The 122,427-nt window shown below is 53.5% G+C and overlaps 1 protein-coding gene across 2 annotated transcripts; it reads right to left on the minus strand.

The window, feature by feature from the left end:
• Positions 1 to 4,686: 4,686 nt before the first annotated feature.
• On the minus strand, positions 4,687 to 86,385 carry FBLN1 (fibulin 1). 2 transcript variants are annotated; one of them, XM_025881864.2, is made up of 17 exons: positions 86,224 to 86,385; positions 69,217 to 69,322; positions 64,372 to 64,507; positions 62,178 to 62,349; positions 58,054 to 58,113; positions 56,563 to 56,664; positions 55,815 to 55,952; positions 54,551 to 54,688; positions 50,239 to 50,382; positions 49,300 to 49,428; positions 48,446 to 48,571; positions 45,505 to 45,624; positions 44,581 to 44,712; positions 42,736 to 42,859; positions 27,721 to 27,863; positions 25,635 to 25,766; positions 4,687 to 5,486 (listed from the first exon to the last, which is right to left on the minus strand). In XM_025881864.2, the coding sequence occupies exons 1-17, from the start codon at positions 86,297 to 86,299 to the stop codon at positions 5,347 to 5,349; spliced, it is 2,118 nt and encodes a 705-aa protein (XP_025737649.1). In that variant the 5' UTR covers positions 86,300 to 86,385; the 3' UTR covers positions 4,687 to 5,346. The 2 variants fall into 2 exon arrangements, with proteins under 2 accessions (XP_025737649.1, XP_073738725.1); XM_073882624.1 differs by lacking the exons at positions 4,687 to 5,486; positions 25,635 to 25,766; positions 27,721 to 27,863 and adding an exon at positions 35,222 to 35,668.
• Between the last annotated feature and the right edge of the window lie 36,042 nt (positions 86,386 to 122,427).

The following is a 122,427-nucleotide window of genomic DNA, read 5'->3' on the forward strand; positions in this document are numbered from 1 at the left end:
CCGGTGGTCACCCCAAACCCATGACCCAGTCTAACCATGAGAACACCATCAGACAAATCCCAGTTGAGTGGCATCCTACAAATATCCGCCCAGTACTCCTCAAAACTGCCAAGGTCATCAAAAACAGGGAAAGTCTGAGAAACTGTCCCAGCCCAGAGGAGCTAAGGAGACACGACAACTGAACGTAACATGGGATCCTGGATGGGGTCCTGGGACAACAAGAGGATATTTGGTACAAACCCATGGAGCCCTAATAAAGTGCATGTTTTAGTTAACACTGACATATCGTGGCGCCTGGGTGGCTCAGTCGTTAAGCATCTGCCTTCGGCTCAGGTCATGATCCCAGGGTCCTGGGATCGAGTCCCGCATCGGGCTCCCTGCTCCTTGGGAACCTGCTTCTCCCTCTGCTTCTCTCTCTCTCCCTCTGTCTGTCATGAATAAATAAATAAAATCTTTAAAAAAATAAAAAACAAAACAAAACAATGACGTATCGATATGGGTTCATTAATTACAAGTGTGCCAGACTAATGCAAAATCTTAGCAATGGGGAAACTGGGGGCCAGGTGTATGTGAACTCTCTCCTATCTTGACAACTCTTCTGTGAATCTAAAACAGTTCTAAAAAATAAAGTTTATTGAAAAAAATATTCCTGTAACATAAAAGGAGCTGGGGGGTGGAAGGGAGAGATGAAAGAGGACCGGCAAAAAATTGGTAATTATTGAAGCCGGGTGATGGGTACGAGAGGTTTCATAGACTCTTTGATGTACTTGAATGCATTTTTTGAAAGTTCTACAGTAGCAAGTTTCGAGAAAGTAAAGTCACAGATCTAGTACACTGGGGACAGCAGCATTGTGGATCCGTGCTAGTATATCAAGAGCACAGGACAGGCGGTGACACTGTGAATCGACACCGTGAATTCCGTAGCGATGGGAGTGGAGGATCGTCCCAGGGATGCGACAGGTGTCTTCTTGGGAGAAGACAGCCCTGAGCCGGCCTGGCAGAGGGGCTGAGGATGAAGTGTGTGCGCACGCGTGCGTGTGTTTGGGGGGACAGTTGCAGAGGTGTTCCTGACACATAACAGGCGTTGTACAAAATGTGATGTGAGATTATTCGGGGTCACGGTGGCTGTCCCCACACTCCCTAAGGGTCATATTATACAAGTTCTGCTGCGCTCTACTTCTCCCTTGAGACTTCGCAAGTCACTCAAGAGTCACGTTCCGTCTCATTCCACTTCCAGGAGGACGGTGAGCAGCCCCTAGGAGCCCATCTCTTTGGCATGAATGATGCTGGGAAGTGTGACAGGAGATGAGGACTTGTTGCCAACACCCAAACCCAGACGTCATCTGGGCGAGCAGAGTGCAGCCAGGGACGGGGGCACCATATGCGAACTGGCCCAGGGGGACGGTCCAGCTGTGGTCCAGGAAGTGACCCGAGGACAAGTGGACATGACCTCTAGCTGCTGGTGTCCCCAACAGAAGGAGCGAGGAGTCTGCAGTGGCAGCCAGCTCACACGAAGCCACTTTAGGTGACTCTCTCATAAACCCCTCTGGAGTCTTGCTGTGTCCGCGGCTTGTCCACACAAGACTAACTGAATAAAGAATGCCTTCTTCAACTCTATTTGTAATGATAGCGCTATTTCCTGGGGACCTAATGTGTGGTGGTCCTTGTGCTGTTTATGTAATCAGATCATTTTGTCCTTACCGCCGCCCCCATGAAGTACAGGGAATTATTTTCATTCTGTAGCAGAGAGAACCAAGGATCTGAGACACGAAGCAATGTGCCCAAGGCCACACAGTTCGTGAGTGGCTGGATCTGACCTTGAGCCTGCAAAACCCACAGAGCTTTTTTTTTTTTTTTTAAAAAGGATTTTATTTATTTATTTGAGAGAGAGAGAATGAGAGAGAGAGAGCACGAGAGGGAAGAGGGTCAGAGGGAGAAGCAGACTCCCGGCTGAGCAGGGAGACCGATGCGGGACTCGATCCCGGGACTCCAGGATCATGACCTGAGCTGAAGGCAGTCGCTTAACCAACCGAGCCACCCAGGCGCCCAGAGCTTTTTTTTTTTTTAATGTGAAATTTAATATCATCAAATCATCATTTCTTCGAAACACAAACTGATCTTGTAAAATGTTACCGGTAGGATCTAGGTGGTGGGTACCCTGGTGGGTCCAAACATACACCTCTGCCGTATGTTTGGAAATTTTCATGATAAAATATTGGGAACGAAAAAATGTAGCATGATTTCCAGGTGTTCTTTTTCACCTGAACAAACTTGAGGACCTTGATGGGACTTAGGAAAGCTAACCTCCTTGGACTCTTGGTGACCGGGTGGTCACCACCTTAACACTGGTCCCTCCAGGACGCCAGGTGACCCAGGCTGCAGTGCTCCTCTGAATATTAGTGTAGGTTCCCTTCATTCAAAACAGACACAGCTTTCCGGCAGAACATGACAGCAAAGACCTTCTGGAACCTTCCCTCCAACTTTCTTCTGCTACCAAATCGGCAAAGACAGTTCGGTCTAAGGTCTGTGTGCCTTTGCCTTCTCATCCTGCTTATAAACTTGCTTTCCCTTTAGTGACTCCCCTCAATTATTTTGTCCTAAGGCTGCAATTAAAAAGGGATCACTGTGGTCTGGGGCCCAGAGGCCCTGCTGGTTCCCATTAGCTGGGCCCCTAATGTAGCCGAAGCTGGGCCCTGGTAGTAATTACTTGGCAAGAATAATGGGACACTTATTGGTCCGTCCGGCGCCCAACCCAGAGCATGATATCCAATATGCAAAGTTGGGCTCTTGTGTAATCTACACAACTGCCTCCGCAATCTCTCACGGGTGGCTAAGCAAAGGAAATGCAGAGCGCACTGGTGTGGCCTGACCGACAGAGGCCATCGCTATCACCGTCTTCCTCCTCCTCCTCCTCCTCCTCCTCCTCCTCACTTTGAACGATGCATTGAGGTCGGGCACAGGTACGCAGCACTTGACAGGTGCAGAGCCCTTCTGTGCTCCTCGTCTCCGGCGCTGCGGGCTGCCATCGAGGGCGGGGCGGCCGGGCAGGGATCACTGCCTCCACTTTGCAGGTGCAGAAACCGAGGCTGGGCGGATGGCGGTGGTTCGCGCTGCTGGCCCGGTCTGACTCGGCCTCTCTGGCTCTCTGAGTCACGCGGGGCAAGGGCCCGGCTCACTCTCTTCCCCTCTGCTTTTCCTCCTGGCAGCTCCTTGCCCTCGGCGCTTTCCCTCTGCCCGCTCCCACACACCCCCCCCCGCCCACCCTCAGGAAGGTTGATTGGCCAACGTGGGTCACATGCTCTCCCGAGAGCCAATCAAAGACAGGAGGCGTGGCTCTGTCCGCCAATGCCAGCTCCCACCCTCACCCCTATAAAGAGAGTGGGAAGGCCTTTTCCAGGGGTCCTTGCTTCTATCCTCCCACTCTGCCCCACCCAGGAATCCCCGAGCAGGAGAAACCTCCCTCCCTGAGGGCGTGGGCCCCAACTGTCTGGCTCTTGCAGACTTGTCCCCCAAATTGCAGGCAGGAAACCAGAACCCCAAGTGGTCTTCTCACTTCCTGCCCATCAGCCTGAGGCTTCCATTCCTGTGATCGAACCCCAGGTCCCCCCTTCCCTGCCAAGACCCCAATTCACTGGCATTCAGAGCTTCTCGGATGGCTCCTTGGATTGTTCCCGTTCTCCCCCTTCCCACCACTTCAAGATGCCCAGGCCCCGCAGGTCTTGTGCCTGGCTGGCCCTGGCCTGGCTTTGACAGACCAATGCCCAGAATGAGTGACCTCAGAAACACAGGGAGTTCCCAAAGGTGGCTAGAGACTACATTCTGCAGTTGGAGTAGTGCTCATTTCAAAGACCAGAACACCAGCCACTTTGAAATCCCAACAAGGGTGACATTCCATGTGGGGCTGAGATCTTGGCCAGCGCCAGGGTCCAGGCTACTGAGATGAGCTGGAACATGGGAGGAGAGAGGCTCTGAGCCACAAGTGGGGTCCCTGCCTAAGAAGATGGGATAAACCCCAGGGAGGATCTGGAGGAGAGGCATGTGTGGAAGCGAGGGGCCCTGGTGCTGAATCCCCGTGGGTCCCAGTGTGCTGCAGAGCTTAGGCTGAGGCTGTTGGGACACCCTATAAACCCAGTCTGTCCACCTCTCTTCTGACCCAGGGCTTCACAGAGGGATGGAGTTTGGCGCCTGATAAACTGAATTTGAATCCCGTGTCCCTAAAAAGCTGTGTGACTTGGGCAGTGGAGTTCCTCTCTCTGAGTCTGGTTTGCTCATCTCGAAATTATGTCTGATCATGCCCACCTCGCTGGGCTCTGGGAGCAATGAATGAAGCACCACAGGCCAAGTGCATGGGGACTCACTGCGCCCCGGTGGTCTCTCCTTCCTGCTGAAGGGAATGGTTATTTCTCCCCTGTGATTTCTAGAAGGGACCAGGATCCCATACGGAATACTATCTTGCCTAGCGGGGCTGGACATGGGGCATGGAGTGGGCTTGAACCACACTTGTCAGAGGGCATCGTGGTATCAGAAATGACATGGGTGGGAAGCTATTCCTATACATGGGCTGGGCCCCACCCCAGAGCCTCCCAGGGGGCAGGAGGGTCTCTAAGAAGGCGTGAAGGGGCATTCCCAGGTGCTTTGCTAGAGGAGACCCCCCTTCTTGAAAGACTCATGCACAGGCCATCAGGAGGATCACAAAACTGTTTATTTTCCCACCTCTGATAAGAAAAGACGGATGCAGGGTGCAGAGAAAACCCAGCCACTCCCTTGCTGACCACACAGGGCCCACACACAAACCTAACAGGTTCTGTCTTTCTTTCCCGAAGAATTTCTTCTGCTTTAACAGAACCGTAACGCACCTTCTAAGTGCTCCCCGAGGCATCGTGTCGTGCTGCTTCTGGGCAGAACTGGTCATACCTGCTACTCGACGGCAACCGTGTCATTGGACATACAGCATCCGATTGGCAAAAAAGGTACCAAATGTCAAATTTCATATGATCAGTGCAAGAACTGGTTTTCTCCTGGCATCTAGACTGGCTGCCCCCTGAAAAATGTCTTTCTTTCCTTGGTCCTTAGCAATGCTCAGCCCCCAGGCAGAGAAAGGGAGCAAATTTTAACCTTTGCGTTAAAAAATAAGCAAGGTTTTCAACAAACAGTTGAGTAATTGGACTCGTTATTTAAATACCAAAATACATCAGATGAACTTATTCATCTGGCCCAGCTTAATACATGTTGGCCTAACACTAAAACAAATACATCAGTTTAAGAAATGTCACCAGGGATAGGCATGGTTGGTATGGCAATGACTTGGCCTGGAGGCACAGGCATGGCTGCACCGTGGACAGGCCCTCAGAACCAGTACTCAGAGACAAAGATGTGCACATTGACCACGTTTCGGTGGGACACCACACCCCCGACCACGTAGTTCATCTCCAGCTTCAGGACGGCATGGAATGGGCCCACAATGGGCCGCACCTGGCGCACGACACCTGGGGAGAAACAGAAGGCATCTTAGACCCCCTCAAGGCCCATGCTGAGCCAGATGTTTTAGTCCCCTGCCTAGCATTCACCTCCCAGTGGTCACCCCTGGGCTCTGCTTCCACCTCCAGGGGACAAATGACAGTGAGCTCACTCTGGCCATCTACCGGACAGAGGATTTGGAAGAGCCTAGAAGCAGGCCTGGTGTGGAGTGGATGCCCAGTAGACGCTTGTCCCCCTCCTTCCTACCCACCGTGCCCAGTTCTGACCCTGGGGAAGAAGCAAAGCAGATGTGATCCTGTCTCCTGTGCTACTGAAGATCACAGCGGGGTCCTGGAAACCCTTTATCCAAGCAGAGCTGTCTCCATGGGACATGCCCCTGGACCCCTCGCTGTCCATGCCTCTGTGGAGGGTGATACCTGAGCTCACCAGTGTTGCTGGTAACCGATGAGCAAGAGGCCGCTCTGCCAACAGAGCCCCAGAGCAGGTCCAGTTTGAGCAGCGGAGCTTGGCCAGGGCCATCAGCAGGAGGACAGGTGGTGGAGGCACCACACAAAGGCCATGACTGGCGGCCTCTTCCGCTGAGGCTCAGAATACAGGGCACAGACAAAGCTCAGCTTGGAAGAGGGAACAACTCGAGGCAGATTTGCAGGGGAGCAGGACTGGGGGGGAAGAGTGGATTCCGTAACTCTCTCCAAACCCGTGCCTGGCCATCTCCCTGTCTCCAGGCCAGGCTTTGCTAGCACAACCTTGCCTCCGCGGGACACCCAGAGGCTCAGAGCGAACTTTCCTGCCCTCTGGGATGAGATGGATGGGGCTAGGGTGGGCATTACCCTGGCCGGACTGTGGAGAAGCTGCTGCCCTTTCTGGGCCTTGGCTTTTTCAGTGAGCAAATGATACCGTGTGACCCCGTGTTTCTGCAACGCACAATCCAGATGACCCAGCGCGGCAACTGCCCAAAGGATGAGCTGCAGGTGTGCAGGGCCGCCTCCCCGCCAGACTGAGGGCTCAACCTTCACCTCCACCTGCATCCATACATTCCTCCATAGGCACCAGGAGCCGTTCTCAGTGATACAGAGAAAATAATAGAATCCTGGTTTCAAAGCCCGTGAAGGATCAAAGTTAAGTGCCATGTTCTCTAATAGAAGTCCAGCAGAGGAGAATGGAGGAGACGGAGTCTGAGAGAGTCAGGGAAGGCTTCTTGGAGGAGGGCCCCCCCCCCCCCCCCCCCCCGAGGATGCAACGCAAGCAAAGTCTGCTTGCCTTGATGGATTCCCGGGGCTTGCGGCCGACCAGGTGCCACCAACAGCTGTTGACATTTAGGAATGAATGACGTCCAAAGTCCTTTCTCCGTCCCGCCTGCTCTGATATTAGGACCTGCCCCAAGTCGCGTGCTGTAGAGGGGTGGCTCTCCCGCTGGACTGTACAATCTCCGTGGCTGATTTTAAGCCGCGGAGGCGAGGCCACTGAGGGCGGGGGTGTCGTGGTTTTTACTACAGCAGCGTGCGGGCAGGGAGCAAGCTCGGGCCCGGCAGCTCCACAACACGTGCTAAGAAATCGCCACTGGATTGTTTGCTGCTTCAGACTGAGGACTCCCTGCCACAGACCTAGGACCCAAGCACGGGGCCGCGCCGTCAGGCCCCGGGGCCGCCCCTGCCCGCGTCAAAGCCAATGGGGGCACTGCATGCTGGCAAAGGCCTTCTGCAGTGGCGCCAAGTTCATGCTCAGAAGGGGAATTTCGGTGTGCCATCCCCCCTTTCAGTCTCTGGGCTTATGTCTCAAAAGTGAAATGCCCAGCAGCTGGGGTGGAATTCCAGGCTATTCTAAGTAAACAAGGGCTTTCGCTCGGATGGAGAGAGATTCTGCAGGCTGTCAGCACCCTTTCTCTGGCCCTGCCCGGCGGTGACATTGTAGCTTTGTCCCGGGTGAATGCCCGTGAACATCTTCAGCTCGCTGCTAAAGACGCGGGCTTGTCAGCAGCCCTCCGCTTGCCAGTGGCCCCTGACGACCCGGCCACTCCCGCTCACGCCCCCCCCCCCTACAGAATCTGGGCTGGGTCGGTGGGGGCTCCTCAGTGGGCCCCCCTCCATGTCAGCTTCTCCTCTCCCCAGGCCTGAGGCCCACAGTGCCGCCCACCAGACTCAGTGGTCCGGGTTACCTCCGGACTTCACCCACCCTCGGGGCAGAAGTTACTACTCTGCTTCCAGTGCTCAGAGACGTTTCCGGGTCTTCAAGGAAGAGGTGAGAGGCTGGGGGAGCCTGAGAACTATTTTGGGACAGAAGAGCAGTGGAGTAGAGAGTACATTTCTGCATGCTACGATTGGATACGTATTTATTTCTATTTATCATTATTATCTTTATATAGCACATAATTAATGTGATATAGATTATAAATAATATAAATTATATTATTATAATGCCAATATATAACTAGATACTATGAAATATGTAAATATCCTTACTTAAATATATATTTAAAATCTTATATATAAATATTAATATAAAAATGTATAATTATATATTTTAAATGTATGTAAAATTTATATATATTTTAATTTTATATAAATGTGTTTATATAAATTTATGAATATTGTATAAAAATATAAAATGTACTTATACATTTATATGTAAAATATAAATATTATAAAATTATTACACACACACATTTGAATGGCATGAACGGTTCAGAGCCACAGAAGTTTCTGGGCATTGTCTATGTGTGCCAAGCACTGTGCTAAGTAAGTACGTAAAGGCAATGTTGGGCTGTCCTCGTGGCTCAGCATGGGGACAGGGAAGAGCAGTATGACCCCAGAAGAGTTTCTTAACCTTCCTGCATCTTAATTTGCTCTTCTACGAAATGGGGATTAAAAATAGCAACCTTCAAAATCAGAAACAAAACAAGCACGAGAGCATCCTCCTCTCTCGCCCTCAGAAAGGACTACTGGACAGCAAAGAAGCATTTCACAATTCCAAATTAAATGTGATCTGATTTTTCAAAGTATGGCTGAATTCTGGCATGATGGAAAAACAGAGCAAGTGTTGAGTATTTTTACGGGATTGATTTTAAAATTGTACTAAAAGGAAAGCCCCGAATGTGTAGAAAGCGTTTGCATCTAAATCCATCACGTTGGGCACTTTTCAAGGTTTGGTCTCTGCCCTGCGATGGCTCATTGTTCAGCTGCAGCTGAGTGCTGAGACAAAAGAGGCGTGGAAGGAAGCCAGGGGCTGCATTAGTGAAAGGGGCACTGGGAAGGGCCGGGGGGAGGTGGGCCTGACTTCTGATGCAGGTCACACTCAGAGCGGAGATTTCTGCAGGGTATTTGCATTTAACAAGAAAAATGACTAAGGCGGGACAAATATGCGTGCTGCAAGTATGAAACAAGAAATCGTGAGTGCACAGAGCAGAGTTCAGAAGTGTGTTCCCTGCCTGCCCCCTGCTCCCCCCGCAACCTCACCAGAAGGAGCTTCTCTACCCCTTCCCTCTGACCTGAAGTCAGCACTGAATCCCCACCTCTATCCATAATCCCAGCTAACCCAGGGCTCCCTTTCCAGGCCACACCCATTCTGTGGACCTGACCACTACTTCTTCTGCTCAGTCACACTTCCCCTGGAGCTCTGGTTTGGGTGAACATGTTTCCTCCTCTCCCAGGATAGTCTGAGCTTGAGTTCCACCTCCTAGTCCTCCCTTTGACCAAGCCCAGGCTTTCTCCTGATATCACTTCATTCTTTACAGCTTTCCTACCCATCCATCCACCAACCCATCCATCCACCCGGTCATCTATCCACTCATCAATCCATCTACCCATCCATCCATCTATTTATCCATCCACCCACCCACCTATCCATCCATCCATCCATCCATCCATCCATCCATCCATCCATCCATCTACTGAGTTATCCATCCATCCATCCACCTACCTGTCTATACATCCACTACGTACCTATCCATCCATCCATCCAACCACCCACCATTCATCCATCCAACCACCCATCCATTCACTAATCCATCCATCCATCCATCCATCCATCGATCCATCCATCCACTCATCCATCCATTAGAGGACATTCTACACAGGGCAGGTTTAATGAAGATTCTACAGACATTTAAATTGGATTTCGAAGAATAATTATGAACCTAGGAAGCAGGAAGGACTTGGGCAAATCCCAAAAGTATGATGGTTCAGGCCAGTTCTCAGAACGGTGTCAATCCTGGGAAGAGAAAGGCAGAGGAGGCTGAGGAGCTGCTCACAGCCTGCTCCCAGGACCTCACACCTCGTCAGTCTCACAGAACCAGGAGTCTAGGTTTGCAGTCTCCTGGCTTCCTCCCCACCATGGATTCTAGACCAGTGTTCATTCAGAACCACTGCCAACCTTCCTACAGCAGGGAAACAGGGGAGGGAGGAAGAGAGAGACACGTGCTGCCCATCTGTGGCACCACAGAGATTGAAAATTCTCCCCCGGCGGCCCAACTCTCCCCTCAACTTGATTCTGCAGATATGATACTGGCATCTGTTGTGTGCCAGGCATTGGGGACCAGCTGGACCGCTTAGGTCCTCTTTCATGAAGCCTCCCCAGCCCGGGGGTACTTGACACCTCATCCCCCTCAGCTCTAATGCTGCATCTGCCCATGGCTGGGAAGCGACAGTCAGCTCCCCCTTCAAGGGGCAACATCTGCAACTCATGCATCCCACTGTCCCCAGCACAGGGCGCCATCATGATGACTGAGTGGGATACAGGCGGCGCAAGAAAGAAGGGACAGGAGTCCTTGAGGCCCCCCACAATCTAGGAAGGAAGACAAAACTCTGTCCTGTAGGAAAGAGGAGCCACGGAAGACTCTGAAGGACACTAGTCAATGACCAGTCTCGCAGCAAAATGCAGGCCCAAGGGAGAGGGGCATTTCCATCAGGCCTGGCGTGTCCGTCTGACCTGCTGGGGTGTTTACCTCCTCAGCTTTCCAGAGCCCCAGAAATAAAAACAAACAAACAAACAAACAACAACAACAAAAAAACCACCGTGGTGCCGAGTTCAATTGTGTTAATCTTCCAAATCCTCGTCTTTGGCATTTCTGCTTCGGGTCCCAGACGCTGCTAGTATGCCTTGGCGTGTGGACGTGTCTGCGCCTCTTCAAGATATAATTAAGCCTTTTTTTTGCCTTTGAAAAATGTAGGCCCCTCGGGCACTTCACCTTCACGGCTCGTCTCTGCTTTGTAAATTGCCGCTGATGTGCTGGGATCCAGGAGCCCGACATGGAGCACACAGGTCCAACGGGGCATCTTGGTCATCCCGTGGGGTCTGTGGTCGGCCCTCCGGGCCCTTGAAGCCACCCCCCCCCCCCAGTGTCTGCTGCTTGGCGTGGCACCCATGTGTCCGTCTGTCGTTTGGAAGGATGGAAAGCAGCCGTGGAGCTCTCTGCACGGGTCTTGTCTCTGACACGGGACGCTGATCTATAAAGAGACCCGTGATCACAGCCTTGGGTTCCGGCGCTGGCTCCACACGGACCAGAGGTGTGACCTTGTGCAAGTCACCGTGCAGCCTTCAACCCAGAAGTCCTGTGATTCTAAATGACAAAGTATAACGGCGTGAACGGGGGTGTCAGAGAGGATTTTAACAAGCCGGGTAATGCATCAAAAGACTCCGTGGTGATCTCATGTCAGTGGAAATTAACCGTGCTTTTAAGAGAGATCCGGCTTAGGAAAGAGAGAGGTCGGAAAGTCACGAGCCGGCATAATACAAAGAGGGAGAAGCTATCACTCCGTGAAGCCCGGTTATAGAACCATCTGCTGTCTTGGGAGTCATCAGGCTCCCCAGGGCTGTGTAATTCCGGAGGCCGACAGGACTACCTTTCCGGCCACTCTTGTGTCTCTGGCATGTGCCACAGAGCAGGTTCTTCACCCTACTTTGCACTTGACACACAGGAGGTCCTCAGCCCACATTTGCTGAATGAACGAGTGAACGAACTGAACATCAAAGCATTAAGCACAGTTTATAAAGGGGAAAATTATCGCCCGGAGAGGAGAGCATGGGAAGAGGGAGAATGCACAGTAGTCGAAGGTCATTGAGTTTCCCGGCTTGGGTGGAAAGGGGAGGAGGCAGAGCAAGGCCTCACTGTCTGGCCTCGGTGGCCACCACGCAGAGCCACAGGCAAGGAGGAAGGCGGAGTGCCGGCCGAGGTGCTGGGACCCAGGTGCTCTGCCGAGAACCGGGAGGTCAGAGGAGACCCACGTGGTCACGACAAACACAGACATGACTGGCAATCGGGAAGGGGCACATCATCACCCACATCTCAGTGAAGTCTCCTTGGTACAAATAATGAACCCTGCAGACGAGGATTAAGAGCACAAATCAACGGCAAAGAGCAGAACCCAAGAACATGAAGATACACTGTGGGTACATACAAAGCACAGCACTAGGTGGGGCGCCCGGCTCAGTCAGGAGCGTGCGACTCTTGACCTCGGGGTCGTGAGTTTGAGCCCCACGTCGGGCCTAGAGATTACTTAAAACAAAACAAAACAGAACTAGAGCATGGATGGGCTCGGGGAGGGACACACAGCAGGCGAAGGGGAAGGGAAACGGGTGGACCTCGCGGGCCCATGGCTTCTTCGGTCCTCACCACAGTGTTGTCGGGAACAGACCGTCCCCTCCCTTCCCTGGGGGAGTAGAGTGGGCTTGGAGGGCCGGATGCCCCGGGTCCCACAGCGCACAGCTCCGGATGCCATCCAGCTGGGACTGACCCCAAAGCCCAGCTCTTCCCAGCCCCCTGCGTCTCCTCCCTCTTCACAGTGCCACGCGACATGGAAGAAACTTCCAGAACGTGCTGCCCTTGGCTGGGTCACACATATAGGGCAAGCATGGCAGAAAGGAACCAGGAAGCAGTCACATCGGTAATCGGCAGTGGAGGAACTGAGCTCCCGAAACCCCCTCTACTCTTCTCCCCCTGAGAAACACCCAGGCAGGAACTTGGAAGGAAGGGGGACAGGAGTCTGGGCTGCATATTTAAAATACCAAATGGCACTCAACATGTCTCCGCAGAACTCGCCATCCGCACTTCTCGATTGTTCTAAGTGTGCTCCCCCCGCCGGCCTCCTGGGAGCTAAAGCAGCCTGGACGGGACAGCTGCAGGCACGAGAGGCAGCCCCCGGAGGCCACCCTTCCCCTCCAGGAGAAATGTGCAAAGCTAGGCCTTTCAGCCTTCCTCCCTGATGTGGAAGCTGAGTTTCTACCGCGCTTTGTCCTTGGGAAGCCCGCTCGCGTCTACCGTCTGGTCCTCCTCCTGTCAGCCGCATTGTCTGTGCTCCTGGAGGAGGAAACGGGCTCAGTGTGGGCAAGTGAGCATCAGGGAGCCCGCCCCGGGGCCACCGCCCCTTCCGCCGAGCAGTGTGGCTCGCCAGAGGAAGAGGAGGCCGGGCACTTTTCTGGAAGGGATTCGCCATCTAACGCACCGACTTTAACGGAGTTGGCCAAAAGTGTGCCCATGAGGGGTGGGATGAGAAATCATTTGCTGCCCCCACCCGTGCCTGCTGGGGTCCTTCCGCCCCAGACCCAAGCTCACCGGCCGCTCGGATCTCCCCAGATGCTCCCTTCCCCCCAACCCGCTGCTCTTCTCCAGTCTCCAGAGAACTCGGGCCCATCCTCAACAGGCCGCCTGGCTTCCATCCCTCCCGCTCAGTCACCACGGACGCAGACGAATCCCATGGGCAAGAGTGTCCACGCCCTCCTGCCTGCTCTGGCCCCAACCCCGCCTCAGGTCAGGCCTGACCTTACAACAATTTCCTCCTCACCCCCAACGCACTGCCCCCACTGCGGCCACAGCCAGCCTTCTAGAACACAGGTCGGATCCTGGGGTTGAGGTGTGGCTCTGCCAAAAGTCGCATCTTCCCCCCCCCCCCCCCCCCCCCCGCTCACAGCAGGTGGAGCTCACCTTGCTCAGGTCCCCCTGCATTCTCAGCACTCTGCCCCCGCTGCACTGAACCCCTCGCAGTCCCCCCAGGATGTGCAAAGGTCACGGAAAGGCAGGTGTGCACAGTCTTGCCAACTGGACTTAGAATTAGAGACCTGGGAGTACCAGAGTGAGCCAAGTCCTGCCCTCCGCTACATTACCTCCTTCTTCAGAGGCAACCAAGGCCCCGAGGAATTAAGACGTCGGCCCGGTGTGCAGCTGCCGAGTGCAGAGTAGGGACCCCGAGCCCCCACTTCTGGTTGCAACATGGCGCCCTCTCTTCTCTTTCCTTTGGCAGGCACGGAGCCCATGCTCTGGGCATGCCCCGTGCTGGGTGCCACGGGTATAAACACTGCCCGGTGCTGGTGAGGGTCCTCATGGAGCTCTCGGCCCTCTGGGGGAGTCAGACGTAGATGGTGGGGCCGCAGAGGCCGGGAAAGTGAGGAAAGAGGCTTCGGGGGAGCTCGGGAGAAGTGCTCACCCCAGACCGGGCCCTGGCAGCCCGTGGAAGCTTCGCCAAGGAGTTAGTCTCGGCGGAACTTTGAAGGACAAGTCGGCCTGGCAAGAACAGTCTGGGGGGGTATGCTTGGAAATGCAGGTGCAGAGGAATTTCAGGACTGGGCTGGACCCCGAAGCGTAGGACTTCACCCTGCCCAAGGTCGCCCAGGAAGGTCACGGCCCAGGAACGCCACATGGAGTCCCGACACCCCGCGTGCACTCCTGACTGACGCTCCCTGAGCCTGAACCTGCTGCGTGCCTCAGTTTCTTCCTCTGCGGGTGGGGAAAATCACCTACAGAGTTGCTGTAAGTAGCATCTCCACCATGCCGGAAGAGTGGCTGGCACACGGCAAGGTCCCCAGGGGGTCAGCTATTGGTCTGATGACAGTGATAACCAGGATGCTACTTGGGGTCCCCTGTCTCGGCCACGGAGCGGATGTTCCTCGCAGAGTCCGTGCAGAAATACCCAACATCGAGGCTGCAGGGAACACTCCTCCTGATAATGGGTGACGGTGGGCATCTGGGTCCTTTGCACACTTATGGTTGTGAGGTGAGGCGGCTGGAAGATTCGGATCATCATCCAACTTTTCTTTCCTAAGTTTGCACAACATGCCTCCACTGCTGTTTGGCTAAAACCCTTTAGTTTATTATTATTTTTTTTTTAAATAAAGAATGATTTATGAGTGTGCCCGGTGATATCAAAGGCTTTTCCAAAGGTGCATGATGGCAGCAGTAGGATGCTCACAAATCATTCTGGCTGGACACAGACGGTCCCCGGGAGAACCCTGGGGGACGCTGAGAGTCTGCTCTGGGCTCGCTTTAACCCCGCGGTGACTCTGGAAGTCAGCAGGCGTGCGTGGTCTCACAGCCTGCCGGGCGCCGGGCCTGGGTGACTTCCTAGTGCGTGTGGTGGGTGTGTGCACACACGTGTGTGCGAGAAAGACAAACGAACAGGGTGAGGAAGGGGGGGGTGTTGCACGGATGAGGCCCTCGTAGGTCCTTGCCTCCAGGAATTCATAACTGTTGGAAGAGCAAGATCAGCAAGAGCTCATGAGGCCGTGAGCACCGCGCCCCTGCCGCAGGCACAGGCATTTCTCTGCTCCCGTTCCAGAAGGATTCTCCAGTGAGCCTGCTCTGAGCGTCTCCTCTCCACCCTGTCCACCGGGAGGGCCTTGCCAAGGTCACCAGTGGCCTGGGCGTCACCTAATCCAATGGGTGTGCCCTCCTCCGGGAAATGCCTTCCCCTCTTCCAGGACATCGCGGCTCCAGGCTCGCGGGCTCACCCCGACCTTGAGCATGAGGGCTGCAGCGCCCTATCTTGGCCTCTTCTCTGTGTCTACACTCGCTCCCTCGGGGAGCTCATGGGGTCACGGGCTCTGACCACCATCCCCACGCTAGCATCTCCCGGGCTCATCCGTTTCAGTGCTCACCACCATGGGGCCACGGCGTCTTGATCCTAATGTCCAAACTGAACTTCCGGCCTCCCCAAAGCTGCAGTGTCTCGGCCGTCTCGTCTCAGCAGACGGCAATGCCAGTCTTCCCGTTTTCGGGCCAGAATCTGTGGGGTTATCCAGCCTACATCCAACTCATAGCAAAACGTGGCACTCCCTTCCAATGACACCCCGAATCTGTCTCCCTCTCATGCCTTCTGCTGGACCCGCATGGGGGTCTCACCATTGCCTCAGCCCAGCCGGCTGTGGGAGCCTCGGCCCCGCACCCAGAGTCAGCCTTTAAAGCCTTAGGTCATCTCACTCCCCACCTCAGGACCCTCACGTGGCTCCTCCCTCACTCAGCAGAAAAGCCAGAGGCCTCACAACGGCCTCAAGACCCCCGCCTCACCAGCCACCAGCTCATGCCTCTGCTCCAGCCACGTTGGCCTCCTCGCCGCGGTTCAAAGACACCAGGCTTGCCTCTGCCTGCCTCAGGGACTTTGCACGCGCCATTCCCTCTGCCTCAGGGACTTTGCAAGTGCTCTCTTCCTCACATCTCCGTGTGGCTCATTGCCTCAGCTCCTCGGGTTAGACAACTGTCTCCGACTACCAGATTTAAAGTTGTTCCTCTGCCCCACACCCCGGCTTCCCCCTCCTCCTCTCCAGCCCTCTGCATCGCACTCACCACCCCCTGACCGTGAACATATTCTACTCGTTTCTTGTCTGCTCCCACCCCCTGGAATAAAATGAATATGTGTCAGGGATGCATGTCTGTCTGTCTTGGTTGCTGCTGTGTCCCCTGGACCAGGACCTGCCTCTGCAGGGCATAGACATCGTTTGCTGGAAGAAGGGATATGAGAAGAGTCCCAAGAGAGGCCCATCCAGGCTGCTGTGGAACACAGGGGAGCGGCGGCACGCTCAGCCTGTGGGGGTGCGGATGGTGGGCAAGAGGAGAATTTGACACTGACCTGGGCTTTGAGGGATGGAGAGGAGTTTACCCAGAGAGGAAGAGGGGAATGTCCCAGCTAATGCCCAGAAGAGGGGAGAGGCCACGGATGTCTGGGGTCTGAGGCACGGGCTGGGGGGCTGGAGCACCCCAGTGGACACAGAGAAGGGACAAGAGTGCTGTCCCAAGGGGGACAGAGACGGGCCTGGGGGGGGACGCCTCTCTGGCCGGGCAGCAGGGGCTTAAAAGCCGGCAGTGCCGGCAGCAGCCGGGTGTGGGGGTGTAGGGGGAGCCACTGAGGGGGCACAGGGGGTCCCTGGCTCCAGCAGGGTTCCCTGCGTGCCTCGCTCGGGTGGGCTGCGAAGCCCTGAACCCCACCGAGCCCTCGGAGGCTCCAGCACAAGCCTGGGGGGCTGCCTGGAGGCATCGTCAGCTGTGTGAGGGGTGACCTCCGAGAGTCTGTGTCGGCGAAACTGGCGGTGGAGAGCCCTCCTTAGAGGGTCTCGGGGGCATAATGCTGACATTTGAGCACGGTCACGAGGTCAGGCGCAGCCCTGGGCCCCACGCCCTCCACCCCATCTCTGCTCCACGGGATCCCAGCCCAGGGGGCACGGGAAGTGTTTGTCCCTCTCATCTCCATCCCGCCGCCTTCAAGAGACCCCCCCACGTACTCTCCACCTCCCACCGCCCTCGGTGACGCTGCCAGCCTCAGGGTGAAGATGGGCCACAGCCCATCCTGGGCTCCGAGGCTGCTGGGCCGTCACCCCGGGAAACACGCTGGCTGCTGGCCAGGGTGTGGCCCGGGGTGACGGGCAGGCTGCGTCTCCGGGAGCAGAGAGAGCGCCTAATCCCTGGGATTTGCCGTGAAAGCCGGGACAGGGCCAATCACTCGTCACCCGGCAGGGACAGCCGCACTGTTGTTTTTAGGTGGAATTTCTGAATGTCATCTGTAATGTGTACTGATCCCGGGCCAAGCTTTCTGAGTCAGGCTGCAGGACAGGGTCAGCAGCACATGTTTAACCCCTTGGGGTAATGATTTTAAAGAGGTGATCTGCGCCCTGCTGGCTGGGACAGCCGAAGGTGACCTGAAGCCAGATGGTTGGGCAAGCAAGCGCTTTGCTCTGAAAGAGGCCTCCCTCGGCGGGGGGCAGAGGTGCTGTGAGCTTGGGATCTTCTTCACTCACGAGCTCTTGTACCGGGGCTGCTGCGTACTAGTCCGTATGTTGTGCACTGCACATGGAAGAGGCTGAAAACCCTGGGGCTTTTGCAGTACACAACATACTCAGCTGGACAGAGCCGCCCGGCCACACCCCACTTCTCTCTCCCTCTGAGACATTAACAGGTACGGGGCCTACAGGCGCGCAGATGGCAGGATACTAGGGAAGCTAGGAGGCGGCTTCATGAGAGAAAGCTCTGTGGCTTGGGTGTAAGTGTGCTGCCCAGCACCCAGCCCGGGGCTTGGCCTAGAGTAGGAACCCGGGATGTCCTTGTTGAGTGAGCAAGATAATTCACGGGTGGCAGAACTTGGACGGCGCGGCCTCCACCATCCTGCTTCCGGCTCGGCCTGCCTCGCCCACCCAGGCCACAAGGACGGCTCCCAGGCAGCTGGGGCTGCTTTGGGGTGAACACTCTCCGCCCTGTCGTCCCCTCAAGGGGCGCCGAGCTCTCACCCACTCCAGCTCCAAACGGCTCCTCACCTCAGCTCATTTATCCCCTAACAGCCCACCCAGCTGTGTTCGAATACGCTCATCCAGTCCCCCTAGCAGGCGGTTATCAACCCAGCAAGGCAAGTACTATGGCAATTTTGCTGAGATGAAAACCGAGACTCAGAGAGAGGTTATGCAAACTGCCTGAGGTCACACGCCTGGAAACAGGGAAGCAAGAATCAAGCCCAGAACGTCTTACCCCGAGTCCAGTGCTTAGACTGTGGCCACAGAGACTCAATCACGTTTTGCCCCAGAAGGGCCACCCCAACTACTGATCATTTTCAAACAGTGAACTGCAATAGAGTAATAGTCCTTATACTCACAGATGAAATTCGGAATGCTATTTCAAAGTGAAAATGTTTTTAGTTTGCTTTAAGAGGAATACTGTACGAGGGGGCCTGCGCCCTGGCTGGCACACATCATGCTTTGGCACAGGCAGCGGGGCAAGTGGGGGCTGTCAACGCCTTTCCACGGAGAAGGCTCAGGTCCCACTAGGACTGACTTTCTGCACACTCATTGCATGCCAGGCACTGCTAGGGGCTTTCACATAATCATTTCGTCTAATTGCATTAATGGGCGTCCATAATTAGGGCATATCCCTTCTACACCTAACATCGGGAACCATCTCTAAGGTGAGTGGGACAATCACATGACCCTCCATTCATTCCGACTTTACCGAGGACAGGACTAGCTGCCACGGGGCCAGGGGCAAGAACAGGAGCCCATGAGTTTCTCGGGGGGACCCAGGGGCCCTCAGAGCCGCCCATGAGGCTAGGGAGCTCGGGGCAGACAGAGCACAGAGTGGGCACACGGCAGACAAGCTTTCCAGCTGCAGCTCTGACTCGCTGGCTGCGGGACCCAGGGCCGGCCCTTCAGTCTTTTCTTATAGAAACAGCGACGCCAGCCCACAAGGCAGCACGAGGAGTGTTTTGCTCACAAGTGCTGAGCGTGTAAAGGGTTCTGCGCACGGGAATAAGTGAACGCACACGGGGGCACCAGGTGACCTCTCCACTCCCAGGCAAAACCATGAGCGAAACCTCCAGATCCTGGCCCTGGGCCCAGGGTGGCTTTGCACTGAGGACATGAGGCTGAGCCTTGATATTATAGGGTCATCCTTCTCCAAGCCAGCAAGTATCACACATCTCAGAAATCAAAGCCTGTGTGTGTACACACGCTCATCTGCATCCTCCTATAGACCTAGACACTTAGCCACACCCATGCCTACACACACCCGCATACACTCACCCATAAACTCACACCCACACACACACACACACACACACTGTCAGACCAGAGCGCTTTTCCAGAAACAAAGGCACAAATAGAGCGGGATCTGAATTTCTCTCCAGATTTGTAGGTTATAATTAAAGCATGTTTCCAGCCAGAGTCCTGCCCAGCCTAGAAACAATCCGCCTAAGTTGCAAGTGCCCATAGCAGGTGTGGCTTGGCCCAGGCTGAGCAGCTCCGCACTGCAGCCCTGGACCCCCCTCCCAGCCCCCTGCGGGCAGATGGGGAAAAGGCAGGCCCGAGGGTCCCCAGCAGCAGCGCCCCCCCCCCCCCCCCACCACCACGGCTGGCCACCTGTGGGAACAAGAATGAGTTCGCCCTATTCAGGTGAAGAGTCAGAGAAGGCTCTTCCAGGACCCTGCCCCCTCCCCAGCGTGGTGGTGTTGAAACCTCATCTCTTGACCATGTGGGCTTGGAGGAGCTCTTTACTCACAAAGGGGTAGCCTGAGACCCAAGACCTCATGGCTGGGAGCACTGTGGCTACTCGAAAGGAGATGCTTCACTACCGATCCCCTCTGACTGCTGCTGACAGATGCTGGTGGTATAGATGTGTCAGCTGGTGCAGACCAGAGGAAAACAGGGCTGCACCATGAGGGCCATGGGGGTGGGAGGCTCTGGAGACAGGTGGCCCAGGTCCAGCTTCCGTCCTCAAATGCTCCCCAGCTGAGAGGCCCCGGCAAGCAGCTTAGTTCCCCTGGCCTCAGTCTTCTCATCTTCAAAGTGGGGATAACCACCACCTCAGGCTGCAGGAGGCTGCAGAAGGATCTAGAAGCACCTTGGGCAGTGCAGGCCTCCCAAGGAGCGTCACGGACCTCCAGTGGTTCCCTGTGGGCCACAGACGTCTACAGAGGCCCGGCCCTGTGACCCCTCCCAGCCTCCCTTCTCGCCCTTGCTCTGGTAGCGCCAAACTGTGTGGGGTGCCTTCCCACCCACTGCCTCTCGTCACACCACCCCTGGGCCTTCAAATTGATATGGTCAAGATGTTCAAAACACCACCACGCTGAGGGCGGGGGGAACAAGGTCCGGGAACAGCCTTGTCTGATTCTTCACCTGGCCAGGCCGGAGCCATCCAGGCATCACCTCCTCCCTGCAGCTCGCGACAGTTTGCCCAGGCAGGGGCGACCCGGACTCTGCACCCACAGCACCTCGGTGCTCTCCTGTTCCGCTCCGGGGACCGTCAGCCTCCCTAGGGGCAGAGACTGCATGCTCCTCACCCAGCACACAGTAGGTGCGCAGGAAGCACACAGTGGCGTGCGCAAGCTGGTTAACGGATCAGTCCTGGTGGCCCCGACGCCCACTGCCAACTGCCCATGGGGGACCAGGGAGCCGCGTTAGGGCGGCCAACATTGGATCCTTGCAGACCGCCACGATTTAATCAGAACGGGAAGGGGGGAGCGGCTGCTCCGAGGGACACGGGGGCAGCTCAGGGGAGCAGCCTGTCCCGGAAGCTACGATTCATACCCACATGAAACCTACACGCAATAGTTTATTTCCAGGATCTCTGCAGCCGGAACGCAGGGACCGTCACGTCCCAGTTCAAGTGGAAAGACTAGTGCAGATCTCACGAGGCCCAAGGCTAACAGCGGGGTGACACTGACACTGATCTGTTCTTTTGTGTTCCTGCTCGTTTTTAGTAAAATTAGGGCCTTCCCAGTAATTATGCAAAACTAAAAAAACAAAACTCCCCACTCCACCGGGCAAGAACAATTAGCAAGTCCATCTCTTTTATTTCAGCCCATTTTGGGGCTGGGAGAGCTCACTAACTAGTAGTTTTAGGGCTGTTCTTACCTTAATTATTGTCATTATTTATAAGGGACGTCCGCAAATACAGTCAAATTTTATGAACCTCACCTCACACACACCAGGGGCCAGGCGTGAAGGATTCCACTAAAAACAGGAAACATGAGCTGTAGCCACGGCTCCACCCCAGTCCGGTGGCCCTTTCTTGCCAGGGCGAGGGAGTGCCTCGGGAGGCTGTGACCCTTGGAGGCTGTGTGAGCTGGGGTGCTCCTGTCCCTCCAGCGTGGCCTTGGGTAAATATTCGCTCGCCCACTCTATGTCCATGCCTGATGGGGAACCAGGGTCCCGGCCTGCATAGAGCTCACGCCCCGCGTGGCTGACGTGCTGTCCAGAGGCTCCCCAAGCACCCTCCAGCTCACGAAACGGGTGTGTGGCAGGAGGGGCCGACTGGCACAAAGCCGCTCAATCTCCCGTCAGCGTGCCCACTGGCCAAGGATCAGGCGGGCCTACACAAAATCGAAAGGTGGGTCTAAAAAGCCACTCAAGCTCCGCACTGCCTAGCTCCTCTTGGCTTTGGGGAGGTGCTCACAGAAATGTTGGCAAAGCTGACCCTCAGGATAGACGGATTTTATTTTCCTGTCCTTGGAAAAAGAGCTGAAAAGCAGCAGGGAGGAGGGAGGGTGGCGGAGAGGGCTGAGGCTAGCCGGGGCCCAGCGGCCCCGGGGAGGGGACGGCCCCCAGCGGCAGGGAGGCTGACAGGACCCAGCCCGCGCCGGCTCCGGCCAGGGCACCCCCGCAAGTCCCCCCATCCCGAGCTAGTACCAGAAGGACCCCCTTCTTGGCACAGCCCCTGACCACAGCCAGTAGCCCGCAGAGCGAAGCCTGAATCCGGGGCTGGGCGAGGAAGGCTTTGTCGTGGCCCGAGAATACCTCAGGCATTAAGAGGGCATTTTTGCACAGGCTAAAAATGCTTTCTTCATTTTTCACTGACAGCTGGTTAAGGAGGAATGCAGCAGGATGTCTGCTCGGGCTTTGGGCCGACAGCAGGCTCAGCCCCGCTGCAGAGCCGCCTTTATCCCCTCTAAGAACGGGCTTTTAAAGGATACATTAGGGGAAGGCCTGGCCCTTTCAGGTTCTGAGCGGACTTGGGGCACTTTCTTCTTCTGTTATTTGGGGGAAGCAGGAGCTCCGTGGCCTCAGGGTCCTGGCAGCTTGTACACGCGTATTTCTCCGGGACCCAAACCCTCAGTCACTTTGCCCCAGTTGGCCCCAGCCGTCAGTGGGCTCCGGCCCCGGGCGTTTGGGGAGCACCAGGCTCTTCCTCTCTCTGGTCCTTGCTGCCTCACCCGGGAATAGCGATAGTCCCACCATGTCACAGGGGTGTGGCGAGGAGGAAACGCCTGCTCCTGGTACTCACACTAGGTGTCAGTCACTCCTTCACATGTGTCGAGACTCAGCTCAGACCTCACCTCCTCCAGGAAGCCTTCCAGACCCCGGTGTCCAGTGTCCGAACAGGGCATGGCCATGTTCAGCCGACACCTGTGGGCGGGTCAGTGTCCCTTCCAGGTGCTACAGGCAGCGTGGAGCTGCACAGTGGTTCTCACTGGGCCCAGCTGGGAGCCCCCCCCCATCCTGCTGGATGCTGCAGACAGGCGGCGTGAGTGGCCCCAGAAAACAATTTCTTCCTTTCCACTGACATACAGGGTTTCTAAGACATTGCTTGAAAGGAGAACTGCGCCCCTAAAAACAAGTGTGCAAACACCCAGGCCCCAAAGGGTTTCAGATGCCCGGTCCCAGGTGGTTATTTAATTCTGTTCCCTCCTTTGCCCAAGGGAGACGATCACACCTGTCCCTGAAGGTGTTTGTGAGAACCGAGCTGGGTGCGGGGTAGACAACTTGGCTGCGACTGGCGGGCTGCTCACGCTTGGGCTCGGGTCCAGCAGCAAACCATCCACCGCCGGTGGACAGGCCTGGAGCTGCAGCGTTGTGCCTGCGTCCAGGGCCGGCGCGCACCAGCACGGCCACCCTGGGGGCCCAGAGCTCCCGGGGTGCACAGGAGTTATTTGGGACAGAGGCGGGGAGGGGAAGAGGTGGGGTTAAGGAAGTCCAGGGAAGAGACCCAAGCAGAGAAATAAGGCAGGGACGGGTGGGCATGGAGACGAGGGCCCAACCCGAAATAAAGTCCGGGTCCCACCCCAGCGGGACCTTGCCATCTGGACTCCCCTGGCCTCAGAGTCCTCTACCCAGGAGATGACACCGGCACGAGGACCCTGGGGCCCCGTGCCAAACTCCGGGCCCCCGGCCAGACGGATGCCCTGCAATCCGAGCGAGCAGCGCAGGAGGCCGAGCCCACCGGAAGCGGGACGAATTTTCCGGAGTCGGCCTGGGCCCTCCTCCACGAAGCCCCAGCCCGGATTCCAAAGACCAGGGCACGCGTGACCGAGCGCAGTGAGGGACAGCCGCTCTGTCTTTGTGACCTGATCCACATTCCATTCCCAGGGGCTCCGTTCTGTTCCCCACTCTGCCCCGAGGCACCATGAGCAGCCTGGCACACCCTCACGCCTCTCTGGGCCTCGGTTTCCCCCTCTACAAACGAGTTGGAAAGAGATGGTCTCCAGGAGCCTCCAGGCTTCGACACGCCAAGATTTTCTGCCCCAGTGGATGGGAAGCCGAGAAACAGAGGCTCCCAGGTCGATTTTGTCTGGAGTACAGATGCGGCTAGAAAAATGCGCTGGTGGGCACTGGATCTGGGCCCAGCCGCTGCCCAACCCCCGGGCTCAGGTCACCCAGGAGGGATTTAGCTGGGAACTGCAAGGCGCAAACTCAGCAAGAGCCACCCCCAAGAGGTTTCTCTGGGGGCCACAGAGGCTTGTCAGTCTCTTCAGAGTCAGATTTTGATGATTTGTTTGTGGGGCCATCTCTCTCCCCCACTGGAAGGCAAAGCCCCTGAGGGCAGGGTCTGCATGGTGGTCCTTCACCTGTGTCCCCGCAGTGTCCAGCCCAGGGCCCGGTACAGACGAGGGCTCGGGAAAGGAGCAGAAGGGCAAGAACACGCGAGTGGAGCAGCAGGCTCTGAGTCCAGTTCTTACGGTTCCGAAGCTGTGAACTCTCCCGCGAGGCCATGATTTACCCCCGCGAGGCCGTGTTGCAGCCACGCCCGCCGGCCTAGCATCAGGCACAGGGCCGGTAGGAGGTGGGCTTCTGGGCACCAGTGTCTCAAGTAGCTCACCACCACCCCACCCAAGCGGGACAAAGCCTGACCCTCCCTCCTCCCGTCTGCCCTCACCCCTGGGGCCCTGAAGGTCTTCTTCAGCTAACATGGGGGAAACTGAGGCCCAGGGTGGGCAGTGACCCAAGGGCAAGCAGCAAGTTTTATGACTGCTGACAGCCAAACTGCACGCCCTCCCCTTGGGATCCCAGCGAGGACTAATGTACCATTAATTGTAATTAACTAATTATTCCTGCTGCCAACTAGCGGAGGAGGCGGCTGGGGGTGGGGAGCCCCTAAATGACTCAGTCATGTTTACAACATGCAAACCCATTTAAGAGCTTGTAAAGTCGCTATAAATGGCTCTTTGGCAACAGGGGAATAACGATCCCCTGTCTCCAGCTGCCAGTTTAACAACGGTTGGGGTTGGCGGCGGGTGTCCCGGCGCAGGGACCAGGGTTCTGAGAGCCAACAGCGCCACCTAGAGACCTTATTCCAAAACTCTGCTGAAGGGCCACACGCTCGGACGCTCCTTCTGGTCAACACCTCACAGAATCCATGGCCCAGGACACCACAAAGCCCATGCCCACCCACCCCCATTCGCAGTAGAGAAACTGAGGCCCAAGCGAGGACAGGGCCTGGTCTTCAGCTGCTCATCTGCTTTGAACATACTCAGAGTCTAAATCTAAGTCGAAAATGGTAGCTGGGATGGTTTCCATTCCCCACGAACTTGAGGTCTCTAAAACTCGACAGTTCAGGAGAGGTTTACAAGCCGGTTCCCCAGACTCACCTGCTTCCCACCTCCACTGGCGTCCCCCCCCGCTCCCTCTCCACCCCAGCCCTCCTCCGTGCTCCCGCGGCGCTGCCTCTCGGCGGAAGCCGCCGGCAGGCTCCCCGCTCAAGGGCTGTGCGCGTGACGTGCCGGGCGGGACATCGACTGGACACGTGGCAAGGCAAACGGTCTGGGGCCGAGGCCCAGAGCACGGGCTCAGACCCTCCGTTTGCTATTCCTTCTGTCGTGCCACAAGAATAAAACTCACATCAGGTCCCACTGACCTGGGGACGGTCCGAGCCCCGAGACAGGCACGTCACCTGTGTGATATCGTCAGTTCATGGTTGTGAGACAGAGATCTAGTTAATCCACCCATTCACAGGCAGGAGACAGAGGCCCACAGGGGTCGCCCCTGGAGACCTGGTGCACAGCCAGGAGCAGATCCCACTCCTGGCCTGTGATTGCCTTGGGAGGGGGCAGGAGGGGGTTCCAGCTGGCCCTGAAGAATAGGGGGGATTTAGGAGGGGGATTCAGACGGGACCTCGGCTGGTCCAGAGGGGTTTTCCCAGCGGCCTGGCACAACGGGCCTCCACGAGGCCATTGGCTGGGAGGACCCGAACGTCTCCGGCCACTCACCCACAGTCATGCCATCCATGTAGCGCTTGATGATATCAAAGGAGTCCCGCAGGTTCCCTTCGGTGATGTCGAAGATGATGTCAGCGTGGTTGGCAGGATACACGGGCATGATGGCCCGGAGAAAGATGATCTCTGCGGGAGGGAAGCACATCATGGGGCCCCCAGAGACGCCCCCTCGGGTCCCAAGAACCCAGGGCTGGCGAGCCCTGCACCGAGAAGGCGGAGGAGGGGTCCTGAGGGCTCACAGGTCATCGCCTACCCCCCTTGTGATCAGCAGGGAAACTGAGGCCTGGAGAAGCTTTGGATCTTCCCCGAGGTCCTGCGGCTAATGGGCAGCGGTGGTAGAGCTGAGGGGCACTTGGTAATTAGTCGTAAATCTTCATGAAGCTGGGAAGAAGGGGAAGGGCGGTGGTTGTGGGGGTAAATGAGAGAGGTCAGCAAGGGCAAGAGAGCAGGCCGGTCTCCTGCCCCGTGGTGACGTGGGCCAGAAAAGCCGCTTCTCGGGTGACGTGGGCTGGGCATTTTGGTGGTGGTGTCCCTCTCCTCGGCCACCCCGTGTAAAGTGGGGCCAACCGCCCTGGGTTGGGGGCACAAGGCCCCGAGTCTACCCTGGCTCTGGGTGATCCGGAGGGGTCTTTCCTCTGGGACTCCATTTCCTCATCTGTAGAGTGAAGGAGGCAGACCGCCAGGGCCCACTGAGGGTCCTTTTAGCGCTAAAGGTCGAGGTCAGGATTTCCTGGGCCCCAGATGCTAATAGGCACCTCCAGCCACGCTCAACTCCCTATAGAATCAACTTCCAGACCAGCACTGCTCAAGAGGCCACAAAACCGGCCGTTAGGGGTTTGGGAAGGATTTGTATGTGGTTTGGTGGAACCGGTCATTTGGCATAAGGCAAACACGAGCCAGTGGATTTTCCCCAATCCAAGTCCGTGCTCTCTTGCAGAGATTCTGCGCCTCTCCTTTTCTAGAAGAACGAGTCAGTGGGGAGGGGAGCAGGGGGTCACCCGTTCTTTCAGGTGACCATGTCCTTGGGGAGCATCTCCTGCCCTCGTCACCCCCAGGCCCCCCACAACCGGGTGCTATGTTCTGGCATGTGCCCCTGCGTCACCCCGTGGGATGCTATCACAGTGTGTAAACTGTCCCGCTGGCTCAACTGCACATCTCCCCTCGGAGGGTCAGGGAGCTCTTCCTTATCGTTGGGCCCCAGAGCCTGGCCCTGAGCCTGACACCTAGGAGGCTCCATCAGTGTTTGCTGCGTGAATCAATCACGCAGCAAGGCCAGGGATAAAGACCCCACAGAGGAAGGGGTGGCCTCGGCATGGGGGCTGCACACCCAGAAGCAAGATGTACGGGTGCCAGGACGGCGGGGTGCCCCGGGTCCCACCCCAGTGGAAAGGGTGCTATGATGGCAGGTCTGTACAGCAGGCCAGGAGCCGCCTGGGCTCCTGCTTCACTCCTGGGCTCCCTGGATCCAGTCTAGCCCCTCGGTCTCCAGGGTGACATTTCCCGTACACAAATAGTATCAGGCACAGCCCTGTGATGGCTCCCAAAAGCCTTGCAGTGGAAGCCCCAACCCCAAGTTGAGGCTTATCTTCCCAGCCTGTCTCTTGCCAAGCCTCTCCCACTCCAGCCAGACAAACTTGGCTTCGTTCCTCAAATACCCACCGCCCCCTAAACTTACCTCCAGACCTTCCAGATGAGTTCTGCTCCACTTGGCCCCCTCCTCTCTCCCTGCTCCCCACTTTTACTACTTACCTCCTGCTGACAATTTGGGCCCCAGCTTGGAAGTCACTTCCTCCCAGAAGCCCTCCCTGACGCCCCAGCGCTTGGCACAGAGCCAACGCTCAACACCCAGAAGCAGCAGCCTCCTGAGCTGAGAGCCAGGAACGGGCCGGCACGGTGCTGTGCGCTCTGGGGACACTGGGAGTTTTGCAGAGGCAAATCCATGTCTTTCCCAGGGAGTAGCTCCTTGGGGCCAAGCTCTCGGCTCAAGCACTGGGAAGCCCCAGAGGAGGCTGCCTCGCAGGGGCGTTTCTCTAGCCTTGGGGCCCCCGCGCCAATTCTAGCCGTGGGAGTCACCACTCACCTTCAGGGCGGGTGAACTCTCGGAAGGTGGGCAGTGACACAACGGTGTGGGAGATGGTGTGCACTGGGTCCAACATGCAGGTGACGTCGTTGGGGCGGCAGGACTTGATGCAGCGGACAGTGTCTGTCTTCTCTTGGCGGAGCCTGAGGGGAACCACAACACAAGGGGCGGATGGGAAAGTCAGAAGTGCCACGCCCACGGAGACCCAGATTCCAGGAGGAGCTGCAGGTGGCCCGGCAGGGGGGCGCCTGTCCCAGAGACGGCCCCACCAGAGAAGCGCAGTGGCCTCCACAGCCAAGCTGCTCGGCGGGGAAGCCGCGTAGCCCTTCCTGCCCCCTGGACCAGGACCCACACTCCGGTCCCCATCTGCCCTGGCTGCGGATAAGCGAAGCTTTGCTATTTGCCAAACTGTATGGACTGAGCTTCAGCTTCCACAACTGCAGGCGGATTCACCCGCTTGACAAGTGTGTTTTGAAGGCCTGCTGGGTGCGAGGCACCAGGGACGCCGAAGCAAACATGGGAGACGTGGTCCCGCCTCCCCGGAGCACCCCCCCGCCAAGTCAGGTGGGTCGCAGGGGTAGTAAGTGACAGACCGGATAGGTAGTGCCCAGCTCGGTGCCCCAGCACAAAGAAGTCAAACCCACAATGTCGTGCGACTGACCGGGAGCGGAGAGAAGAGGGGGGAGCTCGTTTGCTAGACATATTTTAAATCCTCTTTATTGTAAAATAAAAGCGCAGATGCAAAACCTACCCGGAACACAGATGTAGTTTAATGAGCAGTGTAATCACCACTCGGGTCAGGAAAGAGATCCTCCATGTGCCATCTGAGGCCCCTTCGTGCGCCCACACCAATCTCAGTGCCGGCCTGCCCGCCCCAGCCCTCCCAGGACCCCTGTCCTGATGGTGCCAGCGTCGCCTACCTGGGTTTCTTTATGGTTCCTATCACATGGGTGCGTGCCTCAAGACAGTCATGAGAAAAACATGCTGTGTCTCAAGTCCTTTTTAATCTACAGGTTTCCTCTCTATCCCTTCATTTCCCAGGCACTTGACCTGTTAAGGAACTGGAAGCCTCTGAACCATAGAGCTTCCTACACGTGGGCTCGCCGACTGCATCCTCGTGGTGCGAAGCAGGCTGTCGATCTGTCCTCTGCATTTCCGGCACACTGGCTGCTGGATCCAGACCTGATCAGAGGCAGGCCCGGTGCCTTTGGCAAGATGACAGTTGGTGGCGTCTCTTCCACTGGGGCGCACTTGGTGTCTGGCTGTCTCTCTCTCTGTGATGTCAGCAGCTGTTGATGCTCAGGGCCTAGATCCACCGATCCATCGGGGATTGCAAAATGCTGGTAGTCCAATTCTATCATTTCTTTAGTGTGTTAGTTGGAATACATCCGTAAAGAGCGCTGCCCCTCATATGCTATCTGGTTACCAGGAGGTATCATTCACAGAAGCAAAGCAAGATCAATGCCTGATTCTTGCCTTATTTTTACAGGTTTTCAGGATCATGAACTTGCTCTCTCTCCGTCATCATCCAGAGGTTACCAGTTGGTTTTTTTAAAATATTAGTATGAACTCATGGATTTAAACTATTTGATGGATTTCAATCCATTGCAATTATTATCCTTTGTTGGAACTCAAGCTTGCCCATCTTTGGTCAGAGGGAAGATCAGAGTGGCTCCAGAAGTCTTCAGTAGGTCTCTTACTCTGTGGTCCAACAGGGTGGTCCAGCCTCATCTTGTACTTTTCCTGCCCCAGCTATTTCTCCAAGAAGTCTTGGTTTTGTGTGTTTGTTTGTTTTGGTTTGTAGTGGAAAATGGTATTTCAAGACCACACCCTAGATACCAGGTATGGTGGGTGCTTCTAGGTTGGCCATTGCTTCCAGGCCTCTTCAGTGGATTTTTAAAGGGAAAATATATCATGAGTTCCCACTGATATTTCTGATTCAAAGCAAGAACCACACAGACTTTTGATCTCTTCTATATTACAAAGGAATCTCTTTTCTTCCATAACAGAATCCTGGTTCTTAGGAACACAGGAGATGTTAGACTATCCCATAATTATTGACGTAGTTATTCCATATTCTGACACAGTAGTCTCAGAAGAGCAATACTAAAATTACCACCACTGACACAAGTACTTAAAATAATGTTTGCTTGGATTATGTCCTCCCTATTCTACCTATTTTAATGGATGTGCTGTATCTACATTGTTTGGACATATAGCAATTCATAGTATACCATTTCCTTATAACACTCACTTAGTTGTAGCTGGAAGAGTAACTATGCCTAATGCCAGCACGCTGATCCTTTTCCTGTTGGTAATACTTTGTGTCCTTTGTCCACACGAGTCTGTTTTGTTGGGTATATAATCCTTGGCCTACGTTTTCTTGAGGATCCTAAGTATTCGCCTTCTCCTAGCATAAGTGTTGCTGTGAACAAGTCTGATGACAACATATTTTTTCCCCTTAAAAGTCATTGCTGGTTTTGCCTAGATGCCCTCTAGATGTTTGTCTTCTCTTTTCTTCAAAGTCTGATAATTTTACGAGGCCATGTCTTCATATTTGCTGCTCTGAATAGGTATGTTCAGGCATGCTGTGTGTTCTCTCAATGTGGATTTTCAAATCCTTTTTTTTTTTAATTTCTGGAAACTTCTTTGAGTTACCATTTTTAATACTTATTTTTTCCTTTGTTGTGGGTTCGTTCCTCAGAGATTTCTATTATCTGTACGTTGCGACTTCTTTGCGTGTCTTCAATGTCCATCACTTTCTCCTCAAGTTTTTTCATCCCTTCTATTTCTTTTTTGATTTATAAAATTTGTCTTCTTCTCGGTCCCTCCTTCTCTCTGCAGTTGCTTTTTGCTTTAATTTTCAATTATTTCCTGGGTTCTGTCACTTTATTTCTCAATTTTTCCTAATTCTGACTTACAGTTTTCATCCATTTTTTTTTTTATCATTTTCTTAATGCTTTTACTTTGTTTTGATACAGGCTACATTTCTGATCTGGATTCTGAGCATATCTTTCTGGTGTGTTTTCATTATGCAGAGGGATGTCATTCTGTTCCTTATTATCCTTTCTCTTACATAATTTTGTATGAGATTCAACATTGATTCTTTTTGGTTGGTCATTTTCAAGTGTATTAACTTTCCTGAAATTTTAGAAAAGGGCATATTCACAGCAGTTTTCCTGACTTCACAGAGCTCCCTTACCTGTCATTTGGGGCAGTGTGCTTTCTGAGATTCCTCTACATTTACCTGGACTTTCTTTATCCGGAGTCTATTGTCTCTTTCCTACTTAAACTCTGCATTTCACTTCCAGCAGCTTCTCCATAGTGCGAGACCCTGATCTTAAGGCAAGCCCTGCTGGCTCAGTTCCAAGAGTTCCTAGGGGCTAGATGGTTCCATTCCCTCAATGCTTCCATGAGCTCCTTGCACACACTGGAATGGAATGAGTAAAATGTCTCCCGGTCTCAGCTGCTGCCCGCAAATTTTTCTACTGTATTTTCCAGGGAATACCTGTTGACCATTCTGGAGTCTCCCACTGCTTTCTTCTGCACAGGTGCCAAGACCATGCAGGTGGACATAAACTGTTATCTTGGGGCTTGTAGGGATATCATGTCACCTTGTTTAGTTGGGCATGTTTTCTGTGGATTTTAAATTTTTTTGCCTAGCCATCTTGGGTTGGGTTAGGATCTTTGGGTTGGGATCTTTAGTTTGGGATCCAGAGAGCTTCAAACACTATGCTGCTGCATCTTCCCAGATTCTCTGTGCTTAGAGAGTTTGCACAAATTATCTCATTTAATCTCCACAGCTCTTCCCTCTATACCACACTGCCTCCCTCTTTAGCTAATAAAACGTCCAGTTCTATACCTGGGAATTATAGAAGAGGGCTCATATCCATGATTTTGGAAATGAGGCCAGAATAACAATCCGACCAGCACTGACTAATCCCAGCAATCCTGCCCTCTTCACAACATTCAAGGCAGCAGGGGGCAGGGTTTCAGAGAAGACTCCAGAGCCAGGCTGCCTGGGTTTGAATCCCAGCCCCACCCGATACCAGCTGTGAGACTTTGGGCAGGTTACTTATCTGCTCTATGTCTCCAAGGCTTCCATGTGAAATGGGGATCATAACAGTATTTTCCTCACAAGGCTGTTGGGAGGGTTAATTGAGTTAAATGCTTGGAGCAGTGCCCGGGCCTCAGTAAACAGTACACGTGTTAGCTATCATAGCTATGATTATTATCATAATAATGACAATCATGATTATTATCACTTGCCCTTGGGAGCTAAGGTTAGTACAGTGATCGAGTCAGAAGAGCAAAGGCCTAGGAGTTAGTCAGAAGTGATGGCAGTGACCTTGAACACATCCAAACCCTCTGAACCTTCATTCCCCATTTAACTCAAGATCCAAATGAACACTCATGTTCCTTCCAATGAATGAAGAAACCAACACTTATTGGCTGCCTACTATATATACCAGATAATGCCTCATCTGCAATTGCATGTAATCTTCAAAATAATCCATGAGGGGGCCATGAAAGCTCTGAAAGGCAAATGACTTATCTATGACTTTGGATAAGTCATAAAACTAGTAAATGTCAAGGAGGACCTTCAAACTCTTGTTTATTTTGTTATGTTTCTGCCCTGCATGATCTCTGCAGCACGATGTAGGACGATCACTATGTAGTTCCCAAGGAACTGTCGGGCAGAGATGAGCCTTCAAGTAATGCAGATATAGCCGCGCATGTGCACTCAGGCACACAGACAGAGACAGCAGAGATATCCTGAAATGGAATGAGCCACCTTATGAGTTAAGGAGTTCCACAAACAAAGGAGAGTACAAGCAAAGCTGGAAGGTCAGTTGGTGGGAATGTTGTACCGGGGACTCTGGCAAACCCTGTAAGGTCACTGCATGGCCTCTAAAGCCCCTGAGAGTTCTCCCCCACTTGATACTCCTATGGACATGAAGGAAAAGTGCCTCTTCCAATCTGAATGATCTGGAGCATGATGAAAGGATAATTGAATACGATAACTAGATCCCTGCTATAACTTGCTGACTTCACACAAGAGATATCTGAACTAGCCTCGAAAATACCATCCATCCATCCATCATCCATCCATCTATCTATCCATCTGTCCGTCTATCCATCCATCCATCATCCACCCACCATCCATCCATCCATCCATCCATCCATCATGCATCTATCATCCAGCCATCTATCCATCCATCCATCCATCCATCCATCCATCCATCCATCGATCCATATATTTATTCAGATGTTTACTGAACTCCTTCTACAGGCCAAACACTCTGAAATGATAGAGAATACAGACATAATCCCTGTCCTTAAAAAGGCCCCGGTGCAATAGGGATAATAAAAAGTCACATCCACAAGATAACAGGAAAAACGTTCGGATGGAGTGTGTCCAGGGCTATGCGAGCTCAGAATAAGGAAAGGCTTCACAGAGGAGGTGACCTTTGAGCTCACGCTTCAAGGAGAATAGCAGTTTGCAGAAGGATGGCATGGCACATGCTAAAGCCAAGGGCAGGCACATTCAGGGAAAGGCAAACTCCGCGTGGCTAGAACAAAGAGGATGAGCTAGGATGGAGCTGGAAAGGTGGGCAGAGCCTTGAATACCATTCAAGAGAGTTGGACTTTCATCTGCTCATAAAAGAGAACCACAGAAGGTCCTAAAGAGTGAGGCACATAACCAGACCGGCCCTTCAGAGGGGTCCTCTCGCTGCAGCTTGGAGAATGCATTAGAAGATAGGAGACTGGGTGCTGGTCCAGACCAGACATGATCAGAGAGAGGTATGGGAGACAGATTGGAGGCTTGAGGTGACTGGCTAGAAGTGTGCGTGGTTCCATGGCAACTTAACTGCTGCTTCTGTCAAAAGTACAAAGCGCAGAGTTTACTGTATGTCTGTCTTCGCCACCAGACAGCAAGGCCAGGACACCCTCCCCACCAACTTACATGTCACTGTAGAAAGGAGCTTAGGATCCTGCAATATCCTTTACTTGATTCCTCTGTGGTATTCTGCCTTCCCCTCTTGTTTCTGCTTGGAAACAGCATCGGCAGTCACAGAAAATGCTACAGACATAAGCCAATGTTGACAGAAAGTCATCCACTCCCTCAACAGACATGGACAGAGCACCTAGTGTGTATGTCACGCACCTCACCAGGAGCTAGGGACACGTCACTGAATGACACAGAGCTGGTCTCTGCCATCACAGGGGCTTCTGGGTGGTGGAGAAGACAGATGCGAAACACAGACAAAAGGGAAACGCAAACTGTGATAAGCATAACGTTGAAGTGTTATGAGAAAGACTGACAGAGGAGACAACGCAATGGTGTTGAGGAAGGCCTCACTGAGAAAGGAACACTTAAGCTGAGCTTTAACCAACTTTCAAGCCGAGGGTGCAAAGCATGTGCAAAGGGCCGGAGGCAGCAAGAAACTCAGCAGTGTGGCTCCAGGGAAGTGATCAAGGGGAGAATAATTCGAAGTCAGGCTGGAGATGCATGCAAGGACTAAATTATACAGGGCCTGAAAGGCACCCTAGGGATTTGTGACAATGGTTTGGCTGGAATCGTGGTGGGGAAGATGAAGGGAGGCGGGTGAGTCAAGGCCCATGTTGAAGGTATTGTGATAGAAAGGAATAGTCAGAGTCGTGGAGGCAGCAAGCCAGGGTTCAAATGCCAGCTGTGTGATCTCGGGCAAATCACTCACCCTCTCTGAGTCTCTATGGGGATGAGACACCGGCCTTGCACCCCCCGGAGGTAAGGCGCACCAAGGACCTGAAGCACACTCAGTGGTTCCCGTGAGCGGCACATTTATTGTGTCGTCCTTCACCGCCTCCCGGCACAGGGGCAAAAGCCCCAGTAGAGGCAACCACCCTCATTTAGGCAAGAGCTGCATCCAAGATTCGGCAAGTGTGTTCGGGGTTTTTCCACCACAAGTTCAGGCCTCTCATCAAGACAAACAGAACGAGAGGCTCGAATCTCAGGATAGAGTTTTTCTGACTCCATTAAATGCTCAGCTCCATACGATAGAGCAAGGAAACCAAGCAGAGCCAGAAGACCTGGTCCCCATGGCCCGGCTCTGCCACACACGGGCCACAAAACTTTGGCCGAGCCCCTTCCCTTCTCCGGGCCTCAGGTTCCACGTTTGTAAAATGAGAGAGGAAGGAGCTCAATAATCTTTCAACGATCGCCTCATCCTTTGGGCTCAACACAAAACGAAGAGATCCTTCATCTGAAATGATACATGCGAGCCTCCTTCTCCCCGCCCCTGGGCTCCCTGGTGGGGCGTATGGTGACCTCCATCAACAGGGACCCCCAGATGCACGCTACTGTATGAAAAACACTTCGTCACCGCACGGGGGCGCCAGGCAGTGGCAGGTTCCTGCCCTCCCCCCCCCCCCCCCCCCCCCCCCCCCCGCCCGGGGTGAGAAACAGCACAGAATCCCCACCATGCGAAATAAAACCAAGGCACGCGAGGCATGCTGTGTAGGGATCGCCTGCTAAAACTTTATTAAAATCCCGGAGGGGAGGGTTAGGAAAGCGACAAGGGGGAGCCCCCGGCGGCCCAAAGCAAGTGCTCAGAGCTCTGCGGACACAAAAATGAAAAGCTTGGCCACAAAGGAGCTGACGGTGCCGTGGCGGTAGAGGTCCATCTTGACGGTCAGGAGCAAGTCCCTGGGCTCAGGGACGGGCTTGGTGAGGGCCACCACCCCACTGTGGTGGCTCACCTTCCGGGTGGTGAAAAAGCCCTCCTCATTGCCGCCAGTGATAGCCAGCTGCATGCTGTCCCCAGGGACGGCACTGGAGGGGCCCATGCGGAAAACCACCGCGGGCACTTGGATGTTGGTGGGGAAAGAGAGGTGGTAGTAGGTTATTCTCAGAGGCAGCTTGGGGCACTCCTGATTCTCATGGCAAGGCAAGCGCTCGCAGCGGCTGCAAGAAAAGTGGACAGAGAGACAAGAAGAGGGTTAGAGCAAATTCAGCAAGCGGAGGAACAACAGAGCACGAGGGAAAGCGGGGGGCTCGCTGTGCGGGGCCTCCCGCCACCCCTCTGGCCAGTTCAGCCGACAGGAAGAGCCCCCCTCACTCACCTGCGGGAGGTGCCGTGGACCTCCGGGCCGCTGACTCAGCCACTAGCCTCTTCCAACACCCTCAGGGGGCGCTGGGTGGCTGGGGTCTAGGGCTGTGCCGGGAGCGAGGCGTGTCCCCTCTCACTGGCAGAGCCCCACCCCGGGCCTCACTCACCAGGCACACCCTGCCCGCTGAGTGTCGTCCAGGCGCCTGGCCCCTCACCCAGACAGCAGTCAGGGCCATACAGGGCTCTTGGTGGGTCACGGAGATGCCCCTGGGAGTGATCATCTCCGCCACTAGCAGTCATGGCTGCTGCCATATATCAAGGGCTTGGCCCTTCGTCATCAAGCTTTCTCTAGTGTGATCACTGTAACCGCACTGTGACAGTGGGTTGAGTGCCACTCTTCAGGTGAGGAAACTGAGCCTGAAAGAGTCGGGGGCCTTCCCAAGGTCACAGTGAGTGAGGAAGCCAGGTTTGTGCTCAGGCAGTGAGGTCTGTTCCTCAACCCCCTCGCTGAGCCTTGTGCTCCAGGCCCAGGTTCCCGTGTGTCCCACTGGGACAGCCAGGGCTTGGAGTGGAGAAGAAGACAGCTTCTAACTCCCTGTGACACGATGGTGATAGTTCCTAACTTCCTGTGACAGGATGGGGAGAGGTTCTGACTTTCTGTTATAGTTCTAACTTCCTGTGACAGAAAGAGGACAGCTCCTAACTTCCTGTGACAGGATGGTGATAGTTCCTAACTTCCTGTGAGAGGATGGAAAGACGTTCTAACTTCCTGTGACAGGTTCTACCTTCCTGTGACAGGATGAGGAGAGGTTGTGACTTCCTGTTACAGGTTCTAACTTCCTGTGACAGAATGATGATAGCTCCTAACTTCCTGTGACAGGATGGAAAGAGGTTCTAACTTCCTGTGACAGGTTCTACCTTCCTGTGACAGGATGGGGAGAGGTTCTGACTTCCTGTTACAGCTTCTAACTTCCTGTGACAGAATGATGACAGCTCCTAACTTCCTGTGACAGGATGGAAAGAGTTTCTAACTTCCTGTGACAGGTTCTACCCTCCTGTGACAGGACGGGGAAAGGCTCTGACTTCCTATTATAGGTTCTAACTTCCTGTGACAGGTTCTACCTTCCTGTGACAGGATGGGGAGAGGTTCTGACTTCTTGTTACAGGTTCTACCTTCCTGTGACAGGTAGGTGATAGCTCCTAACTTCCTGTGACAGGATGGAAAGAGGTTCTGACTTCCTGTTACAGGTTCTAACTTCCTGTGACAGAACGATGATAGCTTCTAACTTCCTGTGATAGGATGCAAAGAGCTTTTAGCTTCCTGTTACAGGTTCTACCTTCCGTGACAGGATGGGAAGAGGTTCTGACTTCCTGTCACAGGTTCTAACTTCCTGTGACAGGATGGAAAGAAGTTCTAACTTCCTGTTATAGTTCTAACTTCCTGTGACAGGATGGTGATAGCTCCTAACTTCCTGTGATGGAGATAGAGACAGGTTCTAACTTCGTGAGAGGATGGGGACATGAACCATCTTCTGCTTCCTGAATGCTACGTCTTCATACTCTGATGGGAGCTACCTTAGGAAGTGGAACCAAAGGGCCGAGCCCTATGGGACTTGGCAGAGCATGTCCCAGTAAGTTCTGCCATCTGGACTGTGTTGGGATCCTCCAGCCAGGAACACGTACTGTCTAGTCTTCCATCACGTCTCCCTTTCAGCTCTTTAAGTCTCCATGCCTCGCGTTGGGTCACTTGGACTTATTTTACACTTGGCGTTTATTGTCAGTGTGGTCTCTTTTTACATCCCACTTCCAGCTCTTTATCAGGACTGGCAGGAATCATTTCATTTACTTGGCCATTTACCATTCTGAGCACTTAGAAAGGACATCCCTGGGCATGAGCTCCATGGCCCTCCCTGGGGGATGATCCTCCCTGGTAGGTGAGGAGTCACGCATGGGAGGGGCCCCCGACACAGAGCGGAGAGATAGGAAAGAAGGTAAGCAGAAGAAGGGTGCTGCTGAGGGGCTGCCTACTCCGAGACACCTAGGTCCAAGCCAAACGGGAGTGTTCCTGGTGATTTGGGAGTCACTGAGGGATGGTGCCTAGCATCATTTTGGGTTCATGAGGGCTTCTCCTTCCATTAGCTCACTTCCTTGTCCTACTTTGTTCTCCTGTCCTACCAGCGGGAAGATCAAAGCTCAGTGAGGACACGTCCATGACTCCATAGTGTAGTAAGTGGCAAAAACAAAGTTGGCCTCACTTGAAAGCCTTCGTGCGCGCACATACACACACGTACCCGCTGCTTCAGGAAGGGCCTGGTGGGTCTGTCCAGCAGGTGGCACTAGAGTCTCCTTCATGTGACTCAAGCTTGCCCACTTCTGTGTGGCCTGTACCCTGTCCAAGGACAGGGTTTTGATTTGTCCGATGGAAGCATTAGCCGAGCGTGTATGGGGGGAGGGCACGTGAAGTGTGCGTGAGGCTCCGGTATAGCTCCCTTAGGCATCGCACACCAGGGAACTGGACACTCCCTCTTCAGTGGGCTCCACACCGCTCCCCTGACCCGAAAGCCAGAGCACCCCAAGCTCTTTCTCACACTAGGCATCTCTGAGCTCTCACCTCCCAAGAGCCGGGCGATGGCTCTTTGGTTTTATCTCCAGTACCCAGCATGTGACACCTACTACGTGCTTCGTAAATGGACCCAAATAAATATGGCCCTGATTTTCCGGGTCAGTTCCAACCTCAGTGATCCTAACCTGCTCTATCCTACACTTACTGAAACATCACAGAAATCGTAACTACTGCAGCTGGCAAACTGCCTGACGCAAAAGTCTTTGTTAGCAAGTATGTCTGGACTGAGGAGGGGCCGCCGTCACGCAGAGAACGGTCAGGTCCCTGGGACCGCACGTCTTGGTTTCCATCTCACTGCGTACAAGAGAACAACGTGCCCTAATTTTCCAGTTCAACAAGTTGGATCAGAACACCCTATTTTCTGTGAAAATGCAGTTATTGGAAGTCGGCACACACCAGAGAAAGAAGGTCCTCCAGGCCCAATCCCTTCTTCTGGAAGGCATGGCCACTCGGGCCACCCCCCGGGGCTGTCTCACGCTCATAGCCTTCCCCGCTAGCACTTCCCCGACTTCCATTCCCTTGTCATTCTGCGGAGAAGCCCCAGGACCAGGCGGAGGCAGGACTCCACCCCCTCTTGTCCACCCGCGGTACACCCTCAGGCCCAGAGCCCCGCCAACCGAGGCTGCCAAGCCCGCCGGCCTCAGGGGTCGGCCCTGCTGAGGGGACAAAGAGGTCTTCCGCCCCATCCCAGGCTCTGGAACCCTTTGACATTCCTCCTGTGGGTCGGAAGGAATCGTACGGTCGGGATCTTAACAGCCTGGACGATCCACGAGGCCCAAGCCTGTGGTTTGTGGCCCAGCCTGCTGGGTCATGCTCTAGTTACCGCCCCTTGGCTGCCAGGGACACTGCCCAGAAGCAGCCTGTGTGAAGAAAAAGAGAAGGCTGGGGCCCAGAGAGAGAAAGAGAGAGGCAGTATGCACATCTTAAATCTTCTCTCTCAAGGCACCCTAAATGTTGACCTCAGAAATGCTGGCTACTGGGTCTTTCCTAATACAGTACTTTTAAATTTTACAAATTGCTTTCTGAAGGTCAGATTATAAATTCTTTAAGGGGATTCTTGAGGAGGAGGAAAAGAAGCCATAGAAACGGTCAACTCCAGCCTGAGCCGTTAGCAGGGCTGAGAACATCAGCCCCTCCTTGCTCAGAGCTCTGGCCTGCGTCCTGCCCGTGTCGCTTTCAACTTGTCAGAGGCTTGTCACTAGGCTCCCACTAAGCTATGAGCTTCCATGGTCCCAGAGTAACTCCCCTCACTAGGAAGGGACACCCAGGATAAGACCCCTCCTGTGGCCACTCAACTTGGGATTCCAGCCCCAGCCCCCACTTCCTACTCTGGGCTCCTGGCCGGCCCGTGATGCTCCACAGGGATCAGCAAAGGAGAAAATTGTAACCGGATGGATTCCTGTGTGCGGCAGTGACGGCCCCAACCACCCAGCCCTTCAGAACCCCCATCTCGTCTCCTATCTGAGGGCCGGGCAACGCCATCAGTCACGCGGTCAGCAAGCAACAGAGCAAGAACGGCAAAGTTACCCCGAGGAACCTCCGTGTTGGATTTGCCGTGCCCCGAGGAAGGGAAACGGGGATGTCTAGTGATCATTCTCCTCACCGCGACTTTTTCTAAGCATGGACTATGTGCTGGCACTGGGCTGGACGCCTGGAGCTCGTTACCGCTAATCCGCGCTAATCCTCAAGGCCTTGCCAAGCAGGCGTTGCAGATGCAGAAAGGGCCCCTGGGTGGCCAAGACACTGACCTGAGGCCACAGCCCCAAGGAACAGGAGAACGAGTCTGGAAGCCTAGAACCCCGGCCCTGGTTCTTCCCCTTTCCACGCAGTCCCTCGGGCCATGCCCGGACCTGGACACCAGGGGCACCACCCACCTTCCCTTCATCCATATTACCCTGGCAGTGAAATACGCCTTTGGGGTGCCTACCCACACCCCACCAGTGTGAGCCCAGTGTGAGCTTCATGAGGGGGCTCTGCCCCACAATCACTGCTCACCCCACGGGAAGCTGGCAGGGTGACATCACCACCCCCTTCACAGCTGGAGTATGGAGGCTCCAAGAAGCTCAAGGACCTGGAATGGACTGAGTCGGGAGGCAAACCCAAGTGAACCTGACTTCAAGCTGGCATCCTTCCAGAATGCCACAGCATCCCCAGGAGGCTTGAGAACAGTCACCAGGGGCTGGTGCACCGGGTGTCAGGTCCAGACTCTGGCTCCCAGCTCCTTTCTCCTCCCCACCCCTGCTCCCACCGCTAGGTGGCGCTGGGGAGCAGGCCTGTGCGTTAATCTTGGCCATCTTCCCGGGAGGGGGGGCTTGGAGCCTCACCACCCGCCCCCCTTGGCTGTACTGTGGGTGGGGGCCCACTTCCTGTCCTTACTCACAGAAAATGACGAGCCCCCTCTTTATCTGCCCCAGGTACCGGCTGATGAATCAATCCATGGGATGGGGACCGACTGAGCCTTGGAGCATCAACCCCCCAGTGAATGGAATGTGGGTCCGGGTTCCCTGCTGAATCCCCCATTTCACGGCTGGAACCCCTTCGCTCCCCTGGCCACAGCTCTACTCTAGTCCTGCCCACCACCCCTTCCGTCTCTGCCTAACTCAGCTCTTACCTGCCCATTCTCTCTAGCATCGCCTACTCCAGGCAGCCCTCCGGCCCCCACCCCAGCCAGGTGGGAACCCTGCTATACTCTGCGGTCACTGCTGTTCTGGCATGTGCCCCTAGCAGGCACGGTGCAGGGGATGGGGGCCTTTGCGGGCCTCCTGTCTGCCCAGGTACATGCACACGGTCTGCCCATGGCCCCCAAACAAGTAAAAGACTTTCTCCAGCATGCGCCAACATGTGGCAAGGAGCCGGGTCTGCTGATTTCAGCCACGACCTCAACACACAGCGCCCACCTGTCAGCCCCGCAGGCTTGGGAGGCGTGCAGACCCCCACAGGGCAGCCGCCTCCTCTGGATTTCATGGCTGGGTGTGAGAAGTCCATGCCCAGTGCCAGCCAGTCTTCCAGAGTCCTCAAACCCAGACACGGACAAAGGCCTGGGAGAACAGGAACTTAAAACACACAATGGCATCCCAGCCTCAAACTGAGGACACGGAACTTTCTTGGCAGTCAGAGGAACGTCCTCACTGCCCTCTAGACCTCCGGGTAACCCACGAGGTCTCTGGAATGCCACACACTCAAAAACCCAGCTCTGGAGGGGATCTTCCCTCGCGGGGGTGCCTGGAGGACATGAGCTGTTGGGTTTCCAGGCAGACAAACATACCCGCGCTGGGGGAACAGAGCGGGCCCATGGAGGTGGGGGGGGGGGCCAGAGGATGAACGCAGACACTGGGAAGAGCCCAAAGGGCTGCGGGGGAGACGGGTTATCTGAGCATCTCCTGTTCTGGCATTCGGCAAGCCGGAGGCCGGGCCAGAACCACAAGCCAGGGCAGCCACCCCTGAGGCTGAGCAAGTGGACACCAAGGCCGGCTGCACCAGCCAAGAAGGCCCTGACCCTCAAGGTCAAAAGGCCGAGTCACAGTCAGCCTAGCTGTGCGCTGGCTTTGAGCATTTCCAGGGATTGGAGGGAGGGGTCATGCATCTGTGCTCCCAAATCTGGCCCCACTGGAGAGCTCTTCCTGAGACTACTGACAGGGGCACCAGATGAAACTCGCTGAATAAAGTCAGGGGCAGGGTGGCCGGTAGGGAGATCAGAGGGTTCTCACGACGCCCTGAGGAAGGGGGTTTCTGGACGCTCCAGCACACATCCCGGTGGCCTGGGAGGGAAGGAGCTTCCAATGACATGGGAACACATAGCTTCAAGTCTGGGACACAGACCTTTTGTGCTGGCCCCACACTGTCAGCGGGCTGAAGGGAATCTGGCTTTTAAGAAGGGGGGTTGCTGACTGACGACGCCCCAGCAATCACGTCGGCTCACCCGGAACCAGCACTACCTTCACCTGGGTCAGAGCACATCCTGACACCTGCATTGTGCCGATGAGAAGGCTGAGGCCCAGCAAGCTGCCCTGCACCCTGGTCTTGCCCTCGGAAACCAGAGGCCTGGGATCTCCGCCTGGCTCCATGCACAGGCTACCCCGGGGGCGGGGGGCAGGCCCGGCCGTCTTGAAGTCACTACCTTGGTTCTCTGTGCTCTCCTGGTGTTTGGGGACTAAAGACCCAGGGGTCCTCCAGTTTCCCGGGTCATCCCCCCACCCCCGGGGGGGAGGGCACAGTCGGTTAACTGGCCGTCCAGGCCGGGAGCCACACCCCGCAGGAAGGCCGACGCAGACAGACCGCGGGGGGGCCCGAGGGACTTACGTGTCTGCGGAGCGCCGGTAGTTCTTGGGGCACTCGAAGGCCAGGCAGCGGAATCCCCCCTGGATGTTGAAGCAGGTCTCGTTGATGGAGCAGTTGTGGATGCCAGTCACACACTCATCGATGTCTGTGAGAGACCCCGAGGCAGCCCGGTGAAGGCGGAGGCCGCCCGTGCTGTGCCGTGGCCATCCCCAGCCGGGGAGACCAGGCCTCCCACTGCACAGCTCCTTTACTTACAGGATATCAGTATCTATAGAGTTTCTACTTGTTGTTCATAGTTCCTGGGATGACGGTGACAATAACAGCTCTGGAAGTGCTTTGGGGAGTTCTGTCCCTTCTAACGCTTCCGTGCACAATACCGTTATTATCCTCATCTTAGGGAGGAGCTCCCAGAGGTTCCGTGACTCGCCTAAGGTCACACGTTTCGCAGGCGGCCGAGTCGAGCTTTAAACCCACACGGGCTGGTGCCAGGGTCGGTGCACCCTTATCTCACACCTTACCTCGTGTGGGGCTTGTGACATCCCGGCAGGGACATGGCAGAAGCTACTGGCCCCATATGGTGTAGGGGAGGACACCCAGGCTTACAGGAATTCTAGGTTGCGCCCAGGGCCCGGGGTTGGCGATGCTGGGGGCATGGTCCTGAGAGGACCCTGGACGCGGGGAACTGTCCCCCTTCCCACAGCTCTCTGGAGCAGCCCCATGGTGGGGTCCGGGGGACGCCACCAAGCCTGGGGGGCATCTGTGAAGAGGGGCCAGATGCCTGATCTTGGGGCAAAAACAACACTCTGAATCTCAAAGACCGAGGTTCAGGAATGTGTTTCTGCTGGTCCTGGCAGAGCACCCAGGCTGCGGTAGTCATCTCTTCCGCCAGAAAGGAGAAAACAAAGTGACTTCCATCCAGAGCTACAGGCAAGCTGAGTGGGTGCCTCCCAGGAAAGGCCACAGCTCCTGCCTGCCTTTGATCAAAGCCACCTTCTTCCCGACCAGAACTGACAAGTGCAGAACCCGGGGCCTCTTGGAGCCTCTGGGTCGACAGTCCTGTGGGGGGCACTCATGAGGAAGGGGCCGAGAGACCCGACCTCTGTGATCCAGCTTCTGGGGCCGTCCCTGGATCCATTCCAGGGTCCTTCATTCACAAATATCTACTCAGCAGCCCCTCTCAGTTGCCAAATGGCTCAGTTCCAGAGCTCACGATGACCCCTAGAGTGTTCTTAGACATGGGAGCTGAATACAGATGGGTGTCGCTGGCCCCCTCATTTAGCCCAGGCTGGAGCCGACCCCCGGCCCCAGCAGGACCCTCGCATCCATAGTGCTCATAACTACAGGGACTATGCTCATAACTACGTAAGCTGTCACACACCAGAACACACCCATCCCCTCGACCGGGCAGTCATCATCAGCACCTGGGGACAGAGGCCTCCACCATCTGCTCACTGTTCTGCCCTTAACCCTTGGCAGGCTCGCATCAAGGGTTCGTCGAATGGGAGAATGCAAGACGGAACGAGCGGTCCTGTGCTGTGGAATGGGGCCTTCTGGGCACTGAGCTCCCATTTCCTCCCTGGCTAGCATCTTCCTAAAGGCTGTCATCCCCTGTTCTGGTCCCCTTGGGGCTGTCGAGGGCCCAGCAAGAGGGTCAGAACCCCCTGAAGACAGGGGTGCCGCGTGCGGGAGACCAGGGTGTGTGTGCAGAGGCCTCCCCTCGCCCTCCCAGATGCACCCCATCTATGGTGTGGCCCCTGGGTCAGGGGAGCGCATCCCCACAGCTGGGGGCTGCCTGGCCTCAGCTCCCCAGCACCGCAGAGCCCCGAGCACAGCCTAAGCGACCCCCGGGGGTTCCACAATGCTCACCTTGGCAGTTGCGGCCATTGGGGGCCAGCCTGTAGCCAGACGACGGGCAGCTGCATTGGAAGCTTCCAGGGATGTTGATGCAGCGATAGGAGCAGATGTGGCCGCCAGTGGGCAGGGCACACTCGTCAATGTCTGTGACGGCAAAGCCCCCTCCTCAGCATCCCGTGTGGACCCCGGCCGGGCTACATTCCCAACAGTGGGCCAGGATGGGGCAATCTGGACACAGGAAGCCTCCAGGTGCCGGGGCGGCCTCAGAAACTATTATGCCAGAAGGGGAAACTGAGGCCCAGAGAGGGGAAGGGCCTCGCCTAGGGTCACAGCGAGTTCGTGGTGTGGAGCATGCACACGTGGGGGAGGAGGCGGACTGGGGGCTCAGGGAGGGGACTAGCACATTATACAGGCCACCTGCAGGCCCCAGGTACATCCTGATGCTAATGAGAACAAATGTGCTAATAAAAAACACGCCTGCCGGGAAAGAAGTAGGAATCCTAACAGCAGCTGTCCTCGGAGCACCCGCGGTGCCCCAGGCACCGTACCAAGCACGAGTCGACAACCGGTTTAATCGTCCGACAGCCTGGTGGGTCTGGGCTCAGCCCTCAGGCAGCAGGGGATGCACAGCCTCGGCCAAGGAGAGGCAGAGCTTCGGGTCAGGCCTGTGGGCAGCCCCTGGGCCCCCACCTCGCCCCTGGGTCGCCACCACCAAGCCCAGCCACGTGCGCGGTTCAAAGTCCCGGCACACGTGACCCTCGCGGTCACGTGTTTGCTACTTTCCAAACCTCACTCGCAAAGACTTCTTTGTATCCAAATAAATCTCAGTTGGAGTGGAAAAAAAAAAAAACCCCACACCACCCGCCAGCCTGAAAGGGCCTTAAGCGGAAAGGGGGTGGAGGTGCTCTCCCCTCAGCCCGAGCGGGGCGCCCCCACCTTCGCAGGTGACCCCATCCACGTCGCTGAGCTGGTAGCCTCGCCGGCAGTAACACTGGTAGGAGCCGTACACGTTGGCGCACTCCTGGCTGCAAGGGCTGCTGCTGCACTCGTTCACGTCTGAAAGAGACAGGGTCCCCGGAGGTCAATGCTCGGAGCCAGCCGCCTGCCCGGGCTCCCTGGCAGGGCTGTAGACAGAGCACCTCCCTCAAGTTAACACAGAGGAAGGGCCAGAGGTCCCACGGCGGTGGGGGCTGGGGACCCGCCGGGGGTCATCCCGAGGGACAGCGGCTGCCACTCCATCCCCCATGGCCGAGGGATCGGGAACCTCTCATCAGGACGACAGTAAAGCCTCCGGTCTCAGCTCCTCCCAGTGGGGTCCCCATCAGACTGCCGCCAGGTCAGTTCTAGTCCTCAAATGGAGGTGTGATCACGGCCCTCCCCGTTTCACCTCCAAGATGATGCCCTCTGCAGACAGGGAGGCCTGGGTGAACAGCCGAGATGCCAATATTCCTAACACGCCAATGCTCGGCGCTCACCGGCCCACTCGGCAACCCTGGGATCCCGCTTCTCGGTTCCCTTCACTGAGAGCAGGGATCAGCACACATCCGGCCCACCTCCTGGTTTTGCAAAGAAAGTTTTATGCTCTCTCACTCATTTACCCCGATCTGTGGCTGCTTTTGCAACACAGCGGCAGAGGTGAGTAGCTACAACACAGATTATAACTGGCAGAGCCTAAAATATTTACTACATGGCTTTTAGGGAAAAAAAAAAAACAACTTTGCCAACCTCTGGCCTAGAAGCCTCTTCTCACATTTATTTACTGCTAACTCCTAGCAGGGCAGGAGGGGCAAGCAGCTGAGAATATCCATTCGTCTCTCACCCCGTGGTTCGTCCTGCAGTAGCCCCCTGCCCAGCCTGGCCGCCACCTGCTCACCTCTGCTCCCGTCACATCCTGGAGACACTCCTTGAAGGCAGGAACCATGTTCCCACCACACACCTTGTCAGGGGGCTTTCATAAAAGCTTAGTGGAACGACATGGCAAAGCTGGCCAGGCCCTGGTTTTCTGTCCCCAGGGTTGCTGCTAATGTAGACGTGAATATCTCCTTTCTGGTCACTTAGCAGTGATGAGGAACAGCATAAGCCATGAATGATAATAGCAAGAACACCGGCGGTCTCCATAGATGGCACTTCATTGCATGCAGGACACTGGGATGAGCTCTTCACGTGCTTCACCCTCATGGCTCCTGATAAGGTGGGTCCTGCTACCCCACACTTTTGCAGGTGAGGACACTGGGGCCCAGAAATGCTGATTTACTTCTTCAAGACCATAACAGGATTTGAACCCAAGCTCAGGGGACAGCCCCCCCCCCCCCCCATGTGTGAATGCTTTCCTTGCCCATATACATGCATTGGGTCTGGTTCTTGGGGGCAGATCCTAACCCTTGGGAGGACCCTAGGACCCAGGATTCTGTCCCACTGCCCAGCCTCCAGTTTGAGAACTGTGCATACTGGGTGCATCTGGGCATATCTGACTTCTGTGATCGTTCGGCTGAGGGTCCAGAGGCTGTGCTGGGCAATGGGAGGGCATCACTGAGGGCTGTCAAAGCTCTTTCCTTTGCTGACCTTAGAACCTAATCCCCACAGAAGACGTGATACCTGTTGAGCACCTACTGTGTGCCAAGCCCTGTGCTGAATGCACTTCACGCCATCGCGGTCCGTCCCCAGAAGAGGTTGGTGCTATGTGCTAACCGAAAGACAGCACGAACAAGTCCGCCCAACCCCCACCTGGCGGACGGAGAGACCTGACCACACTTTAGCATGGCTCCTCCTGGCCCAAGACGGGGTACTCAGGGTGATGGCCTCAGACCCTTAAAATGCCTGCCTGAGAAAGCTCAGTGCTGCCCGAAGAAGGTACTCAGTATTCCAGCCAACACCTGATGACATGCCCTGGCCTCCTTCTTCTTAGAAGCATTTACTTTAGAAAACTTATAAATGTAAACCCTCTCTCTTGTCCCTTTGAGATGTATCCTCTGCTACCCAAGAGTCTTTCTCCAGGATGCAGGAACCACACCTTTGAGATGTGCTCATCAAAAGGGGAGGCACCCCTCTCCCAGTCTCTGCGGGAGGGGAGGAACCAATTAGCAGGTGCAGCGGCCTCGGTCCATCCCACCACAAATGCTGTGGTGCCTCTCCTTAGCACGCCCCAGCATCTCAAAAGCCTCTAGCCTTTTGTTTCTGCAGAGCTGAGATGGATTTACACTGACATCTGTCTCTCTCCGCTGCTGCAAAAGTCTGAGTAAAACCTGTCTTTCCAATGTACTTGAAAATCTGACCTATCGGGCGCCTGGGTGGCTCAGCTGGTTAAGCGACTGCCTTCGGCTCAGGTCATGATCCTGGAGTCCCGGGACCGAGTCCTGCATCGGGCTCCCTGCTCGGCGGGGAGTCTGCTTCTCCCTTTGACCTTCCTCCCTCTCATGTTCTCTTTCTACCATTCTCTCTCTCTCAATAAATAAATAAAAATCTTAAAAAAAAAAAAAAAAGAAAGAAAGAAAATCTGACCTATCAACCCCATTTCTCCTGTTACGACACGGAGGCAGGTGACGTCAGCCACTCCCCACGGTCACGTGAACACAGGGTGGGTCGGACGCCTCCAAATCCCACACTCTTAGCCATGTCCTACACAGCTTCTTTAGCTCATTAATCCCCACGTGCGTGGCCCTGGACAGATGCCACCAGGTGCTCCAGGGCCCGGGAGGGACTGGGTGAGCGGTCATCTCTGACAAGCCACCTTTTACAGGCGATTCCCCGACCAGCGTGTCACCTAATACGTGCTGGGGAAACAAACTCGAGTCCGTCCCCAGGGGCCTGCAGGTGGAGCAGTGGCTCTCCCCAGGAGGAGGGGGTCCCGGAGCGCCCCGTCCTGCCCGCACCGCCTCACCTTCGCACGACCGGCCGTCGGCAGACAGCCGGAAGCCCACAGTGCAGCTGCAGAAGTAGGAGCCGGGCGTGTTCTCGCACTTGTGGCCGCATAGACGCCCAGGGTAGCGGCGACACTCGTTGATGTCTGCAACAGAGCGGACGGGGCCGGCTCAGGGCAGCGTCCGTCCCCCAGCAGGCAATGCCTCACACCGCCTCTGCTCGCCACCTCTGTCCCCCACCGCCTGCAGCCCCATCTCTCGGATGAGAGAGGCAAAGCGACTTGTCCCAAAGCCACAGCAAGTCAGCAGGGGTGCTGGGACCCCACCCGGCCTCTGCCTGTCCGCTGGGCAAGTCTCAGGCTCCTTCCCTGACAGCCGCCCTCCTGGGGACGTGCCCACCCGCCAGTTCTCCACCCTGGAGTCCTGAAGGAGGGTCCGCTGGGGTCTGACACGGGGCTCTGGGGCTGAACGGGGCAGCTGTCAGCCTCCCCCTGAGCAGCCTGGTTTGGGGGTGGCAGGGGGCGGTCAGTGGGGGGGTCTGTTCCCGTTCCTGGCAGAGAGGCGGCCATGCCACCACGGGTTCTTCTGCCGTGATCCGTGCACGCAGCCCTGAAGCCCTGCGGGTGAGCACGGACTTTGGGAAATCACTCGTGCTTCTGGACATTTGTGGAGTGGGCCGCAGTCTCCCAAACCCTTGCCGGCCTTGGGTCAAGCAGAGCAACTGCTGTACAGGCAGGGGGCCTGGCTCACACCCGGGAGCGCAGTGGCAGGTGGAACCAGAATGGGGGTCACCCGACTCAGGGTCTGCTCTCTGGGGCTGCTGTACTGGGACTTTCTCAGGGGACCACCGAGGCCTGTGGGGACACCCACGTACCCACACACGTCCTGCTGATGCCGTCAAAATAGTATCCAGCCTTGCACTCGCAACGGAAACTTCCAGGGGAGTTCACACACAGGTGCCCCGGCCCACAGGGCTCAGAGGGTGCTGCACACTCGTCCACATCTTGTAAAAGAGAATGACGCATTGAAAAACGTTTAGTGTGAGGGTTTTTTTCCCCTAAGATATCAAGAGAGGAAGACAAGAAAGCAGCAAACTAAAACGTATGTTAACAAAGCAACATTATTTGTCCTTCAACACGATGTCACAGAGTGCCTGCTACGTGCTGCGCCCCATGCTGGGGAGACAGGGGACCCAGGTACAGCCCCTGCCCTCAGGGGCCTCCTGCTCCGGCTGGCCAGCAACGGCCCTAGGGAAGGCAGGAAGTGCCCAGTGACCCAGAGGAGACGCTAGGGAAGTGCTCTGGGAGTCGCAGGGAGAAAGACTCCTTCCTGCTAACAAGGACCTGGATCCAAAGGAATGTAGCAGCAGGTGGGCAGAGGGAATGATGTAAAAGCAGAAAACCACACAGAGAGGAAAGGGTAGGGCTTGTTTAGGGAGCAGCAAGACCTATTTCATCTGAATTATAAGGTTTTCAAAGTTGGGTCAACCTCAGGAGGACTGAATTGTAAGCAGGGTCGCTGCCTGAACTCTGTGTCCCACCAGTGGGGATTGTGAGCAGGGAGGCACAAGGGAGCTTTCAGCTCAGGACACCCCAGACCGACTGAAAGGGACAAAGCTGGGCGCAGTGGTAGGCTGGCATCCTACTGCAACGGTCCAAGCAATCGAAGGCAAAGGTCTATGCTTGGAGATGAGCAATGAGATGGATGGACAGGTGGAAATGGCTTCACTTTGGGGATCTCCTCTCCCCTTTCAGAGAAGGGAGGGGTGTGCTGGGAGCAGACAGAAAAGTTGGTTTTATTTTTTAATACCAACCAACACAGCGGGTTCCCTCCTCGTTGAGATGGTAGCCACGGCCACAGTTGGGCACGTTCTTCTGGCATGTGTAGGAGCCCTCCGTGTTGATGCATGTCTGCCCAACAGGGCACGGGGCACTGATACTTAAACACTCATTGATATCTGCAGCAGGGAAGACAGAGACAATGTGGTTAAACACAGAGGGCCTGCAAAAACCCAACAACCCGGTCTCCAGAAAACCCCTACTTCCCCCCCTCACTACAAAACCCCACATGGTGCCCCCTCACCCTGGACCACACAGCGGCCTCCCAAGCGGCTCCCAGATCTTGCCAGCACATGCCACCTTAAACACCACCTGCCTGGCCCATCTCCCTGCCCCTGAACCTTCAACACGTCCGTCTTTCCCTGCACGGCATCTGAGGCTGCCTGCCTGGCTCTCAGGCCTGCCCACGGTCACGTGGCCGTGTCCCTTCTGATTTTCACATGCCTAGTGAGTGCGAACCAGTAAATGCACAAGGATAAACTTTTGCTCCTCTAGCTACAATTCGGTGCAAAATCACAGAGGCTGGGGCACGGGGGTGGCTCAGTTGGTTAAGTGTCGGACTCTTGATTTCTGCTTAGGTCATAATCTCAGGATCACGAGATTGAGCCCCGTGTCAGGCTCCATGCTGAGCGTGGAGTCTGCTTAAGATTCTCTCTCTCTCTCTCTCCCTCTGCCCTGCACCCGACTCACATTCTCTCTCTCAAACAACAACAACAACAACAACAACAAACCGCACAGGCTGAACTTCTTACTAGGGGAGACTTCTAAGGGGACCGAGGTTTTTAAGAATTCCCCTTTTCAGATACTTACAAAGCATCTAGGGGACAAAGAGAAGGGAGTGATGGTAGAAGACCCCTGAGCTGAAGTCAAAAAGAGGGACTGGCTGTACTTCTCCCCTCCCGGCCACACCCCACCCTCCTCGGACAGTCAGTGACCAGCCGCATCTTCCCCCTTGAGTTGGCCTTAAGCATGGGTGCAGTACTTAACAGTTGACAAAAGCGTTTAGGTCCATACTGCCCTCACCCGCCACAGCTATCCTGCAAGTTAGGCAGGGCCAGGATTATTCTCTGCATTTTATAAACAACGGAACTCCCCAAGCACACAGATGGGCCTAGGGCCCACTCAGCTCTAGAACCAGGGAGTCCTGCCTCCCAGCCCTCAAATCAGGGGTGGGCAAACCATAGCCTGCCAGCCTACCAACCAAATCTAGCCCACTGCCTATTTTTGTCATAAAGCTTTATTGGAACGCAGCCATGCCCATTCTTTACTTATTGTCTACAGCAACAGAGACCCTAGAGCTCATGAAGCTGGGTACTTACTATTTAGCCCTTTACAGAAAAAAATTCTGCATCAAGAATAAATGCAGTGTTTAGCAACAATATGGCCTCCCTCCAAGCCTTGTGCTCGCCAATCAGATCTACAGTTCCCAAACTCTGTCCCCGGACCTGTGAGCGTCCCAAGACAGAGGGGGCCAGCGTGTGGGAAGCCCGCTCTGGTCCTCTCTGTTGTCCTCACTAAAGCAGAAGGGAAGACGATGCACACCAATTGGGAATCAGAAGAAACAGGGGGGGAGAAAAAACAACAAAAAGATGGGATCGTCTCAAGGCCCTCAGCAACCAAACCTCAAGGTTCTAGAACATTCTATGTCTTATAATAAGGAAAAAGGCCTCTGCTTTCTTAGAGCATGGCCATTCTTGTGCAGCCCCCTCTGCCCCTTCACCCCGGGGTAGAGCTCTACAGCTGCTGGGCTGTCTGCCGGTGGTGGCCGGAGGGGAACAGGCAGGCTTGTGGGGCACCAGGAATGCTTCCAGGAATCCCGGGAAGATGGATTTGGCTGCCCATGAGGTCAGAGCTTCCCACTACCTCACGCTGTTCTGGAGGGGGTGAGGGTGCCGTTGGCAGAGGTGTGCAAGCCGAAGACCAGGATGCACACGGGGGGGGGGGGGAGCGCCCTCTCCCAGATGGCCTTGAAACTAGCATTGGATCCTGATACACTTTCTCCTTGTAGAGAAGTATTTGGGATGACGAGGTCATTTTTAAAAAGATGACATAAAGGTACTGACGTAAAATGATGTCAACATACACTGTGAAGGGGCTGGGGGCGGGGCGGGGCGGGGCAGCACTTTGCAGCTCCGTCTGGCTCCATTTGCATCCGAAACAAAGAGTCTCCAGACAGCAGGAGCCCAGAAGGGCACTCAGACACTGCTGAGCAAGAGAGGAGCGTTTCCTTTCGGCACTTTGGGATTTGCTTGCATCTTTGTAAATATATATAGATATATGACTTCTGAAATTAAAAAAAAATTTTTTTTAAAGAAAGAACCCTGAGTCTGGTTGCGAGGAGTGTGGGCACATGTAAAGGGGGCCGCCCCAGGGCTGAGATGAGGGGCACCTCATGGTTGGTTTGCAAACCCTCCAAATAACCAGGAGCTGGTGGGTGGGGCTCCTTTGGGGCTTAGACTCACCCAGGCTCTCCCTGCATCTAGGGTAAGACACTGAGGGGGACTGTCCCCTCCCGCTACTCTCACACCTTGCCCTTGCATGGTCTGCACCCCGTAGTGGGGGAGGAGGGGGCCGCGCTGAGACTTGCCAATGTTCCTTCTTTGTGGAAATCGGGGCTGGTTTTGCCATGAGTCAGGGTTTCCATCCCGAACAGATGCCAGTCTCCTTGGCAGAGCCCCCTCCAAGCACAGGGCAAGTCCAGGCAGGCCCCTCCTCCCTGCTGGCCCTGGGAGGGCCGTCAGCACCATGGTCCCCTGCACTGGGTGGAAGATGGTGAGGGGCCAAGCCTAGCCAAGCTGAGCCCCTCCCCTGCCCCCCAGCTCCGAAGCCTCCCCACACTCCCCGCACAGGATGACAGGGGAGCTTTAAAGAAGAAGCCTGGGGCAGGGCTCCAAGGAGGCCCCCGTCCAACGTGAGGGTCACTGTTCTATTTGTCTTTAAATATCCCAGGGTGGTTAAAAAAAAAAAAAAAAAAAAAAAAAAAGCGAGGAGAGCTTTCAGTCCAAACTACCATTTCAGACCAAAGATCAATACAGATTTCTCTGAGAGTGGGTGAGCCAGACCGAAGACAGACACCCGCCATCCCTCACTCTCGGAGGTGTCAAACTTTCAAAGAGGGTAATGGGGCAGCCCCCAGGGAGGGTGGGCTCTAACGGGTGGCATCTGCACTCTCACTGGGAGAGAAGTCTCCTATCCTCAAAGGCAGGACCCAGAAGCTTCTGCTGAGCAGAGGCCAAGGCCAGGCCAGCGGATCTGGACGCAAAGGCCAACAGCACACAGTGACCGAGCCAGGTGGTTAGCCGGGGTGAGCCCAGGAGAAAGGAGAGTCACCCCCCCCCCCCCCCGCCATACAGAGCAGGTAGTAGGTCTGCTCGGCTCCCTGCCCCTCCCGCACGCTGCTTCCCCGACCTGAGCCTCTCGCCAGGCCTCCTGCATTTACTAGTTTACTACATTCCCACGGGATTCTCTTTCTTTGATAGCAACAGAGTAGTTTTGTGGGGCTTTGTGGTGAGATATATGTGACAGAGAATGTGCCGTTTTCCCTATTTTTAAGTCTACAGACAGGTGGCATCAACTACGTTTGTGCTGTCTTGAAACCATCACCACCATCCAACCACGCAAATTTTTCATTTTCCCCGACTGAAACTCCCTGCCCAGTAAACACTAGCTCCCCACTCCCCTGCCCCAGGCCCTTTGCACCTCCCGTGCTCCTCTCCTCTCTCCATGAAACTGACTACTAACACAGAGTATCTCTTAAAACAAATCTTTAATACACCAGACACTTCACAATCCTCTTCTTCGATCCTTGCCTCAAGCCTCTAAGGCAGATATTATGATTCTTCCCATTTTATAGAGGAAGAAATCGAGGGTCAGAGGAAGGAAGTCAATTACCTTAAGTCATTGAGTTCTAAACCAGGTGTCTCTGACTCCAAAAATGAAGCCAAACTGGGGGTTTCGTCTAAACCCGGGGGTTGCTTAAACTCTAGCCCTAGGGCCAACCCCAGCCTGTACCTGTTTTTGTAAATAAAGTTTTATGGGGACACAACACCGCCCGCCCGTTCCTTCACTCGCGTTATCTGTGGCTGACTTCCAGCCTCAATGGCAGAGCTAAGTAGCCACAACAGAGACCAGACGGCCCACGAGGCCTCAGTGTTTGCTCCCCGTCCCTTTATAGGATGTGCCTGCCGACCTCTGCTCGGCGGCCCCTCACGTCCCAGAGACGTGGCCCAGCACCAGGGCGTCGGCCCCGCCTGGGGGACCCTACCAGCCCTGGTGACAGAGTCTTACCAATGCAGTTGCCTAGAGCATCTTGTATAAAGCCACTCTTGCACTGTAGCTTGGGTCTGCAGCGGAAGGATCCCAGAGTATTCTGACAGATAAAATCGGGGAGGCAGTTATGAATACCACTCTCACACTCGTCAATATCTGGTACGTCATAAAAAAAGGAAATTGTTAGCAAGAGTCCTGCCAGAAGCATCATACAACATTTAAAAATCACAAGAAATTTTTTTTTAATGCTCATTACTCAGACTACAACCCAAAACATTCCAATAGAGAGGTCACATAAAAAGGAGCCTCAGCTAGCCAAATAGTGCTCGCATTGCTAAAGACTGAAAACTCTTTTTTTCCCCCCAAGGCTCTTATGAGGCAAACTTTCTGTTATATAATAAATATCCCAGGCATTTTCCTGGCAGTATGTGGGATTTTTTTTTTCCCTTCACTTTAGGCTAAGTGCGTGTTTAGTTTAGATAATAAGCAATGATCTTAGTGGCAATAAACACTGTCCCTATAAAGTTATTCATTCTGAAATCGTCATAATCTTCCAAACATGAACAATGGTGATTGTCATGATCAGACACGTTGGCTGCCCTTCCCCTGAAGTTCATGGCTGTCAAGTGTTCAAAAGTGTATACTCAGCTGGCTGGGCCCCTGGGTTCTCAGGGTCCAAACCGCCCAGCGAGGGTGGAGTGAAGTGAGCTTGCCCAAAGGCCGTCAGACGTCAGGAGGGTGTGCCTGGCTTTTGAGTTACCCTCGTAACTCAACCAAAATCTTCACACAAGTGGTTTTGTCATTCTGGAGGGCTGGAAACCCTCAGAAGAAAACTATGTTCTAATAGATCCTCATCAAAGCCTTATCTGCCAAATCACATCTATGGCTTGGCGGGGAAAGGCCAGCAGCCAAAAATGTCATGTTTTTATGCAGCGGAAGAGAATATGCTTTGAACTTCAAGGAAGCCTGGAGTCAGATGGAAGGCAGCTGTTGTACAGAAAATATTTTGGGGGGGGGGAGTTGCGAGGAGAAAGCACACGTGAGCACCTGAAATTCACCTCTGGTCTTGTTCTGAAACGATCCTGCTCTGAGCCTGCAAACTCACCACTGTCATTAACTCAACGTTACGGTCAAGAAGGCAAATCTTTACCAAAGACATAACCGGCCAGCATCCCTGGGCAGTCACAGGGAGCCCAGACCCCCGGGAGCCCGGTGCTGCTTTACCAGCACATCCTATCTAGTCCCGGGGAGCTGAGGTGTGTAGACTCGGAGCGTGTTATACCTTTGCAGTCATTGTCCTCCGTGAGCTCATAGCCAGTCCCACAGCTACTGTCTCTCTGGCAGCGGAAAGAGCCCACTGTATTGACACAGGACTCTCCAAGCCGGCAGTTGTGGTTGCCCATGACGCATTCATTGATATCTAGGAGAGATGGAGGCAAAGCAGGAGTAACCAGCAGGAACCACGGACCCCCGCGCTTTATCAAAAGGAACATCCCGGAAGGTGTGGTGCAATTGGTTGCCAGCCGTCTGTCCAGTCCCCCACGCACATGCCTAGTCGGGGTCCTGGGCACCCACCACCAAATCACAAGCAATGGTTTCTTTCCCCTGCTCGGTTTCAGATCTATTGCTCTCCTTGAGCACCCACGGAGCAAGTGTCAGGCCCTGAACCCGAGCCACGTGATCCATAAGGCCCCTACGAGAGGCGATCACCTTGCTCCATCTCCCCCACCTCAGACAGGAGGGGCCGAGAGAGGCTCAGGGACGTGCCCGGGGCCACTCAGCAGATCCCGGATTCAGAGCGCGGTCAGACCGCAAAGCCAACCCTCTTCCCCAACGCGGTTATTTGTGCCTTCCTGGAGGAGAGCCATGGCTGGGCGCCGTGCGCTGCAGACTCCAGGGAATGCTGTTCCTCACCTACGAGGGGGGCCCCGCGGTGTGCAGGGTGGGCCCTGCCTGGTGCCAAGCCGAGGCCGAGGCCCCCAGGGCGGCTGCGTGCCGTCCTGCTGTGGCCGGAGCACGGCAAAGGTTACCTTCACAGGAGACGCTGTCGGGCAGCAGCTGGTAGCCCACGAAGCACGAGCAGACCACCTCCTCCCCCGTGTCTCGGCACTGTTGCTTGCAGGGCCCGCCGCCTGGAACGAGAGCGGATCAGAGCGAACGTGAGCCAGGAGCCCAACACACACCAGAGGCCCTTTGGGTTGCCAAAGGGTTCTCTTTGGACTGGGCCAGAGCAAGCGCCCTCAGGGTGGACAATACACGAAGGCAGGCTCCCCGGTTTGGAGCCCACCCTCTCCAGCCTAGCACCCCTCCCTTCCCACGCGAGACCCCCACCCCAGGATCTGGCCCTGGACAACCTTGGAGCGGCTGCCTCAGGTCCCAGCCCTGGTCCGACAAAATGGCGGCAGGCTGGGCCATCCCTGCAGGTCGTAGTGGCGCCAGGAGGGGCCGGGCAGAGAAGCCAGGGATGCTGCCGCCCAGCACAGACATGGAGGGGGCCGTCCCGTGAGGGAGGCCAGGCCCCGCGGAGGCCCCACGGGCCCCCACAGCTCACCTGGCTCCCTGACTGTCCCTGGTACCGCCCCCCCACCCCACCCACTCCAACCACACTTCCTACAGGCCGCTGAGTGATGCTCAAAGAGCGACTCTCATCGGGACAAACCTCTACCGGCTGAAGATGCTACCAAAGCTCCGACTGCTGCCCAGGGCCCACATTACGGCCTGTAGGCCTCTGCCTGCTTCCCCAGCCCCCTCCTCTATCCCCACCCCACTCCTCCACCTGCCAGGGCCCACCAGACTCACCCACGCCAAGTCTCCACTCCTGCTGCCCAAATCTCTGTCCAGTGGTACTTTCCTGGCTAACCTACACTCACCCCTTGCAAACCAGCTACATCCTCCCCAGGAAGGCCCTCCCACACCCCCCAGGGAGTTTTCTGGGCTCTCTGCCTCCCCACCCCCACCCCTGTGCAGCCTGGCACCGTGCACTGACCACGTCATTTTGTGATTACACTGGCCTCCCATCAACGCTCCAGCCACAGGGCAAGTCTCCGAATGGAGCTTTGGAGCAGACTTACCAGTCTAGACATGTGGGAATGTTCCATGAAAGAGAAATAACGTTTTATCACATGAAAAACAAACCTGTCAGGCCCCACTCACTTTTAATTTGCAAACGTCTCCCTTGCCAGACAAGTGGATACAGTCCAGGGCACCTTCTGGGGCTCCAGGACCTAAAGTCTAGTAACGCTCCTCCCTCCCCGGGTGTTCACCCTTCGCAGAGCCTGTGTTTAGGTGGGTGCTGTGGCTGGAGTGTGGGGGGGGCACCTCTGATGCCTGCTTCCCACACGGCCCCCTCCCTAGCAGCCCACCAGGCCCCAGCTCGAAGGGAAAGAGAAGGTGGGAGCCCAGGAGTGTGGGGAGGGCAGACAGACTTGAGCTGACTCGCAGCCAGAGGGCTCTTCGCACGTGAACCTGAGCAAAACCCGAGGTCGAACTCCCAGTGGGATTGGGAGGTAGCAGGGCCTCACCTCTGCAGCGGTCGTTCAGGTACGGGTCCTCCTGCTCCTCCTCGATCTCTGAAATCTTGGCTGCGGGGGAGAGGCAAAAACGACATGTATACAAAGGCAGCATCCCATCGTGTCTTAGCAGAAACCCTGAATACTTTTTCTCCTTTTTTAAAAAATATTCTTTTTTTTTCCCAAGATTTTATTTGTTTATTTGACAGAGAGAGAGAGAGAGCACTAGCAGGGGGAGCGTCAGGCAGAGGCAGAGGGAGAGGGAGAAGCAGGCTTCCCGCGTTGCAGGGAGCCCGATGCGGGGCTCGGTCCCAGGACCCTGGGATCATGACCTGAGCCAAAGGCAGACGCTTAACAGACTGAGCCACCCAGACACCCCACTTTATCTCCTTACAAATACCAGGCAGTCATGCCCATTTGGGGAGCTCAGGGATTGCCAAGGGACATCAGGCACCCCACATTACTCGCCCATTTCAGCAAATGTAGTCCCAGTCCTGCTCTAAACCGGGCCATGCCCCCCAAACCTTAAACAGTGCACCCGGTAAAAACTTGTTGTTATTGGTTGAATGGTGTCACCCCCCTCAGAAGATGTCGGAGCCCTAACCCCTAGTACCGGCAAATGTGACCTTCCTTTGGAGAAGAGTCTTTGCAGATGATCGAGTTAAGGAGAGTGAAGGCACGCCCCCAGACAGTGTGTCTGTGTCGTTATAGAAAGACGAAAGTGGACACAGAGGCAATTGATGTGAAGACACAGCGGGGAGACAGCCATCCATGTACCCAAGGCCACCAGAAGCCAGGAGGGCGGCCTGGAGCCAATTCTGCCCCACAGCCTCAGAGGGACTCAGACAGACAGCCCACACCTTGATCAGGGGCGTCTGGCCTCCAGACTAGGAGACAGAACATTCCTGTTGTTTAAGCTCCCCCCCGACTCCAGTCCATGGTGCTTTGTTAGGGCAGCCCCAGGAAATAAATAACTATACACAGTCTGCCTGCAAAACTCAATTTAGTGCGGGTCATTAATAATCACTCACTGAGTTCATTCAGACGAGGTGTCTGAGCATCTGCTCTGTGGGCTGAGCACTCGGCAGAGACAAGGCCCCTACTCTCAACAGGGACTTCAACAGGGCAAAGGGAGACAGTGGGACCAGTGGGGCCCCCTAATTTAATCTAACAAGGTGGTTTTCCACTGGGAGTTCCGGGTGAAGAGAAGAAATGGATTCGTCCCTCCAGCTTGCATAAGACAGCCAAGGGCGGGAAGGATCCCTAAAAATACCCAGAAACCACACCCCGGGAAGTCGAGGCCCCTTCCACAAGACAGGATAGCAGCGGTCGCAGTTCAGGCATGAGTCGGCAGCCTGGCACGACTGCGATGGGCGGGAAAGCGTAAATCCAAGCGCATCCACCGCACACTCGCGCCCACGGGCGAGAAGCCAAAAAAGACGCAGGGAAAACAAGGAAAGGAAACGTGACCTAATGGAAACAATATTTCTCTGTGTCCATTTCCTCTTTCCTCTGCTTCTTCCATGTATCTTCCACAACGCCCACAGTGAGTGTGTAACACACACACCGGAAAAATAAGCATCATCAAGAAGAAACATATTAGTGCTTGCTCTAAAAATTCAATACAACATTACCTCATATACACTAGGCACAAGGCAGTCTCTTTCCAGGGCTGTTAAAATATGGTCAGGGTCCCTAAGTAAACCTTTCACTTGGCCAGAAACTAAGCCAAAAGACCTTTAGAGTGTGAATCATCTCTTCTAGTTTAGGGGCCTGGGAGCGCCTTTGCTATGGTCATTCACCTTGGAGACTCTTGGCTCACTTCGGGCATGTAGTCGAGGCCGAGGCACAGGCCGGGGTGTTGGCCAGGAGAACCCGTGAGGAGCTACCTCCTGCCCGGGCAAGGAGGCCATCGAGGCTGGCATGGTGTTCTGTGGGAGCCAGCGAGCCTGGCACAGAGACACCACCACCATTTCTGCCAAAAAGCGAATCCCAAACCTGGGCTTCTTCAGCCTCCACCTCCCAATCTGTAGAATGGGGATATAGCCAATATACGTCCCAGCACACGGTTCCTCCCAAACTCTCTGCGGTAAAGGGACAGGGCTCTCTCCCCCATCATAGGCCAATACCTTGATAACATGTAATATAAAGTAATTACCAGAAAAATTAAGTTATGAGAACAAATAGGCCCCCATTTAGATGAAACAGACATAAGTCATGCTATCAAAGGCTTATAAAAGTTTCTAAAAGCTTACTCTCAATTCGTGTACTTAGTTTATTAGAGCCAGCAGTGGTCTGTGGACTCTCTGTGTGGCCCTGTGGCAGCACACAGTAGGCCTGCGATAAACACCCTTGGGAAGAAAGGAAGGCGCGCCTTTATCTGTGAGGAGGAAGGGCAGGGGGTCCTCACATAGACTTTGGGGGAAAAGTCAGGGGCAAGAATTGAAGCAGATAAAAGACAGAAGAGAAATAAGACATCTGGAGCGGCAGCAAAGCTCAGACATTGTTATGGAAACAAGACATAAATCAACAAAAATCCTCCCCAGAGACACAGGAGAAATTCTCCACCAGGACAAATAGTTTGGGTTTGTTCAAAGTGAAAATGTTATCTCTGGTTTCAAAAGTCAAGGAGGGAGCCAGAATGTGGTTCCAGACCTTTATGACTGAGGTATCTGACATCAGCCCCACGGCATCCATGAGAAATTAAAAACAGAGAGACTGGTCTGTTTGACCCAGGACCACAAAGCCACCGGGGTCATGAAGCCAGAATGATGGGCAGCCTGACCTAAGGAGCACAGGTCTGTGAGCTCCTCCTTCCTAAGGCCTTCCTGCCCTTAACCCTCCAAAGCTCCCTTGAAACTGTCCTTGGGGTCACTCACCCCTTTGCTGAATAAATATCTATTAGTTAAATGAGCCTAGCCAGCTAGTAATGAGTGGTAACCTGCCCGCCTCTTGTCGACATGTCATTGGCACCAGATGGAGAGAGAAAGGGCACGGGCCAAGGGGCGGAAGGCCAAAATTCTCCCTCCCCTGTGTGTTGGTCATCTGACCTTGAGCATCAGGCCCTCCGTCCGTGAAATGAGAGCAGGGCCAGCCACCATGCTGACCAGCCCAGGGCTGTCGGAGGCACAGGGAAGAATCTTGATGACGAACATTTATGGAGTCACCCCAAACACTCTATACTCATTTTCCCAAATAACCCTCCCAGAAACGTTATGAAGCAGGATTATAATTATCCCCATTTCACAGATGAGGGGACTGAGGTCTGGATACATCAGTTTACTTAAAATACATGTTAGGACAGAAACATGAACCCGGATTTGTCAGATCCTGGATCCCAAGTCTTTGGTCCCACTCTAGGGCAGTGGCTCTCTCAGATGAGGTAATGAACACGAAACTGCTCTGACACCTAGAATCAGTCTGTGCTGAGTTAAGGCCACAGCAAACAGGTGTGCCCCCACTCCCTGTGATTGTTAATTTTATGTGTTAACTTGCTTGGGTCACAGTACCCAGAGATATGGTCAAACACCAGTCTGTATTTGCTGTGACTGCATTTTATTTTATTTTTTTAAAGATTTTATTGATTTGTTTGAGAGAGAGAGAGAGAGAGCACGAGAGTGGTGAGCGTCAGAGGGAGAAGCAGACTCCATGCTGAGTAGGGAGCCTGATGTGGGACTTGATCCTGGGACTCCAGGATCGCGTGACCTGAGCTGAAGGCAGAGGCCCAACCAACTAAGCCACCCAGGCATCTATGACTTTATTTTAGATGAGATTAACATTTAAATCAACAGACTTTGAGTAAAGCTGATTGCCCTCCATAATGCGGGTGGGCCTCGTCTAGTCAGGCGAAGGCCTTCAGAGAAACATCGACCTCCTCCAAGGAAGAAGGAATTCTGCTAGTAGATGGCTTTTGGACTTGAGCTGCAACATCGGCTCTCTCTTGGGTCTCTGGCCTGCTGGCCAAACCTGCAGACTTCACACTTGCCAGCCCCCACAACTGAGTGAGCCAATTCCTTAAATCTCTTTCTCTGTACACACACACACACACACACACACACACACCCCTATTGGATTTGTCTCTTTGGATAACACTGACTAATGCACTGACCAAAAGGGAAAAAAGGGGGGGAAATTACCTGCTTCTTGGATGTCCCCAATGTCCCCGGGGGCGAAGTCAGTGGTCTCCTGGCCCTTGACGCAGCACGCCCGGAACACCAGCCCACACTGGTAGCCGACCATGAGGGTGTACTCGCAGCTCTGGCCCTGGGCCTGGGCTGCCCTCCCCAACAGGCAACAGTGGCAGCATCTCTGCAAACACAGGCAGAGACTCGGGATGGAGAAGCTGCCCAACACGGCAGAGGCCCCCAGGTCTCTCTGGTCCCCGTATCCACTCAGCCTGCACAGCAATGACACTGTGGGACTTAGCCATCTCTTCTAAACTCTGGCAGTAAGCAGCTCAGCAAGCCGAGCCCGAGGCGTTCTGCCTCCCGAATCTCACAGGTCCCGGGTTTTTAAAGGAAACTTAAAGGGGCTTGCACCCAACACCTACCCCACCACACCAGACTGTCCCCCCCAACATCCCTGCCCCGCCCCACTCACATACCTCCAGGAGGAATTAGCTATAACAGGGGCCCTCTGAGGGTCACACAAGAGCTCCCCGAAGGTCCCCTCCTGGTGTGTGGTCTAAGATTTCTCTACCATGCCCGGAAAAATGAATATGCACTCGTCTCTTCCCTCCTGAATGCGGGTGATTTCGGCAGCAGGAAGCACATCGTGCATTTGAAAAGCACGAGAACCTCCAGACAAGTCATCAAGCGAGGGACAGAATCACTGCCTGTCACCTGGACCCTGGTGTTCCTGAAAGTGACACCTGAATCCCGGGGACGGCATTCAGCCTGATATACGAAGAGCCCCATTTCAGTCCTTACTATCCTAAGAAAGGCACAGAACCTTCCAAAAGGCCCCCAGCAGGAGCCAGGAGGTGTGGCTTTGCTTGAGTTTCCGTCGGGATTGATGGGTCTTCCATCCCGCTGGTTCTACAACCTCCACGCCAGAAAGAACAGGGCACATGTTACCTCCTCTGCCTTCCAGGGCATGAGTAAGCCTTCCCGGAAACACAAATCACCCATCTGCCAAAGTGGCCTGTTCCCACCCCCGTTAGACTGTTCCATGCCTTTTCCACACCTCCCTTTCTCTCTAGTCTGGGGACAAGGGCAGAGCTGTCTGCTGGGCAGATGGCGTCTGCAGGGCCCCAGCCCTGCCTGGGGAGGCGGCTGCTGGACGCCCAGGCTCCTGGCTCCGGGGGCCCCCTTGACCAGACCTCCCTACTCCCGCCCCACCCAGCTCCCTCACGCCAGAAGCCTCCTCCCATGAAGGCCCACAAAGGCTGCAGGTGGGCGGAGGAGGGGCTTTGGACTCCCCCACACCTCCCTCCCAGAATTCAGACTCCATTCCAATTCATGCTCCTTGAAATCGCTTCCTGGCCCTCCTAACCGGGAACGGGAAATCTTTCTCCCTGGAAACGCAGCTCCAACGGGAACCCAGCTGCCCAGGTTAACTGTCCAGAGCTCCTTCTGGTCGGGCTTGTTTTTCTCTCGCAGTGGGTGGTGAGGGAGGGACAACCTAGTTAATTTGCAGTTTTCAGGCCCAGAAAGTGGTCAGGAATTCCTCCACCCCCACAGGAAAACGCAAACCTTCCACAGGGACAGAGGCCCCAGAGGGACCCGGTGCAGACCCACAATGGATGATGTCACCCGCTCAGCACTCACCTCCCCCCAGGCCCGATGGACCTAGGGCTGCCTCGCCAGACCCCTCCCCTGCTGGTCTTGAAAGTACCCCTAGCCAGGCCACTTTGGAGTGGGGGGCCTCTCTGAACCTCCCTCTTCTCTTCTAGGGCAGTTTGGGAGGTCGTGTGTTCTCAGAGACCCCGGTGGGGGCCCCTTCTGAGGTCCAGGCTCCACCTCACCCTGCTGGGCAGGAAAGCTTCAGGGCCTTCTGCTCCTGGCAGACGCGGGTGGGAGGGCCTGCCTTGAACTGTGAAGAGGGTTCTGACGGCCCCGGAGCTCAGGCAACCTCTGCTCTGATCTCTGCATTCCGGCTGGAAGCCCGGGGACTGGGTGTCCGCAGGGCCAGCCTGGGTCCCTTAGTCCCTGTCTCCTCCAGGTGGTCCAGGGCTTACTGACTAGACTGCAGGGGGCGGGGGGCCCGAGCCACCCCGCCTCCCACTGCTCAGAAGGACAGGCCTGGGCAGGTGCTGCAGGCAGGAGAGCACCCAGGCCTCCCGCGGGGGACGGGGGCACCTGCGGCTGCGGGCAGGAGGACGGTCCTCACCTTCACAAACGTAGCCTCGAGGCTGGTGTTGTCACCGTGTGGCGTGGCGCAGCTGTCCTGCTCGTTGGCCAGGTTGATGCCCGTGGCGCAGTGTAGCTCCTCCAGCTGGCTGTGACAGCACTGCTCCCGGACCATCCTGTGGGCGCGGGGGCGGCCGGGCTGAGGGCAGGGCCCTGGGAGGGCAGGGGTCCCGCCTGGGGGTCCATGGGGCCTGGGAGCGGTAGCCCCTCAGGGAGGGGAGCTCTGTCCTTGTTGGGTGCCTCCCCTTCTCAACCTACTCCCACTCTCACTCACTCACACGTGCGCACACACGCACGCACACTCGTACCCACGCTCACTCGCACACTTACCCACACACTCGCTTGCACTCGCACGCACACTCACCCCCCCCCGCACACCCGCATGCACACTCGCATGCACACCGTAGCTGGCAGAAGGAAGGGGCTCCAGAAGTATATACCCTTTCAGGAGAGCCTGAAAGCAGAGCAGTGTCGGGGAGGGGGGGATCAGGAGAGCCCGTTGTGCCGCCCGAGCCCGATTCAGCTCTCTGAGCTCTGAGTGTCGTCCTACAGAACGTTCCTGCCGCGTTGAAAAACCAGGCCGGCTGACTACTGACTCTGGACCAGGCACCCTCATCCTTCACTGCTCATCTCTCTCTTCCAGACTCAGAGGAAATCGCTCCAGAGAGGTGGAGGAGCTTGCCCACGGCCACAGGGCGTGGGACGGTGGCAACGGGAACACCGGGCTGGGGCGTCCCATCTCCTGGCCCTGCTGGGGGCTCCAGGAAGAAGGTCCTTGGAAACCAGAGGACACCCGAGCGTAAAGGCCTGTGTTGGCAGAAGGGCCAGTGGCAGCCAGAAGTGGTGCCTCAGCTCAGAGCGGGAAGGGCTGGCCTGAGGTGGGTGAGCAAGCGGGGGCTGTGTGTGAGTCACAGGTATGGCTTCCCCCCAAATAACCGTGGCTTCAGCCAACCCCAGCAAGGGCCGGAGGAGCCGCCCGACCTGCGCCAGTCCAGAGAGAACGGGGCCTGCCGGGCCTCCTCTGCCCGCGGAGCAGCAGCCCCCAGCCCGTCCTTCCCCCCAGCCCATCCTCCACCCCACGGGGCCGGAGCTCTCTGCACCTGGCTTCCCATGTGCTTCCTGAACCATCTGGAAGGATTTTTCTATGCTTGTGATACTACACATTCCACTCACACCTTCGGTGAATTTACAAACAATAGGGATTCCACTAGATTGTCAAGAACAGCAACCGGATAGGCATCCATCTGTCCATGCATTTGAGGATGTTGGCTGCGCGGAAGACAGTGTTGGTGAGGAGGACAACTGGAAGGTTTAGGCACTGCTGGTGGACTCGCAAATGCTGCAGCAGCCGTGGGGTAGCTCCTCGAAAAATGAAATATACAACTACCGTACGATCCAGAGATCCCACTCATGGGTATACACCCAAAGGAACTGAAGGCAGGGACTCAAGAAGATAATTGCACACAACACGTTCTGGGCAGCATCATTCACAGCGGCCAAAAGATGGAAGCAACCCCATGTCCACTGAGGAATGGCTAAGCAGAATGCGGTCCATCCGTACTGTGGCACCATGATTCAGCCTCAACAAGGAAGGAAGGAGATCCTGCACCTGCTATGGACATGGATGGACCTTTCCTTTCCCATGACACAGAGCACCTTCTCACAAACCATATAGTTAACTTACTGTTTGATCATCTGTATCCTTTACAGAAGAGATTTTGTCTGTTTTGTTCACTGATTTATCCCCATCTCATCGAGAACGGTGCCTGGCACCTCGCAGGCCCTCGGGGATGTTTGTGAGATTAAGAGATGGAAGTGTCCGAGTGTGACAGGTGTGATGAAAAACGTCAGCCTTAGGTTTGGGTTCAGTGCGTATGCAAACTCCTCTGAGCGGTCCGTGGCCTTGATTCAGTCCAAGGTTTTAGTAAATTTAGATAATAAGGAACGTTGGTCCTTGGTTCGGGCTGGGGTGTGAGGTAATATGCGCCTGGGGGAAGCATCAGAGCTGCTGTCCCCTGACTGCCCCCAAATGTGTCTCGTTTAGAGGCTCTGGCAGAAGCTGAATGCACTTGGCTGCACATGTGTGCAGAGAGGGCTCGGCTCCTCCGGCGGTCCTCTGGGGTTGCCCCCTCCCCGCCCAGGAGAGCTGACCGCACCCAGGTCTGCCCAGGAGGCTCACCTCCCACCTTTAGTGACACCTCTCTTTGAGCCAACAGTCCAGGCTTGGCCTCTGATCTCTGCAGACGAGGTGGGGTTCAAACCCCAATGTTAACTGAGCAAAGGGGAAAATATGCAGGGGAGGTCTGGAGGGGGTGGCAGACCGTGACACAGTTAGAGCCAGTGAGCTCGATGGCTGACTATTCACCAAGAGGCCCTGGACACACACGCAGCCCGGCCCGTGAGTTCCCCAGGACGAGCCAACTAGCCTCCTGGGGCCTCCGTGAAACAGAAGTTTGGTCACTGCCAATCAGTGGCCCGTAGGTGGTGTCCTGGGAGTCCAATGACATGTTTTGAGGACACTGTAATGTGGAAATGTGCACCCCCCAACCAGAATTTCCGCAGGCCCCTGCGATGAAGTGAGCTCCACCAGCAATATGTGGGGGGGGTCAGGGGGAGCCCGGACTTGCAGCCACATTTCCCACAGAGAGAAGAAATTCCTGCTCAGCCGTTCAGATGATATTCCTGACGTTTCAGGATATCTCTTGAGGCCTGTTCGAGATTTACCCTTGACCAAAATGCAGGTCATAAACAAAAGCCTTTTGTATGCTAAGAAGGTGTATTTTCTACGTAATCTGGGGCCCAACTGGGGATTACAGATAACTCCGGAACTTAGAGACTTTGATGGGTAGAAGTCACTAACAAATTTAGTAATGACTGAAATCCAAATTCAAAAGTAGGGCCCAGCGGCCTCCAGGTCTCTCTGACCCGAGCCCCTCCATCTGCACGTTGAGAGGTTTGGCTGGCTGATGCCTCACTTTGAAAGTCTTTGATTTCAAGAAGGATTGATCATAGTGGCTCCCTGTTACGGGTTGAGCTGTGTCTCCCCCCCGCAAAATTCTATGTTGACATCCTCACCCCTCGTACCTCAAATGTGACTATATTTGGAGAGAGGGTCTTTAAAGAAGTAACTAAAGTTAAATAGTCATTGGGGTGGGCCCTAATCCATTACAACTGGGGTCTTTATAAGAAGAGGGGGTCAGGGTAAGACGCACAGAGGGACGACCATGTGAGGACACGGGTTGAGGACAGCCGTCTGCACGCCCAGGACAGGGGCCTCGGGAGGAGCCAGCCCAGCCCACACCGTGATGCTGGACTTCTGGCCTCCGGAGCCGGGAGACCATAAACCTCTGTTCTTCAAGCCCCGGTCTGTGGTGTTTGTGATGGCAGCCTGGGCAGACTCTGACATTCACACTGTCTGGCTCTGTGGTGCTGGCTTTTTCCCTCCCCTCTGTCATTTTTCTCAACCCTGAAGGGATGTCATCATAATCCTCCTTTTCCACTTGGGGAAACTGAGGCTCTGAGCTGGCTCAGGTCACACAGCCAGAAATCCAGCCCCGGTCCATCCAGCTTCTCCCGGCCAGGCTACTTGTCGTGGACACAGTCTGCAAACAGAACATTCGGTGCTGACCACCCAGCTTGGCTCCGGCCCCTCTGACGTTTCTAGCCCTGAGCCGCCACGCTCGGGAGCCAAACTCTTGGCTCTCACTCCTCAGACGCCCCGCAAATCCTGACTGCGGGGCCTCCCAGTCAATTCCAACAGCCAAGGTCCTGTTTTCTTTTCCTTTGTTGGGTCTATAATGCTCTTGACTTTTCAAGAATTTCCTAAATCGAGATTTACATCGCCCAGCCGCGTTGGCAGACTGCACGCGATGCTTGCTGCCAACATAAATGCAGAAGTCCAGAACGAGGCGAGCAAGCCTTCCCTGCACATTCTTTCCGTGGCCGCTCTCCGCCCAGCTGCCCGCAGCCCGAGTGTGGCTCGGCTTAGACCCGGACTAAGCCGGGCAGAGCAGACCAGGGGCCGCTAAGGGAGGGAATGCTGCCTCCGCGACATTTGCTCTCTTAGGCAAGCTGATCTGGGTTCACATCCGAACGCCGTCCCCTACCAGCTGTGTGCACGGGGGAAAGCTCAGGTTCCTCATCTGTGAACCGGGATTAATAACAGTAAAATGGAGTCACGTGCCACAGTGCACGGCACAGAGGACGTGTTTCCCACAGACTTGCTACTGTTTTTACTATTACTTTTACAGTGACGATCAACATTACAGATCTTCATCATTTTCTCTAAGCGTGTATCCTCCCAAAACTTTGAAGGACCTGGGGTTGATTTAAGAGAAGAACAGCAGATCCAGGTGTCGGCTACTGCATAAGGGGGAACAGCCATCTGGGGGAGCTCTGCTCCAGACTGGCCTGTCTGCGTTCTCGGGGTCTGAAGGCAGTCCACACTTCGCCTCACCGGTCACGTGATCGTATCCAACCCCACAACAGACCCCTTCTTGTCAGGAGGAGCCTGACGTGGCCACAGTGCCCAGCAGCGGCAGAGAGAACAGCAAACCCGGGTCTCCCTGCTCTGCAGCCCGGGGAAGGGGAGAGATGCCCCGGGCATCCCAGGGCGGCCCGGGAAGGGTGAGCTCAGTCCCGTACGGGGACGTGGGAGCGCAGAAGGAGGAGGCAGGGGTGAGCCACCACGCCTCCCGCGGCCTGGGTGGACGTGGGCCTGTGCGCCGGGCTCTGCCAGGGGTCCTGGCTCATGCTGTTCCTTCTTCCCCGGTGTTCTGCTAAAGGAACACCATTCTGGTAGAACAGTGGCCATTGGCACATGTACCTGCATTCCTTGGATTCCGAGGCATAAGGCAGCGAGCAGTCCCTGTGCTGTGTGGCCATGCTATGTCCGTCCGCACAGCAAGCCTCCATGAGGGTGTCCGCGGCCACTGTGCAGGGAGAGAGCAGGGTGCCTGGTCAAGGAGCGACTCCCCCCTGGCCCACGGGAGGTGCCCTCTGACATGCAGCCCCCCTCCCAGTTCCTCGGGCCCCCACTACAAGTCAGGCCGGTCTGAACGGGCCTGCACACATCCGTGAGTCACTCCACAAATGTGAATGGAAAACCCACTGGGTCCTGGGCTGGAACGCACACCCACTCCTTTCTAGAAAGGCCTGATGTCTGAACTACTACCTTCCGAATCCAGTTCTTATGGGGCTGCAGCTCAGCCCCCGGGATCCATGCTCACCCAGGCTGATTCCCTGCTCCAGCCACGTGCCAGAAACTCAGACGGGGACCCTGCCCAGACAGGTCGGGAGGGCAGCTACGGCAGGAACAAGGCGTGAGCCAGCTGCCATCCAGCCCAACGGCGAGGGGGTTCAGGCACCACCAACCTGACTCTCAAGAGGGTCAGAAATAGGGGCAACCCGGAGGTTCCCAGCAGGGCTGACACCAGACACTGGGACAATCCAAGAAGGCTCCCCCCGAGGAGAGATCCGTCGGGCTAGCTGGGAGCGTGCACCAGGGAGGAGGTGCAGCAGAAGCGAGACTCGGGGGACAGAATGGAAACGGAGGCCACACCGCCACAAGCCCCCTCGGTGACAAGAGCCCACGTTTCTAGACCAGCTTCTGGGAGCTACAGCTGTGTTCTCTGCTGTAATTTCTCCAAGCTCCTTGTTAGCGAGGCGTCAGTCCTCATCATATAGCGGCCAACAGTTCCTGCCCTCGATCTGCGCAAGACCGCGTCCTCGCCCACAAAGAGGACAGCAGAAGGGCTCACGTGGGTCAAGCAGCCAGCTGCACACGCCCTCACAGCTGGACAATGGCCCTCCAGTCCCCAGCCTGGCTCTCAGCCTCAACCCAAACTGCTGCCCGCATGAGCCCCATGCCTGGGGGGAAGGAGAGGGCCCCAGTGTGCCCCAAGGAAGGAGCAGCTGGGTATGGAGGTGCCCCCAGCACAGGGGACTCACGTGGCCAGAGCATTAGCCCTGACGACCTCCACAGTCTGGGTGGAAGGCCACACTGTGGCAGGACGTTGCAAGACTGGGCTTTAAGAAACACCACGTTTTCTTACTGATGGCTTTCCGGCACCCAATGGGGTAAATCCTGATGGGCTCGGCAGAATTTCTTGGCACCATCGGCCATGGGTGTTTTGTCTGGGCTCATTATTCTTCCAAGGCTGGGCCCTCGAGGTGGCCCCAGAAGGGAGGTTCACTCTTGGGCTTAGCACGAGGCCACGACTTCCTGAAACACCAGCCCTGACAACCTGCCATCAACTGTCACAAGCACCTCTGCAGTCAGACGGGGTGTGGGACATGCTGCCCTTGAACGCCCAGTGGGCAGAAACTACCACTGCTCACCAAGAGTAACTGCTTCCAGAAAGACGCTGGGACAGTTCGTGCTTGGCCGGCCTTTCCACGTGGCCAGGAGGAAGAGGGGTGTCACCTGGAGCCAAGTCAGCACCACCCCTTCCCTGGGGCTCCCGGGGATCTCTGAGCTGCTCCCCCCAGTGAGAGATGTGCCCTGACCTGTTCTCACCCTCACGGGGCGAAGAGTGACAGACACCCAGTCTGCTGCCACCTGGCCACTCGGCCCCTCCCCAGCTCAGCTGTCACCCCTCCTCATTCCCTGACAATGTCATCTGGTGAACACGGGAGATTCACCGTGGGGCCAGGGCTCAGATAAACCTGCCTGGCGTCACGGGCCTCCCAGCACAAAAGCAGGAGCACTGTCCCGAGGGGAAGCCACAGAGTATAGGACAACGTCGAACGTTCCCATTCACGTACCCACTCGCTCATTCCTTCATTCTTACCCTGAAGTTAGGAAAAGCATTCATGAAACAGAGGACCTTATCTCTTGGAGATAAAACATGGCCTGCGGTTCACCCCAAGATGAGCGTGACCCAGCCGGGAGGCTGATCTCCCCCACGCCGCCAAGCCCAGCTCCCCATCCGCCCCGGCTCCAGCTGCGCCTGCCCAGCCCTCCTGCCTGCGGTCTCAGCCCTCGGGCTTCTCACAGCCTCTCAGGTCTCCAGTGGCGGCCTGCCCGCCCCCCCACCTGGGCCCCCCACTCCTGCAGCCTGCCTGGCCCGGGGGCCCCCTCTGCTCACACACCACAGCCTGCACGTGGAGCGCAGCTCCCTGCTTCCTAATATTCTGACGGCCTCACCCTCCCACCCACAGGTATCTCGTGAGCTGGGCCCATCTCTTGTCCTTACGCGCCTCTGCGCAAGGCAGCTACAGAGCTGATGAGAGCCTGAGTTCTGGGCTCACAGCTCCAGTCCCGGCTCCAGCTCTTTCTTGCTCTGTGACCCTGGGCAGGCTGCTTCACCTCTCTGAGCCACAGCTTCCTCGACAGTAAAACGGGGCTCGAAGTACCTTCGCAGAGTTGCTGAGCAGATGGATATAGCTTCTAAAGTTCTGAGCAACACAGGGAGCCCTCAGTAAACGGCGCTTGATGAGGTGTTAAAGGAACAAAGGAGATTTGCTTGCTGTGCGTGGCCCATGAGAAACGGGGAACCATGGCCCCGGGTTGGTGTGCGGAAGCCCCCCGGGGATGAGCAGCAGCCCCAAAGCCTCCCTTCGCCCCTGAGAAAGGCAAGCACGAGGGAAGCTCGGACTCCCACGACCAGCTCAGTGGGGTGAGCACTTTGTGCCCTGAGCCGTGGAAACATTTGGAAATGATTCTCGCTGGGGAACCTGAGCACTTTGAACTTTGCTCTCAGCAGGACAATAACACGTTAGGTTCTTTCCTCAGTCCAGAAGTTTTGGAATGTCCCTGGAATGCTCCAAGCAGCCACAGAGCTGGAACTCGTGCAAAACAGAGCCGTCTGGGGGCCGGGGCCGGGTGGGATCGGCATGCAGCCCCCTGGGAGCCACAGGGACGTTCCCACACGGCCCCATCAGATGCGCGATGGAGAGCCCCCCAGGGACCACGGCCGGGCCGGACGGTGACGAGGCCGAGGTGTGGGGAACAGACCCGGGCATCACTGTCCTCATTGTACCAAGCATCCCTGACACGTGACGAGTCTCTTTCATTCACCATCTTTATCTCCCTCAACCCCATACCCCCCTGGTTATGCCACCAAGCAGGGCGCATGGCGTCACACTGTCGAGTAGAAGGGGCATCTTTTCCAACCTATTCCCTGTCTCTTGGCCCCTTGGTCACTCCCTATATTTTATTCTCAAGGGATGAACAGCTCTGGGTTGAACATCTCTATTCATACACCGTCTTTCCGAAAGTCCTGAGCATTTGCTTAGGCAGCCGAAGGAGAGGAGCTGGATCAAAGGGAAGACATTCTCAAGACTCTCCAAACAAACAGCGGACTGCTATCCCGAGAGGCTTCCCTGCTCACACAGCCCTGCCGACCCTGCAGCTGGAGCAAGGTGACCAGGGACGTGTTTGGAGCCAGCACCTGTGGCCGACGGGTGGCCTGCTGGAGGTGGGCTGACTGGCCGCAGCTCACGGGTTTCTGGTCAAGGTGGAGGCATGGACCTGGGGACGAGCTGAGAGCCCCAGCTGCAAGTCAGAGGGACCTGAGGAAGAACGCCAGCCCCTGTGTTTATCATGCTCCTCCGGAGAGCAGCAGGGCAGAGGGGAGGATGGGGTCAGCATTTAGGTTTGAGCCCCTGGCCCACGCTCTGCAGCTCACCATCCCGGGGCAAATTCCTGAAGCTGTCTGCACCTCGGATCCATGTCCCAATCTGTGAAATGGGGCTCGGCCCACCGAATCACAGGGTTCCTGTGGGCGCCCGGCACACGAAAGGCAGCCAGGGATCTTCCTACTCCCGTTCCTGCTCCATGCTCATTCGCCACCGTCTTTAAACCGTATGCCATAAGTAACGTGCAACCAAACCGTCACATTAGTGGCTGTAGATCTGGAAGCTGGACTCCAAACGTAATTACAAACCGAAGAAGCCAAGTGGAGTTAAATCCCCCAATAGTGATGTGAACATAAACGCTAAGGTGTTCCCGTCCCCACCGGGACCAGGCCTTGCCCTCCCAGAACCAGTGGGTGGCCAGCTCTGCACAGGTGTCACTCAAAATCCCTGATGCTTTCCTGCCAACTTCTCATCCCACTGCTCCTTGGCCTGGGCTCTGGCCCCTCCAGGCTCTGGTCCTTCTCTGGCCAGCACCGTCGCCTGCTCACCTCCAGACACTACCCAGTTCTGTCGAGATATTCCTCAGCACCATGCCTCCCCAGCATCACTGCCATGGCTCAGGGAGTGCTCCTCACCGAGTGCTCCTCACTGAGTGCTCACTACGTGCCAGGCACTGCACCAGCACTTACTCGGTTCTCACAAGAACCCAGAGAGGCCAGTTCGTGATGCTCCCCGTTTTGCACATAAGAAAATTCCAACTCCGAGAGGTTAAGGGACTAGCTCAAGGTGACACAGCCTGAGAGGTCAGCCAGTGAGCGGCAGAGCCAGGCATCGGGCTGGGTTCTGACAGCCTCCAAAGCTGGTCTAGTCTGCCTCCTGGTGAATTAGAAACTCCTGTGGGGCACGGATGCTATCTTTCTACTCTCAGTGACTCTGAAGCACCCTCCCATGCCCAGCACAAACAGCGAGGCTCAGTGTTAGTTCAACAGGACAGATTGGCGACAGGCATCTTAACCAGGGGCCTGAACTGCCAGGCTGTCCTTGGAGTGTAGGGTTTGCTGCAAACACGCCTCTTCACAGGGAGGGAATGACCCCCAGGGAACAATATGTGATTGGAGCCGACTACCCCGAAGAGCCGGACTGCTTAGAATTTCCGCAAGAGCCCGGGCCATGCTGGGGCATGGGTCTGGGACTCCAGAACTGCCACTTGCTTGGCCTTAGAGACAGCTGCCCCCAACCCATCAGAGCCGCAGAGAAAGGAGGAGTCTCATGGAGAGAGGGGGACGCCCTGCAGAATTCTCTGGAGTCCTGGCACAAGATGTCAACAGAGATACCATCTGCAGTAGGTCGGTCTTTAACAGACGCGTGCATCTCGTCCGAGAAAAGGTCTGTTATTAACTTATGTTCTGAAACAACAACAAAAAAAGCCGCCCAGCTCTTCCCAAGCGTTTCCTTTCCACGGGGCGGGACCAGGCTCTCAATGCTATTCCCACCCCGGGACACACCTCTTCCGAGACACACGCCAATTCGATAGGGGCACGGAGCTGTCTTCGCCGGTTTCATACTTATCCCCTTTGGAGTGAGCAAGCTTTCCTCTGGTGATGAAAATCACATTAGGCCAGAAAGGAGGCATGGTGACCCAGGGAAAGAGTGCGAGATAGGGAGCCTGGGCTGGCGTCCCCACCTTGTCTCCCTGGTGCTTACCAAGGGAGGTGCGGTCACTATCAATGTTTGCCGTAACCTGGACAGAGAGTATGAAAACCACTACCTAATGTGTTCAGAGGCTAGAGACCCCAACCTGCTGTTCTACTAAAACCATTACTCACCCTCTCCCATTCCTGTAGAATAATGGCTATGCATGCATCCTTGGGTTAAAATTAACTTAAACTTCCCCACAGTTGTTTAAAAGCTGAGCACCTAATACTGAGCAAAATGTTTTGTTTAAAATTTTGTTGTTGGGATGCCTGGGTGGCTCAGTGGGTTAAGTGTCTGCCTTGGGCTCAGGTCACGATCCTGGAGTCCTGAGATCCAGCCGCACGTCAGGTTCCCTGCTCAGCGGGGAGTCTGCTTCTCCGTCTGCCCCTCCGCCCCCACGCATGCTCTCTCTCTCACTCTCTCTCTCTCTCTCTCCCCCAAATAAATAAAATCTTTAAAAAAAATAAAATAAAATTTTATTGTTGAAGACATCATGCTCAGTGAAATAAGCCAGTCACAAAAGGATCAACCCTGTGTGATTCCAGGTCCCTAGAGAAGCCACAGTCAGAGATGGAAAGTAGACGGTGGGCGCCAGGAGCTACGGGAGGGGGAGACAGGGAGCTGTTCCCTGGACACAGAGCTTCAGTTTCGGGAGATGAAAACAGTCTGGAGACGGACAGGGGTGGTGGTTGCACAGCCACTGAACGGTGCACTTAAAAACGGTTAAAATGGCTAATTTTATGTTATGCATATTTCACCACGTTTAAAAAAATACATTTTAAAAAACTAAGTGTTTGCATGCCGTTTTGTACTGCTCTTTGCTCAGAAAAGGCCTAGATGTTCTGCTGATGATCTCACCTGTTGTTCTCAATCGATGTTTTAATGCACGAACACGCATACCGTAGAGAGGACTGATTTGGTAAACTATTTCAGAGCGTCCCCCCCGTAGCGGTTTGGTGGTGACTGCAGTGTTTTACATAAGCAAGCTAGGTGACTTCAGAGGCAACAGGTAAAATGTTATGGAACGAAGTATAGCAGAGGGCGGCGCTCACTCCCAAGCCCAAGGAGGAGCCTAGGGCAGGCTCCCAGGAGGTGACAGGGAGGCCAGGCTTCTGGAATCGCGTCCCCAACCACACACAGTAAGAATTCAGTGTTGTCAGTGGAAGGGAAAGAGAGAGGGGCCTCCCAGGCAGTGGCTTCACTCCGACACAGGACATACAGCTGGGCCCCGGGGCTGGGAAGGGCGTGGGGGTACAACAGGTGACACCTCCCACTGGACACCACATCTCACTGGTTCCACCAAGGGTTTCACTGCGGTCGACAGTGTCGGATCAACCAGGCCAACCGGCAGCCACACTGGCTGGAAGCCCTCCCAGAAGGACATCGGTTCACAGAAGTCCCATGCAGAGACCCCAGCACATCTGAACGGCCCTCAGCAACATGGAGCAAACAAAGCCATCGCTGCTTCTTCTACCCTCACTCCCAGGAGCCATGCCAATATCGACGACGTTACTTCAGGTGACCCCACACTGGACACCCACCCATGCCCATTGCAGGGCTGTAGGTGCTCTTAAAAGGGAAGTGGTCTGCAGTCTCTCAGATCACTTCCCTTGCTTCTGAGCAGAAGCTTCAATCGAGCACAGTTTCCATCTCTGGTTCCTGTAATCTGACTGTGAATTGGATCCACAAAGCATTACACTAAATATAAATGAAGAATAAACTCTCTTGCAAGATCTTGTTAGCCTTGGACGTGGACCTTCCAAGGGAAGGCGACGGACATGTGGGTTAAAACGGCCCAGGCCCCAGACCCGCCTCCACCTCACTGAGCCTCCCTTTCTCCAACCGTCACATGGGGTGGTAACTGGCTAGGACAGGGAAGGTCGATGTGATCATCCAGGCAAAATGCTTAAATTGGCGCCCAGCCACAGAAAGAATCTTCAAAATGGAATCATCACAGAAGTTACCCCACCACTGTGGGGAGGGCATTCCTCTTGAAGGGGATCACACACTCCCCAAGACTCACACATCGCCACGTGGCCAACACCCCACCACCTCCCTCCGGGAAAGAGACACACCTGGCAGAAGTAACTGGTGAGCAGGTGGACAGAGACGGCCTGGTTCAAGGGCATCGGATACCATTTGTCACTTGAGACAGCGGCTAAAACGAAATTTCTTCCAGGTGAACTATGCGGTCATAAAGACTACAGCGCGGATTGTGAGTTGTGGTGGTTTTGATGGACAAAGGCACGCCATGTGTTGGGAGCCACACTGAGGCTCACGGTCTAAAGCTGCGCACATTCTCGTCGAGGGGTAAAGATACAGACACATGTTCTTTCCAACACTACAGATGCCAGCTGGCAGTTGGAGGGGCTCTACTGCTTTAGGGTAGAAGCTTCCAGAATGTCAGCCTGCCACCCGTCATCATCACAGGGGCTCTGGGCAATGCCTGACTGGACTGTGAGCAGGTTAGCAGCAAGCCAAGTTGCTTGGTGTGCCATGTTGTGGTGGGACAGGCCCAGGGTCTGCTTCCAGCTCCACCATCGAGGGTCCTTCCACCTGGAGCAAGGCCAGGCCTCAGTCTCCTCATCTGTAAACTGGGTGGAGAAGTTGGCCTGGAGTCAAGCGAAGGCTTGCCAAACTCCGCCGTGTGTATGGACACTGGTCTGACAAAATTCCCATTGGACTGCAACAAAATGAACGAGAAAGGAAATGGCCAAGGGAGGTTTCCCACAAGTCAGCCTGATCCTGCTTAAAAGGCCTTCCCTTACTCTGAGACCCTGCCCTTCCAAATGCCCTGCGTGTATAGGAAATGGTGAGAGAGGAGGTGGTGAGTGGTTGGATCTCTGCTTTATATTTTAATATTCTCATTTGGCAAAATAAAAAATTGACAAGCTCTGTGCATAAATGAGAAGGGGGGGTGGGTAGGTGTGTCAACAGAAGCTAGCTAGCAAGTCAATTTTCTTGGTTTCCTCGTACAAGCTCAAAGCTGCAGAGAGCCTCGGGTGTTTCAGAATGGGAATGGGATCCTGGTGTGTCCTGTGTGTTCCCTGAACTTGCCACCCTGCAGGGCTCATGCTTCATCTGCTCCCCAGCAACTGCCTAAAGCTGCAGCCAAAGTTGGAGGGGGCCCCCGTGGTGTCCAGGACACCCATCACCAGGAAGCCTGAAATGCAGTGAGACACCAACAGGAAATCGCGACCAAACAGAACCCTGCAAGACTCAGCCCACCCCTGCCAGGGCCCCTCGCCTCCTAAAGCTGGGGAGCCATCGGGAGTCCAGCCCAGGCCCAAACCCTTGGCCATGGCTCTCATGCTGTCCTAAGTCCTCCGTGCCTTCAAAAAGCCCCTCTGTGGCTGGCTCGGTGGGTAGAGCACGTGATCCTTGATCTCGGGGTTGTGACTTCAAGCTGCTCGTTGGGTGGAGAGATTACTCAAAAATAAAATCGTAAAAAAAAAAAAAAAAAAAAAAAAAATCCCTCTTACAACACTTCCATGTGCAGGCTCTGGCTTGGGGCAAGGGATCCAGAGGTGAAACGGTAGGACCCGGTCCTCAAGGGAATGGCGCAGGGAGACACCAGGCAATTGTCACTGGGGTCTGCTGCGCCATGCCTCCGCACCCCTTGTGGGTCATAAGGGTAAGGGCAGCTGACCTCCCCAGGAGGAAGTGGGGTTTGCCGAGTTTGCTCTCAGGGCTCACACAAGAGCCACAGGTGCCTCAAACCGCCACACACCAGCACGAGAGACAGGGGTCTGGGGCAGAGAACCACCTGGCCGGAGGCAGCAAGAGACAAGGACCAGAAGGCACATCTCTGGGAAGGAGAGGAGAAGTGTCTCCCAGGAGACTCCCCAGCAGTCTCCAGTCTCCTCCCTACAGCATCCCATCCTGCGGGACCCATCTCCCCCGGTTTCCCTCTGAACTCTCTGGCCACCTGTCATGTGTCCTCTGCACCTGGCCTTTAGATGCTGGAGCTGGGTGGTCCTGGGTCCACTCCCTTCCTAGGACTGGCTCATTCACACCCACATCAGTTCAAAGGTCCTTTCCTCCAGAAGTCTTCCCTAACCCCCCCAACACACACACACACACACACACACACACATTCCATGGTCTCTTTGCACCCTGAACTTCCCAGCACCGAGCACAAATAATTAACTGCGTGTGTACTTAGCACCCGAGGGACTGGGACAAGCTCTGCACCCTGCCCCAGGCGGCCTCAGAGCAGGCACTCAATAAATTCCTGGGAAAGAACCAATGGACAAATGATCTCATAGGATCCTAGCAACTCTAGGAAACGGGCTCAGGGAGAGATTAAGCAAGCTGCCCCAGGCCACAGAGCAAACACAGAGGTGGCCTTGAGTCCGGCTCGGACTCGAAAGCTCACCCACACCCCATGTCACATGCCGAAGGAAACTGGCTTCCTGCTGAAGCCGGACTTAGCAAAATCAAGACTTTTCAGTCAGAAGGATACATGAGGCGGGGCAGTGTCCTGTTTAAGAACATAATCTGAGGGGCGCCTGGGTGGCTCCGTCGGTCGGGTCCGGGGATTGAGCCCTGCGGCGAGCTCCTTGCTCAGCAGGGGGGCCTGCTTCTCCCTCTCCCTCTGCTTCTGCCCCTGCTCGTGCTCCCTCTCTCTCACACACATAAATAAATAAAATCCTAAAAAAAAAAAAAAACAAAAAAAAAAGAACACAGTTTGAGAGCCATGCTCCCAGGTTTCGGTCCGGGTGGACCCACTCAGCAGCCGTGTGCCCATAGTCACACTACTTGGCCTCTCTGAGCCTTCATGCCTTCACACCCTCCTTCGTGGATAACGGGGGATAATAACGGGAGTGGGGTTGCAGAGAGAAGCCTTATGTCAAAATCAGAAGCATATGTAGGCAGCAAAACTTACAGTACATTTTACTCCAGTAGGTGACATGATCCAAAAGGAAAAAATAGGCTCAAGAAAAATACCCCATTAGCAACAGAACACACGAGTCCCTCCCATCACAAAACCAGTCCTGGCAATGTCCCAGCTACCAGCCAGAGTTCTGGGAAGTCCCCGAGCGGGCCCGCTACCTTGGAGCTTCTCCCTCCTCAAAGTGCCTGGGAGGGCTCAGTCCTGTGGCCCCTCATCTCCCCCTGTTGCCATCTCCCCAGCCCGTCTCCTGCAGCCTCATCCCGTGGGCTGAGACTCCCATATTTCTGCCTGCAGCCTGATCTTGCCTCCAACCCCAGGCTCCACCAGATGCCCAGCAGGAAGCTTACGGGGTCCACTAGGAACTTGGACTCTTCTACTGCCCCCCCCCCGGCCCCACCACATCCAGCCTTCTCCAGCTCAGTCATTAGCGATCACCATCCATCCAGCTGCTTGCACCACACCAACAGGGTCAGCCTGAATTATTCCTTCTCCCTCACCTTCTCTCTCCCATCCCAGGGCAAGTCCTGGCCACTCGAGCTCCCAGACACCCTAGATCTATCCACCCTCCCAGTGGCCCCCTGACTACCGCTCCGCCCAGGGCATCTTGAGCCCTGGACCCTGCAGAAACCTCCATGCTGGCTTATTCTGCCTACTCTCGTCTCCCCACAGTCCAGTCACCATGCAGTACTCCAGAGTGGCTTCTAGAAGCCTGAGTCAAATAAAGTCACTCCTCTGCTTAAAATCTCCAGCGGCTTCCCAGTGCACTCTGGATAAAACCCACAGTCTGCACCCTAATTTTTAAGGCCCTCCTGTCTTAGCCACCCTCTGCAGCACCCTCCGTCTCCCCTCTACTCTTCCCCAGAGGTACACACTTCCCTCCGGTCCCTCCAATACACCCGGTCCTCCCTGGGGCCTGGAGCCAGCTGCTTCATTTGTCCAAAAGCTCTCCTCAGGTCACAGATGGCTCCTTGCCACTCACACCTCAGCTAGGTATCACCCCCCCACCCACCTGAGAGGCACCCTTGCCTGCTGTCCCCAACATGGCATGTCACGGTCATTGTGGCACTGATTCCTACCGATACATCCTCGTGAGGGCGTCTATTAGTATATGCAGTGGCTCGAACGGTGGCCCCGAAAAGGATATATCCATGCCCTGACCCCGAATGTGGCCTTATTTGGAATAAAGGTCTTTGCAGGTGTAATTAGGGATCTCAAGATGAGATCCTCCTGGATCATCTGGGTGAGCCCTAAATCCCAAGACAAAGGTCCTTAGAAGAGACACAGAGAGGAAGAAAAAGCTACATGAAGACAGAGGCAGCCACGAGCCCAGGTGGGGACGGATCCTCCCCGAGAACCTTCGCAAGGAGCCAAGCCCTGCAAGACACCGTGCCATCGGACTTCTGGCCTCCGGGATGGTGAGAATATAGACCTGTTGTATTAAGCCGCTCGGTTTGCAGTAATTTGATTCAGGGCCACAGGAGGACCCACACAGCACACAAGCTCCATGAGGCAGGGACCTTGTCTATCCCGTGTCCCAGGGGCCTCGCGCTTGCCAAGTACAGGGATGACATGCTGACAAATGTTGGCAGCGTGACGATTAGCTCCTCTGAGGCCAGGCCAGGCTCATAAGGGAGGCTCAGGAAACGTTTGCTAACTAGAACGGAGAAACAGCCGATAAATGACACTGCGGATCACTACTTCCTCCTCCTGGGCCTCAGTTTCCCCACCTATACAAAGACTGGATCAGCTGATCTGTGGTTTCCATGTCCTGATAGACGAACTATGTCTTCCCAAATTCACCTCAAGTGCGCATGATAAGACCCGTCCGGGGCCCCATCGGACCCCAAGGCTGGTTCTTTGGTTCTTATATCCTTGCTACCATCTGGGAGGTGTAGGGACCCCGGAGGATCCAGACCCCCTCTGTGTGGTGTCCCCTCTGAGTGGCCCAAGCCGGCCATGCAGGTAACAACACACATCACAGACCCTCCACACGGAGAAAAGAAGGTTAGGAAGTCAGCAACAGGGTGGGCAGGAACCCAGTGCCCCCACTCCCAGTGCTGGTCATGTCAGCACAGCCCTCTGGCAGCAGCACTTGGCAAGGCCGGGGGCCGATCAGGCAGGAATATGACCTAAACAATTTCCAGGGCTGTCTTTTCCAGATGCTGGGCCCGCCCTGTTGTGTCTGGAACCCAGGACCCAGGCCAAGAACATTTTCCTTTACAAAGGTGCCAGGAAAGGGGCGACTTTCTACCCTGCAGACAGTTCTAGACCTCACCCATTGTCCTATGGCCAGAGGCATCCATCCCTGCATGCACCACCTCCCCCTGAAGCAGGAGGAGCACTGCCAACGTAGGTTCCTGGGGGGCTCCCAAGCCCCACCCCCAGATGGCAGCAAGGAGGGCCTGGCTTGGGCCACACCCAAGGGAGAGGCAGGTCCGAGGCCAGGCCCTGGGCTGGGTACCCGAGCAAACAGCCCTCCATCACCGCGGCCCCTGCCTCCCCGGGACAGAACGGGCTTGTCCACAGATCTGAAACAAGACAGGTGCCATCACCTGGGGGATCCTACCAAGCCAGCCACAAGCCCCTCAAGGGTTCTGTGGTCCCCCATGAATGGGAAACACCTGTTCTTCCTCAGGACCCCCTCACATGTGCAGCAGTTGTCTGTGGGGTTGAAGGCCTGTCCAACCTGCTTTTGTTTCCCCTCATTGGGTTTAAGGCAAGACAGCCAAGCGGTCAGGAGCGTGGGGTGCCTTGTCCTGGCCCTCGACTCACCACTGTGTGTCCCAGACAAGTGACTTAACTGCTCAGGGCCTTCGTTTATACATCTATAAAATGAAAATAAGGACAGTCCCTTCTTCATAGAATTGTTGAGAGGATTAAATTAGTGACTACATATAAAATATGTCAATTATTAAAATTTCCTAGGGCAGAGTGTGTTCCCATTCCGTACTTAAGGAAAAGTAGAGAGAGTATGGGATTGGTCACATTCAGAACTGGGACCAGTCTCCTCACCTCCTTTGAGTGCTGGCCCCCACCTGCTGGTAATGTGCAGGCAGCTGGCGCAACACACACCTGACCCCCTCCTGACTCAGAGCCTGCTGAGGACCAGCCTGAGGGCTAAGGGAGGCAGCCCCAGGGGGAAGAGCGCTGGTCTGCAGCACCCAGCCTCTGGTCCTGCCCTGCCCGCTGCGACTTCATCAGCTTCCCTGCCACACCCCCTCCTCACCAAGGTCCCTCCAGGCTCAAGGGTCTCCGATCCCAGGAAAGTCGACAGAATGGGTGTCCCCGTTTGGTTAGGTGGCCACACGTGAGGTCATTACCAGGACACTGGAACCACACAGAGCCTGAAAAAGCGTTTATGAATCAAACTGTTATAATGTGATGTTTTGCAAAGGAGAGTCTTTTACTGGATAAAATATCCTGGCAAGACGACCGTGCGTGCTAGTAGACCTGTGTTCGTAAAACTGTATCTGCAAGGCTGTCCCACTCACTGCACCCGATGCTCAGAGCCCTGCCTTCAGAGGAACAGGAGGGAAGAGGAGACATGTCCACGTTCTCTTCCACCTTCTGGGCCCCTGCCTGTGCTGTTCCCTCTGCCTGGGGCACTGTCCTCCCAGCCACCCTGCCCAGAAACCCAGCAGCGCCTGCTGTATCTGCCAGTCTACAGGCTGTATCCTTCGCCCTTGGGGAGGACGGCCCTGACTCTCCGCCTGTGGGGTTGCTTTGTAATGGCCTGTCCACTCGTCTGGCTCTCCTGGGGGGTGGGAGCCCCACAGGCAGAAGGGCCCGGCCTCGCCTCTTCCCTGCCGTACCCCCACGATTTAGACCAGCATCCGGCCCGGAGCAGATATCTAGTGTGTAGACGCCTGGGGAGGCCAGCGGACGCCCCTCCGCGTGACCTTTCCCAACACGGCTTTGGCTCTCGACAGCTGTGGGTTCTGAGGCCCTCCTGGGGAAATCAGTAGGACTTTCAGAGCACTCTCGGGGAAAAGGACCCCGTCTTACCCTAAGGGAGGGTGCCACACAAATAATAGGTCATACTAATCCAGCTGCCTTGGCAGACGTGGCCCCATGTCTCCCCCCCCCACCCCCAGGCCCCGAGGCACACTAAGAAGTCGGTTTCTGCTCTCTTCGTTTTACAAATGAGGAAACCACCAACCCATCCTGTGGGCTTTTCCAGCCGGATACAGGCAAAGTTGTTTTCCCGCCCCACAAAAGCTCGTGGCAGCCCGCTGGGACCCCAAGATGAGTGAGCCATGCTGTCCCTGCTCCCCTGCCCCCACTCACCACAGTCCAGCGGGGGTGGCAAACGGAGCCCTGAGCTGGGGGGCCTCAGGCAGAGCCAGGAGAAGGTGTCACCCCAAGCCATGGGCCCCACAGGAGGGGCCGCGGCACTGCCCCCCACCCCGGGGCACCCCGAGCCTCATCTTTGTGCATCCAATTCCCTCCAGCAGCCCCCCCCACCCCCAGCCCCCTGCCTGGGAAAGTTCCAGCAGCGGTGCAGGCCACGTGCTTCCAAGCCAAGCCCTCTCCCTCTCCGGTCTTTGTTCTCCCTCCCAGAGACTTGCTCTGTAATCAGTCGGCAACGCTGCCCACAGGAGCCAGAGGCCAAGAAAGTTTGGAGAAAGCACAGCCGTGTTTCCCCAGTGCCCTCCTCCTCTCCACTCCCGCCCACCCCGCTCTCAGGAGAGCCCAGCAGGACACACGGCGGCTCGGCTCTGTCCCCTGGCACGGAAGGTCAGCGCCCTCCTGCACTGCTGTGGCCAGGCCAAGCTCGTCGCAGCAGATTAGTGAAAGGGCCCACCACCGGGTGGCCTTTCCCAGGGTCACTTCTAAATTACGTGTCCTGGTGCGCCCCCACCCCCCGGCTCTCCAGGGGTGGGCCCGTGCCACCTCAGGGAACCTGACAGCCTCCAAGCTTGCAGCCGCAGACACAAACCAGGAAGCTCTAGCTCCCTCCCCCCAAACCACACCAAACTTGCGGAAACTCAAAAGAGGGGCCACCCCAAAAGAAACAGAGGGCCACGCCAACCCGGGTACGCAATGAGCAGGTCTCCTTTATCACATCCGCCTGAAGTCAGGGCCTCCTCGATAAAGACGATGTGAGCCCCTCCAGCCTGACCAGCACAGTGATGGAGGAGCGGGTACTCAGCCTCGGGAGAGTTCACCTATGCCTTCTCTCTGGGCCTGCCTCAGTTACCCCATCTGTAAAATACCCAGGGGGCCCTGGGGCCCTTTCCATTTCCAACAAGAGTCTTGTGTGGTCTCCAATCAGAGCCCCCCACCCCACGGGTTTTCACTCCAGCCACCGGTCACCTTCTGATGAATGCCTGTCTTCCCTCTGCCTGCCTGACCCGCTCCTGCCCCAGCACCGTCTCTTCCAACAAGCCTCCAGTGAGCCCCTGGGTGTACCAGGATGGCTCTCCCTGCCAACCCCAAGCCCTGTGCCTCCCATGACATCTCCCCCACAAGATGCCCCCCAGCACACGCCCCAGACAGAGCCAGAGGCCCAGGATCTGCTGCAGCCAGTGAGCAAGCCAAGAAACCTCCGCAGAGATCTGCCCTCTGCCCCCAACCTCTCCCAGGTGACCTTTTGACCAAAGTGGAGGGTGGTCACCTGAGAGTTGAAAAGAAACTAAACTAAGCCAGAGATAAAGCATCTAGGATTCTGAGGGTGGTCAGGGCTCTTGTCTAGGCCTGGCCCCAGGAAGAACAAAGCCTCCAGGCAGGCAGGCCTGACTAATGACTCATGAGTCATGGGTCAGCAGAGAGGTCAGAGGCCAGGGCTCTGCTCACCCGCAGCTGCTCTAATCCACGGGGCCTAATGCATCCCCGTGCGCCCTCCCCCCCCAGCAACCCAGGAGTTAGGCCTTGAGAATTACGGGAGAAAGAAGGGCCATCCCTGTGCTGTCAGCCCTGGGCCGAGCACTCTGGCCCAGGGGTCTGCCCGGAGAGACACATGCCCCTTGCCACAGGGTGGGTGGGTGTGCAAGTGGCCTGTCCGCAGCCCAGGCTGAGTATGTAGCCTGACTGAGCCTCTGTCTTGGGACCCTCTATATCCCAGGAGGGCAGACAGAGGTTTCCCCAAACACGGCTATCTCCTTAAAAAATCTATCTCCAGACCGCTCCCTTCCTTTCTGATTTTTCAAATCCACCCCCTAACGCACGAGTGGCTTTGTCTCCTGGACAAAGTACTGTCCCCAGTCTGTCTTCTCACCAACAACCTGGGTACAACAGCCCCTACCAAGAGGTGGAGGTGGGGGCAGTGGGAACAGATAGGTGCTCTGGATGCAGAGCAGGGCACCCGGGGGCTCAGCAACCATCAGCTAGGGCTTCCTCGCTGACCTCCCAGCCTTGGCCCCCGTGGGAAGATGGGTGAGCACTAGGGTGGGCAGCAGGAGGGTGCGGGCGACGGTGGGGGCGGGGAGGAGGAAAAATCTTCTTTCAAACAAGTGCCCGAGGTCTTCCAGGTGACTAGGACCAGGGCCAGGGGTGGGGTGAGGGGAGGAGGTAAACGGCCTCAGCGCACAGGACCCCAGGACCGCCGCGGGGGCGCAGCGCCCAGACTCCCGCTACGCCTACAGGTCCAGGACTCCCGAGGAGTGCGGGGCTGGGAGGGGAGCCACCAGAGCGGGGGCCGTGGACTTGGGGCGCCCCTACCTCGGGCCGCCAGCAGCGCGAGGCCGCCGAGCAGCAGCAGCGGCAGCGGAACCCTCCTCGGCGCGGCGCGCTCCATGGGGCCGGCGGGCGGCGGGCGGCGGGCGGCGGGCGGACAAAGGCGCGGGGCGCGGGGCGCGGCTCCTGGGTTCCACGCTCCGGCCGAGCCTCCGCAGCCAACGCTGGGCCCCAGCTGCGCGGTTCAATTATCCCGCCCCGGAGGGGGGCGCGGCGGAGGCGGGGCCGCGGGGCGCGCGGTGCCCTCCCTCCCGGGCCGCCCCCCGCCTGGGGCCCGCGCACCCTGGTCCCGAGGGGGCGCGGGCCCACGGCCCGGGGCGGGAGAGGGGACCCCAAATCTCTCCCAGGTGAGGGCCGAGAAGGGGGGGCGCATTCGGGCGGGAGGCACCCCCACCCGCTGCCGCCCTCCCCCTCCCCCCAGGCGCCCGTGAAACCCGATCCCTTCCCCACCCGCCGGCCCGAGGGGCGGGCTGGGTATCAAAGGTTAGCTCCGCCCGACTCCGCGGAAAGGGCGGGGTCCCGGGACCAAGGTAGAGAGGGGTCCCGAAGGGTCGTAGGCAACTTCGGGGGAGGGGGGAGGAGACAGGGCGGTGCCCTTCCGAGGCGGGGGGTGGGGGGGGCTCCCTGCAGGACGTGGCCCGCGAGCAAAGCCCCGCACCCACTGTCAGAGCGCTTCCCGCCTTCGGCCGCCTTGCACCCACGCACCATCCTGGGGCCTGCAAGTCCCTGGCCGCCCCAGCCGTGTCCTGGCACCTGGCGCTGCCCTCAGGAGACTGCCAGTCAGGCGAGACGAACTCGAACCAACATCCCAACTCCCGGGGAATGTGTTGAACCCAGGACCCCGAAGCTCAGAGGAAGAGATTCGTTTTGCCGAGAGGGAGCAGCCCCTGAGCTGGGCCGGCAGGAATTACCTCTTTGTGCGGGAATTCATGGCTGCAACCAGACCGTGGTTACTGAAGGTGAATTAGTCTGTTGGAACCATAAATACATTTGTTTTAAACAAGGGGGGGAGGCCCAAACTAGTACAGGCGAAGGTGCGCGGAGGATGAGAGGAAACCCGTAAGAACGCCATTCAGTATGGCCCCCCCGGTGCGCCATGCCAGTCCCACGTTCACACCCCGCAAAAATGCACACATGTGTAAGCGTGCACCGCAAGCCAGGTACTAGGCTGTTGATAACAGCACTATTCCTAATAGCTTCTAATTAGGAACTGCCAGACATCACCAGCGTAGAATGAAAACATCCTGAGGCAGAAGCCACAGCTTCTCTGAAAAGTGGGTGCTGCAGGATTCCGTCTATGCGAAGGACAAGAACAGCTTAGAAGTCAGGAGAGTGATAGTCCTTGGGGGAGCACAAGGGAGCTTTCTGGGGGGCTGGTTGGGATCTGGTTTTTAAATCTGGGTATTGGTTACAAGGTTGGGTTCCCTATGGGAAAATGTATCCAACTGTTCCATCATGCTATGTCCCCTTTTCTAAATGAACGTTAGATTCAAAAATAAAAAACAAAAAGACAAAAACTCATGTCTTCACAGGATGCCTCCTAAGGTGGAGGTTTGCAGAGAGTCTAGGAATGCTCATGAAAGGGCGTCCGTCACTTGCTAATTCCTAGGCTAAGGATGCCTCCCAAAAGAGGTGGCTTGGGATTGGCCCTTGACAAATGAGTAGAGGATGCAAAGGGTTCCCTGCCCTGGGCAGCTCGGGAAGATTATCTGGTCCACTTCACTGGATGGTGGGGGGTGTCTGCAAGAGGCAGAGAGCTGCTGGCACTTGGATGGGCGTGGGTGGGGAGCTCTGAGCTGGAGACAGATTGAAGACTTGTGCTTAGGTATTGTTGTTTTTTAAGCCATGGGAGAATAAGGGGGCCCTGGAGAGAGTTTATGGTTCAGAGTAGGTGTAGTATGTGCAGTGCGTATTACACGCCTGCACATTATTTTGTTACCACAACAGCCATGGAAGGTCTTAGTGCTCCCATTCTGCAGATGAAGAAACCGAGGCTCAGAGAGGCAAGGTCACTGGCCAAATGCTCACAACTAGGTGATTGACAGTGCTAGGATTTGAAACCAGGCCGGCTGAGTCCCAGTCCTGGGCTCATCTGAGAGTGAATAGTATGAACGCTGTACATACGTTTGCTTCACCACTCCCTGGGGACTGGACATTTAGGACTTTGAAATTGGGGGGCCGGGGAGGGGGAGTGTTTAATGAACCATGCTGCGGTGAAACCTGCATGTTCTAGGCTCAGCATCTAGTGTAGAAGAGGATGCCTTAGAAGAGCAATTCTGCACCCAGAAGTGGACTGATTCACTCATGTCTCTGGAGAGAGACACGGCCAAGCCTGGAGTCTCTCCACTACTGCTCCCGCACTGAGTAACATCTTTGTTTAATTTGGGCTAGGTCCACGGGCAAAAGCAACGGGCGTGTCACTGTTTCAATGCATCATCAATCATCATCTGATGTATCACCACAGAATTTGAACAAGTTTCAGGGGCTTATTAGCCATTTGTATTTCTTTTCTTTGCAACTTCTTTCATAACCTTTACTCATTTATTTTTATAACAAAATTGTTTATTATAGTGAGTGATCGAGAAAAAATGCAGTGTCTAATAGCCTATTTATGGTGTTTATGATTAGATTCAACTATACCAATATTCTGTGGTTCAAGGGAATATTGTACCATTGCATAAAAGGCTGAATAAGATGCCTAAGTAGAAATAGGATCTTTGTGAACTAATATTATGTAAAAACAACAAGAAACAAAACAAAGCAAAAACAACAAAAAACAAAATTGAGTATGAGTGTATAGGTCCACCCTAGAAAGCCATTTTTATGTAGCTAGAGATCAAAAGGGAACTAAAAGAAATGGGGTATTGTGTTTACTAGTGAAAATTTTGTTGTTGTCATTATTATTATTATTATTATTATTATTTTTAAGAAACAGTTGCGACAGAAAGGAGCAATTGTACCAGAAACCTGGAGTGGTATAATCCCTATACCTAAACTTGACTGAGTTTCTGGGCAACCAAAGTAAAAATCAAATTATGAGCACTTAAATAATTCCTGTTTTCTCACCAAAGAGCATGCATCCTTTCGTCAGGAGAGACCAGCTTCTTCTGGCACTAAGTTCTAACCATTTTCCCTCTGGGTCCTTATGTAAGAGTCAAGAAACTTGAGGAGCGGCACATTGCATGTTGCATGTCATTTGCAGAAGATGGGACTGGTTTTCAGGGAGGTTCCACTGGGGGATTAGGGACCAGGGAGGCCCCCCCACCATCTGACCCCTGGGTCCAGGGAAAGACGACACTCCACCCCCTCCCTCGCCCCGGTTCTGCTCCAAGCAGGAAGCCATCTGTCATGTCCCACTGTGACAGTCCAGCTTTCTCCCATCTCAGAGGAGCCGAACCACTCACTGCTCCCCACCCCCCATAACAAATAGCTCTCCGTTTGTTTGAAAGATCATTGTTGGCACACGTGGACTGTTTTTCTCTAAGTCAGAAAACAAATGGCTTTGGCGTTGCCCAAACTCTGGAGGACAAGCCTCCTGTGGTTCTTGTATGTACTCCCCACCCTAAAGGCAGTTGCTGCCCTGGCCCCCCACCCTTCCAGGCGCAACCTGGCCCCGCATCCCTAGCTCACGGCTCCCAGAGCACCCAAGCACCCCCCTCCCTTCCTGCCTTTTTGCTCCGCTGGCTCCTTCTGTCCTCAGGCATCTGCTAAGATGTCACTTGGCAGAGGTCTTTCGCTGCCCCTGGTGCTAACCCGAGTGTCCGGGCCCCCATGCTGCACAGTTCCATCCCCTTCATGACAATTTCCCTCTTCATACTCCCTTGCTTCTTTGTTAATGTGTTGGTTTTCTCTCTGGCCACTAACCTGTGAGCTCCCTGAGGGCAGGGACGGGGTGGGCACATCCATGCCCAAGAAGTCCTTGCTGAGCGCATCAGCAGAGAAAGCTGCCTTCCTAGCAGCTGGCCTTGCCATGTGGTAAGAAAAGCAGGGTTCTGCATCAGAGATACACAGAGCATCACAATGTCCACTGGGCTGGACATCATCCTTCCATACGACAGCCGAGGAGACTGAGCCGGGGAGGTGACAGAGTCCCTGACGCCCAGTGTGGCCCAGCTCAGGAGCTGGCCCCGAGCTGCGATCTGACCACCTCCACTCCCGGTTCCCCTCCCCGGCCCCTCCGGGTCCCTTCTCCATGCTCTCCCAGGGTCTTTTCCTTACGAGGAAGGTCCTGGGGACAATGGCATGACTAGAGTGACAAATGAGAAAAGAATCCTGTCCACTCCCGGTGGCTGCAGAAAATGAGAGATTCCAAATTATGCCAAATATCCATAAAATACACAAAATAGCGTGGCCCGCTGGGCTCCCTGGAACCCCCAGCCCACGTCTCTCTCCCAAACTCCCACACAGCAGGGCACCGAATCAAGGCCCACCCTGGATGCCTCCACATCTAGTGACAACTCCCTGTCATCAGGGAAGGCCATGACTAGGGAAGCCCCTGACCGGGGCCTTCTAATACTTGTCTCTTCCCCCGTAACACCTAAAGATGTGGATTTCCACGAGTCCAGCATCCTAGCATGCCTCGAGCCTTCGATCGAATTTCACTCGCATGGCCAGCCGTGAGTGAGTCACTGTGTGACCCCTATTTTGCAGAGAGTGAGGCAGGATCGTGGAGGAAGCTGCTGGCCTCACATGGACCAACTGCAGGGCCAGGAAGCACCCCAGGTGTGTCTTACCACCCCACCGTGCCCACCCAGCACAGTGCCAGGTGGTCGGCTAAGGTGGGTGCTGAATTAGGCTCCCCCCAAGATCCACCTGTTGAAGTTCTAGCTCCCAGGACCTCAGATTGTGACTGTCTTTGGAGATGGGCCTTTGAAAAGGTAAGTCAGGTAAAGAAGGGGTCATGAGGGCAGTCCTCAATCTGATATGACTGGGGTCTTTATAAGACGAGACGAGTACACATACACACACAGAGGGATGACCATTGTAGACAGAAGAGGATGGCCATCTACAAGCCAAAGAGAGAGGCCTCAGGAGAAGCCAACCCTGCCGACGTCATGATCCCGGGCTCCCAGCCTCCCCTCCAGAACCACGAGAGAATATAGCTCTGTTGTTCAAACCACGCAGTCTGTGGAAGGAAGGGGGGGGGAGCGTACAACAGTCCAGAACATTCTAGAAGCTCAGCTGTCCCAGGACTCTATGGATCAGAACTATCAGGGCAAATTCAAATAAAACCACCATCATTCATTTTTGTGTTACAGGTAAGTCTTGAGGGGCCTTGCTCTGTTTTGAAGACAGGAGCTCCAGGGCCATCCAAGCAGAAGCCCAGACAACAGAAAAGCCAATGGGATTCTGTCTTTGGGGGACCAGGCATGATGTTTGGGCTGTCCTAAGAGTAGTTAAGTGGAAGTGGGAAAAATGAAAGTCAAAAAGATTAAAAGCACGGAGCTCATGTGGTTAAGTTGTGTGTGTTGGCGGTGGGGAGGGGGGCAGCTATTACATGCTGAAGCAAATGTAATTTTGTTTTGACAAAAATGAGAGGATCTAACTGATCAGGTTCTGGAAAAACTGCCCCCCTAATGCCTTGGGGACAGTGGTGGAAACTCAGACTGCCTTTTGTTTGGTTTTTGTTTGTTTCGACAGATCTGCATGTCTTGTGTTCTTTGCCAGAGATATTGCTTTGGAATGGGAATCTCGAAGCTTCCTGTTAGTCCGGGTTGCAGAGTCACAAGTGGGATTATAGGGACATCTACCATTTTCTCCCCTTTGTTTGAGGAAGTCCCCGCTGAAGAGCCTCATGAGGCAGCTCTGCTTTCTTCCCATGACAGAGCCTAAACCCATACTTCGCCCACACCAGCCTCCCTTGAAAGCAGGGTGTGGGCCCTTGCCCGAGGGGAGCTAACCGCACCAGACTTTGTAGTGGGAGCTGGTAATGGGAAGAGGCAGGGCTGGTGGCACATCCCTTCTGTTGGCAGTGAGAAGCAACGGCAGCGAGAACATGGAGTTTCTGGGGTCCGTTCTGGCAACAGAGAAACCAGGGCACCAAGGGGCACAAGGGGTGGGTGGCAGTGCACATCACCTGACTGGCTGGCCATGTGGCCAGAATTTGTCTGCGGCCCAGGCTTTACTCCAGATGCCCCTGGTCTAGCCCAGCTTCTAGGCTTGGTCTGTGGTATTCCTAATAATTCTACAGGCTGCCCAATACCACGCCAGTAAACTTCTTTCCATATACATCGACCCCAGTCGGTGGCAACGAAGAGTCCTGATTGACACTTGGGCTTTGTTACAGGAGGAGGAACAGGCCTTCCCCAACTGATGGTGGGCCCTGGGAAGAAGAGATCTAATGTCATTCGCGTCTGAATACAATCTCTGAACATGACTTCGGTTGCCTCTGGTGGGAGGAAGTTCACAGCTTTGTAGTTGTATGCAAGAGAGTTGGCTTGAGTTCAGCAAAGACAAGCTTGTATGTGTATATATATATATATATATATATATATATAGAGAGAGAGAGAGAGAGAGAGAGAGAGAGAGAGAAAGGAAGGTATATTAGGGTGCTGAGAGCACCAACAGGCAAAATGTTGTGGGCATTCCCCCAACGGCGGAATCACACACTGCCATGACTCCCTCTTCTTGGAGAACTGCATCCCTTATTAAAACTTTGTATTTTTCAGAAGGAGAAATTTTACAAATTACTTCTTTAGTTCTAAGTGCTTTGTGTGTGTGATTGACATTCCATTAGAATATGTTTTCCATCATGGTTTCTACGTTGTTGCCGCCGATATAAAGGAGAGCTGTAAGATTGTACATATCCAATTTGTACAACTATATGGGCATCATGTGCAATTATATTTATTGCCATGAGATTTATAAGAGAAACATGAGCATAAATGGAAACATAGCTACTAGTGTGTAGGAGAACGAAATAGTTAAGTAAATCTATGGCAGACCCTAGCTCTGGAATATCAGGTAACTTCATAAATTTACAAATATGAAGACAGAGATGCTTGTTTTTTAATCAAATAAAAATGAAAGCAGAACTTAAAGTTGTATCTATACATATTGCATATACACTAAGGTTTGTTAAAACATATATAAATATGGAGAGATATTGGAAGAAAAACGCCGTTTCATGAGGGTGGTGGCACTTCTAGATCTTTCTGCACTGAATATTTTTTTACCCTCTATGTGTGTTACTTTTTCACTGAAGAAAAATAAAATCTAAAATAAGCCATGCCAGTGGTTCTGCAGAACTTGTTTTTACAAAGTCAGGAGATCTATCTCCACCCCGGGAAAACCAGCCATTGTTTCTTTGTTTTGACTTCTTAGTTTATAATATACTTTTAACTATAACCACATTGCAGAAAATCAGGAAGATGGAGAGAAAAATTATCCACAATCCCACCCTCTGACAGAAGCAGAACTGTGGTGCATTCGTTTCCCGTATTTTGTATGCATAGTTTACATAGCTCATCTCAGGGTACATAGTTTTGTAACCCGATTTCTTTAATTAACATTCTATCATAAACATGCTCTGTGTGGCTGCAAGGCCTCCGTAGCCACGCCGTCTCGGTGGGCAATAAAACGCCATCCAGTTGGGGAAACATCAACTCATTCCCCTATTGGATATTTGAGTTCATTCCAGTTTCTTTGCTGATATAAGGAATACTGCAAAGACCGTTTATTTGCTCGTGAGGCTTTTCATATTCGGGATTATTTCTTTAGGACGGATTCCCAGAAGTCAGATGAATGGGTCAAAGGGCACATGCTGCTCCAATGAGCATCTCTCTCGAAGCTGGCCGAGTCACCTGCCGTTTGCTGGAAGGACAAATGGTTCTAATTAAAGGCCCAAAGTTTCCCCGTAGGTTCCAGCTGCGTGGAGGGGGAGAATAGGCTGGGGTCTCTGCAAGCAGAACAAACTTGCTAAACTAAGTAGTGAGTGCCAGAAGTCTCCGTAGGTAGTGTTTTTCTAAAAGGAACTCTGCAATCTTTTGTACTGACTCATGATAGAGGAAAATCCATATAGTTGTGAGCTTTACAGAGCGTCTGCTTGGCTTAGCAAGGAGCAGGCCTTCCCCAGAGCTGGCTTGGGAACTGCCATCATCCCTCTGTACCACCAACACCCCAGTTTGGTTTATCAAGTGTTTTCATCTCTCTTTACCTCAAATTGTCCCCATTCTACAGATGAGAAAACCGAGGCTCAAGTGGGTGAAGGGACACGCCCGAGAGTCCACAATGATTCAGTAGCAAAACCAATGCTCCATCTAGTCCCTCCAATCCCAGGGACGCTTCAGGATCAATCCACGTTGGACTGGATTCATTCACTCTGCAAACGCTGAGCACAGACCTGTGCTGGGACCTCATGGGCTGGGGGGAGACCTACACCAGCCATTTCAGTACCGGGGAGAGCCGTGGGAGCCCCGGCAAGGGGCGGGCTGCAGGGAGCCGGGGGGCTCAGGGTGCCCACAGAAGCGTGTCAGGTGCACAAGGAAGAGGGGAAACCCGGGAGGAGAGTGTGTGGTGAATGTGGGCAAATGGGGCATGGGCCTGGCTCGCAAGAGTCTCAGCTCCTGGTGTCCTGGATGGAGACAAGCATGTGAAGCTAACCCTAGAGGAAAATAATCAGGACTCCCTCTGTGCACACATAGAGCACCAACGGACAACGTTAGAGACTACAGTCACCTGTCGCACACCTGGCAATGTCTCCTGATGGCTGAGAGCAGGCTTTGTCCTCACACACCTCTGTTTAAATGCTGCTTCTACCAATCACTGGCAAGTCCCTTACCTGCTCTGAGCTGCAGTGGCTTTTTTATAATAAAGGATATTGACGTCACCCTCATATCAGTGTCGAGAGGATTAAATAGGGTCACATATGTGAGGCTTCTCGACCTGAGCATGGCACAGGGAACCTGTCTGGCGAGCGTCAGCCATGGCAGAGGAGAAGAAAGGGGAGGAGGGTGTGTGGGGAGGAGCTGATCTTGAAAGACCTCCAGGAGGTCCTGGAACCTGACCTGGGAAGAGGAGGAAAGGCTGGGGGTGGGGCATCTGGGGCAGAAAGCAGAGCAAAGGTTTGGAGAGAGGTCTTGGCCTCCCCAGGTGGACCTGGTGTTTCTGTCGTTTTTAGCAATATCCCGGTGTGTCTATAGGGAGCCCTGACCAAGGGCCAGCGCTGTGCCACCTGTTGGCTCGTCAGCTTCGATGGTGTTCCTAGAACCTGCGGGCCGGGAAGCTGCCATTTTACAGAGGTAGGCCCTGGGGGCGCAATGCCCCCCTGCACCCAGGGGCACTCTCTTCCCCCGGGCACAAGGCAGCCTCCTCTTGGGGTTTTGCTCTGGTCTGCTGAGCCCGGCTTGCCCCTCGCCTTCCTTCCAGTCGCTTGGCAGCTGTTTGTTTCTCGCTTCTTCTGGCCACGTGACCACGTGGCGGTGTGGCCAGGAGAAGCCTTGCACACACACAGGCTTCACAGCAAGATGTCGGCCAAGCCCCTGGGCGGTCCTGGAGGGCTTCTAGGTTGGTGGCTGTGGCCGTGGCACTACCCAGGGTCTGGCGGCCCCACGCCTGATCCCACCCTGGGCACCGGGGGCAGTTGGGCAATACCGAGGGGATATTGTTGCGTCCCTCCTGGCTCCCCGCCATCTGCAGGACTCCGTCCAGGACCTCAGGCTGCCACGTGAGGTCCCTGGGACACTCTGTCCTGCCTGTTGCCTTCAGTGTCATCTCCAGCCGCTCCTGTAGGCACATTCAGTGGATTGCTCATGCATCCGTTTGCTGAACGAGTATTTTATTGAACAACTATTATGTGCCAGACACGGTTGTAGATGCAGAAGCGAACCAAACAGACAAAATCCTGCCTCCCTGGGGCTGACACAAGGCGGGGCATGGAATTTCCATTCAGACATGAAGTACCCTTCCTTCGCCCGGGGCTGCCTTTCCCTCACCTGGGAAACCCCTCCCCTCCGGGCAAATCCATCCTCACCCTTCAGAGGTGCCCCAAGTGTTCCCAACTCCCCGGGGGCAGTCTAATGATGGTGGGGGGTGGGGTCTCAGCACTGCCCCCACTGACCCTCCCTGACCACACACAGAAGCTTCACGATCATCTGACGTAGAGTGTGTATCTCACCAGGGACTGGGCTCTGACCTTATCTTTGGTTTTAGTTTCAGTCTTAATATAAAATGTGCAGTGTTTACTCTGACACGGAAAGAGTCAGTCTGTGTTTTGGATTTCACCATTTATGAGGCTGACTTCATTTATGACCACACTTTACGTGCTTTCACGTGTCAGACCACCAAACTCCTTTAACTCCCTCTGGGATTTCGGGGTTGACTTCGGGCACAGCTGGGTGTTCGGTGGGGACAGGCTGGGATGCACGTCTCCTCTCCCATTGGCCCTCTTCTGGGTCTCCGTGGTCCTGCACCCCCGAGTCTCACACTCGCCAGCCCGTGATAGTGTGGACCATTTGCCCAGCTCTCTCACCACAGGGCAGGGAGGCATTCTGTCCATCTCAGACTCCAGCTCAGGGCTTGCCTGGACGAAGCGTGCATTTGTCCTGCATTCACCCACATTGAGCGTCCTGTGGAACCATGGGGAATGAATGAATGGGCCTAGCTGGTGAGTGTGTTCAATCAGACCAGTGACCTGAGCCTCCATAGCCGCCATCTGCTCATGCCTGTCGACCCCATGGCTCCAAGGCAGGCTTAGCCAAGCTCTGGCAAGCCAAAAACAGCACGGCCCTGAGTCCTCAAAGCACCCTGTGAGGTAGGAATATTGTGCCCACTCCACAGGTGGAGAAACAGGGGCTCAGAAAGGCCAAGGCCTTACTAGCCATTGTGCAGCCAGCAAGAGGCCAAGCCTGGTATTCCCCTTGCCCCAGCTCTCCTGGCTCCATGTCCACAGCTCCACCCATTAAAGTACCAGAAAATGAACAGGAGACTCAGATGGGCCAATGTGGTTAATTCTCCCCAGCTTTTTAAAGCATCTCAGTGAGGAGGAAGTCAGGGACCAGATGAAGTGTGGGGGTTCTCCGGAAAAGCAGGGATCACCTCGGGTGACTCAGCATGGGGAGAGCCGAGGGGCGGTGGCCCACTTACAAGAACCTGGGACACTGTCAGGCAAGCAGACCTCAGGGAGAGCCACATCACCAAGCCTGGTTTCCAAAAATGATATTTTTAAAAATTCTATAAGCCACATTTTAATCACATTAAAGGAAATCAAAAGAACAGAGAAAACGGACACTCCCACCACCCCAACCCATGAGGCTCATTTTTCATGTTTCTTTCCAGTTCTTGTTCATTTGCATGGAGGATTTTTACAGTTGGAATGATGGCATAGACATAATTGCATATTTAGGTTTTTTTTCACTTAGGCGTGATTTGGGGGCAGGAGGAGACAGACAGACAGAGAGAGAATTTTTTTTTTAGGATGTATTTATTTATCTTAGAGAGAGAGGGAACACCAGCAGGGGGAAGGGGCAGAGGGAGAGGGAGAGAGAATCCTCAAGCAGACTCCCTGCTGAACGCAGAGCCCCATATAGAGCCTGACGAGGGGCTGGATCCCAGGACCTTGAGATTATGATCTGAGCTTAAATCAAGAGTCAGATGCTTAACCAACTGAGCCACTCAGCAGAGTGCACGGCAAGGAAGCTTGAGAGGGTTCAGATGCATGGATCATTTTTCCTGGTGGAGCATTTGCTGAGTTCTGGTGCTGTGCAGGGATCTGGGGAGCCAGGGGTCAACCTGGAAGGCAGGGTGGAGCTTCGGGCACAAAAGACAAGCTAGGGAGAGACCTGCCTCAAACACGCTGCCTGTTCCCCTGCTCTACATATTTGCCAGATGTGGAAGCCACTTGGCAGGGAGTGGGAGAGCTGGGCAGGATCCCCTGCAGGGCAGCGCTGGCCCTCCTGGAGTGTGCCAGGGCTGAGGAGACAAGGTCTCATCAGGTTCTCGATTCAAAGCTCAGGAGGACATGCTCTGGGGACAGGGACACCCAGAGACACATGGACCATGACTAAAACTACAACCCAGACCCTTCCCTGCTCAATTTCTGGTTGGATCGGAGTGAAAAGCCCCTCATACTATTTATCGAATAGGGACAGTTTTTGTATTTAGCTTTTTTTTAGTTTAGCAGGAATATTTTTAGGAGGTGAGGAGAAACCACTCCCAGAGGAGAATAAAGTCACCTGGAGCCCCCTTGCTTTCCACACACAATGTCCAGCATTCAGTTAAAAATCACAAGACATGACAAAAGTGAAGAAAGTAAGACAAATAATGAAGAGAAAACACAGGCAAAGAACGCATAACCACACTTGATGCAGATACTGAAGTTAGCCAACTATTAAAAATAATAATGTCAAAGGAAATAAAGAAAAATGTAGGCAAAATAATGAAAGGTGATTTTCAACAACAATGACAACAAAATGAAAACTTTAGAAAGGAAGAACCAAATAACCAGATGGACATTCTTGAACTGAGAAATTAAGTGCCCGATGGAAAGGCTTAACAACCAATTAGGCGCAGCACAACCCACAAAAAAATGAACAGAAAGACAAGTCAGTAAAAAATATGTAAACTGGGGGCGCCTGGGTGGCTCAGTTGGTTAAGCGACTGCCTTCGGCTCAGGTCATGATCCTGGAATCCCCGGATCGAGTCCCGCATCGGGCTCCCTGCTCAGCGGGGAGTCTGCTTCTCCCTCTGACCCTCCCCCCTCTCATGCTCTCACTCTCTCTCTCTCAAATAAATAAATAAATAAAATCTTTAAAAAAAAATATGTAAACTGAAACATAGAAAGAAAGAGAAAGAAGAATCGATTTTTAAAAATACAAGGGATAAAAGACCTATGGGATGTAATCAAAAGGTCTAACGCACAGGTAATTATAGCTCCAGCAAAAAAGGGAGGGGCAAGGCAGTACTCAGATTATGGTCAAGAACTTCCAGAAAACAAGGAAAGACGTCAACACACAGGTTCAAAAAGCTGACTCAGTTTACCCCAAACAGCATAAGCACGAAGAAAACCACATTCTAAAGCACAGAATAGTCCAACTGTTGAAAAACCTTAACGTTGAAAAATCTTAAAGGCACCTGGGAGTAGGAGTAGTGGGAGAGAAAATACACTATCTTCAAAACACCCTTGATAAATTAAGGTGGGCAGAGGGAGGAGCATTAGGGAAGAGAAGAACACCCTGTGCCGATCACAGAGACACAAACACATGGTCCCTCCCAGAGAGGCACACAGGCTGGGAATGTCACAGAGGATTGCAATCCCTCGTGATTTGTTCATGGCAGACAGAGGCTCAGAGGGGACGAGACAGACGACCCAGGCTGGGGCAGTGCAGTCTTCCCACAGAGGGAACGTCTGACTAGAGTCCTAAGCAACAGGTGGGAATCACTGATCAAAGAGAGAGAACATTCCAGACAGAAGCCACCAGCCAGGCCTCTCTGCCCCGACTTCCGGATGGCCTCCAGCCCACAGCCTAGGGCCTCCAAGAGTGCAAGGTCCCTGTTCTTCTGGATTCCCCAGAACTTCTCCTGGGAGTCAATCACCCCCATCAAGTTCTAAGAGAGGCACAGGGAGCAGGCACAGGCCTTACCCAGGGACTTGGCAGCATCAAAACTCTCTTCCTCCCCTCTCTGGAATCCCTCCCTCCAAGCAAAGCAGCTCCTTAGATTTTAAGGCCCCGTCTGCTCAGAGTTCCAAAAGTTCGTGTTGAACATGAAAGGCAGTATGGCATCCTTTGCCCTGAGCCATGGATCATACTCCTTGGGGACCCATCCATGTAACACACCTCTCGGTGTCAAACATCCTCCAAAAATCCAGTTAGCTCTACGGAGCACCTAACACTGTCGGAAGTTGAGCTAGGGGCTGAAAATTAAGGAATAAACGAGTCCCAGGCCTGCCCTTGGGGAAGATCCTTAATAAGAAACAGTTGGGGGACAACCATGGGGTAAACTGCTTCCGAGCCAATGTGCTGTAATGCTATTTCTTTTCTTCCTCTAAAGGGGTTAGCTTTCGAAGTGCATTTGGCAAGCACTTTTAACAACCTGCCCTGCTCCCAGTGCAATCTTCATTATTGGCGTGCAAGAACATTGGAGCTGAAGCTATCCAAAACGCATGAGAAAATTGGGAGGTATGCAATCTCATAATTTCACGCCTAATCTCAAATGCCAGTTTCCCAGGTTTGAGTTTTGGCCATTTAGAGTCACACTGGGGACATAGGCCAAACAAACAGAAAGCAAGCCCAAGCTGAAAAGGGAAAAAATACATGCACATATTATAGGCCATCATTATCTATCTATGCACGACTGAACCCCTGAAATCGAATCTGAGACATTCCCCAGAGAATGCACGTATTTTTTATGGCAGGTTTTATATAAGCCTAATCTTTTTCTGCACACGAAAATCACTTTAATAAAACTTCCCCACACGCTCACGTTGTAGAAAGAGAGCATCTGTTGGCAATTCTGAGATCTTATGACTTCATTCTGAGCCAGGGAAAATTCAAAATATATTTTTTAAACTTTAATAGAAAAATGAAACAGCCTGTAAAGACGTGACCTCTACTTTAGAGACACAAGTAAGAATTTGGTCATAGTGATTCAGAATTCGTAAGACTTTAGAACTGATCAAAAAAATCGTTTCCAACAGTGAAGTCGCCACCGAGACCCCAAGCGAGGGGCTGGACTGCCAGTGTGACCCCTCCCCCACCGCTGTCACAGAACATTCCATCTTCCCTTTAAAAGCACCATACAGTAACCACTCAGTGATCAAGCGTGTTTGGAAAAGAACCAGTCCCACATGAGCAATTCCCCCCTTCCCCCGGTTTTGACGCTTCTCCCTTCAAGCGACAAGCCTGTTTTTTATTTGGACAATTTTGAACGGAGAGATTTTAAAAAACGCACAATACATTTCCTTGCCTTTAGAAATGGAGTGCAAGCTTATATGGTTATGATTTCCTTTGATGGTTTCTAGCCGTAATGATGATGGAACACAGTCCTGCGTCTTCAAGAGCAGGGCTTGCTTGTGTCTAGCTTATCCCCACCCAGGACAGACACGCACTAACGGTTTGCTGATTGCCCCTTCCTAGGAGTGAAAGTCAGAAGCTGGAGAGACAGGGAGAGGGGCTCCAGCAGTCTAGGACGAATGATTCCAAGTTCTGTGAACTTCCCTCGGTGAACCTGCTCCCCAGACACTTGGGTTATGGAACCAAGGCATCAGGACAACCCAGAGAGAGAATTCCAACTCCTGCACCGTTCTGGCCCGCTAGCCATGAAATGCTGCCCAAAAACCATGTGTTGCCTGCAAGACCCCTACCTGGGCCTGAGCTGGAAAGAACAAGAGCAGGCTTCTTCCACCTGCCCTTCATTTTGGAGAAGTAATTACACTTCGCTGGGCAATGGCCACATATTTCCAGAATGCCTCCTCCCTTTTGTTTTTAAAACATGCTTTATTGGAAGCTTGTGATCTCAGTGTTGTAAGAATGAGAGAGAGGGAGGAGAAGTGAGGCAGAGAAATGGGGTAAACCAGTGCAAAGAAGGCAACAAACAGAGCCACATGTACACATTTTAAATTTCTGAGTATAGTAGGGCTCACAAAGTGCTCTATCATCTTCTCAGTGTCTTAGCAAAACTGGAATTAGAATTACTTATATGCGTTGCAAACCAGAGGTCTGCAGCCAAGATCCACAAAGAAGCTTTTTTAAAGAAGTTTGAATTTGAGTGCTTTGCTCTCTGGCCGCAGACCCCACCACTCCCTCTTACAGACTCAGCTGCTTCACCTGTTGATCTTACTGGTTCAGCCCTGAAGCCATTCCAATTTGTAACCGTTGATCCAGAAGCACAGATTCATTCATTCCATATGTGCTAAGTACCTGTAGAGGGACTCACGGTTAGAGGGGAGATTCAAAGGTTAATAAGTGGATTACACCAAACATTTGAGATAAAAATGACACCAATTGTACACAAACTCAGAAAGCAGGAAGGGAATATTTCTCAACCCATTTTATAAGGCCAACATTACTCTCTTGCAAGAACACTAGAAGAAAAGGAAATTGCAGCTTAACATCTCTCATGAATACAGACACAAAAGATTCTTAACAAGACACTGTCAAATCACATCCAGCAATGTATCAAAAGGATAATACATTGGGGTGCCCGGCTGGCTTAGTCTGTAGAGCATGTCACTCTTGATCTCGGGATCGTGAGTTCAAGCCCCGCATTGGGTGTAGAGATTACTTAAATGAATAAAACTTAAAAGGGGGGGCACCTGGATGGCTCGGTTAGTTAGGTATCTGATTCTTGATTTCGGCTCAGGTCATGATCTTGGAGTTGTGAGATCAAGCCCCGCCTCTGGCTCTGCACTGGGGGTATGGAGCCTGCTTAGGATTCTCTCTCTCTCTCCCTCTCCCTTAGCCCCTCTCCCCCTCAAAAAAAAAAAGATAATATATCATGACCAAGTTGGAGTTATGGAAATGCAATGCATGGTTAACATTTAAAAATTAATCAATGTAATTTACCAGATGACATAAATTATGTAATCATTTCTGTGTGTGTGTTGTGTGTATATATATATAATCATTTGATATATACACCATCATTTCTGTGTGTGTGTGTATATATGTATATATACGATATATACATATAGGAACAGCATTGGACAAATTCAATGTCTATTCACGATAAAACGTTTCAGCAAACTAGGAATGGAAAGGAGCCCCTCAATCTGATAAAGGTCTTCCACACAGACTGACAGTGAACATGCTCAGGAAATGTTCAAGGACATCTGGGTTATTCCAGTTTGGGCCACTAAGAATAAAGGTGATACAAACATTGGTGTACAGGCTTTTGTGTGAACATAAATCTTTATTTCTTTGGGATAAATACCTAGGAAGACAAGTGCTTGGGGGGGGTGCATATGGTAGTTGAATATTTAATTTTTAAAGAAACTGCCAAATTATTTTCCAGACTGGCGGTATCATTTCACGTTCTCATTAGCAATGTACGAGTGATCCAGTTTCTGCACATCCTCACCAGCACTTGGTGTTGTCACTATTTTTTGTTTTAGCCATTTTGATAGGTGTGTACTGAATCATACCAGTATGGTTTTAATTTGCATTTCCTAACGACTAAGGATGTTGACCATCTTTTCATGTGCCTATTTGTTTTCTGTATATTTTCCCTTTTTTAAGATTTTATTCATTTATTTGAGAGAGAATGAATGAGAGAGAGAGAGAGAGCATGAGTGGTATGGAGGTGCAGAAGGAGAGGGAGAGGCAGACTCCCTGCTGAGCCGGGAGCCTGACACGAGGCTCAATCCCAGGATCCCAGGATCATGATCTGAGCCAAAGGCAGACATTTAACTGACTGAGCCACCCAGACTCAAAGAAATGTCTCTTCATGTCCTTTTTCCATTTCTAATTGAATTGTTTGGGTTTTTTTCACTCTTGAGGTTTTTGTTTTGTTTTGTTTTGTTTTGAGAGTTCTTGATACATATATATATATATTTTTAAGATTTTATTTATTTGACAGAGAGAGAGAGACAGCAAGAGCAGGAACACAGCAGGGGGAGTGGGAGAGGGAGAAGCAGGAGAAGCAGGCTTCCTGGCGAGCAGGGAGCCTGATGCGGGGCTTGATCCCAGGACCCTGGGATCATGACCCAAGCTGAAAGCAGATGCTTAACGACTGAGCCACCCAGGCGCCCCAAGTTCTTGATATATTCTACATATTAGTCCTTTGTTGGATATGTGGTTTGCAACTATTTCTTCCCAGTCTGTAGCTTGTCTTTTCATCTTTTTAATAGGATTTTTCACAGCGCAAAATTTTTAAATTTTAATGAGTCAAATTTATGAGTGTCCCTTTTTCTGAATAATGCTGTGAACGTCACCTCTGAGAACTCTTTGCCTAGTCCCAGATCCCAAAGATTTTCTCCCATGCTTTTTTCTGAAAGTTTTATGTTTTAATTCCAGTCCTGAAACAAATATTACACTATGTGTTACCTAACAAGAATTTAAAGAAAAATTTGGGGGAAAAAATAGAAGTTTTACATCTTATATGTAAGTTTGTGATCAATTTTGAGTTAATTTTTTAATGGATGGGAAACTTCAGTTGACACTTATTCACTTATTATTTATTTATTTATTATTTATTTATTTATTTATTTTTTATCTGATGGATGTCCAATTGCTTTAGCACCACTTGTAGAAAAGGCTATCTCTCCTCTGTGTAATTACTTCTGCACGTCTATCAAGTCAGTTGGGCATATTCGAGTGGGTCTATTTCTAGGCTCTTTATTCTATTCCATTGATCTGTGTGTCTTTTTCTCTGTCAGTAGAACAGTTTTGATTACTATAACCAGTTTGTAGAATAAGTCTTCAAACTGGGTACGTTGATTCTCCCCACTTTATTCTTCCCTTTCAAAACTGTTCTAGCAATTCTAGTTCCTTTGCCTTTCCATATAGATTATGGGACAATCTTGTCTATAACCATATATTGTCTATATCTTGCATTAAACATGTATGTATGTTTGGAGAGAATTGACATCAATGCTGTGTCGTGTCTTCTAATCCATGAACAAGGTATGTCTCTCCATTTACTCAGCTCTTCTGTAATTTGTTTCATCAGCATTGTGTAAATTTCATCCTGTACATGTTCTATTACGTTTATTCCTAAGTATTCCATTTTTTGAGTGATTATAAATGATATTGTATTTTTAATTTTGGTGTTCACATGTTCATTGCTAGTACATAGGAAAAATAGGTTTCTTTTTTTAAAAGATTTTTTTAAAGATTGTATTTATTTATTTGACAGAGAGAGACACAGCGAGAGAGAGAACACAAGCAGGGGGAGTGGGAGAGGGAGAAGCAGGCTTCCTGCGGAGCAGGGAGCCTGATGTGGGGCTCGATCCCAGGACCCTGGGATCATGACCTGAGCCGAAGGCAGACGCTTAACGACTGAGCCACCCAGGCGCCCTGGAAAAATAGATTTCTGTATATTTATCTTGTATCCTGAGATAACTGCTGAACTCACTTATTAGTGCTAGGAGTTTTTTGCAGAATCCTTGGAATTTTCTATGTAGAAAGTTAGGTCATCTGTGAATAGGGATGGTATTATTTCTTCCTTTCCAGTCTGTAATGCTCTTTATTTCCTTTTCTTGCTTTAGTATACTGGCTAGATCTTCCAGTACAATGCTGAGTAAGAATGGTGAGAGCAGATCTTGCCTTGTTCCCGATCTTAGGGGGAACGCATTCAGTCTTGTGCCATTAAGTATACGGCTAGCTGTAGGGTTTTTGTAGATGCTCTTCATCAAGTTGAGGAAATCCCTTTCTATTCCTCTCTTCTTAGAGTTCTTTATCATGAATGGGGTTGAATTTTGTCAAATGCTTTTCTGCATCAGTTGATACGATCATATTATTTTTCTTCATTAGCTCATTAATAAGTGCATCAGTTGATTTTGAAATATTGAACTGAATTTCATTTCTGGAATAAACCCCATGTGTATAAATCCCCTGTGTCATGGTGTATAATTCTTTTTATACATTGCTAAATTCTACTTGCTAGCGTTTTGTTAAGGATGTTTGTATCTAAATTTATGAAGGATATTTGGTCTGTAATTTTTTTGTTTCTTTTCTTAATTGTCCTTTCTTTATCTTGTTTTGATATCAGTATAACACTAACTTCATAAAAGTGAATTTGGGAAGTGTTCCTCCTATTTTCTGGAAGAGACTGTATAAAATTAATGTTAGTTCTTCTTTAAACATTTGGTAGTATTTTTCAGTAAAACCATCTGGGCCTGGAGATTTCTTTTTTTTTTTTTTTAGGAATTTTAAAATAATGAATTCGATTTTCTTAACAGTTGTAGGGCTATTCAAATGATCTCTTTCATATTGAGTGATTTGTGATTAGTATGTGTTTTCAGAGAAGATGGCCCATTTCATCTAATGTGCCAAATTTATGTGTGTACAGTTGCTCATAGATTTCCCTTATTAACCCTTAAAAGCAGGATCTGGAGTGATAGTCTCTATTATATTCCAGATGTTGGCAATTTGTATATCCTTTCTGTAATTTGTCAGTCTTGCTGGGGTTGTCGGTTTTATCTTCTCAAAGAACCAGCTCTTTGTCTTGTAGATTTTCTCCACTTCTATTTTTTTTTTCTTCTTTCTTCTGTCTTCTGATTTCTGCTTTTTATTATTTTCTTACTTCTGTTTTCTTTGGGTTTATTTTTAACTTCCTCTTATAGAATCTTGAGGTGGAATCCTAAATTATTGATTGGAGGATTTTCCTCTTTGCTAACGTATGCATTTAGTGCTATAAATTTCCCTCTCAGCACTGCTTTAGCTGTGTCCCACACATTTTGATATGTTGTATTTTTATTTTAATTCAGCTCAATGTATTTTTTCTACTCTCCTTGAGACATCCTCTTTGACCTATGGAATATTTAGAAGCATGTTGTTTCCTTTCCAAGTGTCAGGAGATTTTCCTGTTAGCTTTTTGTCATTGATTTCTAGTTGGCTTCCATTGTGATTAGAGAACACACCGTATGGTTTCGGTTCTTTTCATTTTTTTGAGATCTGTGTTATGACCCAGAATATGGTCTGTCTTAGTGTATGTTTCCTGGCAGTTAAAAGAATATGTGTCCTGCTATTTGTTGGGTAGGGTGTTCTATAAATGTTGTTTAGATCCCGTTGGTCAATGGTGTTGTTGAGTTCTGTATCTTTGTTCATATTCTTTTTTTTTTTTTAAGATTTTATTTATTTATTTGACAGAGAGAGACAGCGAGAGAGGGAACACAAGCAGGGGGAGGGGGAGAGGGAGAAGCAGGCTTCCTGCTGAGCAGAGAGCCCAATGCGGGGGATCCCAGCCTGATCCTGGGATCATGACCTGAGCCAAAGGCAGACGCCTAATGACTGAGCCGCTGAGGTGCCCCGTCTTTGTTGATATTCTGTCTGGATGTTCTATCAATCATCAAGAGAGGCATGTTGAAGTCCCCAAGTATAAATGTAGATTTATCTATTTCTTCTCTCAATCCTACCCATTTTTCTTTCACATATTTTACAGCTCTGTTATTTGATGCACATTCAGAACTGGTGTGCCTTGTTGGTGAATCTATCCTTTTATCATCATATAATCTCTCTCTATCTCCAGTAATTTGCTTTGCTCTGAAATCCACTTCATCTGATACAGCCACCTGCTCTCCTTTGATCAATATTTATATGATCTTTCTTTACCCTTTTGATTCTAACCTGCCTATGTCAGTGTAAGTGAGTTTCCTGTGGATAGTATATAGTTGGGTCATTTAAAAAATCCACTCTACTGGGGCACCTGGATGGCTCACTCGGTTGGGCTTCTGACTCTTGGTTTCAGCTGGGGTCGTGGTCTTGGGGTGGTGAGATTGAGCCCTGCATCCAGCCCCGCTTTGGGCTCTATGCTTAGCATGGAGTCTGCTTGGGATTCTTTCCCCCTCCGTGTCCTTCCCCCTCTGTTCCTCCCCCCACTTTCTCTCTCTTTCTTTTCCTCAAATAAATAAATAAAATCTTTTTAAAAATCCACTATGCTAACTCCTGTCTTTTAATTACTAATTTCTGTCTGTTAATTGTCTTCACATGGGAAATGACCATTTACATTTAATTTAATGATTTACATGTTAGGGCTTAAGTCTCCCTTTTGTTTTTTGTTTTTTATTTGTTTTATTTATTTTTTTTTATTTCTCTGTGTTTTCCCCCTGTCATCCTGTGAGTTACTTGAATATTTTTTTGGAGTTACATTTTCATTTGTCTATCATGTTTTTAAATATATTGTTTTGTATAACTGTTTTAGTAGTTGTTTTAAGTATTGCATTATATATACAAAGCTTACGACAGTCTATTGGTGTCATGTCACCAATCAGAGTGAAGTGTAGAAATCGTACCTCCCTTCAGATTCCTTTACTCTCCCCCATTTATAGTTACCCAAAATATTTCCTCTACATATATTTGGAACCACAACAACCAGTTTTTGTGTTAATGTCAAACATAATTTAGAAAACTCGAGAGAAGAAAAACTCATTGTATTTTCCCATCCTATCGCTTGCATTTCTGATGTACCAAGATTTCCTCATTTTTTTAATTTCCTTTCTGTTTAGAAAGCTTCCTTTAGCAATTATTTTAGGACAGGCCGACTGACAAAAATTCCTTAATTTTCCTTCATCTGGTAATGTCTTGGTTTCCTTTTCATTTCAAGGATTACTTTCCCTGTGTATAGAATTCTGAATTTTTCCTTTTGGCCCTTGTTAAATATGGTGCCACATTCTTCTGGCCTTTGTGATTTCTGATGAGGAGTCTGCTGTGATTGGAATGGTTTCCCCTACAGGTAGAGTGTCCTTTTCCTCCTGCTGCTTTCAAGAATTTTTTCTTTGTCTTTGGTTTCCAGAATTTTGACTATGATGTGTCTTGGTGTGCATTTCTTTAAATTTATCATGTCTGGAATTTGCTCACCTTCTTGAATCCATAGTTTATGTTTCTTGCCAAATTTGGGAAGTTTTCAGTTATTATTTCAGGCCCACCCCCTTTCTCTCCCCATTCTAGGACTCTGATGTAACAATATTTGATCCTTCGCTATAATCCCATGGGTCACTGGGGCTCTGTTCATTCCCCCCACCAAGTCTCTTCTCCCTCAGTTGTTCAAATCAGATGATTTCTATTCTGTCTTCCAGTTCACAGATTCTTTCCTTTGTCTAACTCCTGTTTCTTTGCTGAGACTTTCTATTTTTTCTTTTGCTTTGAGCATATTCATAATTGTTTGCTGAAGTATTTTTATCATGGGTGCTTTGCAGTCTTCACCATCTTTGCCATCACCTCTGCCATCTCGGGGTTGGTATCTATTTATTGTCTTTTTTCACTCTATTTGGGGCCTTTCTAGCTCTTGGTATGATGAGTGATTTTCAACTGAAACCTGGACATTCTCATATTACATATGCAATTCTGAATCTTATTTAAACCTTCTGTCTCAGGTGGCTTTCTCACACCATTCTGGCAGGGGAAGTGGGGGCCCTGCCTCATTATTGCCAGGTGGAGACAGAAGTCCTGGTTTTCCACTCAGCCTTCATTGACACCCAAGGTGGATGCTTTCCATTCCCTCTCGGGGGGGGTAGGTAGGAGGTCTGGCTCCCCACTGAGCCCTCCACTGAAATCTCCCTGACTGGGAGGGATAGAGATGTTTTGTTACCTTTTTCCACCTGGAGCCCCGGGTTGAAGGGGGGAGGAGGGTTACCACTGGGCCATGGTGAAGGTCCTGACTCTACTTGGCCTCCTGTGACAGAACCCCTATGGGGAAGAGGGGAAATGCCTTTGCCACTGCTGAGTTGGGGGCAAGTCAAGACTCCCCATGTGTGTCCATACTGACACCACAGGAAAGGGGCCTCATTACCAGCTGGCAAGGATGAAAGTCCTGGCCCTCCACTCAGGCATCTCTGACACCAGCCTAGCTGGGGTGTTTACATTACAGCCTGGTGTGGGTGTGTGAGCAAGGCCATGTTTTTTTCTGTGTGTTTAGCTAAAGTAGGGCAGTTTTTGTCTAAAAGTTTTCTGTCTTGCTGGGCTGCCCTTTCTTGGTCCTTTGGCTAGAGAGAACAGGCTTTTGTTGGGCTTCTGGTTGTCTGTGCCTGCTGGCTTTTCCGGAGGGCAGCTGTGTCGGCTCCAAGTCCAGGATATGTATGGCAAAAGAGAACCCCGGGAACTCACCACCGTGTTGTTTCTTGGGTCTTAAGGCCCCTTGTTGGCCTTCCTGCTTCTCTCCATCTTTCAGAATCTTCTTGTATTTATAGAAATTGTTCAGTTTTTAGTGGTACTTAGTGGGAGGAATAAGGAAAAGTGCATCTACACCATCCTCCCAGAAGCAGAAAAGTCTCCGTGCTATTTTTGCGATTTCTTGTGAATTTATGATTATTTCAAAACAAAAGGTTAAAAAGAAATTTTAACATAGGCGTCTCACCAATTTTTTCAAGTATCAGAATCTAAGAAAGCTTTTTTATTCTAAAAGAAGAAAACTATCCATCGATTGAAGTCAGTGTGTGATAAATTCCAAAGGACAGCAGCTCAGAGGCAGGAGCAAACGTGGGGCTGACTTTGGCAGGAGTGGTTTTACCAAGGCAACGGGACCGTGAACAGCACCAGCAGTGCCCAGGGAGATGGGACTGGGCAGGCAGCTCAGGACAGACCTGTGGGGTGGTGTCTCTGAAGATTATGAAACACTTTTCAGGGCACCTGGGTGGCTCAGTCGGTTGGGCATCTGCCTTCGGCTCAGGTCACGATCCCAGGCTCCTGGGATTAAGCCCCGCATCAGGTTCCCTGCTCTGCGAGGAGTCTGCTTCTCCCTCCCTCTGCTCTTGTGCTCTCATTCTCTCTCTCTCCCTCTCAAATAAATAATAAAACAAAAATCTTTTAAAAAAAACAAAGATTATGAAGCACTTTTCAAATAAAAGGCATCTCTACTGCTAACCCTGTGGGTGTCCTTGAATGCCTGACTTTGGTTCTGTGGTAGGCACCAGCCCAGGAGGCACACAACTGTAGAATGAGAGCTGGAAGGGCCCATGGGTGCCACCTGCCTGACCTTCCTTTACAGCGGGAAGTGAGGTCACAGCCACTGGAAGCTGGGCCCAGGGGAGGAGGTCTGGCTGCCCAGGAGAGGGGACCAAAGGAGAGGCCCACAGCGGGGGCCCATCTGGCCAGCCCGACTCCAGGCTGGAGGAGATGGGAGCATCTGGAAAACATCATTCGCTTTGACCAATCAGTGTTTAAAAGCCAAACAAAGCCACAGCGAGCACAGCCGGGGTTTTTTTCCCCCTTCCAAGGAGAACAGCACATCTGGGTGTTTCATTTGACTTCACAGTTGTTTGCTGGCACGGATTCCCTGGGGACAGCATGAGCCTCTTGCCATCAAAGGACATATTTACACATCTTTAACTCCCAGAAAGTGGCCCGATTTCCCGAAAACAAATTCACACCTGCTTAAGGAAAACCGGAAATGGTATATTTCCATGTTTCCATCGTTATTCCATTCCTGCAGCAATCCCCGGGGTGAGTGCTGGGAACGTGGATAAAAGCCAAACTAAGCCCCGGCCCCAAGCTGTCCGCCATCTTGTGTAAGACATGGACGGGCATGAGTGCGGGTAGGACAAAAAGCACGCACCTCCACACCGAGGCCCTTCGGCCCTTCCGCATGGCGACCACGCCCTCTTCCTAGAGGCAGCTCCTTCCTGGGGGTCCCTTCTGTGGCTCCACCCTCCCCTGGGTCTTCTCCTGTCCCACCGGCCACAGCTCCCGCCCGCTCTTTCCATGTCGGGTCCTGGATCTCCTCTCTTCTCTTCCCACTCTCTCTCTCCTGAGCCCATTCTTCCTCTCTTGCAGATCCTGTTACCATCTCTTTATCACTCGCTCACAAATTCACAGCTCCCGCCAAGCCTTCCCTCTGAAGCTAAACACACACATGCAACACCACTTCTGGGATGCCTCCGGGATCTCAGGACCCACCACTGACTGCAGGGGGTGGACGGTGAACATGGAGAAGCTGCCAAATGTCCCCTGACAGCTGTGTGTGGCTGGAGCGGCAGGGCCCAGAGGAAGCAAGGAGGGAGCTCTTCTTGGAAAGAGATCAAAACCACTGCTGCTCGCAGAGGTATTGAAAGGGGAAGAAGAGTGAGGAAGGGGTATTTGCCAGGCAGAGCAGGTGGGGAGGGGCAGTCCGGGGCACCGACGGCCTGTGCAAAGGTCCAGAAGTATGACGGGGTTTCCTGAGTGCCACTGGAGCAGAGTGGGTGTGGGGGCCCTGGGAGCCTTGGCTGGGCTGATGCCCAGGAGGGTGGAGCGGAGCGATGGGATCAGATTTGCGTTTTTAATAGAAGCTTGGCTCCATGGTCCCTGTACTCTCAAACGACAGCCTCAGTGTCCCCATCTGTTAAATGGGGAAAATAATAGACCCTACCTCATAGGGTGATGGTACAGATTAAACAAGATAATGTGCCTGGCACATTTTAAGTGCAGAACAATAAGGCCTACTTCCTTGTGTCTCTGCGGTTGTCACTTGTCAAGCCCTGAAGCTAAAGGGCGGGTTCTGGAAAATGTGGTTGAGCTCTGGTGATTGATAGCCTCCTTGCTGAGGGAAGTCAGTGCTGCACAGTGCCAAGCTTCTTACTCCACACAGATGCCAGGCCAAGGGGTGCATGGTGGCCCAGATGCCACCCACTGCAAGCTGGCAAGAGACTCCGCCCGTCCAGGGAGGAGGAGCTTTTCCCCAACTTACCAAGCTCTGCGCTGGGAGAGGGACCTGGGGGCTTCTTCTAATTCAGACCTGCGGTCCCAGGGCCCCTGGGAACAGTGAAGGGGACTTCATTGTTCCTTCCATTTGGGGTGAGGGCTGGAAGCCAGGCAGACTTCTCACTGTGGTGTTGGTGGGGTGCAGGAGCTTTGGGAGAGAGGTCCGCCCCCTTGAGCCCCAGGTCAGGGCCCCGTCCCTGGAGGACACTTCCAGGAGTGGTTGGATGGCCCATGGAATTCCACGTTAAAATAAAGTCCACAGAATTTAGGAAGTGTCTACCTCTTGTAGCTCTACGTGAGCGTGTGTTCAACACAGAACCTAGAGTCAAATCAACCTGGATTCAGATCTCAGTGTCTCCACGCCCCTGTAGCTGTGGCTTGACCCCCTGGGGATGACAGCTCCCACAACACACAGCAGAGGAGAGCCCCAGGCGACCAAAAGTGCAGATGAGAACTAGCACAGTGCCTGGCACACAGCAGACGCCCCAGAAACTCGAGCGACACCTCTCCACCCCAGGTGGGGAAAACATGCACCAGTTCTTTCCACTGACACCATTAGAAGGATGTGATTTGGCCAGAGGTTTATTTTAATTAGCGAACAGCAGGAAAAGTTGATGCAGGAATGTGAGCCCTTGATGATTTCCCCAGGTGGTAGGAGAAAATATCAAATGACAAAAACAAACTGACAAACATTCTTGAGGGGAAAAAAGAGAGAGTCCTGTTAATGGCATTGCCTAAATATAGCAAAGTGTATTTTTGTAGAAGGCAAAAATGGTGCCCAAGCCGTGGAAGGAAGTACTGCTCCTTCCCAAATTTTCCATCCAGCTTCTTTCTTGAATGGAGGTGGCAGCCACTTCTGGAAGCATCCAGCTGAGCAGCGTCAGCCCCACGAACCTGGGTGCTAGGTGCCAGCCGGCAGAGGGACAGGGCTCGGCGAGTTGCCGTCCCTTCTCGTAAAATCCAGCATAGCAGCCCGACTGCAAGATCTGTGCCTTCTCACCTCCACGGAGCTTTTCTCAGTCTGCATTTTAAAAAAAGGAACCAGTGAACCCAGCTCCACCAAGGGCCTCAGAGGCAGAATTTGGTCAAAGAGCTGCACAAACAACCGGGAGGCCCTGATCCCCCCGCCCCATCCCTGCCCCACCGCCTCCCCCCCCCCGCCCCTAATTGGGAACAGGTGAGTGGAGGCGTCCACAGGGAGTCAGCCATGCCGTCTCTGACAGCAGCATTCCCACCGAATTCCTTCGTTCTGGTTTCGACATACACCCTAACAACCCCATGCAGAACCAATTACGCCGGGCTCCGCAGAGGAGGCCACGGCTCCAGTCGAGGTGGCTGGAAGTGGGCGCCTTAGGAGGCCACCCCCCTGTCAGCTCTGTGATCCGCCTGTGGCCAGAACCCACACCCGCCTTCCCGAAGGAAAACCACACATCGTTGATCATGAGTTTGCTGAAACGGGGGAACGTTTCCGTGGATGTTCAACAAATTGCTGACCACAGAGCTGACCGCTCCTGGGAGCTGCCGTGGTGTCAGCCCTTGGGAAAGGGTGGGTGGGTCTGTGAGAGTCAATGAACGGAGAGTGAAGATTTCCCCTCTCAGATAGCGGTTTACAGCTGTCCCAGGGCCTTTAGGACCAAATTCAAAAAAAGGTGCTAGGTGGAGAGGGCAGGCTTTGGGGCAGTGGGAGCAGTAGATGGGGGAGGCTGTTTGGTGTGGGATCAAAGGATGCGTCCATACGCTCTTTTCGGCAAACCCCCCTTGAGGGTCAACATTGACTCGACTTTGTTCCAGGCTCTGCACACACGGCCCCCTCCGTGCCTGAGCCATGCATGCTCATAGGCGCAGTGGGGGCGGCCAGCCCAGGACTTTGCCAAGGCAGGGAGAGGGGAAAGAGAGAGGGAGAGAAGTTTCCATGCACTGTGCCATGCTAGACCATCCTTGCGTTCTTCATGGCGCTCTGCGGGGTGACACCACCTGGCTGCAGGTCCTGACTCCACCGCTGAGAGCTGAGAGTGCACCTTGGGCCAGTGACTTAGCCCACCGGAGCCTCAGTTTCTCCTCCGCAAATGGGCACGGTCATAGTATATAGCGCACAGGGTGTCAGGATTACATGGAATAATCCAGGCCTAGGATGAAGTAGGGACTCCACAAGCATTAACTATTACTACGATCCTGCCGGAGATACTGCCAACTTGACAAACTCCGCACTGAATTCTTATCGGTTTTGCCTTTTGGGTATCTCGGGGCAGATTGGTAGGGGAGCTATTTTAGGGAAATGGGGGTCTATGCATTCACCCAGCAAATATCTGTTCCCTGGCTGCCTTCTAGGAACAAAGCAAAACAAAGCAAATTATACAAATCTGTTAATTCATCAGAGCTCCTTGACGGTGCAACAAGCAGGCGTCGCGGCACCGTGGACATGCTGGCCCAGGCCCAAGCAGCCAATCCCAGGTGAGAGGTAATGGGGCCCAGGGTGGTCTCTGTACCCCCTCGTGATCTGCAAACACAAGTCCAAGGGAAAGGTCACTAATGTTTGGAAAGGGGGCGTGGGGGAGCTTGTGGTTTGCCTTATCTGTCTACCGCCCAGCTCTGTCCATCCACTGTCTGGCTAATGTTCTGCCAGCTTCCCCAGGTCACAGGCATTGGTCCAATCTTTTGACCTTCTCAAGGCTCAAGGTTCTTCTCAAGCTGGCTCTGCCTGTCTCTGGCCTCTCCTTCTAGAAACTTCCCTTTCAGTCATTCCTAACTACGCATCCTTCAAGCCCCACCCAGCAGAGACTGCGTCTGAGTCACCACCATGTCCTGGGTCCTGCTCGGCGCAGGTGCCAGAATCCCGCCACCAGACCATCAGTTCCATTATGTAGGACATAGTGAACAGGAAGAAGGGCATAGTCTCACCCGGGGTGTCCTGGTCTCGGGGCTGTTCCTGGAAGCTCCCTCCTTATACTAAATCCTACGTAAGAGTTTATGTTGTTATTTACATTTTTCTCAGAAGGTGGAATTCAAGTGGAGACACCAAAGGATTCAGATTCCAATTCAGGTCTCAAAAAGAGCCACAGCCAAGTGGGATCTGGATTTTTCAAAAGATTACTTTGGCTGGAGGGGTGGGGAGCAGGCTGTCAGTTAGAGGTGGGCAATGGTCCAGACTCTGGAGGAGGACCCCAAACCAGGACAGGAACCAGGGGGATGGGGAAGAGGGGACCCGCACTTGATTGACATGGGTGTGGCATGGGTGGTGGAGCGGCAGTCCCAGATTTCCTGCCAGGGACCAGGACCAGTGGTGCTTTTTGTTCATGTGGGATTTGCCGATAGAAGAGCAGCTCTGGGGGAAATGATGAATCCAGTTCGGACACGTTGGGTCGGAGATGCCCATGGGACAGGCAGGTGGAGATTTCTAGTAGCAGAAAAGGAAGCTCAGAGAAGAGGTGGGGGCTAGAGGTTTCATTTGCCCTCTGGGACATTTCCTACCGGCTGGGGGACACCTTCACCCAAGACACTTCACTCCAGTCTTCCTGATGGCCAGAGACAGGAGGAGGCAGGAGACCCGAGTGTTGCAACATCCCGAGGTGATTTATAGGGGAAACGTCTTGTGTGTTTGTTTCTCAGCACTGCCTTCCAAGAGGGAATCTAAAACCCCACATTCTGATCCTCAGTGTAATTTCCAGTCATTCCCACCGACAACATTTGGTTCTTATTACCAAAAGACACTCGCACAAATGTAGCATTAGAATCTTGGCTCTGATGGGTAAAGAAAACAAGATAATCGAAAGTATTGCAGCAACCCTCAGACATTTACGATTCCAAGAAATGGCTGTTGGATCACGCCTCCAGAATGGCCATTTTCCGTGAGGTTCTCTGTGGAAGACAGCCAGCCACTCGGTAAATTTCAGCCAGTCCGTCTGAACTTGCACCCGGGGGCCCCTAGATAGTGAGCCCCTTAGGGACAAAGGCCCGGGCATTGTCTCTTGGTGTCCCCAGCCAGGCACATGGACAGTGCTCCTTAAGGGTTTGTTGACCGAAAAATGGAACAGCTGAATACCACAAGTCCGGACAAGCTAGTTTTTCTCACTTGACATTTCCTTCCAAAGGTTTCAAGGGCTTATTACAGGGAGAGGTGGCTTCTCTGAGACGTTAACTGAAAAGTTTTTATAAAGAACTAATGTTTTGAAATTGGATGGAGAACTTTATCGTCGCCTCTGTCAAAGTCTATAGTCATGGTTTGGGTCTTTTCAGTGACTTTACTGGTATAGTGCTCACTTACGAACCGTGGGTATCCCCAAGCGTCTGTGTAAAGACTTATTTATTTCTCTTTGAGAGAGAGAGCAAGAGAGAGCGCCCAAGCTGGGGGAGGGGCAGCAGGAGAGAATCTTCAGGCAGACTCGCTCCTAAGCGTGGAGCCCAATGCGGGGCTGGATCTCAAGACCCTGAGATCATAACCTGAGCCAGAACCAAGAGTCTGATGCTTAACCGACTGAGCCACCCAGGCGCCACCCCCACTTCTTTTAAAGATTTATTTATTTTTATTTGAGAGAGAGATCACGCCTGCTTGAGTCAAGTGTATTTTTACATAATAATAGCTACTAACATTTGTGACATTTATTCTATACGCCAAGCACTTTAGTGAGCCATTTCCTTTAATCCCCATAATTCTGGGATGATGAGATGCTTATTACCTCTATTTTGTAGATGGGGGAACGGGCCTTGGAAGGTCATTTCTCCAAGGGCACACGACCTGTGAGAGGCAAAGCTGTTATTTTAGCCTAGGGAATGTGACTCCACGGCCCACCTACCCACCGTTTCCGACTGCTTCTGAGCGCCAACGGGAGGCCATGGTGGCAGGATGCCTTTATGTACTTTCATCTACTTACTCTTCTGGGTAACGCTGAGAGATACATCAGTGCTATGATCCCATTTCACAGCTGGGGAAACTGAACCTCACAGAGGGAAAGCTCCTTTGTCTTCCCACAGGCTCCAGGACTCCACTCTTCCCTCTGAGCCACTGGACCCCATCACTGCATGGGAACTACTTGGGTCCCATCAGACAACAGGTCTCCATCCGGCTCCCCCAGGGCATGCAGGCTGAAAGGGGAGGGCCTCAGCCCTGGGAACCCTCAGGACCCTCTGGGGTCTCAGTGCAATTGTGGACGAGCCAGGCATGGCTCGGGGAACCCTGGGGAGGAAGCAAAAGAAAACAGACTATGTGCAGCTAATTCTGCACAGAGAAAGCCCATATCCAAACACCGACACCTTCCTGCAGAGACCTCCCCACCCCCCATCTTGTGCACACCGCCATATGGAAGGAATCAGGAGACGGGTGGAATTCTGTCCCTCTTCTGGGGCTTGCTTGCCTGGAGGGTTTGAGTCAAGGTCAGGAAAGCCTCTCTCTTCCTCCCTGCGTGGTGTTTTGGTGACCAGACAGCACACCGCCCCACCCGCCAGGACCTACTATTCAGCTTTGCCACCTTGCAGCCCAGGAGAGAGAACTGGGCTCCCCCCCGCAACAGCCTTGAGTCATCCAGGATGCTTCCAGCTGTGAGGCGAGCCCCCGGGATCCATTCTTGTCTGGTGCTCCGTGGATCCAGGAGTGGCACGTTATGGAGACCTGGACCAGGCCTCTGCACATATAGTGTGCTGTCTTCCCGTCGGCCCAGCCAAGCAAGCAGGCTTAGCTCCAATTCAGGATGGAGAACAGACCCAAAGTGGGCTTTGGGGCCACACGGCACGGGTCCCCACCGGGCTCGGGGCTGTGTGGTTTTGAGCAAACCCCTTTACCTCTCTGAGCTTCAGCTTATGCATCCCAATAGCAAAATGGGCACTATACGGGGCTTCTTCACCTGGGCCTGTTGAATCCTGAGAGATCCATGGAGAAGATTGAGGGAGTCATGAAATAGGTTGGGGAAAAATTGCCTCCTTATTTCAAACAACATAACTGAAATGCAGCATTTCCTTCATTCTGAAGGTACAGAGCATTCCAGGGGAGTATCAGTTAATGGCCCTCACTACCTCAAAGTTACAATAGTTACTATAGCTGTTGCCCGGCCTCGCTACTCAGTGTATTAATTTCTCAGTGCCCTTCCTACAGGTGTCCCAGAAGAGGAGAGGAGACTCAGCTGGATGGTGGGGTCTGTCTGAACTCCTCAACTGTGTGAGGCCCTCTGTGTGTACAGCTCCCTCACCTCACTGGTTAAACCACCTGTCGCTCAGCATCTCCCACTTGGAGGAGGGGAACCAACCGGAGGGTTTGGAGAAAGGCTGACTCTCTCTCTCTCTCTCTCTCTCTTTCTGTCTTTTTTTTTTTTTTAAGAGAGGGAGAGGTGGGGGGAGGGACAGAGAGAGAGAGAGAAGCTTAAGCAGGCGCCACACCCAACGCTGAGCCTGACGCAGGGCTCGATCTCACGACCCTGAGATCATGACCTGAACTGAGATCAAGAGTCAGATGCTTATCCGACTGAGCCACCCAGGCGCCCCCTGGAGAAAGGCTGACTCTTGAATGCCCAGGGCAGGCCCCACGTGGCAGGCTCAGCCCAATACATCGTTCTGGGAGAAGGCATCGATTTTTGTAACAAAAATTCCTTTCAAACAGTTGCTCGATCTCCAGACCTTCACATTGCACACCGCTCTTGTCAGCATGCCTGTTTGCTCCATCTTAATATTTATCTGCTTCCGCAGCTTCATCTGGCTCTGAGCCACCATCCCCCCTACCTGGATAACTCCTGTGGGCTCCCCTCCGGTCCCCTGCTTCATCTCTGTTTCCTTCCCACACACCAGTCTTACCACAGCAGCCAAAGTAGATATCTCCACATGCAAGTCAAATTGCCCCTTGCTCAAAACCCTCCAAAGGCACCAAGGGAACATTAAAATCCTTGCAAAGGCCAGTATGGTCCTCTCTGCTCCCCTTCCTCCACTCCCACACTCAGCTCCAGCCACACCGGCCTCCTTGAACACCCACGCATTGTCCCTTCCCAGGGCCTTTGCCCTTGCTATTCCCTCTGTCTGGAAAGGCTTTTGCCCTGAAGCCTTCAGGTTCTTATTTCCACATCTCCTCCTTGCTGAAGCTTTCCCTGGTGTGGTGGACACTGGGACGCGTGGCCCAGATTCCTCTTTGGGAATGGAAGACCTGCTCCCCAGCTGCTCTTGCCTTCTTTGAGAATTGCCCCAGCTGAGGAAGGTCACACCTCCTTCCAGGGGCAGGCTCATCCAACGGCCGATCAACACAATGTGTAAAGGCCTTAGGTGTTTCTGAAGGCTCATCCACCTCCAGAGCTACACGTGGGGCTGGCTGATGTCTTTGTCGGGCCTTGTCACAGCTCAGCTTCTCCCTCTGCCCAATCCTGCCTTTTCTCCCTCCCCACACATGCTGATCCCAGCTGCCCTCCCTAATAAACGCCCTGTGCACTCATCTCCTAACCAGTCTGCTTCCCAGGGAACTCAGTGACATCAGGAACCCTACTTAAAAGTGCGGAACGTCTGCTCAAATGCATGCTCACTAACCCCTTTTTTGCTCATCAGCGCCCCCCCATCTTCACTCACACATTTACTTGCTTATCTTGTTCATTGTCCTCCTGCCGGAATGTGAGCCCCGTACGGACAGGAGTATGTTTTGTTTTGTCTTGACTTCATTGTCCGGAACAATATCTAGCACTATCATCACCCACTCAAAGTTTGTTGAATGAACGAGTGACAGAGCAGGCATGCTGTCCTTGACTTGTGGTCCAAATCCTTTTTAGATGCTCTGTGCACTCTGACATCGTGAGTTAGTGTAATTGGTTTGGGGAACCTGATTCCAGATCTTGACGACTTGCCACCAATAAATCCCATTTTGCTGTGCTCCAGATTGTGTGGGTCCTAATTCTGGCCCTACTCACCTGACCACCTGAGGAATTTTTTTAGAACTTCATCCACATCACCATTAAAAATGTTGGATAGAACAAAGTGGCTCTCATAGTCATTTTCTTGGTGGTGGTCAAGTTCACTTGAGTTGATCTTGTCCATGCATCTGTTTCCCTGTGTACTTCTGCCACTCTTAGCCTGCGTGTCTTGTTAATTGCTGCAGCCCAGGGTCTACCACTGTGCCTGGCACATTGTGGGCCTCTCATGGTTGATCTCATCACCCCTAGCAGGTGGGTGTCATGTGCTCCCCACCAAGGCTAGCTGGTCGTGCTGACGCCTTGCAACACTTCTCCGGTACCACTCAGGGTCATGCTGCCTGGTGTTCCCCACGCCCACAGGAACACTGGTCCTTGGACTCCTGGCACCCTCCCCTGTATCTCTAACAGGACTCCCATGGAGCTGAGCCATAACTCTCTGTTGTTAGCCAAGCCCTTATAATTAGGACACACTGTGTGCCAGGATTGTGCTCTCCCCCTGGGTGAGTGTTCCCCTGGAAGCTCCTCGATCATCAGACATGTGGGTCCCCAGTGGATTCATCCCACTTGCTCTTGGAGCATGCCCTGAGCATGCCTGAATGCTGAGTGGACCAGCTCAGGCTGTGAAACTCACACCGCATAGTTCATTAATCCATGCAACAAATAAAGTCACGTAGTTTCAAGGCTCTGGGCGTAGCAGTGATGAAAGCGGAGTCTCATGGAACTTACCCTCTAGGGGCAGGTGAGGGCCAATGATAAGCATACCTAACAGGTGATGGATGCCACGGAGAAAAATAGAGCAGAGTGGAAAGAGTGCTCTGGAGGAGGGGTGTTGTCATTGTACGCAGAAGCCGAGAAAGAGCCTCACCGAGAAGGTAACTTTTGAGCTGAGTCTGTAAGGAGAGGATAGAGGTGGCCACACGGATATCCAGCGAAAGAGCATTTTAAGCTGGGAGAACACCCAGCGCCAAGCACCTGCGGCAGGAATGAGGTTGGCATGCTCGGTGACTAGCAAGGAAGCAAGTATGGTTGGAGCAGAGTGAGCAAGGAGGAGGCAGTGGGAGAGGAGGTCAGAGAGACGCACAGCCGGAAATGAGGTCACGTGGCCTTGAAGGCAGCCGGCTCTGCTCTGAGTTGGGAGCCATTGGAGGGTTTGAGCAAAAAGACCGCCTGACTTGCATTTTAACTTCGTCTCTGTGGCTTCTTTGTTGAGAAAGAATGTGTGTGGACAAAGGGAGAAGCAGGGACAGCAGTGAGGAGACCAATGCAGTCCGCCAGCCAGGAGAGAATAGGTTGGAGGAAGAGCCAAGAAGGCAGTAAGGAGGGGTCAGATTTTTTAAATATTTTGCAGTCTAGTCAACAGAATTTGCTGATGGAGTGGACGTGGGATGTGAGAGAGAGAGAGAACACCCAGGAATGAATCCAAACTTTTTGGGATTGCCATTGACGGAGATGGTGAAGGCTTGGAGAAACGGGTTTGGGGCAGAGTTCTGTTTGGAAGCATTGACGCTGACTGGTAGACGTCCAAGTGGCTATCAAGTGGGCGTTTGATGCTGAGCCTGGAATCCAGGGCAAAGGTCAAGCTAGAGACACACACACACTGGAGGGCTGTCGCCCAACCTCATGACCTGGGGCTCTGCCAACCGTTCCTTCTGGGCTCTCTGGGAGTCGGAGTCCGACTCCATCTTGGAAAAGTTAATTCTATTCTTTAAATCTCTGTTCCTCGTCTGGGAAATAAAACTGGCCATAACGCATTACAGATTCATGAAGGCTCGAGTCACATCATGTGTCTGTGCTATGTCAGTGTTGTGCCAGGGCAATGAGCGTCAGCTACAGATATGATTCGGTTTTGCTGGGAGCCTTAATGTTGTTGCAAGCCCACCACCAGCCCTTTGGCCTCTGCTTACGCTCTGAGGCACATCATCCCCCTGGCCACAGAGATGGGAGCGGGGATGGAACCTTAACCTCCGGACTGCCCGTTTTAGAGGATGGCCAGGTCTCATCAGACTCCCCAGTCATGAGTTTGAGTTGGGAACGAGGGGACTGGCCCATCTGTG

The sequence above is a fragment of the Callorhinus ursinus genome, unplaced genomic scaffold, assembly GCF_003265705.2.
Source record: "Callorhinus ursinus isolate GAN/ISIS: 27379988/994484 unplaced genomic scaffold, GSC_fseal_2.0 scaffold48, whole genome shotgun sequence".
Classification (NCBI taxonomy): Eukaryota; Metazoa; Chordata; class Mammalia; order Carnivora; family Otariidae; genus Callorhinus; species Callorhinus ursinus.

Bases quoted from the DNA above. Each gene is read 5' to 3' on its own strand.
- FBLN1 (XM_025881864.2), bottom strand. From the start codon at position 86,299: ATGGAGCGCGCCGCGCCGAGGAGGGTTCCGCTGCCGCTGCTGCTGCTC. The intron at 50,383-54,550 runs GTAAGACTCTGT...TCCCTGCTGCAG, and splicing joins TGCTCTAGGCAACTGCATTG to ATATCAATGAGTGTTTAAGT. The intron at 25,767-27,720 runs GTGAGTGGTGAC...TCCCTCCCGCAG, and splicing joins AGAGTTCACCCGCCCTGAAG to AGATCATCTTTCTCCGGGCC.